At 60.1% G+C, this 111,863-nt stretch overlaps 33 protein-coding genes and 1 non-coding gene across 34 annotated transcripts; 19 read left to right on the top strand and 15 right to left on the bottom strand.

Annotated features, from left to right (window-relative positions):
* Positions 1–9,991: 9,991 nt before the first annotated feature.
* PLICBS_009391 (regulator of ime2) lies at positions 9,992–11,459 on the top strand (the record flags this gene model as incomplete). Its single annotated transcript, XM_018325005.1, has 6 exons — positions 9,992–10,037; positions 10,093–10,265; positions 10,332–10,415; positions 10,473–10,821; positions 10,872–11,270; positions 11,326–11,459. The coding sequence occupies 6 exons, from the start codon at positions 9,992–9,994 to the stop codon at positions 11,457–11,459; spliced, it is 1,185 nt and encodes a 394-aa protein (XP_018176399.1).
* A 1,261-nt stretch (positions 11,460–12,720) lies between these two features.
* Positions 12,721–15,303, top strand: PLICBS_009390 (uncharacterized protein; the record flags this gene model as incomplete). Its single annotated transcript, XM_018325004.2, has 4 exons — positions 12,721–12,781; positions 12,841–13,316; positions 13,372–14,452; positions 14,510–15,303. The coding sequence occupies 4 exons, from the start codon at positions 12,721–12,723 to the stop codon at positions 15,301–15,303; spliced, it is 2,412 nt and encodes an 803-aa protein (XP_018176398.2).
* Positions 15,304–15,938: 635 nt separating this feature from the next.
* On the bottom strand, positions 15,939–18,295 carry PLICBS_009389 (uncharacterized protein; the record flags this gene model as incomplete). The annotated part of the gene is made up of 4 exons (XM_018325003.2): positions 15,939–16,047; positions 16,283–17,487; positions 17,536–17,969; positions 18,031–18,295. The coding sequence occupies 4 exons, from the start codon at positions 18,293–18,295 to the stop codon at positions 15,939–15,941; spliced, it is 2,013 nt and encodes a 670-aa protein (XP_018176397.2).
* A 911-nt stretch (positions 18,296–19,206) lies between these two features.
* Positions 19,207–20,771, top strand: PLICBS_009388 (uncharacterized protein; the record flags this gene model as incomplete). The annotated part of the gene is made up of 2 exons (XM_018325002.2): positions 19,207–19,240; positions 19,312–20,771. The coding sequence occupies 2 exons, from the start codon at positions 19,207–19,209 to the stop codon at positions 20,769–20,771; spliced, it is 1,494 nt and encodes a 497-aa protein (XP_018176396.2).
* A 660-nt stretch (positions 20,772–21,431) lies between these two features.
* Positions 21,432–22,268, bottom strand: PLICBS_009387 (exosome 3'->5 exonuclease subunit ski4 (Csl4); the record flags this gene model as incomplete). Its single annotated transcript, XM_018325001.2, has 1 exon — positions 21,432–22,268. One exon carries the CDS (start codon positions 22,266–22,268, stop codon positions 21,432–21,434), a length of 837 nt encoding a protein of 278 aa, XP_018176395.2.
* Positions 22,269–23,893: 1,625 nt separating this feature from the next.
* On the bottom strand, positions 23,894–24,579 carry PLICBS_009386 (exosome 3'->5 exonuclease subunit ski4 (Csl4); the record flags this gene model as incomplete). The annotated part of the gene is made up of 2 exons (XM_018325000.2): positions 23,894–24,064; positions 24,124–24,579. 2 exons carry the CDS (start codon positions 24,577–24,579, stop codon positions 23,894–23,896), a joined length of 627 nt encoding a protein of 208 aa, XP_018176394.1.
* A 1,915-nt stretch (positions 24,580–26,494) lies between these two features.
* On the top strand, positions 26,495–31,121 carry PLICBS_009385 (uncharacterized protein; the record flags this gene model as incomplete). The annotated part of the gene is made up of 3 exons (XM_018324999.2): positions 26,495–26,926; positions 27,031–28,751; positions 28,802–31,121. The coding sequence occupies 3 exons, from the start codon at positions 26,495–26,497 to the stop codon at positions 31,119–31,121; spliced, it is 4,473 nt and encodes a 1,490-aa protein (XP_018176393.2).
* A 941-nt stretch (positions 31,122–32,062) lies between these two features.
* PLICBS_009384 (uncharacterized protein) lies at positions 32,063–33,250 on the bottom strand (the record flags this gene model as incomplete). Its single annotated transcript, XM_018324998.2, has 1 exon — positions 32,063–33,250. One exon carries the CDS (start codon positions 33,248–33,250, stop codon positions 32,063–32,065), a length of 1,188 nt encoding a protein of 395 aa, XP_018176392.1.
* Positions 33,251–35,478: 2,228 nt separating this feature from the next.
* Positions 35,479–36,172, top strand: PLICBS_009383 (uncharacterized protein; the record flags this gene model as incomplete). Its single annotated transcript, XM_018324997.2, has 3 exons — positions 35,479–35,571; positions 35,698–36,056; positions 36,109–36,172. 3 exons carry the CDS (start codon positions 35,479–35,481, stop codon positions 36,170–36,172), a joined length of 516 nt encoding a protein of 171 aa, XP_018176391.1.
* Positions 36,173–36,748: 576 nt separating this feature from the next.
* On the top strand, positions 36,749–37,490 carry PLICBS_009382 (uncharacterized protein; the record flags this gene model as incomplete). The annotated part of the gene is made up of 3 exons (XM_018324996.2): positions 36,749–37,154; positions 37,266–37,340; positions 37,393–37,490. The coding sequence occupies 3 exons, from the start codon at positions 36,749–36,751 to the stop codon at positions 37,488–37,490; spliced, it is 579 nt and encodes a 192-aa protein (XP_018176390.2).
* Positions 37,491–37,661: 171 nt separating this feature from the next.
* PLICBS_009381 (uncharacterized protein) lies at positions 37,662–38,750 on the bottom strand (the record flags this gene model as incomplete). Its single annotated transcript, XM_018324995.2, has 2 exons — positions 37,662–38,310; positions 38,413–38,750. 2 exons carry the CDS (start codon positions 38,748–38,750, stop codon positions 37,662–37,664), a joined length of 987 nt encoding a protein of 328 aa, XP_018176389.1.
* A 765-nt stretch (positions 38,751–39,515) lies between these two features.
* Positions 39,516–39,587, top strand: PLICBS_009380. The gene has a single exon. It is a non-coding gene; the product is annotated as a tRNA-Gly (tRNA).
* Positions 39,588–39,978: 391 nt separating this feature from the next.
* On the bottom strand, positions 39,979–40,812 carry PLICBS_009379 (uncharacterized protein; the record flags this gene model as incomplete). Its single annotated transcript, XM_018324994.2, has 2 exons — positions 39,979–40,534; positions 40,595–40,812. The coding sequence occupies 2 exons, from the start codon at positions 40,810–40,812 to the stop codon at positions 39,979–39,981; spliced, it is 774 nt and encodes a 257-aa protein (XP_018176388.2).
* Positions 40,813–41,705: 893 nt separating this feature from the next.
* Positions 41,706–43,660, top strand: PLICBS_009378 (uncharacterized protein; the record flags this gene model as incomplete). Its single annotated transcript, XM_018324993.2, has 2 exons — positions 41,706–42,204; positions 42,252–43,660. The coding sequence occupies 2 exons, from the start codon at positions 41,706–41,708 to the stop codon at positions 43,658–43,660; spliced, it is 1,908 nt and encodes a 635-aa protein (XP_018176387.2).
* Positions 43,661–44,385: 725 nt separating this feature from the next.
* On the top strand, positions 44,386–45,250 carry PLICBS_009377 (C-8 sterol isomerase; the record flags this gene model as incomplete). The annotated part of the gene is made up of 3 exons (XM_018324992.2): positions 44,386–44,752; positions 44,805–44,831; positions 44,913–45,250. 3 exons carry the CDS (start codon positions 44,386–44,388, stop codon positions 45,248–45,250), a joined length of 732 nt encoding a protein of 243 aa, XP_018176386.2.
* Positions 45,251–47,436: 2,186 nt separating this feature from the next.
* PLICBS_009376 (uncharacterized protein) lies at positions 47,437–49,486 on the top strand (the record flags this gene model as incomplete). The annotated part of the gene is made up of 3 exons (XM_018324991.2): positions 47,437–47,731; positions 47,789–48,670; positions 48,732–49,486. 3 exons carry the CDS (start codon positions 47,437–47,439, stop codon positions 49,484–49,486), a joined length of 1,932 nt encoding a protein of 643 aa, XP_018176385.2.
* Positions 49,487–49,904: 418 nt separating this feature from the next.
* On the bottom strand, positions 49,905–51,272 carry PLICBS_009375 (uncharacterized protein; the record flags this gene model as incomplete). The annotated part of the gene is made up of 1 exon (XM_018324990.1): positions 49,905–51,272. The coding sequence occupies one exon, from the start codon at positions 51,270–51,272 to the stop codon at positions 49,905–49,907; it is 1,368 nt and encodes a 455-aa protein (XP_018176384.1).
* Positions 51,273–56,318: 5,046 nt separating this feature from the next.
* Positions 56,319–60,054, bottom strand: PLICBS_009374 (uncharacterized protein; the record flags this gene model as incomplete). Its single annotated transcript, XM_018324989.2, has 8 exons — positions 56,319–56,477; positions 56,561–56,739; positions 56,804–58,166; positions 58,220–58,251; positions 58,304–58,508; positions 58,565–58,823; positions 59,384–59,919; positions 60,019–60,054. The coding sequence occupies 8 exons, from the start codon at positions 60,052–60,054 to the stop codon at positions 56,319–56,321; spliced, it is 2,769 nt and encodes a 922-aa protein (XP_018176383.2).
* A 338-nt stretch (positions 60,055–60,392) lies between these two features.
* PLICBS_009373 (replication factor C subunit 4) lies at positions 60,393–61,567 on the top strand (the record flags this gene model as incomplete). Its single annotated transcript, XM_018324987.2, has 3 exons — positions 60,393–60,496; positions 60,549–60,769; positions 60,819–61,567. The coding sequence occupies 3 exons, from the start codon at positions 60,393–60,395 to the stop codon at positions 61,565–61,567; spliced, it is 1,074 nt and encodes a 357-aa protein (XP_018176381.1).
* Positions 61,568–61,745: 178 nt separating this feature from the next.
* On the bottom strand, positions 61,746–62,129 carry PLICBS_009372 (uncharacterized protein; the record flags this gene model as incomplete). The annotated part of the gene is made up of 2 exons (XM_018324986.2): positions 61,746–61,905; positions 61,960–62,129. 2 exons carry the CDS (start codon positions 62,127–62,129, stop codon positions 61,746–61,748), a joined length of 330 nt encoding a protein of 109 aa, XP_018176380.1.
* Positions 62,130–62,863: 734 nt separating this feature from the next.
* PLICBS_009371 (uncharacterized protein) lies at positions 62,864–64,115 on the top strand (the record flags this gene model as incomplete). The annotated part of the gene is made up of 3 exons (XM_018324985.2): positions 62,864–62,913; positions 62,978–63,254; positions 63,657–64,115. The coding sequence occupies 3 exons, from the start codon at positions 62,864–62,866 to the stop codon at positions 64,113–64,115; spliced, it is 786 nt and encodes a 261-aa protein (XP_018176379.1).
* Positions 64,116–64,292: 177 nt separating this feature from the next.
* On the bottom strand, positions 64,293–65,973 carry PLICBS_009370 (uncharacterized protein; the record flags this gene model as incomplete). The annotated part of the gene is made up of 3 exons (XM_018324984.2): positions 64,293–65,326; positions 65,379–65,636; positions 65,703–65,973. The coding sequence occupies 3 exons, from the start codon at positions 65,971–65,973 to the stop codon at positions 64,293–64,295; spliced, it is 1,563 nt and encodes a 520-aa protein (XP_018176378.2).
* A 4,849-nt stretch (positions 65,974–70,822) lies between these two features.
* On the top strand, positions 70,823–71,461 carry PLICBS_009369 (carbon-nitrogen hydrolase; the record flags this gene model as incomplete). Its single annotated transcript, XM_018324983.2, has 3 exons — positions 70,823–70,958; positions 71,064–71,390; positions 71,445–71,461. 3 exons carry the CDS (start codon positions 70,823–70,825, stop codon positions 71,459–71,461), a joined length of 480 nt encoding a protein of 159 aa, XP_018176377.2.
* Positions 71,462–71,637: 176 nt separating this feature from the next.
* Positions 71,638–74,175, top strand: PLICBS_009368 (carbon-nitrogen hydrolase; the record flags this gene model as incomplete). Its single annotated transcript, XM_065601618.1, has 1 exon — positions 71,638–74,175. One exon carries the CDS (start codon positions 71,638–71,640, stop codon positions 74,173–74,175), a length of 2,538 nt encoding a protein of 845 aa, XP_065457690.1.
* Positions 74,176–76,115: 1,940 nt separating this feature from the next.
* Positions 76,116–77,652, top strand: PLICBS_009367 (uncharacterized protein; the record flags this gene model as incomplete). Its single annotated transcript, XM_065601617.1, has 4 exons — positions 76,116–76,371; positions 76,458–76,539; positions 76,600–76,760; positions 76,817–77,652. The coding sequence occupies 4 exons, from the start codon at positions 76,116–76,118 to the stop codon at positions 77,650–77,652; spliced, it is 1,335 nt and encodes a 444-aa protein (XP_065457689.1).
* Positions 77,653–78,195: 543 nt separating this feature from the next.
* On the top strand, positions 78,196–79,845 carry PLICBS_009366 (centromere/microtubule-binding protein cbf5; the record flags this gene model as incomplete). Its single annotated transcript, XM_065601616.1, has 4 exons — positions 78,196–78,313; positions 78,398–78,554; positions 78,613–79,244; positions 79,301–79,845. The coding sequence occupies 4 exons, from the start codon at positions 78,196–78,198 to the stop codon at positions 79,843–79,845; spliced, it is 1,452 nt and encodes a 483-aa protein (XP_065457688.1).
* A 1,538-nt stretch (positions 79,846–81,383) lies between these two features.
* On the top strand, positions 81,384–83,335 carry PLICBS_009365 (uncharacterized protein; the record flags this gene model as incomplete). Its single annotated transcript, XM_018324981.2, has 3 exons — positions 81,384–81,741; positions 81,966–82,235; positions 82,377–83,335. 3 exons carry the CDS (start codon positions 81,384–81,386, stop codon positions 83,333–83,335), a joined length of 1,587 nt encoding a protein of 528 aa, XP_018176375.2.
* A 552-nt stretch (positions 83,336–83,887) lies between these two features.
* PLICBS_009364 (uncharacterized protein) lies at positions 83,888–88,270 on the bottom strand (the record flags this gene model as incomplete). The annotated part of the gene is made up of 2 exons (XM_018324980.2): positions 83,888–86,316; positions 86,377–88,270. 2 exons carry the CDS (start codon positions 88,268–88,270, stop codon positions 83,888–83,890), a joined length of 4,323 nt encoding a protein of 1,440 aa, XP_018176374.2.
* Positions 88,271–88,810: 540 nt separating this feature from the next.
* PLICBS_009363 (uncharacterized protein) lies at positions 88,811–90,102 on the bottom strand (the record flags this gene model as incomplete). Its single annotated transcript, XM_018324979.2, has 2 exons — positions 88,811–90,020; positions 90,083–90,102. The coding sequence occupies 2 exons, from the start codon at positions 90,100–90,102 to the stop codon at positions 88,811–88,813; spliced, it is 1,230 nt and encodes a 409-aa protein (XP_018176373.2).
* Positions 90,103–90,501: 399 nt separating this feature from the next.
* PLICBS_009362 (uncharacterized protein) lies at positions 90,502–92,524 on the top strand (the record flags this gene model as incomplete). Its single annotated transcript, XM_018324978.2, has 2 exons — positions 90,502–91,507; positions 91,566–92,524. 2 exons carry the CDS (start codon positions 90,502–90,504, stop codon positions 92,522–92,524), a joined length of 1,965 nt encoding a protein of 654 aa, XP_018176372.2.
* A 286-nt stretch (positions 92,525–92,810) lies between these two features.
* PLICBS_009361 (uncharacterized protein) lies at positions 92,811–95,360 on the bottom strand (the record flags this gene model as incomplete). Its single annotated transcript, XM_018324977.2, has 4 exons — positions 92,811–93,709; positions 93,759–93,975; positions 94,027–95,034; positions 95,088–95,360. The coding sequence occupies 4 exons, from the start codon at positions 95,358–95,360 to the stop codon at positions 92,811–92,813; spliced, it is 2,397 nt and encodes a 798-aa protein (XP_018176371.2).
* Positions 95,361–99,450: 4,090 nt separating this feature from the next.
* On the top strand, positions 99,451–101,234 carry PLICBS_009360 (uncharacterized protein; the record flags this gene model as incomplete). The annotated part of the gene is made up of 5 exons (XM_018324974.2): positions 99,451–99,786; positions 99,873–100,284; positions 100,378–100,509; positions 100,582–100,918; positions 101,060–101,234. The coding sequence occupies 5 exons, from the start codon at positions 99,451–99,453 to the stop codon at positions 101,232–101,234; spliced, it is 1,392 nt and encodes a 463-aa protein (XP_018176368.2).
* Positions 101,235–101,938: 704 nt separating this feature from the next.
* Positions 101,939–104,584, bottom strand: PLICBS_009359 (uncharacterized protein; the record flags this gene model as incomplete). Its single annotated transcript, XM_018324973.2, has 1 exon — positions 101,939–104,584. One exon carries the CDS (start codon positions 104,582–104,584, stop codon positions 101,939–101,941), a length of 2,646 nt encoding a protein of 881 aa, XP_018176367.2.
* Positions 104,585–107,100: 2,516 nt separating this feature from the next.
* On the bottom strand, positions 107,101–111,017 carry PLICBS_009358 (cutinase transcription factor 1 beta; the record flags this gene model as incomplete). The annotated part of the gene is made up of 4 exons (XM_065601615.1): positions 107,101–108,744; positions 108,963–109,495; positions 109,999–110,272; positions 110,772–111,017. The coding sequence occupies 4 exons, from the start codon at positions 111,015–111,017 to the stop codon at positions 107,101–107,103; spliced, it is 2,697 nt and encodes an 898-aa protein (XP_065457687.1).
* Between the last annotated feature and the right edge of the window lie 846 nt (positions 111,018–111,863).

Raw genomic sequence — 111,863 nt, 5'->3', positions numbered from 1 at the left:
ATGGCCCGCCGGCCGGCGGCGCGTGGCCCATGGGCCGCCTGCAGGGCGCATGCATGCATCCGGCCGGATTGGGATGCCAGCATGTAGTATGTATATATGCAGAGACGATATGCGCTGCAGTTCTGGGTTGGAGAAGAGGGGAGGAGGGGTGGGGGAACGAGAAAGAAGGGAGGGATGGAAGCTGCCGCGTGGCTCGTGTTTGGAAGCAAAGGTCGTCTACACTATAGTTGAACAGACGACCTACCTAAGTCTGGCAAGGCCCGACGCGACGATCTGGCTATGAGGAGGCTTCTTGGAGGAGCAATCAGCGCAAGAGGCGCGTGTTCCTGCCGGGCCAGGCCAGCCATATGTGTTGCGTGTTACCATCGGCTCCAGGAGGCGAGATGGTCGCTTGGTTTGCTTCGATGACCCCTGAAACTGGTCAACGAGCGCTGGTGCGAGTTGATACGGCTCTAGGTCACATAGTCTGGAACACGGATACCATAGCCATGTCACTACGTTCGCAGAAGCTTGCGAAAGCGGGCTTCTGTGAGTTTCTGGATACCGCAGAGCTGTTTTCGAACGCGCGAGCTCACCTGATGCAGCACACATGAGGCATAGCTTCAGTCCTGGCTGCCGGCCTCTTCTGTCGTAGTTGCCTCCCCCTTTGTTCCGCCCGCGCGCTCGCAAGGTTGCCGCACACAGGGATCGCCACCCTGGGCTGTGCTGCGTCACACAATGGGAATCGTACTGCGTGCCCCCAAAGAGAATTCGTTGTCGCACGAGACAACAGCCGCTCGGCGGCATCCGCAAAGGACGAGGCTTGGATGAGGGCCTCGATCCAAAGTCTGGTCCAAGCACGCCGGCAAAGAGCGAAAGTCAGTGAGCGACCTTGCCCTTGTTTTGGCACCTCGCCTGCGAGATGTAGAGAGTAGCACCGAGCCGGGTCTCCGTGCTTGTTTCTTGCCACTGACTCGTACCGGGTTGAGGGTCATCTGAGCCGGGACGAAGCATCATCAAGTTGCCCGGCTTGGGCGGCGACATGAGTGTTCGAATTCGCGCATGTACCCGACGGCGATTCGGTCGACTGCAGCAGTGAGAATGAGGCTAATGTCAGGGTCCCGACTGGTTGCCATAGGCCCACGATGAAGCGTAGTGTTGCATGGGCGTAGGAAGTGTGCGTGAAACCGTCACATATGACGCATGCCCACGGTCCAATCTCGTCGACAGACCAGCGCAGAAGGAAAACCGCTCATACCAGTGCCTTGGTTTGTTGGGCTCACCGTGAGTGATGCTTATGGCATGACTGGCGGACGACGGGAGGCACGTCCGCGCACGCTCAGCGCATGTACGTCGGGATACATTCGCATGCCTGGGGTCGGTAATGACACAAACTAATTGCGTCCAGGCACCCAATAAATCGTTTCAACTTTCCCTACGCAGTAGGTGCGAGGCCAGATTGAATGGCCAAGAGTTGGAAGTGTTGCTGGCACCGAGCCAGCCCGTGAAGCCTCGGCGTGTCATTGGATGACACACAAAGATTGCTTCTCCTGCCGGAATTGGGCGGACCTCCTGGCCTTTAACACTGGCGAGAGTCTGAGGAGGATCTGGTTCCGTCCGAGCCAGCGCCAAAGCTTGTTTTGCAAGATGGTGATTAAGCTTGTTGATCGGGAATATGCATCAGTACGTCGGGGCTCCTACCGGTTTTCGACGTAGCTAGCATGTCAGGAAGGCAACCGCAAAACGACGTAATCTGCGAATCCCAGCCGGGCGGTCATTCGTATACGGACGAAGGAAGAGCCGCCAACGTCTCTCACACTGACTTATTCGATGCTCTTGCAAACACTCGTGTTGCCAGGCGCAGGAGATGTCGCCATCACCGTGTGTAACACGCGCTTCGCTGAAAACCAGAAAGGCTCCAGTGGTGACGCGATCCCAAAGCCTATTAAAATAGCGACGACTCCGCTGCTGATGCACATGACCATCTCACCTGACTAGATCCGGCGAGATGCAAGGTGAGCTGCGGAAATAGCTGAGAAGATGAGGCCATGATTGCTGCACGGCTGCCCACAAAAGAGCTGATTGACTTGCACGACATCGCCCATGATGAAGTGCGTCAATATCTGGAAGTAGAGCTCTCATGGTCAAGATCGCAAGGGGCGACCCACGCTTGGGCATGACATCAGCGTTTCCGCAGCGATGCTCCTAGATGTCTGCACGAAGTTGCGCATAGTACTGTACATACAATACTGTACAATGAAGGTACTGTACGCGGATGAGATCCCAGATCCAGTCCTACTGGCAAGGGAAAGGCGTCGTTGACGGGATAACTCGCGCCGGATCGTGGTGTAAGCGCATTGGTGGCTGCCACAAGGGCCGTTCCAGCATCTGCAGGTCGAGCGTGCGGCGTCCAACGCCAGCCAAGGGACCCGAGTTCCCGGCGAATGAGATGGGACGACGAGCTTGTGGCGTGGTGCGAGGCCACACGGGGCGGCAATGCAACTCACGCTCCAGCCGTGTGGGTGATATGTAATGTGGCTCGCCGCCCAGCATGTTGCCGCTCAACGTCCCAACGTCCAAGGCGTGCGCGGTTGAGCCTGGCCCAAGCAACACCAACCAATTGACCAACAATTGATCATCGGCCGAGAATTGGGCAGCTGTGCTTGCCCTGCCTGCCTCGACGCAATCGGGAGAGAGGCCGTTTGCTTTGTTCGTCGCCACCCGGTGCAAGTGAACCTAAACGGACCCGTTAGCGCCGAGTGGGTAGGGTCATGAGACCTCGAGACACATTCCACGCAGGCAAGGTCCCAGACGCGGGCATGGGCGTCGTGAGAGAGGACTGGCCAACGTACATAGACACGTACGCGCTCGCACAAACATCCGGCAGGGGCAAGACGGTGCGACGCCAAGACAGATGCCGATGCCGACACCCTCGCAGTTGGCACCGTCCGCGCAACAGACGCAGTCATGCCGTGTTGAGGCACGGCCGTGAGCCTCTCGTCGCCAGCATGACGTCCGGCGGTGCCATGACGTCGCACGCCAGCGTGACCAAGAACCAGCATCGACGCCGCTGCGAACGCGAGCTCCACAACGCTCCGGCCCAGTGCTGCTGCACCCACAGCCGTCCCGGTCGGTCCACTGGCGAGTCGACTGAATTGACTTTGTGGGCCGCGAGCTCTGAACCAACACGGCGGCGGCATCGCATCGCATCGCGTCGCATCGCATCGCATCGCATCGTGGAAACCCCGTGACCTCGACAAGCACCCTGGGTTGCACCCTCTGGAACGCACAATGCAGCGAGGCAATTGGGGCAAAAGGTCGGATCGGTAGGCCGGCAGCCTCCACCTCCCCAGGCCGAGCCGGAGCAATTGGACGTCTGAGATGCGCCAAGTCGACCAACCAGGCAAGCAGCTGTGGGTGCGCAGTTGATAACTAGTAGCTTAGGGCACGGGGATGACGGGGTCGCATCTTCAAGCAATTGCCTCGTGCCGTCTGAAGGGTCAGCATTGTGCGCTGCAAGCAGACTCGCGGACAAGGTGCTCCATCGACGTAGTGTGTCCCACTTGGTCGACATGCCCCGCACGTGTTGGAGACATGGGGGGTTCCGAGATGTTTTGTTGATGGTGTCCTGGCAAGCCAGCTTTGCCAGCGACTCCTGGCTCGCCAAACCTTGGTGGGAGCGAGGGCTGCTGGCCAGGCCTGTACAGTACAGAGGCCCGGTCCTGTACTATCCTTGATCGCACGGAATGAAACAGCACGAGGCCGTGCGTCTGTCTTCAAGGTACCGAGCGCCAGAATCTCCAACTTGCTCGATCGAGATGTGGCTGCGACGGTGCATATTGAGCGTTCGTGCCACCCCAAAGTCGGCAAAGCAGAATGCTTCGCGCGAAAGCAGAAGCAAGGGCCTGGGCATTGATCGCAGCACGTGTTGCCCGGCGGTCCTGCTGTATCAAAGTCGGCCGCTGTTCGGTGGTCCATGGCAGGAATGCTTCACTGCCCCTGGCATCATCGACTATCGAAGTGAGAGCGATGTCTTGGTTCCCAGTCCGTCGGTTAAAAATAGCGTCGAGGAAGCTTCCAGCCGCAGGGCAAGATGGGCAGGGTGGCGGTCGACCGTCGGAGTTGCAGACCAAGCTCAACCCGCCGCGAGGAGCTAAGACGCAGACAGCTGGGGGAGGGGGAGACAACCAGGCACCGCGGGGTTGCTTGGGAGCTTGCAATGCAGAGCCACGCTCACCCAGCCAGCTAGCGAGCCATCCATTAACACTGGCAAGGAGGGTGGTCGGACAGGAGGGTGTGCGCGTGCGTGTGTGTGTGTGTGTGTGTGTGTGAAGGCCCGGTGCAGAACGTGCGAGACTTGTATCCACCCAAGGAGCTGAGCAGCCGTTGGGTCGTCGTCGTCGGAAGGAGCCCGGTGTAAGAGCTGCCGCCTCCCCTCCGACCTGTAGCTACGAAGTGGTCGCAGTGGTCGCTCGTACTTGGTCGAGAAGGCTGGCAGCAATCGCGAGATGGATGGATGGAGGGTCGGATGGACGTGCGGCGAGTTGCCGTCGTCCTGGTGCTATACTGCAACTGCCTGCTCTTGCCACCGAACTGTACCGGACTGGGCTGTTAGCACTCGATGAATTGACGGATCTCACGAGGCGGGCCGGGTTGCGTCCACGGATACCGTCATACTGTACTTCGTACTGTCCCTGCACGACCACGCAGGTGGAGGGAGCGGGGACGACGACGGACCCATTGACGTGCGGGAGCAAAGCAACGCTGATGAGAGCCGAATCGGCGACGGCGGCAGCAGCAGCAGCGGCAGCAGCAACATCAGGTGCGTCGCGTTGCAGGGGCAGCAGTGAATGCGAGATCACCGGGTCTGAAAATCTGGCGCTGGGATCCTGTTGAGTGGCTGACGCCGGGTCTGGGTCGGGGAACCATCTGGGTCTGGATCCAGTTCATTGGGGGGCGGTTTCCCCTTGTAGCGCGTCAGGTGACAGGCGGGAACGTCGTTTGTGTGGGTTCCGGGCATAGAATTGAAGTTGGTCCTTGCTCTCGGTGACAGCGCCGGCCGGACGCGGTACCGGTACTCGTGCTCACGCGAGGGTCACGTCGAGGGTACGGCGTGGTGCCCGCGCGAGCACCTGTGCGACGCTGACCCCGAGACCGAGTGGCATGTACGGGTACTTGTGCGCAAACTCCGGGTACGTGGGCAGGTCAGTCGCCTGTCCGAACCAAACGCAAGTCATCGCCAGTCCGCACACCTGGGTGAGCGGCTACCTGACCTCAGTCCCCTCCCGCGCAGTCTCGTACCTCCTCACCGGAGCCCCAAGGTGCTGGTCTGCGTCTGCTGACCAAAGCACTGGCCGCTACAGGGGCGAGGGGCCGGGGGGATGTGACACACACTGACAGCGCAGGCGACTGACAGCCCAGGGATGGATCCTGGGATGGCCCGGACTGGGACAAGCAGCAGGGCAGCAGCAGGAGGAGCGCATGTGTGCAGGTGAGGTGTGTGCAGGCGTGCAAGGTGCAGCGTGGGCAGGTCAGGACGGGACGCCGCTGCGCAGCGCAGGGCGACATCGGCAAGGTACCTCGAAGCCAGGCCTTGCGCGTGTCGACTTCCACGTTGCTCGACTCTTTGACGCCGTCGCCCGTCATGCATCCAGGCCGTCCGGTCGAGGTGGCCCCTGTCTCGCCCGTGGACCGTGGGCCGTGGACCCCGGTCTGGCGAGGTGTGTGGGCGGCGGCGGCGGCGGAGGCGGCGCCCATTGATCTGCTGGTGCTAGGTGGTGCTGGTGCTGCCCTACTGCACTCGCTGCACGTGTGCTGCTGGGGGCGAGAGGGGCCTGGACACAAGGCGAGGAACGAACACCCACGGTGCCCGTCGACGGGACTGCCTGTAGATGGGAGGAGACAAAAGCCGCATCTGACACATCCGGCACTCAACGCACCTGCATTTCTGCTCGCTAGACAAGGCTGCTCCTCTCCATCTTGCGGTGCAGTCGTCGTACCGTGCAGTACCATATTATCCCCCTCGCTGCCAGCGCACCTCAAATCTGCGTGATCTCGAACTGGTGGTGGAAGTGGTGGTGCCTCCTTCGCCAGGCGCCAGGCCAAAGCAGGCCAAGTCGACAAGCCAAGGCACCCTGCGGAGGTACCCACGGGTACTCACGCCGGGACGCCGGGACGCAGCGCGCTTGCCGGGTCCTCGTCTGGCGTCTTTTCTGGCGTCGCCTGGCGGCGCCTGGGTGGCGCGCTGCGTCGCCGGTACCTCGAGCAACCCGCCGCAGCGCTGCACCGGGGGGGTGCCCAGGTGGTGTCCAGCGTCCAATCCTAGGCGCCTGCATTTGACTTTCCGCCTGCCGGGACCCCCCTCTAGCGCCGTGCTGCCCGTCTCGAAAGTGAGCACATGAGCAGTTCCAAGCCCAACGCTGCGGGTCCTCGATTTTAGCCTTGGAGGGGGCCAATTTTTGGCTTGCTTCCAGTGCCATGCCGTGCCAGGCCATGCTTGGATCATGAACCACGACCCGCGCGGCGACTGCCACTCGCAGCAGAGTGGGCGATGAGGCGCCCATTGAGTGTGATCTCCGCCCCCCGTGGCAATCCATCCATCCTTGTCGTCTCGTTGCCTCCCGCCGTCGTGCCGTGACGATGGCCGCTGGCTGACCCGGCAAGGGCCTGAAGTGTGTGCGTGTGGCACCACCACTGCCACCACCACGAGCACCACCACCAACATCCGGCGCCGCGCCCTCTGCAGGTCGGCGGCCCTCAGGAGATGCTCCATGACGATCGCCTGTCCGCAGGCGACGAACGTCTCTGGGGGCGGCCCTCCGTCCAGCAGACATCTGGTGTCCGTCCGTACGTGCGCAAGGCCAGCAATTCGCCGTCGACGCCCATGAGGTAGCAGTAACTCTGCGTCTCTCGCCCGCCAGCGTCACCGCGTCGCCGTCTTGGGACACGCGCAGCTGCCGGGACCCGTTCACACGCATCTACGTTATCTGCCCGCTGGCAAGGGTGGCTGTTCCGCTTCCCAGGGTCAGGTTCCTGGATCTGCACCTCACCCTCGCGCTCACCGTCACCTCACCTCACCTGCCTGCCTGCCATCCTGTTACCTGAGCAGCCCTGGGTGTGTCTCGTCTTGTCTTGCTTTGCGTTATATCTCCTTGTTCGCCTCACCGTGACGCCATCCATGCCTCCCGCCCCCCTCCTGCCCGTCTCGCCCCCCATACCTTACATACTATACTAGTAGCAGTCTCCTACAGCTGTACCCGTTCACCACGTTCCTCGTTCTCGGACCTTCTTGCCGGGTGACGGGCATTGACAGACGCATCTCGTAAATAGCCGCAGGTGAGTTGACAAGGCTGTCGTTGGCACGGGCCCCGGAGCACACGGAACGAGCTCTTCTCGGCCTCCTCCCGCCCAGGCGGCGCCGTCTCCGTGTCCCGGGAGCGCGTCTTCGGCTGTTTCAAGCCATTGTCGATGAGCTCCCGCGACTGACCACACTTGCTCGATGGCTAGCATCGCCAGGCCCACCTGAGTCGTCAAGACATCGGCAGACGTGAGATTGACCACTGCTCTGCCCACCTCGCCCGCAGCAGCATTCGACGCAACACCTCGATCCCCCGTCAGGTACGCAGGTACTCGGTTCAGTCGCCGCTGGGCCAGCCCACCTCACCGGACCTCGCGTCCCATCGCCGCGTGCCCCGCCCCCCTCCCCCCAAGCCCCCCAAGGCTCAGCGCCAGGTCACCGAACGAGCGCCTGGCCGGCAGCGCCCACACGGACCCACGCCCCCCCGTCCCTCGCCAGTGCCAGACTCACCTCACCCTGGGCCACCTTGACTTGCGTTAGCCCAGCCAAGTCAAGTCGTCCCGCCCGCGCATCTCGCCCCTCCGCCCAGCGGCAGCAGCACGAGCGCCAGCACCACCCGCCACCCGGGCACGACCAACTCCAGTTCCATCGCTCGCTCGCTCCCGGAGCAGCACCACCACTATTACCGTGCGCTGCACCTTGCCCGTCTCCAGCGCTGGGCCCTGCCCACCTCACCCGCCCGTCCTCGCCAAACCACGCAGCCCAGCCCAGCCCAGCCCAGCCCGGCCCGGCCCCAGCCCAGACACAGAGCAGCACCTCAGCACCAACTCCCTCCCACCACAGCCTGGCGGCGCACCAGCACCTCACGCACCAGCAAACCCGACCCCTCCCCCCACCCCGGTCGCCTTCCCACCTCCGTCTCCTTCATTCCACCGTTACTCCCGCATTCCTCGACGGGCTGAAGCCAACCTCGCAATTCAGCAGCTCTCGTCTCGTTGACCATCGTCGTCCGCCGTCCATTGCAACAGACCGGTTTCGCGCACCTCGACGACTCCTCACTGCCGTGCTCGCCGGGCGCCTCTGGTAGCATCCGCAATTCGCCGCCACGACCATCGCCGTCCCCTCCTTGATACCACGCCGTTTCGACGACCCCGTGCCAACGTCTTCACCGGTCCTGGTTCCCCTCGCCTCGCTCGCGAATCCCTGCGTCCCGGCGTCCCTGCGTCCTTCTCTCCCGACGAGCCACAGACGCAGCGTCCATCGCCCTCGACTGCTCCAGAAAAGAGGCCCCTCTGCAGCACCGCGTTGCAGCGTCCTGAATACCCCAAGGTGAGTAAGGCGAGCTCTCTCATCTCTTTCTCTTGTCTGCTTGCTGCTCGCTCTCCCCTTCACGCACCCGTCAACCGCCCATCTTGCTTTCCTTTTCCCCCAGCGACGGTTGGTCGTCATCGTCGCCTTCGCTCGACGACGTCCGTGCCTGGCCTCGCATCACTGCTTACCTGGCTGCACGCGCGAGGCGAGCTGCCTCTGCCCGCCAGAGCTCGTGACCGTGCATGCTGCATCGCCTGCATTGCCAGTCTCCCCGGCACCTCGTCACGAGCCCACGCACAGCTTTCCAGCACCAAGGCCCCCCTGCCAACTCGGGAAGGCTGCCATGCCGGCTTCTGTGGCCCGTGGCATTCGTGACACTCACTGCCTTCATTACATACGTGCGTTCACCAGCCCGCCCGGACGACGGAAGCAAACCCCTTCGCGTCCGCTCCCATCCTCCGACTCTGCTTTGGCCCTCTGCCTCGTCCCCTGCCAGCCGGGTTTTTGCTTCTGCGCTCATCCTGCTCTCGCTCGCACCCCGGCCCCCCGAGGCGCCTGTACCTGGCATCGCGCCTCTGTTGACAGCGGGAGGCATTTTCACCTCGGGCTGCTTGCTACTGCATGCATGAGGTAGTGCGTCCTGCAGCGCGCCGCCCCGACTGGTCGAGCTGTCTCTGCCCTGGGCCCCTTGACCTGCGTTGCAGCCTCGAGCACAGCACTCTTTGGGCTGTCGTCACCGCGCCAGCGGCTCTTTTAATAAGCCTGTGCCCGCCCCGGCCGCTTCCCGTCCGTTGTTCCTACCTTACCTTGCCGACCTGTTGCCAGCCCCGCACCCTCGTCACCCCTCCAAACCCCAGCCAGCACCAGGCACTCAGCAGTGAGCAGCGAGCACTGAGCATTTGCAGCGCTGGGCACTGAGGCTGCGTTGCCAAAACACCGCCTCGCAAACACCTCGTCACCTTTGTCTCTACTCCCTGCCGCTTCTCTACCTTGATTTTACCAGCGTGTGCCCGCGAAGCACCGGACGGCCAGACTGACTGAGATCCTGCCTAGGCCACAACTCGACTGCTTCCTGAGCCTACCTCGTTCCCCTCTGCCGTGACGCACCCGTCTGCCGTGACAGAGGCTCGAACCCGCTCGGCGCCCACGGATCGTCACTCACGCACGCCTTGACTTCCTGCCATCGCGGTCGCGATTGAAGCTCACAGCTCGCCGGCCATCCGCAACCCCGTCGCGACTTGTCGTACGGCACACATACATCTCGCACCAAGCCTCGAGCCCGTTGCCCACCACGGCCCGCGCCAACGCCCGTGACCTTGTACGCCCCGCTCGTCGACGCTCCACACGCCAATACACCAAGCTTCGGTAGCACCGGTTGTCTGGCCCGGACACGGAGTGCCCAGCATGTCGTCTCACAGACCCAACGCGTTCAATAGCCTCAGGATGGGGGGTGAGTCCGCTCCGCAAATTCTCTGAGGTTCATTTGGCTAACCGACTCGTTGCAGAGGTGATCCGTGAAAAAGTCCAGGATGGGATCACGGGCGAAACCCGGGACCTACAATATACACAATGCAAGATTGTCGGAAATGGATCCTTTGGTGTTGTCTTCCAGACCAAGCTTTCCCCCTCAGGAGAGGACGCCGCCATCAAGCGTGTTCTGCAAGACAAGAGATTCAAGGTACGCTCTGAGCAGAACGAGCCCGCCCTCCCTCAAAGGAAGATTGGATGCTAATGGCCTCTACAGAACCGTGAGCTGCAGATCATGCGCATTGTCAGGCACCCCAACATTGTGCAATTGAAAGCATTTTACTATTCCAACGGCGAGCGTGTAAGCATCACCGAATACGAGGCCTAACTGAATCGCCTTTGCTGACCGGCATCACAGAAAGACGAAGTTTATCTCAACCTTGTTCAAGAGTTTGTCCCCGAGACCGTCTACCGAGCATCGCGGTTCTTCAACAAGATGAAGACGACCATGCCCATTCTCGAGGTCAAGCTCTACATTTACCAGCTCTTCCGAGCCCTGGCCTACATCCACTCACAAGGCATCTGCCACCGCGACATCAAGCCTCAGAACCTCCTGCTCGACCCGAATAGCGGCATCCTGAAGCTGTGCGACTTTGGCAGCGCCAAGATCCTGGTCGAGAACGAGCCCAATGTTTCGTACATCTGCTCCCGATACTACCGCGCCCCCGAGCTCATTTTCGGCGCCACGAACTACACGACTAAGATTGGTTGGTTGCCTCCCCATTCGTCAAAGAGATCTCGAACTAATTGATTGCAGATGTTTGGTCCACCGGCTGCGTCATGGCCGAGCTCATGCTCGGACAGCCCCTGTTCCCCGGCGAATCTGGCATTGACCAGCTGGTTGAGATCATCAAGGTGCTCGGTACACCGACGCGTGAGCAGATCCGCACTATGAATCCGAACTACATGGAGCACAAGTTCCCCCAGATCAAGCCTCACCCGTTCAACAAGGTGTTCCGCAAGGCCGACGCCAACGCCATCGATCTTATCGCCAGGCTCCTCGAGTACACGCCGACAGAGAGACAATCTGCCATCGATGCCATGGTTCACCCATTCTTTGACGAACTGCGCGATCCCAGCACCAAGCTGCCCGACTCGAGGCACGGTTCTGGCCAGCTCCGCGATCTGCCTGCCCTCTTCGACTTCTCCCGACATGGTACGTGCATCTGCTGGACGCGCAAACGTGTGAAATTGCTAATTTGAGTGTATAGAACTCTCCATTGCGCCGAACCTGAACCCGCAGCTCGTACCAGCCCACATCAAACCCGTCTTGGCGTCTCAAGGGCTCGACATCGACAACTTCACACCGATGACGAAGCAAGAGATGATGGCCAAGCTGGACTGATCTCCAACGATTCCGGAATGGATCGAGGTAGACCAAGTTCAGCCACGGAAAGCGCGTGGCGGTCTCGGAAACAACATCTGCCCGCATCCACTCCTGGCATCGCATTATGGAGGATGCTGTAGGTAATGACTCGATACGCGAACCTGATCGGGAGATCGGCAAAGGGAAACGTAGCCTCAGTGCTCGTGGCGTTGGGGCGGGACTGGCACATGTGTTCCACTCGGCGGCAGCAGATGATATTCGCAACTGTGCGTGAGAGAGAGACAGGCCGGGGAGCCGCTCTCTCACTCAGGAGGCTGGCGGGCTTGCTTCGTCAGCCTCCGCATCGACACCCCTGGCTGGGGGGTGGCGCCTCGCTGCCGTCCGCACAGGTGGGCAACATGCTCACTGCCTTGGCAAGACGGGAATCACCTTTAAGACCACGTTTCGACGCATGAGACGGCTGGCTTTCACTTTCCTTTTTCCTTTTTGTTCGCGTATCAGGGCGCCCAGCAATCTTGCTGTGCCTGGAGGGAGGGCCGTGCTGACCTTGCTCTACGCCGACCCAGCTCGTGCGGTCGTTATGAGTCCCGGCAGCCATTTCTCAGCTCGAGCTTGGGACGGCTGTCAGGCTATACTCGAATCAGGCGTGCAAGCTACGGTTGGGATCGGACCAGGATGGACCTGGTCTAGGTTGGAGTATACGGCCGGAACGGCACGCAGCGTGCTATGTCAGATTGGTGTCGATGCGAGGTCTGGCGATGAGGCCCTGGAGCGAGCCATGAGGCCGGCGTAGTATTCGAAGCTCAAAAGAAAAGAAAAGAGGTTCCTGAATTTGGTTTTTTTGATATACCTAGAGTGGCCGGAAGCCGAAGGGTACTCCCCCGCGGAGCGGTCCTTGGGAGAACGCAGGGCGAATGTACGGCAGCTTCAGGATAGCAGCAAGGGGCTCGAGACCCATACGATATAAGCCATCGATGGATTGCTCTGTGAAGAGGTCTGTGTCTTGGTGAAAGGAGCTGTTGGCCTAATGTGTGAGCTCGGTTTTGGAATGCCTCAGGCAGCCAGCCAAAACCAGTCCTGTCTGGTGTGTGACAGCCACAAACCACTGGCCACAGGTGGCTGCGCAGGACAAGGGGCCAGTCCACCTGCATATTTGTGGGGCCCAGGTTTCTGAAGCTTCACAATGCGTGACGCCAAACCACCCTCGCGCATCACCCTTGTGCATCCGACCTCCATTGATCATTGATAGGCACGCCCTTGCCGCGAGCAACCGACCGCAATGGCCGACTACGACAGACGACAGTCTGGTGGCTACGGAAACCGCAAAAGGCGGTACAGAGGTGAGCGGCGCAAGCTCCAGAATCGAGCGCGTGGAGCTTGGTTGGCTGATCTTTGGTAGATGACGACGATAACTACGATCGCCGACAGCAGCGCCGCAAGGTCGACTCTGCGCCCGTGCCTGTACGCCTTCGTCGGCAGCTCCTGGGCATCGCCGATTCTCCGCTGCGGGACTGGGGCACTGAAGTCCAGTCCATCGCACGGATGATCACCGACAACCACGATGACCAGCAGCTGCGCGACACCTTTCTCGACCTCGCAATGCAGCTGGCCGTGGAGCAGCCGCTAAAGACTCCGTTTGTTGCTGGTGTAGTTCTGGTCACCAACGCCACCAACCCCGAGCTCGGGGAGAAGGTCCTCGTTCGCCTGTCGCAGGCTATCGACAGCAACATTGCGCAAGGAGAGTGGCGGCAGGTCAAGCTCCTTCTCAAGTTCTTGGCGTGTCTGCAGCCTTGTTTGGAGGGCGATGGCGTGTTTCCGCTGCTCGAGGAGCTGTTTAGCAGAGCGGCCGACTTGCAAACGGCGAGCTCCGACGATGTAATTTGGCCTACTTCCAATGTTGCGCCAGAGCAAGGTCGCTAATTTGAGGCAGACAATTGGCACAGAGCTCGTCAAGATCATTCTTCTGACCATTCCATACGCTATGGCTGCGGCACCGGAGCAGTTCCAACAGAAGGCAGCCGATCTGATGGAGAAGACGGACATAATCGCGTCTGAGCCGCACGCACTCCAGGCACTGGTGGACCCCTACCACCCCGAGGGCAAGGAGGAGAGTCCAGCGGCATCTCAGAGCCTATGCATGCTGCTGCAGAAGCAGCTGCAGGCGGAAGCGTCCAAAAATTGGGAGCTCGCTTGCCTGCCTCGCCCCTGGCAGCTGCCTCTGGAGGAAATCGAGGCCCAGGACAAGGTCGCCAACGCGACGAAACACGCCGTGCCCTCGATCACCGTTCCTACTACGGTGATTGCGGGCCCCCGTCCGCTTTTCCCGGAAGTTTGGCTTTCCGTTTACTCAGAGCAAGATGTTGAGTCGGTGCCTGGGACCACCACGCTGGCTTCTTCACTGATCCGAGACGGCCTCGTTGACACGATCAACGTCCTCGATTTCAACAGGCACGCGGTTGCTAGGTACCTGACGGATCTTGACTGCTACTTTGCCGATGGCACATTCGTCAAACGCGCGACCCCGTTCGACGAGCTGCGCAATTTCCCCACTGGCCGCAACACGTGGAAGCCCGAAGATGTGGCCGTCGACACCGTCTTTTCACAACTCTTTCAGTTGCCCAAACCCGAGCGCAAAGTTGTATATTACCACTCTGTGCTGACAGAGGCCTGCAAGCTGGCCCCGGCTGCCATCGCGCCGAGTCTCGGAAGAGCCATAAGATATCTCTACCGGAACAGCCCGCGTCTGGATCTGGAGCTCAGCTACCGTTTCCTGGATTGGTTCTCGCACCACCTCAGCAACTTTGGCTTCACTTGGAAGTGGGCCGAGTGGGAGGAAGACACGGACCTCCCCGAGCTGCATCCGCGGACCTGGTTCCTGGTTGGAGCGTTGGACAAGGAGGTCAGGCTTAGCTTTGCGCCGCGCATTGAAAAGACTGTCCCTGAGTCGTACAGGAAGCTCATCGGCCCCGAAAAGGAGAAGGACGTCCCGGACTTCAAGTACAACAATCCTGGTAGGCACCGAACTTTCGCCTCCAAGAAGACTATCTAGGCTGACCGTAAACCTATAGAAACACCCTTTTCTGCCGAGGGCAAGGAGATCGGTGCCATGCTCCGACGCAAGGCCCCTGACGAGGAGTTCCAGCCTGTCATTGACAGCATTCAGACGCAGGCCAGCGAGCAGGCTCTGGACCCCATCGTGGCTAGCACAGAGGTTTTCATGACTGCCGTGTGCTGGGTGGGATCCAAGTCCCTGAGCCATGTTCTAGCTTGTATCGATCGAACGAAGGGCAGGCTGATCGATGCTGGATCTTCGTCCCCTGCCGCCCGGGCGCAGATCGTCTCGGCCGTTATGAACTACTGGCACGCGCACCCCGGCGTCGCGCTGAGCATCATCGAGAAGCTGCTCAACTACGCGATCCTGACCCCGTTGTCCGTCGTCGACTGGGCCCTCGCAGGGAACACGCCCATCAACGGCGCCGAAGGCGGCGAGTCCCTCGGGCGGCCACACATCTTCGAGCTCGTCTCCACCACCGTCGCCAAGGTCAGCGGCCGGGTGCGCCAACTGCTCGTCTCGCCCGACGTGGACGAAGAGACGCGCGAGCGGGAGGTCAAGGCCATGCAGGACCTGTTCCGCGCGGCCAACGACGCGCTCGCCAGCTGGGCCGGCGGCAGCAAGGACGAGCTCATGGAGGAGGGGGACGGCTCCAGCAGCAAGGAGGCCACGATCCGCCGCTGGGGCCAGCGCTGGCTGAGGGTCTACCAGCGCCTGGCGGCCATTGAGGACTCGTTCGTGCTGGAGGCGGCCAAGGCCAAGGTGGATAAGATGGACACGGGCGGTGCGGATGGCGTCGATGGCGCTTGATGAGTCGGCGGATCATGCTCTCTTGGTTTTGATATTTGTTTTTGATGGTGCTTTGCGTTTCAGAGCCGCCACAGGATGAGGTTCAGCGCAGCCGGGTTGGGGGCCAGGGATTGTACAATAGTTGAACCTGGGCAGGGAGGCGTTCAAGAAACGTGCCGCGACGGAGGACATGGGTTATTAAGACTATCCACGAGCGCGCCGGGCGTGGCGTCAGCCGTGCAAGAGTATACCTAAAATGTACCATTTCGTCGCTATGGTCTCGGGCAGCAGAAAACATTGCTGCTCATGGTTGCGTTCAGGCGAGATGCCTACGCATTTACCACACGCCCGTGTCCTCGCATGCACTCATCCCGCTCCCTATCCATGAATGTTTGCCCGCAAAAGCCATCCAAACGCCCGGTATCATCCATCCATCCATCCATCGAAGGCCGGAAACAGGCCGGTGCGTATCATCGGCCAAAAACACACCGCACAAGGTGACTCCTCAAAACGCCGTCGTAGTCGTTAACTCCATCCCTCCCGTTCCCATGCACCAAAACGAAACCCAGACCCCGACACACGGACAAGACCGACAGAACCCCAACCTGCTTCCGACGCGCCAGAAAAGAGGAACAGTTAGTCGTCGCCCGTGACGGTCACACTATCAGTTTCCGTTTGATGGGTTGGGGAACGGCTAGCCCGGTGGCGTCGGCCTGGTGATGCTGGCTCTTGTCGCCCAGGCGCTTGATTTTTTCGAGCAGGTGACTGCGACCACGTTAGACCATGAATCTTGTCTGCGACGGGGTGCGGGGAGCGGCGGAACTGCCGCACATAGCCCTTGAAATCAGTAACAACAGACGGTCCACTGGGGCCCGGTGCGGCCTCGCCCTCCTCCTGAGAAGGAGAAGGCTGAGTGGCAGGACGCGACTGCGCCATGTTCGGCAGAGGCTTCAAATCCACGAGAATCAAAAACGGGGGGAAATATGCATAGCGTGCGTACTTTATAGGCATGTGGCCGGCTCGGCTCTCTGTCATGGCCAGGCTGACCCTCTCGAGCTGCTGCTCGTGGTCTCGGAAGTGGTCCTGGATGCGTGCCTGGCAGTCGTCTCCGCCGCGAACGATGTAATCGCAGCCGTCTTGGTCGCATAGCCACGTATCCTTGGGACCTTGTGGCACCGTTGACGGGATCTTCTCGGCTCGGATGACGAGGGGTATGGGCTCCGGGCTCGACGCCGCGGGGGCACTGTCTCTATTCGTCGCGGCATCGGCGGACAGGACGCCGTCCATGGCATCGTCTTCATCAGAGAAGAAGTGCGACTTCTTGGCTCCCGCCTCCTCTGACTCCGAATCGGTCTCTAGTTGAGACCGGGGCCGTTTCTTGGTCGAGATGGGCCGTAGGCTGCTCCTCGGGCGGCCCTTGAGGCCTTTGCCCTGAGGTATAGGCGTGCTGTCGGAATCATCGTCGGCTCGGCTGGCAGATGCCTGGGGCGCCTGCGGCTGAGTGTGGTCTTGCTTCGGCACCCGAGACATCTGCTTGCGCGGCACCATGCTGACCGGGAAGTCCGACATCTTGTAGGCGACGGTTTTGAACTCGGTTTGTGAGACTTTTTGAAGGAATGACCAGATTTCATGCTCTTGCCACTTGCTCGCGTCCAGAGCCCGTAGGAGATCGGACGCGTAATAGTGCAACACTTCCCTGACAGGCACTTTGTAGCACCCCGGAGTGCCGTCCTTGTAGTTGGGAAATTTATATGCAAAGTAGAGTTTGCTCATGACCGCACTGGCGAGGAGGCCCTTCTTCTTGCCAGCCTGCTCGTCATAGACAATTTCCATAGCCTTCAGCATCGAGGCGAAGGGTGTATCGTCATCATCAGTGCTGTTGGCAGGGGGTTGAGGAGGAGTTGCGGTTTGTGATGCCGTCGGCGGAGTGGTTAAGGGTGGCGCTGTTGATGTAAGGGGAGTCTGACTCCCTTCTGGATCGGCTCTCGCAGCCCGAACCTTGGCAAGCTGGGGAACAGGCTTGTTCACGGGAACGACAATGGAGCTTGATCTCTTGACCAGCCCTTGCGGCGGACTATCGGCGCTGTCTCTCGGGGTGAAGGGCGTGAGGCTTTGTCGCGGCCTCGGGCTAAGGGCCTTGCTTGAGGGTATCGGCGACAACTTGCGGGGGTTATCAAGTACATCCTTAATCGTCTTGACAAGATCCTACTGCTCGTTAGTGACATGACGTGCGCGTCGACACGTCAAACTCACCTCATGCTCCGCTGTAAGCCATCGATGGAAGGCCGTGGCGGACCAGTCAAAGGTATCCTGCTGGAATTTGCAGATGAAGAAGCCAGCATGTTCGTGGCAACGCTCAATGACCTCCTCCAGAGTGCTGCCGTCACCAACGTTCAGGGCGTACTTGAAGAACACACCCGAGAGTTCGTCCATCAAGGCAGGCTGCTTTGACTTCTTGGTCTTCTTGGGCGGTTCTTCGCTGTATATGTCCCGAAGGGTGTAGTAGAGGGTTGTAGCCTCGCACATCTTTCGGTGTATCTCGCGGTATCTGGGCGCTGGGTTGATCTCGTACCAGCCGCCCTTTCCAGAGACCCAAATGATGGGACTTCCGTCTGGAGACTCGCCGATGGAGTATGTGATACACTGGCGGATCTCGATGGGAGTCGAACTCCGCACCCTCATGATTACTGTCGCGTAAATGTCAGCGAGCGGGGGTATGAAGACGGGTAGAGAATGTTCTACACGTACGGTGAGTTCTCTGCGACGCATCGTCGATGATGAGGTTGCCCCGGACGATAAAAGGCCCTCTGATGCCCACGTGCAGCGCATTCTCGAGCGACTTTCCGTCCGTATTGAGCACAACGGCATCCCGCAGCTCGAATATGGGCCAGTCGTCGGGCGACTCGTCCTTGGGGACGGAGCGCACGACGGAGACCTCTTGACGCCAGCGGATCTGGCTCTCGTCGACACTCTCCACGCTCGACGTGGAGGCACGGCGCCGTCTTCCCACCATTGCGCCGACTTCCAACTATTGCGATGAAGGAACCATGAATGGCGGCTATACTGCTCGGCCTGCAGAGTTTCGGGCGTTGAGAGGGAGGTGCGCTCGCGTCGCGATGAGTTCCGGTTCGAAGCAAATAGCCAGCCGAGGCTGACTGCTGGATGGTTGCTGGCGAGCGGAAATGGGCAATGCTCAGTGGATGGCGAGGGTCGCAGCTCGTAGCCCAGTGGTAGAGGTAGCGATGCAAGGCACAAGAATAAGGTATAGGTGGTTGCGCGGGCGCGAGATGCGGCGGTCCGGTGAAGTTGGCGGAGGATGCAAGATGCACATTGCGGGTTTGGCGCGGCCGAGTGGCGGGGCATCCCATCAACGCCTGCCTGGTGCGGACGGAAGTCGCGTAGAGCCGCGCGACTCGGCGCTGGCGTCGCGCTGGAGGTCCCGGCGACAGTCCCGTCACTAGGTTCCAATGAATGCGCAAACCTCCAGGGCTGGGGTGCTGACTGCTGGGTGCCGGCCTGGTGCGGGCACCTGCTCGACAGGTGGGGTGGGGTCCAGCGCGCCGGGGGTTGAATGGAGACCGCTATTATTGTCCTATAGAACCGGCCCGGCATCCATTGACGAACCTCCAGGCCATTGACTCGGCTCGCTGGGCGCGCCCGCTAAAATTTCAGCGACCCCGACTTTGTAACTTTTTTTTTTTGATCGGTTGGCAGCACCACCACCGCGAGCCTCGTGCGACTCTTTCCGTGCCATCAGCACGAATTGCGACCTCCGTCCTTTTGCCTCGCGATTGCAAGCTCTCTTGAGAAGAGCATAAGCCGTCGACTTGCTCCATCTGCCCGTTCTTCCCGCGGTCACGCGCGTTGCCCTCCCCCCGTGCGACCTTGGAGGCTCGCATGCGCCGAGCCGCAAAAGTGGTCAAGATGGCTTCGGACGTCGTCCGCGATGGCGTCTTCGGTATGCCCACCGGGCCCCTGCTTGAAGGCATGCGCTCCTTGGGGCGCGATCATGCTAACGCTGCTCCTCAGCCATCAACAAGCCCTGCGGCATGAGCTCTGCGCAGGTTATCCGCGAGTGCCAGCAACACTTCAACCCCTCCGCCTTCTTCAAGCCCATGATCGACGCCGAGATCGCCAAGCGCCTCAAGGAGTCGGGTGGCCAGTTCCGGCGCCGCAAAGTCGAGAAGAGAGCCTCCCAGGTCAAGATTGGCCATGGCGGCACCCTCGATCCCCTCGCCACCGGCGTTCTCATCCTTGGCGTTGGCACTGCGACCAAACTCCTGCCCCAGTTTCTCGACTGCACCAAATCGTACGAGACCATCGTCGTCTTCGGCGCCACCACCGACACCTACGATCGAGTTGGTCGCATCATCACGAAGCGCCCCTACGAGCACATTACAAGAGAAAAGGTCGAGAAGGAGCTCGAGAGCTTCCGCGGCAAGCAAACGCAGATTCCGCCCCTGTACTCGGCTCTAAAGATGAACGGAAAGCCCCTCTACGAGTACGCCCGCGAGGGGAAGCCCATACCCCGCCGGATTGAAGGCAGAGAGGTGGAGGCCCTCGAGGTCGAGCTCGTCGAGTGGTACGAGCCGGGCACCCACGAGCACCGGTGGCCCCTGGAGGAAGCCGGCGCCGCGGAGCGCAACCTCGCCGAGCAGGTCTGGCGGGTCAAGAAGATGCAGGAGGAGTCCATGAAGCTCACGCCGGAGGAGAAGGAGGAAGACGACCAGGCCATCGCCGAGCACGAGTCTTTTAAGCGAGAGTTCGAGGAGCGACAAGACGAGCTCATCCGCGACAAACCCCACAAGAAGAAGAAACCCGGCAAGGACCTGATGATGTCAGGCGCGCTCGGCGCGCTGCCCCAGCCGACGCACTCGTCCAAGGGCCTGAACCTGGTGCCCCCATCGCCGGACAAGGACACGCCCCCGCCGTGGAACGATAAGGGCCCCGCGGCGTGCAAGATCCGACTGACGGTGACGTCTGGGTACTACGTCCGGAGCTTCTGCCACGACCTAGGCATGAAGCTGGGCTCCGGAGGCATCATGGCCGAGCTATGCCGCACCCGCCAGAGCGACTTCACCGTCGGCGGGACCAACACGCTCGAGTTTGACGAGCTGACCAAGGGCGAGGAGGTCTGGGGACCCCAGGTGGCCGACATGCTGGCGCGTTGGAACGGCGAGCCTGAGGGCCATTGGCCAGGAACGCCTTCGCTCAAGCGACCCGCGTCCACGCAGGGCTCGCCTGACAAGTCGCCCTTCAAGAAGGCTGGCCAGAAGCACGCCTTCTCGACCAAGGCCGAGCCTCCCATGACGAACGGCACCTCGGACAAGCGGAAGCGCTCCCCGGTGGACGAAGAGGCGCCCACCTCGCCGCGCAAGGTCACCGCCCTGCCGGCCAGCCCGGACGCCGCCAAGCCGGACCTCCTGGCCAGCGCCAGCCAGGCGCGGTCGTCCGACGACGAAAAGTCCTGGAACGGCATCGAGGACTAATGGCGAATCCCAAAGGAAACACGCGGTGTCTCACGCAGCCCAAGGACGGCGGCGCTGAGGCCCGAAGCAAAAAGGATATACTACACTCTGGCATGGCGTTTGAGAAGGGACCCTGATGAGGTTCGGGGGAATTGGCAAAGGCAGCAGCAGGCGTTGGTGGCAGGGCCTTGGAGCCCATATTGTCTTTTCTTTGCTTTTGAGCTGAACCTGCCGCTCTCGATGGATACATTGGAGCGCGTATGCGCCGCGGCGCAACGTGGGTGACGCATTGCATAGCTGTGTCCATCGGTACAGGCACTGGACAACACACGTTCACGATGGTATTGACTGGCTCTTGTTCAGGGTGTCACAGGTTGGCGGCAAGCCATGCCTTGAGGACACTCCTTGCAGATAGTTCAGTAAAATCATTGCTGTTCTCGTGTATCGTGGTATCATGCCCATTATAACCCAAACCCCGTCATGCTTCTAATAGTCCCAGTCTCCCATACGTGCCTCGTTGGTATCTGCCGCCTCGAGCCCATATCAGGGTGCCCATCGCGAAAACCGATATTCATGATCTCGTAACAGCCATTCTGCCCCATCCCTTTTGCTTTCCCCTTTCCTTTTAACATCCTGTCCAGCGATGGACGAAAGCAGGCCCCCTCTTCAAACGAGAGTAATTCATGACGGCCCGTCGCCGCTCTCCTGCAAGAGGTTCCTAACTCGCTCGATGCGTCCCATGGCGCCCTCCAGCCTCTCGAGGCGCCTCCGCTTCTCCGCGTCGCGGCGCTCCAGCTCCCCGACGCGCTCCTCGAGGCGCGCGCGCGCGCGCCGCTCCTCGGCCACCATCTCGTTGGCTTGCTCGAAGAGGCTCACGCTCAGCTCCTCGACCTCGCGGCTCGTGGCGCTGAGGCGGCCCTCGGCCTCGCGCCGCAGCGCCTGCTCCCGCGTCAGCGCCTCGAGCAGGCCCTCCGTCGTCGAAGCGACCGTAGTCGTCGTGCCGCCGCTCGTCGGTGTGGCGGTAGTGGGGGAGCCGGGACCGGGAGTTACGTCGCCGCCGCGGAGGTTGGGCGTTGACTTGCGCGGGTAGAGCAGCGCGGAGAGCCGGCCTGGTGCGGACTGCAGGAAGGAGGTGCGCGTGGGACTGACTACCGCGGCGCCGGGGGGTGACGCCGATGTCGTGGCCGGACCGGGAAGGGCGAGAGGCGCGGGTGTCGCACGCTGCTGTTGTTGTTGCTGCTGTTGTCGTTGTTGCTGAGAGCGCAGCTTCGCCAGCTCTGCCTCGTACCCAGCCCAGCGCTCGACCGCCGCGGTAGCCTTCTGGTTCAGCTGGCGGACATGCGACTCGAGCTCCTGGATGCGCGCCTGGGCGGCGAGCAGGTCCTCCTGTTGCGCGGCGTCGCTGGTACTGCTGCTGCTGTTCCCGGCGCCAATGTCGAAGCCGCAGCTCGGGCAGCACGCTGGGGCCGCCGCCGTCGTCGTCGCGGCCGGTGCCATGGTAGCCGTCGCTGCCGTCATGGCGTAGGAGTCTGCTGCCAGAGGACGAGAAGAAGATGAAATGAAGAAGACGTTCGTCGGGCGTGCGTTGAGCGCGGGAGCCGCCGTCTGTCAGGATCGGGCCGCCGCAGCAGACAGCTCCCCGTCTTATTGTTGTGCGACGTACGAAGTACGTGGAGCTGGGATGGCTGGTTCGGCTAGAAAAGGGAGCGGACAGTCCCTTGGCGTGTGCGCGTGCGCGCGTGTGCTCGGTAGGTCTGCCTGTCGCAGAACTGTTCTGAAGGTGCGCCTGCGACCTGCGACTCAGCCTCTCCTTAAGGAGTAAGGAGTCGACGACTCATTGAACAGCGAGCGAATGCTGTTCTGGCGCGAACGATGTCAAGGTGTGAAGAAGCGAACACAGGAGCCGAGGTGCGCAGTCAGGCAGGCAGGCAGTCGGCCAAAAAAGGGACCGTCACATGAGGTGGTGTCGCTACATAAGGCAGGAAGTATTATTTCGGGCGCCTGTCGCAGCTGCAGCTGGTGGTGGTCCATGACTCCATGCGTTGCATCCTTGCCCCTTGCCCTGCGGTGCCTGCCTCGCCTGCCATCACTCAGCCACTGCCAGCGCCCGCCCGCCCCCGCCGGCACGTCAGGGCAAGGCTGCTTATGCTTACCAGGCCCAGGGGTCGGACACACGCGCGGGTGTGGTGGGATTGGGGGAGGGAGCAAACAAAAAAGACAACCTGGAACCTAAAAGAGGGTTTGCAGCCGCTGTGGGTCGATCCCGCCGGGGCGGGCGCGCCCCTCCCTGCCCCCCAATCCCCCCCTGGCGGACTCGAGTCGCTGCTGAGCTGGCTGTCCACTGGGTTGTGGTGACACCACTGAGCGGATGGATGCATGGAATGCCATGTGACTGCTCAGCTGCGCACCGCCAAGAATGGATCGAGACATGACAATTGAGACGGTAATCAGACAGCGGTTTCGCAGCACAACACAGTCCTCTACGGACAACGTAAAATGCTCTGCACATTCTAGATAGTGATACTATGTATGCACCGAATACCACGGCTGGGGAGGATAACTAACGCACGGCCAACGCCAGGCTCGGCAGACCGGGCGCTGCCTCGATCCGTTTCACGATCAGGTTCGGACCCCCTGCCTCGTCTCACTACGTACCGGGAGCAGCAGCAAACAAATGCCGCCGCAGGTGATGCGTGCCCGATTGCAGGCCAGGGTATCTATTCTAGCAATGTTCTAGCAAAAAAAAAAAAAGGTAGGCTGCTTTACTCCGTCTCAGCACGACCGGACGACCAAGCCGGCGAGGCTGCCGGCTGCCATTGCCTTTGTTATCCGCCCTTCCTTGGAGGTGTGCCAGGAGTGTGCGGCGGTAAGCGGTGCAGCTGGAGCAATGCGTGTGGCAGCCTGCGCACCCAGCACGTAACCGATACCCTCATGCTCGCCGTTCTGCCTCTCCATTCCGATGAGGGTGCGCGGTACAGCCCACTTCGCTATTGTCGCGCACAGAGCTCGGAAGGCGGCTGTGATCCGTCACCGAGCACACCCCACAGTCCGGTCTCCCCTCTGCTCGGCATCTGGTCGAGAACTGCGCCAAGGCTGCCTTCGTGTGCTGCCCGCAATTGTGTTTTTGAGGCCGGCCTCGCCTCTCAGGTAGGCTTTGCAACCTTCCTCGGCTCGCTGGCGCCGGTCTCGGGGTCCTTGTACTCCTTCCAACTGACGGGCACCATGTCGTTGCCGGCCTCGCTTGTCGCCATGATGACGCCGAGCTCATTGGACGCTGTCGAGAGGTAGTAGTTGGCCTGGTCACCCAACGATATCTAGTTCCGACATGTCAGTATCGCGGCAAACGCCAGCAACGAGTCGGCAGAGTGCTCACTACCGATGCCCGGACAATGTCGCCGGGCTTGAACGACTCGTAGATCTTGACCTTGTCCTTCTCTGTCGCGCGCACATCCTGCACGCGAATAACGCCCTGCCACTCCGTCTGCAGAACTGTATCGCCGACCTGCTGGATCACCACGATGGCCTGCTTGGGCATCAGGCGCACCACACGCGCCAGCACCACGTTGCCCACGTCCGGCAGGATCTCGCGCTTCTTTCCGTGCCGCGACACGGAGACCGTCGCTAGTTCCTCGGGATCGGCGGCGGTGATCTTGTTCAGCCGCTTCGCGGGGCCGGGAGCCTTTGCCGGAGGAGTGATAGTGACCTTGCCCATGAGCGACGACACCACGTTGCCGTCGTGGATGTGTGTGCCGGGGCCCGAGGCATACTTGCTCACAGGCCCGATGATTTTGCCGGGTACGGCGACGGCAGGAACGTCATCGGCAGCCATGGCGGGTGATTGGGCGCATGAATTCGGTATCAGGTTGACCTCGAGCGTTGGCAGAGGAAGCTTCCTAGAATTTCCTAGTTGTTATCGATAGCAGCGGGGCTGTCCCATCGCCTCGCAGGCTCCTTGGACCAGAGCTCGTCGCCCAGCAGTGCTAGCCACATAGACAGCTGCTTACTCATTCAAGACTCGTGCGTGACGATGCACGTGATGCTCGCGCGACGACGCTTAAATCCAGGCGCTATCTCCGCTTGGGTGGCCCCGTCCTGGACCCCACCCTCGGCTCCGATCCGGCAAGCCTTTCGACGCTAGGATGCTTTCCAGGTCGGCGGGGACGCTGTCACTGTTGGCTCCTCGCCCTCGCTTGCAAAGGTCGTCGTCATTCATGACCTGACAGAGCGTCTGTTGGTAAGTTGTCGATTTGCCGGGGTGAACACCAGCCCAGCTCCGCGCAGCACGATTTTGGCGTACGGTGGTCGCCGATTGTCCTGCTCCTCACGCGGCGCAACCGACGGCAAATCGAGGCCGGCGAGCGCAGTCAATCCGGGATTCGTTTAATGAATCATCAGGGCCAAACGAATCCCGTTGCCGCTTGGCCCGTTAGGCCTGGCCCAGTTTTCCCGTTGGTGTCTTTCTGATTCTGCACAGGCAGGACGCCACGGCGAACGGTCTCCGGAGTCCAGCTGGAGTCACGGTGGTTGCGTGGCGTCGCGCACGCATCGAGGTCGCGTGCTTTCTAAGCAACAAGATGGAAAAGTTGAGTCGGGCCGGGTACGACATCCGCTGTCACCGCTGTTGGCTCGTCTGGAGCTGAATCTCCGCGCCATCGGAGCCCTGTCCTGGATGCCCGGGGGCTGCTGGTGCTGTGAGCTGTCAGTGAGTGAAGTGTGATGGTCGAGTGCAGTACTGTACTGTACAGTACTGTATGTACAAAGTGTGTGCCCTTGGCTCCTCCTGTATTGTCCATGTACTCGCGCAGTCGGCAATAGGCAGGGTGCATGGCGTCGTCGCGCACCGATGTGAGTTGTTGGGCAGGGACCCGACACTGCTGCCATGTACTCCGCAGATGTGCAGTACTGTACCTCGTACCTCGTGCTGGACGGCGCTCCAAGAGCGGGCGCCCTGGATGCCCGGGATGGATGCCCGGGAAGCGGTGTCTGGGGTGGATTCGACTGGCAATGCGAGCGTCGGACAATGTCTGGTGCCGGGGGCCGACAGTCCATCGACCTGCTCGCCTCGTGCTAGCCCCAGCAAACGCAGTGCAGCTCGCTCGGAGCCCTGGCTGGCCTGGGCCCCGCGCGGCAGCGGGAAGCTCTGAATGGAGTTTGGAGGAGCGAAGCAAGTTTGGCGTTTTTAGAGGGGCGGATTTGGGATGCGAAGTCCTGATGGATCGATACGGAGCACTGATGATTGCCGACTGAAAAAGGCTGTTGTCTGCCCCGACGGCCCGGGGAAGGAGCCATGCGTTTGTGCCTGCCTCAACACTTGCAAGTCGTCGCTTGTTGTCGCGCTGCTCATCGAGCTTCATCTCATCCAAGGATCTATCCTCTGTTTCTTCTCCATCGCTCAGTGCCTCACCCGAATGAATCGAGCGTTTATTATACGCACACCCGACGCCGGAGTCTTGATTAGCATCGGAAGCCCGTTCTTTGGTCCGTCCAGCAATCGGCCGCTGCCTCTCCACACTTTTGGCGCTACGAGCCTCCGAGCACACCACACTCGAGGCCCCGTACGTTTTGATGCCGTACTAGCCCATACCTGAGGCTATCGTTCGCGCTATAACAGCAGCGACGGCCCCCCATCCGTTTTCGCCATCGCAAGTTCGCAACTTCAGTGACAGGCTCGAGACGGCAACTCAGCCGTCCGTCCGCTGCCCTGAGAACCGGTCTCGTCGCACGGCGCAGGCCTCTCGGCGATCATGGCGGACCCGCCTGAGAAGACGGACCTCGAGCTCAAGGCGCCAGATGCCCTCGCCGCCGCCGTGCAGCCCACCATTTCCAACGACAGCCAGCACACGCGCCCCGAGCCGACTACAAGCAGTCCGCCGATAACTGGTGCTGAAGCCAGCAGCGGTGATGATGAAAAAGTCGAAAAGGGCCCCGAGGACATCGGCGGCCGAAGCCGACCCAACGAACTCAACCTGACCAAGAGCTATGCGACCGATGCGAGCGCCGCGACGGCCGCCACTGCGGCTGCCGCCCAGAACGTTCACAAGCCGTGGTACAAGAAGATGAACCCGTTGCGCTGGGGCGGCATCCCCAAAGTCCCCGACGAGCGCCTCGTGTCGCGCGAGTATCAGGCCGGCTTCTTTAGCAAGTTGACGTTTCAGTGGATGACACCACTCATGTCGGTAAGTCGACCCTCTGAAGCCAGATACCCGAGATCTGCATGCTACCAATGGGGCGCGTTCGTGAGAGCGCAACTTCGCTGACTGGCTGATTGTCTATTTGACAGACGGGGTATAAGCGCCAGCTAGAACAAGGCGACATCTGGACCGTCAACCCCAACCGTGCGGTCGAGCCTCTTACAGTAAGCGTCAAGGAAGCTTTTCAGCGTCGTGTCAAAAACGGCCAGAACAATCCTCTCTTCTGGGCCCTGCATGAGAGTTTTCGCTTCGAGTTCTGGCTCGGCGGTTTCTGCGCCGTGCTGGGCACCGTCCTGCAAGTCATCTCGCCTTTTACTCTGCGCTTTCTCATCCAGTTCGCGACGGACGCCTGGGTTGCCAATGTATCCAATGGGCCGGCGCCGCCCATCGGCCACGGAATCGGGTTGGTCATTGGCATCACCCTCATGCAGATCATCCAAAGTTTCTGCATTAGCCACTTCATTTACCGCGGCATGATGCTGGGTGGCCAGAGTCGCGGCGTCCTCATCGGATTGATCTACGAAAAGGCCATGGTCATCTCGGGCAGGGCCAAGGCCGGCGGTGTTCGCGAAACCCTGATGCCCGAGACGGACGAGACGGACGAGAAGGAGAAGGAGAATGAGGGCTCTACTCCAGCAGCCAACGCTGGCAAATCCAAGACGAAAAAGGGCAAAAAGGACAAAAAAGACAAGGGCAAGAACCCACAGGATGGCCTGGGCTGGGCCAACGGCCGCATCGTCAACCTCATGAGTGTCGATACCTACCGCGTCGACCAAGCCTCCGCCCTCTTCCACATGATCTGGACATCACCCATTGCCTGCCTGATCACCCTGATTCTCCTCCTTATCAATTTGACGTACAGCGCACTCGCCGGCTTTGGGTTGCTGGTCATCGGCGTGCCCGCCTTGACGCGCGCCATACGAAGTCTGTTCCGGCGCCGCAAGAACATCAATAAGATCACCGATCAGCGAGTGTCTCTCACCCAGGAAATCCTGCAGTCAGTCCGTTTTGTCAAATACTTTGGCTGGGAAAAGGCATTCATCGGGCGGCTGGGCGAGTTTCGGTCCAAGGAGATCCACGCCATCCAGATCCTCCTGGCCATTCGCAATGCCATCAACGCCGTGAGCATGTCCTTGCCCATTTTCGCGTCGATGCTTTCGTTCATCGCCTACTCCTTGTCGAATCACAACCTTGCTCCGGCTCAGGTCTTCTCGTCGCTCGCGCTATTCAACGGCCTTCGTATCCCGCTCAACCTGTTGCCTCTGGTTCTTGGCCAGGTGACCGACGCCTGGTCGTCTCTGAAGAGAATCGAAGAGTTTCTCATGGAGGAAGAACAAGAGGAGGATGTGATCCATAGGCCAGACGGCGAGAGTGCGATTGAGCTGCACGATGCCTCCTTCACATGGGAGAGAACCCCAACGCAGGACCCTGACAAGGGCAGCATTGGCAAAGACAAGAAGCCGACTGCCCCCAAGGCAGGCAAGCCGCAGGAGGGCCATCGCCCAGCCTCATCTGGAGAGGACACGGCCAGCACCCTAGTTGAGGAGCGAGAACCGTTCAAGCTGAACGACCTGAACTTGCGGGCAGGTCGTAACGAGCTTATTGCTGTCATCGGCACAGTCGGCAGTGGCAAGAGCTCTCTGCTCGCCGCTCTGGCCGGTGACATGCGCAAGACGAGCGGTGATGTCGTCTTCGGCGCGTCGCGAGCGTTTTGCCCCCAGTACGCCTGGATTCAAAATACATCGCTGCAGAACAACATCACTTTCGGCAAGGAAATGGACCGGGACTGGTACAAAGAAGTCATCCAAGCGTAAGCCACACCGTTTTACCCACCCCAGGGCCTTCACTGACAGCTCACAGATGTGCTCTTCAATCCGACCTCGACATGTTGCCAAATGGAGACCAGACCGAGATTGGAGAACGCGGCATCACTATCTCAGGAGGACAGAAGCAGCGACTGAACATTGCCCGCGCCATCTATTTCGATGCGGACGTCGTTCTGATGGACGACCCCCTCAGCGCTGTCGATGCCCATGTGGGTCGACACATCTTCGACAATGCAATCCTCGGGCTGCTCAAGGACAAGTGCCGCATCCTCGCCACCCACCAGCTCTGGGTGCTTTCGCGCTGCGATCGCATTGTATGGATGGACGCCGGCAAAATCCAAGCCGTTGATACCTTCGACAACCTCATGCGCGACCAAAGCGGCTTCCGGACCCTCATGGAGACGACAGCAGTCGAGGAGCAGGAAGAGCGAGCAGAGAAGCAAGACACCCCTGTCGTGGACGCCGAAGCAGAAAAGAAGAAGAACAAGAAGAACAAAAAGGGGGCGGCGCTGATGCAGCAGGAGGAGAAGGCACAAGCAAGCGTCCCGTGGTCCGTCTACGGCGCCTATGTGCGAGCCTCAGGGTCCATGTTCAACGCCCCCCTCGTCATCTTCGTCCTTATTCTTTCGCAAGGAGCGAACATCATGACGAGTCTCTGGTTGTCGTACTGGACTTCCGACAAATTTGGCCTGTCTACAGGGCAGTATATTGGCATTTATGCGGGTCTTGGAGCCTTCCAGGCAATCCTCATGTTCCTCTTCTCCGTCCTGCTGTCCATATTGGGGACCAACTCCTCCAAGGTCATGCTCCGCGATGCCGTCACTCGCGTTCTCCGGGCCCCGATGTCCTTTTTCGACACCACCCCTCTCGGCCGCATCACGAACCGCTTCTCGCGCGACGTGGATGTTATGGACAACAACCTGACGGATGCGATCCGCATGTACTTCTTCACACTGGCCATGGTAAGCGCCGTATTTGCGCTCATCATTGCCTTCTTCCACTACTTCGCCATCGCTCTGGTGCCACTCTACTGCCTCTTCATCCTCGCTGCCTCGTACTATAGAGCGTCGGCACGTGAGGTGAAGCGATTCGAATCCGTCCTGCGGTCTCATGTCTTTGCCAAGTTCGGCGAAGGCCTCAGCGGCGTGGCATCTATCCGAGCATACGGACTCAAAACGCGATTTGTCAACGAGCTGCGGGCCGCCATCGACGAGATGAACGGGGCGTATTACCTCACTTTCTCGAACCAGCGGTGGCTGTCCATCCGCCTCGACATGATTGGCAACGCCCTTGTCTTCACAGTCGGAATCCTGGTGGTCACGTCTCGCTTCAGTGTCAACCCGTCGATCGGCGGCCTCGTGCTCAGCTACATCCTGGCCATTGTTCAGATGCTGCAATTCGCCATTCGACAGCTTGCCGAGGTAGAGAACGGCATGAACGCGGTTGAGCGCCTCCGCTACTACGGTACGCAGCTAGAGGAGGAAGCGCCGTTGCATACTGTCGACGTGCGAGAGACGTGGCCTGAGAAGGGCGAGATTGTCTTCAACAACGTCGAGATGCGATATCGGGAGAACTTGCCTCTGGTTCTACAGGGCCTGTCCATGCACGTCAGAGGGGGCGAGCGAATCGGCATCGTAGGTCGCACGGGTGCCGGCAAGAGCTCCATCATGAGCACGCTCTTCCGCCTTGTCGAAATCTCGTCAGGGTCCATCACCATTGACGGCGTTAACATCTCCACGATCGGGCTGTACGACTTGCGCTCCCGGCTTGCCATCATCCCGCAAGACCCAACACTGTTCCACGGCACTGTTCGGAGCAATCTCGATCCGTTCGGTGAGCACACCGACTTGGAGCTCTGGTCTGCTTTACGACAAGCAGACCTGATCCCCGCGGATGCGTCTTTCGAGGACCGTAAGACAGACCCGTCTCGCATCCACCTCGACTCTATCGTTGAGGAGGACGGGCTCAACTTCTCGCTAGGCCAGCGCCAACTCATGGCCCTGGCCCGTGCCTTGGTGCGCGGCTCACAAATCATCGTGTGCGACGAGGCGACGTCGAGCGTCGACATGGAGACGGACGACAAGATACAGCGCACCATGGCCACGGGTTTCCGCGGCAAGACGCTCCTGTGCATCGCCCACCGGCTGCGCACAATCATCGGCTACGACCGCATCTGCGTCATGGACGCCGGGCAGATCGCCGAGCTGGACACCCCCGCCGCGCTGTGGGACAAGGGCGGCATCTTCAGGGGCATGTGCGACAGGAGCGGCATCCGGGCCGAGGACATCCAGGGCGCGAGGGAGGGCCTCCTCGAACTGGACACGGGCGCGGCGGGGCCGAGCGGCACGAAGTGATTTGCGTCTCCCAAAAACAAAATTGGCCATGGTTGCGTTGTTCACGAGATGTACGTCTAGAGGAGGAGTCTGGGCGACCATGCCATACTGCAGGGCGGGCACATGAGGAGGAATCGGATACAACCTCGGCATGCCGTTCGCATTGACGAAGGCGGCGGCGGCGGCGTTGCATTGACACAGCTAGCATTGACGTTTGTTGGATACCATATTTAGTAGCATCTCATGGCACGATAGACTCGGCATGAACCGAGCGCCGGCAATATCATCAGCTTAATGGCCTTTTAATGACGTTACTCGTACTTTGCACCTTGTACCTGCTTGGCGTCAGTTGGACACTTGAATGCTCTGAAGTTCGTGACCGGTCGAGCACCACGCTTGTAAATTGCACGGCATCGCATCCTGCGCTGTGACAGATATTGACAATTACTGATTGGCAAAAGATACGTATATACGGCTGGAAGGAGCGTGCAAACAAAAAAGGCAAATCCCATGATACGCGACGCATGCACATGCCGACCGACCGACTCCCCAATCTAATCCCATGCAGGGTCTCCCGCCGCGCGGCACGCGACCACAGTCGTACAGCTGCTGCTGCTCCCCTCCTGCTCCCGCTCCTGCTCCTGCTCCTGCTCGTCCCTCAATCGCCTCCGGCCAGCAATATGTTCGTTCCTGTTGCCTTGATACTGCGCCTCCCCGGTATGTCACCCTAGCGCGGGGGCCTCTGTACGCAACACGACGCCTCGAAAGGGCATTAAAGCGTGACGCCGCAGTTAAGTCGTTCCGGCTGTAAAGTCGTTTGGCAAATGTGAAGAAGCAAATCCAATCCGTTAAAACGCCCGTTGTGATGGCTCGCAGAATCCGCGGGGATTTAAATCAGACGTAACCCAAAGAACGCCACTATGAAGTCTGAGACGCGCACACCTCCTCTGAGAGGACATCCTTCAGAATCGGCTCAATGGGCTGTTTGTCCTTCCTCCTCCCAGCGAGTTTCTGGGCCCCGTCGAGGGGGGCATCTGCGGCGGCGGGAAGGCATTGGGATCGTCGGCCAGGAGGTCCTCGAGGTAGGCGCTGGGTGCTCGTTGGCCGGCAGGGGGGGAGCTTAGGTTGACGGAGCTGGTGCTCATGCCGCTGACGTCCCTCCGCGGCGCATACTGAGGCGAGTCGGGGGGCGAGGGTCCGAGGGTGTTGCGGGAGACATTGGCGTAGTGGCCACGCGAATCGGGTCGGAGGTTGTTCAGGCTGATACTATTGGTCTGATTGGGAGGAGCGTTCGGAGAATTGGATGCGTAGAAGCCAGACGGGAGGAAAGCGGAGCCACGATTCCCAGCGCTGCCGTTGTTGGCGGCCGTGGGGGAGAAGAACAGGTTCGAGTGGCTCGGAGTCGACGAAGGGACGGGTCCACGGTTGGTTCGTCGAACACCGCGGCCGGCCGCAGCGGCTCCGCCTCCGCCCAGCGACATCGTCGATCCTTGATCGGTGTACTTGTAGAACGGGGCGGGAGGCGCGGGGAATCCGGCTTTGGCGTTGGCGTCGTGCTGTGCCTTGGCAGCGCGTTCGACGGATCGGTGGAGGAGGAGGCTAACAATGCCGCGCCACAGCAGGATGGCAAGGCCAAAGGCTCCGAGGATGGATCCGACGATGATGAAGACGCTGCCATCGGGCATACTCGACTGTTGCATGAAGGGGGCATTCTTGGTGGGCGGCACGGACGGGGCAGGATACGTGGGGATGCCGCCTGGCCCTGTCAGCGTCGGGAAGCCGGTAAGCTCCTCGCCCTTGGTCACCGAGGAGCCACTGGTAATGGTGGACTGGCTAGTCGGCTGCGAAGTGACCGACGAGGCAGTACTGATGGTGCTGGACGAGGACTGCTTCTCATCGGGGGTCGGTGAAGGGGTGGATTTGGCCGACGGCGTCGACTTGTCGGTTGTGGGCGAGTCTTTGGGCGTCGCAGAAGGGGTTGTCTTGGCGCTCGGGCTGGGAGTGGGCGTCGACTTGTTATCGGCGGGCGTAGTTTTCTTGTCGTCGGTAGCTTTGTCGTCTTGGGCGAGGACGGGCGACGAGAAGAGGGCGAGGGAGCCGAGCGTCGTCAGCAGGAGCGAAGGCCCCGGCAGGTACTTTGTCGGTCTCATCCTGGGCTGGGGATGTGTCGCTGGCGTGCAGAAAAGGATGCACTCGAATGATGAAGAGAGGCCCTGTTTCCGCTAGATGTCGGTGGGCGCGCTGGGCCGTTCCTTGCGCTCGACGTCGAATCGACGGGGGAGGGGCCCCAGGTTGGAGGTGCGAAAGGGATGGCGGGTGAGGCTGGCACGAGACGGTCGGGCGACGATTCGGCGGACGGCGGCAACGTGGACGGCGTCGGCTAAGAGCGGGAGACGAAGGTGAACGAGATAAATTATAAGAGGGAATGCAGATGCAAAAAAGAAAGGATGCGGCCGGGAGCTGGTTGACAAGGCGCTACAGGCCGAGCGAAGACATGGCTGGCGACGGGGGGGAGAGATGAACGGGGAGAAGAAAGCAATTTGTCGCGACGGGCGGGACGAGATGGGACGGGGGGTGGAGGAGCGCTGAGCTGGGCTGCGGTGCGGCGGGCAGCGACTTGGGGGCGACGCAGGCGCAGAGCGACGTGCGCAGGCACCCGGGACGGGCAGCTTGGGGGGTCCGGGGGGCCTCGACGGGTCCCTACCAAGGCGCTACAGTCCCTGCGGCAGCCGCAGAAAAATTGCATCAATGGGAATGGATGGATGGGACGACCTCCTCTGGGCTGGGCCGGGCTGGGCAGGGCAGGGCAGTCCATTCTCCAGGGCAAGCTGCAGCGGCTTCCATGCTTCGGCCCCATTGCAGCCCATCGCCCTCCTCCCATCGACGAGTGCGCGAGCGCCAACGAGTGCGCCCCCCCTCCGCGCTAACAACCGTCGAGGGCGCATCACGTCTGCGCCGGTTCAGGGGCGAGCAGGCGCTAGAGGCAATACGGGTTCAGGCGCCCTGGAGGGCCCCATTGTGCTGCTGGGCGGTGCGTTGCGCACCACGCGGGCGCTGCCGGATGGCTGCTGGGCCCAACCTTGCGGACGCCACCTCATCAGCTCGCTCACTGCGCAGCGCAATGCAATGCAGAGAGGTGAGGTGAGGTGTGAGACCTGCTGCGCAGAACAGCCTGGCAGACGGCGTGCGTTCCTTTTGGCCGACGGCTGCTGCTCATTGCTGCTCGGCCATTTGTTGGGACAGTCGGAGGGGGCGTGGACGGTCCGAGATGGACCTATTAATGGCATATGTCTCGGCGACGGTGAGCCGCAGCCAACACGTCCAACTGTCCGTCCCGCAGCAGCAGCAGCAGCAGCGAATGGCCTCGCGATCGCCTCGCACTGCACCGGCCACCTAAAAATGTACCCACTGCTCGTCGCAACGCCGTCCACATGTCGACACGCAAATCTGCGAATTCGACGAACCTCTGCAATGTCCCCGTTCGCACGCCGCAATCGGGCCCGGCCACCTGGGCAATGGACGTCAACAATAAACAAAGCAAGCCGCCCTGCCGGTTCCCGCCCCGTGTTGCTGCGATACGACGTGCCAGGAATGCGTTTTGACGTCACCTAACCCGGCTGCATCGTCGCCCTGCAGGCCCGCACTGCAAGAACGAGGAATTCCATGGGCCCGCCGCTGCCTTTGGGAGCGCATCCAATGCAGATTGGCTCTTGTCGACGGATGCACTTTAACTTTGTGCGAGCTGCACTGCGTCGCACGCCTCGGCTGCACTGACACCCGACCCTTTCACTCACACAAAGGCCTGACTGACTGATTGACTGCCCCGAAAAACGAGGCCCTGCGGGCGGCGCGTTCACGCCGTGCACCGCGACCGTTGCGGGGGACCGGCCGTTCAGACACTATGTCGGGAACGGGAGGCCTAAGGCAGGGACCTCGTGGGACGAGCGAAATAACTTTGCCCATGCACGTCGTACAAGGCATCTGAGTTTGGAGCATCGCGGCGAGTTGAATGCCGTCGGGCGGCGGTGGCATTTGTGGCTGGCAATGCCCCCCCGCCACACTCTGAGGTGCGCTGCAGTGTTCCTTGAGTGTTGGACACGCCCAGGCGGGGGAGACCACACGGGGACGGTTGACCGACCTACTGCGGGCACGTGACGCGCCGCCCACTCCGCTCCACTCCCGCCCAGGCGCCGTCGCCGCCTGAGCCTCGTCATCCCTCTAGCCTCCAGGCGCTTGCGGGAGCATCAGCATCCCGACCTACGTCCGACCGCTTCATCGACGACCAGCCCGCCCCTACAACGCCGCGACCCCCCGTCCCCCGGCCGCACCCTGTCCCCCGGATACTCCCTCGCGCACCCGGAAGCTCACCCCGCCCGACATGGAGGAGGAACGTCTCTGGAAGTTTAGAAAGCCCGAGTGGCTGAACAGCGCCTGGGCGCGCAATGCCGGCGTCTACAGCGCCGGAGCTCTGGTACGTCGGACCGACATTTCCATTGTGCCCATTGACTTGATCTCGTCGGCGTCGCTGGGCCCTCCATGCCCGGGGCTGTCCGATGCGCGCTACATGAAATGCAGTCCTGCTAACGCCCGGCCACAGTACTCGCTCGCCTTCTACGTCATGCTCGACTCGGCCGTTTGGTCCAAGTCGGCCCGCAACGGCTCCAGCGTCCACGTCAAGTTCGTCGACTGGCTGCCCCTGGTCTTCTCCAGCCTGGGCATGCTCATCATCAACTCGGTCGAGAAGCAGCGCCTCAGCGCCGACTCCTTCAGCTACAGCGGCTCCGGCGTCGCCTGGAAGGCCCGCGTCGTTCTCTTCCTCGGCTTCGCGGCCCTCGCTGGCGGCATGGCCGGCGGCGTCACCGTCTTTGTGCTCAAGTTTGTGGTCCCGGGCGTGGAAATGCCGGCGCTGGGCATGGGCATCGAGAACATCGTCAGCAACGCGCTCGTTGGGTTCAGGTATGTCTTGCGCTCGCTACCTTCAAGGCCGACATGTGACTGACATGAGCAGCTCTGTGGTCCTCTGGGTGAGCCAGAATATGGAGGACGAGTATTCGTACAACCTGTCGATATAAGATGCACGCCGAGAAAGACAAAAGCGCAATTCAGTCGACGGCCAGTAATGCGCGGAGCCGGCAACCGGGAGGCACCAGAGAGGGGCAAGAGGATGTGTACAACGAGCGGCATAAGTACTGCCTGCATTTGTGGGATGTTTGGCGTCGAGATTGGTTTCATAGCAAGCTTCAACTGTTTCAATACGCCTGTCGTGGACGAGCGGACGGCACGGTTCCATGAGGGGCTTCTCGCAACTTTCGCCCGATCCCACGCGATGATCACATGGGACGGAATATTATCTGCATTTATGGAGTGATTCTACCATCAAATGGGCGGCCACGCTGTGCAATTCCATGCCCATTCGGGGGTCCGAAGTCGTGCTAGTGGTGCGGGAGGGCCCGTTGCAGGTTCCAGTCGCACGCGCCCCGCCAACAGCTCCCAAGTGATCAACCCCTCCATCCAGCTCCAAAGTAAACACTGCATCACCACATCTGCTACCTACCTTGCACATTCACTACACCACGCATCGCTCTCCACGCGCCACAGCCAGACTCCCGATTGCAGCAAGCTCCATTCGGCTCACCAACCCCTCCAGCATGAGCGAGCGCCCTCGCCGCCCGGAGCTCGGCGGTGGCGCCCCGCGAGCCGCCCGCGGCGCCGTCAAATCCAGCGGAATGACCTCCTCCTCGGTCCACCAGCAGCACCACCAGCAGCTGCACCACAGCAACTTCCTGCGCAGCCAGCTCACGCGCCGCCCGACGGGCGCAGCAGCCTCCGGCGCGTCGGGCGCATCGGCCGCGAGCGGCGGGAGCGTGGCGAGCGGCTCCTCGGCCGAGACGCTGCGCGTGCCTGGCGGCGGCGGCGCCGCCGACGTCGACGTCCTGTCCGACACGTCGGAGATTGTCGTGCGCAACCAGCAGGGCGAGATTGAGCTGGGCGATCCGCCGACGCCGGTGCTCGAGGAGCACGACGAGCAGGCTGAGGATAGGCAGGAGGCTGAGAGTGCGTGGACCCTCCGCTCCCCCTTCTCCTTCGTCGCGAAGGCGCGTGGTTCTGCGCGCATGCGAGCGAGGGAGACGATGTTTGTGGATGGGTGCTGACTATGAATTGCAGAGGAGAGACAGCGTTTGGCCGACGCCGTGAGGCACCACTCTGTCAACCACAGCTCTGTACCCGATCAGCCCGAAGGTGAGTTCCTCTGCTGTGCTTCGAGTGTTTCAATAGCTGACACGAGAGCAAGAGCTGCTCGAGGCGGTCCGCGCAGATCTCCGCGCCAAGGTCAGCGCCCTCGCAGAGGACAATTGGATGTTTGAGCCAGAGGAGCCGGCTCGCGGGTGAAGGGCCGCAGCGGCCCTGACGACGACATACAGGTTGCGATGACAGCATACATGCTCTAACGACAACACACAAGCTCCGGACAGCATGCAGGCTCCGGAGACAGGCCGTTACGAAGCACACGCTGCGTGTATTTGCTCTATGTTTTACATACATGCATATCTCATATCGACATCAGTCCAGCCCCGCCGGCGCGGGCGCATCTACGCCGCGCAGACCCCGTCGCGGGGGCTGCTGCTGGGGCGCGCCGCCACCGCCAAAGAAGCCGCTCATCATGTCCATGAGGGGGTTGCTCTGGCGCGGCTTCTGGATGCCAAAGTACATCTCGGCAATCATCTCGAGGGGCTCGGCCCAGACCTCGGCCTCGTTGACCTGGGTCGCGTACTTGGAGACGAGGCCCTTGTACACCTCGGGGGCGCCGCGCTGGATGGCCAGCAGCAGCAGGCCGAGGAAGTTGAGCAGCGGCAGGCTGGGGAAGATGCGCACGTCGGAGCTCGCGCTCGACACGTCTTGCACGCCCAGGTTGGGGCTGTCGCTGCTGAGGGCGCTGGTGAAGAGGCGGTAGCACGTGTTGGCGGCGCGGACGTTGCCCACGAGCAGGTAGGGGAGGATGGCGCGCGCGGCAAAGTGCGGCGCCATGTGGGCGTCGCCCTCCTTGTACCACGCGTACTCCATCTTCAATAGCACCTCGGGGGAGTCTTTGGTGCCGAGCAGCAGGTGCCGCTCCGCCTCGTACGTGTCGTGCTCCTCGGCGTATATCGATCCCGCGACGTGGTGAAGCTCTGGGTCGCCGGCGGGGTACTCGCCGAACTTGGCAGACCATCTGTGAGAAACCCAAAGTCAGCTCAGCGTCTTCTCCCATATCTCCCCTCGCGCGCCCTATCCAGCCATCTAGGAAGGGTCCAAGGGGTCCATCCGTGCTTACCCAATCATCTCGCCGACAAACTTCTTCCTCGTCGGCTCCCCAGCCTCGAACAGGCGCAGGCACGTCAGCAGGCGGCCCTTCGCGGCGGCGTCGGGCTTCAGCTCGGCCTGGCGGTAGACGTCGACGAGCATGACGCACAGGTCGCCGCCGCTGCCGCCCTGGCCGGCGCGGAGCAGGGCCTGGGCGACGCTGGCGAGGATGTCGATGGCGGCGGGCCAGTTGCTCGTCTTGATGTAGCGCGAGGCGGCGACGCGCGTCTGCTGCTGGGCCTCGTAGAAGTCGCCGTCGGCGATCTTCTCCTGCAGCCGCGCGACGATGCGGTCGACCTTGCTCGCCATGGTTTCGTTGCTGCTGCCGCTGCTGCTGCTGCTGCTGTAGGCGAGAGAGGAGAAAGGCAAGGGGGGTCGATCCCGAGGCGCGTGCCGGCGGCGGAGAGGGGGGCGCGGCGTGATGAGGGAGAGTCGGGTCGGACCTGGTGTAACTATACAGCTGGATGGAGGAGCACCATCGAAGCTGTTGGACGTCTGATGGAGGGGTTGTTGGAAAGGCTGCCCGCTGGCCGCCCGGCTTGGAGCTACTAGCCTGTGGGGCCGGGGTGGTCGCTGGGCTCTGTGGGTCGCCTCTTTCGAGATTTCAGAATCGAAGCCAGAAAAAGCTGCCGATCTTTAAACGTCGACTTTGACACTCCAAGTTGCGACCCCTAGATGTGGTTCCCTGAAGGCCTATGCCTTGCTCCTTCTCGGCCCATTGCTTGCAAGTAGGAACTCGACTCTGCTTTGCAAGATGCTATCCCGTGCTGCGACGCAGTCCCCAAGCCCTCGACTAACTGGCTGTCAAAGTTGCCGGCACAGCCAAAGCAGCACAGCGGCGTCTTTCCAGTGCAAAGTTCTTCACCAGAGAGCGCCCGCCTTCACACTGCCCCGCTTCCCGCCTCCCATTCTGAGCGCCGCAGGTTCTCTCAGTTTCAATTCAAGCATCCCATCACTCATTCTTCTTGATCAAGGGCCCATTCCCTGTCAACGGGGGCCCCAGCGTCCCGGGGTGGACCTCGGCAGCCCATCCACCCATATAAGCCCAAATAAGCCGCAGATTACATCACCAGCGCGTGAATAGTGTAGAGGTTAGCATACATGCTTCCCAAGCATGTGACCCGGGTTCGAGTCCCGGTTCACGCAAAAGGAATTTTCTTTTTGCATTTTTTGGCGATAGTCGTTGGATGCTTGTAGACTTGTCTTTTTGCTCTGTTCGACTATCCAGCGGGTTGTGGCCAGCGAGCGAGCCAGCTGAGACACCCATGTGCTGTTGGGGCCCAGCGCGCCGGATCGACGCCAGCTCGGACAAAGGACGAAACGACATGCTCCAAGCCCAGACAAATCCCGTGCATTGTGTACAATCATCATTATCATACTTAGATGCAATTTGACCGTTACGCCTATATACCAGGTATTAACTTCTGCGCCGCGGCCTGCCACTCTTCGAGTCTAGATGCGAAGCAGCCTCGCTCTCTCGCCTTTGCTTCCCCTTCCCTCAGTTCCTGCAGTGTTTGGCCGCTATACAACTCTTTTGTTAGTGGAGTCTTGCACTTCCAGACGACCGCCTTCCCTTCTCGTATAACCACTTGCTGTTGAGTCCCACGCTTGTCCGCTTGCCACCGGACGGACTAGGTGAGCTAGGCGAAAGAGACTCGTTGAACAAGTTGGGTGACGAGTTGGCTCCGAACGGGCTCGCGGATCCGAACGAAGACCTCCGCCCGTTGACAAGCCCGCTCATGCTCTTTGAAAGCAGCGGGCTGCCCGGGCCGTTGTACGGTGAGGGAGATCCCCCGACCGATCCCCTTCCGGACAGGGGCGAGCTGTTGTAGCTGGCTCTGCTTCCCACTGAGCCCGCGAGCGAGGGGGTCCTCGAGTACCTCGGAGGCGTGCTGAACTTGGCGTCGGGGGTCGGCGGAGCGGAGGATGGGGGGAGGCCCAGCAGCTTTCGTTGGGCTACGGTGAGCGGGATGTCGGTGATGTCGTCCGGCGTACGGAGGAGCGGCAGGCATGCCATGGCAATCTGCACCCACGGCACGAGTTGGACCACGAACCAAGCCCAGCTCAGGTAGGCGCGGAATGTGTAGGGGAGGCTGGGTACCAGCAGAGTCAGCACGCGACACAGCCTCGGGCATGGATGAGCATAATCGTACTTTTGAGGGTCAACATTCAGCCTCGCCACCAATTGCACCGACCACATGGCGAGCAGCGCGACAATGTTGTAGCCTATCCGCCTCAAGTTCTTTTCTGAAAAGGTCGTGGCATTCCGTCGGCGCGTGATCTCGTTGAGCCTGGGGTGCCGCCACGTGCCCGGGCTGTCAGTCTCGGGCAGCGCCGCCTTTACCGGCGTCGATTTGACTGGTGTCGACATGATGGGAGGCTTTCCTGCTGGGCGGTGCGCGCGGTCAAGCCGCGTGTTGTTGCTGACGCTTCGTTCTGGACAACGGCGACAGGGGTATGGCACGGCACGTCCTGCACAGGGTCGAGTCAAAGGGCAGTCGTGTCGCGTCGCTGGAGGTCGAAAGAGCCAGGCAGTCCCGTGCGGGGGGTAGCTCTATTGTCGCTGTGCTGCGGGTTAGTAATTGTCGTGCTGGCCGAGGTGGCCGTCGTCCGCGGGAACGGCGCTTTGAACGGCGGATTTGTTGACGTTTGCGGAGGAAGCAAATCACGATGCACCTCCGCGAGGCGACGTCGGGTGGGCTGGGCGGCCGGCAGGACAGGGGACTCGGCTGGGGCGCACGGGCCACACGGAGCCTCAGCAGGCACCCGACCTTGGATTTGGAAGCGACCAGCCTGGAGAGCTCCAGCCCAGCAGAGGACACCTCCACTGCGCTGAGGGCCCTGTCCGCCCGAAGTTCTAGCGCCCCCAGCACCCGTCGCTGCGCCGCGCTGGAGCCTCCAGCGCCTGATCGCCTCACCAGTGAACGGGCGGACCTGGAGCCATTGGATCGGGGTTCCATTCTCCCTGCACAGGGTGAGGCGCATCCTCTCCAACGCCTCAGCCAGGCCTTTTTTGAAGCGTCACCACCTCCTTCGTTATCCTTTCCTTCCTCAAAACTAGTCACCAATTCCGCCGGCTGCATCGCCAGACCGCGGCTTCCATCGTCCGAGACCTCGCACCATCTCTAGACAGCCTTTCTCCGACACCATCATGCGCTACTAACCGCCCGCGTCTACGCCAACGACGAATCTCACGATCGCCTCACCTCCCTCGCGCGCGCGACCTCTACTCGCCGACTCCCACTGCCCACACACACACACACAATGGCCGCCTCCCCGAGCTCGGTCGCCGCGACGTCGGACATTGAGCCTCCGAGCTCTCCGGCTGCCAACGAAGGCAAGTCCTTTGTCTCGCGCGCGGCGTCCGATGACGAGGACACGCGGATGGCCGACACGCCCGAGGTCGGCGAGCGGCCCGCTAGAGGCCGGGGCAAAGGGTCCCAAAACAAGGACGGCCAGCAGCACATTGGCAAGATCAGGCACCTCAAAAAGGAGGACGGCGAGCCTCTCTGGCGAGAGGACATCCAATACGACTTCCTCAAGGCCGTCTTCGACAACGAGCAGAAAGTCTTTACCAACTCATACGACCCCGATGGCCTCGGCAAGCAGAATTTTGCCGACCTGTACATCGACACCATGTCGCGAAGCAGCAAGACGAGCAAGGTGCTTCGCGACAAGCTGCTTAGTGATCGCGAGGCCGCCAAAGGCATGGCCATGGTGTGTTTGCTCGTCAACGTCGGCAGGATGAACACTACGCTGAACTGTGAGTAACTACTGTCACCAGCTGTCACCACCGTCTAACATTGCCAGTCTTTCCTGAAATGCGCGCTCAACTGCGCACGTACCACGCGATTCCCTCTCTGCAGGCGCATCAAGACCCTCACGCCTACAAGCAGCTGCAGGACGCGCCCAGACTGAAGTCGATTCTGAAGGGCGGAGCAGAGGACAGGGAGGAGCCGAACTCGCTTGACAAGATCAAGCGGATCGACGACCCGCCGCGGACAAATCCTGTGAACCTCATCTTTGTCATGTGCAGCGGGGCACAAAAGGTTGCCGAGCTGCACTTTCCAGACGACCACGAGTTCCACGACCTCATCATGAAGACCAAATATTCCAGTGCATCTCGTGCCCGGGCTTTCCTTTGGCTCATGTGGTTCTACCTCGAATCGGACTTCACAGAGGAGGGCTGCGAAGAGAACCCGTTCGGTCCGGGTGTCGACTACGGCCTTGACGTTGCAAACCAGGGTGTTCCCGAGCTGGAGCTGATGTCAGACGAGGAAAAGGCCAAGGAGAACGTCGACACGCAGGAGGAAATTGAGTTTGGCCGGGAGAAGCAAAAGACGCGTGCCAAGATCCTGGAAGCCGACCAGGCTTATCTCAACGAGCGGGAAACGAAGCGTGGCAAGATGCGAGCACATCTAAACGACGATGGACCGGCCATTCTACCTCGCATCAGGCCCTCCAAGCATGAATCCGACATGGACAGCACCAGATCTACGCCGCCTCCCCGCGCACTCGGCAGAGGTGGGGGCCCAGGCCGACGAGGACTTCCCCTTAAGTATCAGATCTTCGAAGGCTCTTCGCCTGCCCGCCACGGTTCTGAGGGCGTAGTGGCCAGAAAGCCACGCCCGCCCACCGCTCATCAGCTGGCGGTGGAAAGGAACCGCAACGAGCGAGTCGAGTATATCCTGGATCGCGGCCTGCGCAAGCGGCACCACAAGAGCCGCAAAGTGCGCAGGCAGGACGGCGCAATCTTTCGGGCTTACAGGCGGCTGCAGGCTCAAGATGATCCCTTTGAGGACAGCGACGCCGATGACGATGGCCCGCATAACCTCCCCCTGCGTGGTGAGAAAGGGGCCACCGCATTCCGGGAGACTGGAATCGGCGGGCTGGCCCTCCTGAACACGGAAGACGATGACTATGGCGAGGAGGTCAGCTCCTACGCCGCTGCACTCCGGCGATCGATGCGGCGCATGACTCGCTGGAGAGGCCACGAACAAGAGCTCGGTATCGTGGCACCGGTCAAGAAGCGCAAGCTCAATGGCGAGGCTGCAAACGGCGAGGTCAAGGGCGCTGGAGCTGCTCCACTGGCAGCGAGCAACGGCGATGCGAATGGGGACGTTGCAATGGAGGACGTGGACGAGGTGGACCAGACGGCACTGCTGGACGACGACGACCCCGACAAGACGGAGATCATGGGAGACTCGGACATGGAGTGACCGATACAAGCCGGGACATGTAAAAGATGAGTTCGCTAGTGTACGAATACGAAGGACCAAGGGTTCGAGAAGAGGGCGGGGCGGAGTTTCGGACGGACAAAGGTACGGCGGGACAATTGCGATGCGAAAAGCGCCATGGATGTTGCTGCGGATGGAGGGGCCTCGAGAATACAGCTGGACGCTACGAAGTAGGCTAGAGGAGTCGGGCGTTATTGATGATGCCCCGGTACGGTACAAGGAGCGGTCAAGGAGATTTTATTTCTCGTCACTCAAGTTCTCGTCAAGGGGAGCGCGCCCCGTGTGTCACAAGCTGCGAATCTCGGGCCGGCCATTTGGGGATGACGACGGATTGCCCTCCGTGTGAGAGCCTCGGGGCGGCGGGCCGAAGCGGACGCCGCGGGCTGTCAGAGCGGACGGAGCGGATGGGCCCATCCGGAAGCTCGAGTCTCCGAGCGGTGAGGCGCGGCAGAACCAACTGCTCACTTGTCTCTCTCCCTAAACTCAAGGGATCGGGACGCGTCCAATGGCGAAGCTCTTATTCTGGTCGTCTTTTTTCAATTGACCTCTTTTTTGTTTCATCTTTTGTAGAGCTGCGAAGCTTGCTCTCGTATCTGTACCACACGTACACGGTTGTTGTGGCCTCCTTCCCTTCACCCCGCGTTCGTTACACGGTCGTGCCACCAAACGACACACACACACCCCTGAACCGTCCGCCATCGTCCACCATGCCCAAGAGCCAACAACAGCAGCAGCAGCAGCAGCAGCACCGCCCGCGGCAGGGCAAGGCCGCCGCCTCACAAGGCCCCGGCGTGGGCCGCCTCGTGGGCGTGCTCGCGCTGCTGACGGCGCTGCTCTCCTCGATGGTGTACCTGATGCAGCAGAACCTGGACAAGTTCTACGTCTTTGAGCTGGACCACCTGCACGACCTGTCGAGGCGGGGCATCGCGGCGCATGGCAACGACACCAAGGCCGTGGTCAAGTACATTGTCGACGAGCTCGCCGAGAAGGTGCCCGCGCATGTGAACCTCGAGGAGGAGTGGGTGTTTAACAACGCGGGAGGTGCCATGGGTGCCATGTACATTATCCATGCCAGTGAGTTGCCATCACGATGTTGCCGTTGCTTCGTGCTGATTAGGAATCGCAGGTATCACAGAGTATCTCATCATTTTCGGTCAGCCACACCCAACACGCGCTCACTGCGCTGTGAGCATCGTATGAGAAGCCCGAGCCAGTCACTAACACGATCCCACAGGCACCGCCGTCGGCACAGAGGGCCACACGGGCCGGCACACGGCCGACGACTACTTCCACATCCTGTCGGGCACGCAAATGGCCTACGTGCCGGGCGAGTACGAGCCGGAGGTGTACCCGCAGGGCAGCATGCACCACCTGCGCCGCGGCGTGGTGAAGCAGTACAAGATGCCCGAGAGCTGCTTCGCGCTCGAGTACGCCCGCGGCTGGATCCCGCCCATGCTCTTCTTCGGCTTCGCCGACGGCCTGTCGAGCACCCTCGACGTGCAGACGCTGTGGAAGACGACGCGCATCACGGGCCGCGAGATGATTTCCAACCTGCTCAAGGGGAAGCTGTGAGCTGTGAGCCGAGAAAGACGGGTGCGAAAGGATGGCGACGGCGACGGGCGACTTTCCAGAGAGTTGTTCCGTTGCCCCTGTAGAAGCAGAGTTTCGGACTGTGGGTTGCCAAGGGCTTCGCGCCGCCTGAAGGATTTTGGATAACCCTGCCGGCGTACAACTATAGCCGGAAAAGAGGAGGTGTACTACCATAATGTGTTAATGCGGATGGGGACAGAAATGGGTCGGGTAGAGCAAAAGGCCCTGCCTCCATGTTGTACTAGAAAGCAATGAAGCAGTGTCAGTGACTTCTCTTTGGGAGGCATCGCATCGCATCGTGCATTGCGAGCAATGCTCCAACAAAGGGGAGCCAGTCTCGTATTTGTTGGCACGTGAAGTGTATAATTCACCCCGACATGGGCGTGAGTGCCTAAGGCATGTTCTCGCCAGCTAATTTGGCCGATGTACAGGCGCGGCTTCGCCCCAGGCAGGGCAAAGGCTTGATCTCCAGTCTGTGTCCCGTTGCACCGAATCTTTCGGTATCGCCATTGACAGGAAGGGTCGCCTTGACCGCGACGGAGGCGCGGCAATGCGGGTACGGCTGCGGTAGCTTAAAAAGGGGGGGGGGGGGGGGGGGGGGGCACATAATGTTGTCTGAGAACAGGCTTCTGGACGCTGCATGGTTACGGAGAGCGGCGAGGGGCGCAAAGGGACGGGATACACTCGGCAATATCAAAGTCAAACGCCCGAATGCCATGCACCAGATGGGGAGGTAGGGGCTATGGCACGCACCTGCTCAGCTACTGCCGTCATATACGTGCCATGGCTAGGTACGTAGAACAGAGTACCCCAAAGCAACCTACAGAGCTTGAAGTACATTGTAAATTGTGTGTACCTCTCCGGTTAGCCCTGAGCTGTCGAGGCAAGAGCAACGCAGTTGTCAGTTTGACGGCAATGTTCATCTGCCTCATCCATCATCATCCCCATCCTCCCAATCGCCCAGTTTACCGTCCGTTCTCCCCTCCATCAAGCCTCGCCACTGCTACACAACACACTCAACGCATGACTGCCTGTTGCGGGGTCCACGATGCGGACTCAGCAACGATGGTGCTGGTCGAACGGGCCCAGACTCTCCTCATGAATGCGTGACCTGTCGTGGACAGCAATTCCTTGCTCCGGTTCTCCGGCGTTACGGACTCGACTCGACTCGACTCGGCACGTAAGCGGGCCCGCGTGCTCACATCTTAGCCAGGGGCCACTTCATACCCGCTCGAGAACTCAGCTCTGACGGAAGAGGATCCATATATTGGCCCTTGGGCCCTCCGGAGCATTAGTTCCCCAGGCAAGCTTCCCAAGACGGCATTTTGACTTTTTTGGCTGTCATCCTTGTCGAGCCCTGCTAACTTGTCTCCGACATCCTGGTCTATCCAGAGACCAACTACCATGCCCCGGTTTGCCCGCACTGCATGACAAGCGTCCCGTTCCGGATGCTCCAATGCGACCTGGATATAGAAATCTGGCCGTTCGCTGATGCCAACAAGCTCAAATGTGAGCGCAGCATGCGCTGAAAGAAACCCCACTGGCGCAGCTTGATGTCTTCTCGTTGATGCTGCTGCAATTGGAAGTATGGCAAGGCCATGCGGTTCGGGGGCCCTGCCATCGTGGTATTCTCTTGCACGAATGGCGTCTCCTGCGACTTGGTCTAGCGGCCAAAGCCAGGCTGCGAACCAAACACCGACTCCGGATGAAATTACTCAGTGCTCTGTTGCTTCATCAGAAATATATCACAACATGGATGTATCCTCAACTCTCTTTCTTGTCTTGTCTGGCGCGGCGAGTGCCCCTGACGTCCGACAAACATACTCAGACTCCGCACCCTCCTCCTCGTCAACCTAGGCATGACAGAGGTTTGCCCCGAAATACTACACATTGACCACTAGAATCCTCAGCTGCAGAGACTGGCAGCTACCAGGACCCCTGCTCAGAATAAATCAGAAGGATGCTGGAATGCACTGCGGGCACATTGACGCCCGTTTGTTAATGCTTGTTATCTGGAGGAGATATCGAATCCCTTTCTTGGATCATGCATGTATAAAGTCTCTGCCCCCGCAAGACGTCCCTGTCCTCTGGGGCAAGAACTCGCTTCTCAGTCTATTCCCCGTGCAATCCTCGTTGCTTCTATCCTGTGCCCTGACTTCCACTCCGCAATGCCCGCTGGGGAGAACGTCGAGCCCATCATGGCTGCTGCATTGCACCAAGAGGATATTGAGGAGAAGAAGATATCTCTTTCGGCCGCTCGCCACGGCCATCAGGCTATTTGTCGCGCGTCTGGTTTCCACCAAGATAGAGACGCTTCTGTCGCCGGCATGCTCGAACCTTTTCCCACCCCTGAAGAGCTCGCGACGCTCCGCCGAGTTCCTAACAAGATCCCGATCAAGCTTTTCACCATTGGCTTCGTCGAGCTGTGCGAACGTTTCTCGTTCTACGGGACCACCGCCATGTGTAAGCTGGCACAAAAGCGGACAACGGCGGGACTCAACTGACGACAAAGCTCGACAGTCACCAACTTCATTGAACAACCCCTACCCCAAGGCTCCGTCACGGGTGCCAGCTTGGAACAACCCGGGGCCATGGGCTTAGGCCAGCGTGCTTCCACGGGCATCACCACCTTGAACCAAGTTTGGCAATATTTCATGCCTCTTTTCGGCGCGTGGATTGCCGACGCCAAGTTGGGCCGCTACAGGACCATCACAACCGCTTTGGCCATCGACATTCTCGGCCATGTCATTCTCGTCATGTCGGCCATCCCTCCCATCATTGTCCGCCAGGGTGCGTCCATGGCACTCCTGATCATTGCAATCTTAGTCATGGGCATTGGCACGGGTGGTGTGAAGCCCAATCTCAGTTGCTTGATCGTAGAGCAGCTTGGTGAGCAGCACATGTTTGTGAAAAGCCTCCCGTCAGGCGAGCGCGTCATCGTCGACCCAGCCATTACCATCGAGCGCATCTACAACTGGTTCTATTTCTTCATCAACTTCGGGGCGCTCATCGGCGTGATCACTATGGTGTACGCCGAGCAGTACGTCGGCTTCTACCTCTCTTATACGCTCCCAACCATCATACTTGGCCTCGGGCCGCTCGTCATGTGGTGGGGCCGGAGTCGCTACGTCGGCCGCGAACCTGCCGGCTCCGTCCTGCTTCCGGCGGTGCGGACGTTCTTCCTGGCCCAGGCGGGTCGCTGGTCCATTAATCCCTATCGAACGTGGAAGAACATGAACGACGGCACCTTTTGGGAGAACGTGAAGCCGTCCAAATTTCCTCGTGGCACGCAGCCTAGCTGGATGACCTTTGACGATGCTTGGGTTGACGAGCTGCGCCGTGGGTTTGCTGCCTGTGCGGTCTTTTGCTGGACTCCCGTCTTCTGGCTATGCTACAACCAGGGTGAGCATATTAACCTTCGCCGCTATTTCGAAAGTCCATCGGATGCTGACGATCGCACAAGTCAACAATAATCTCATCTCTCAAGCCGCCGTCCTGCAACGAGACGGCGTCCCCAACGACATCCTGTCCAACTTGAACCCCTTCTCCCTCCTCGTCTTCATTCCGCTCAATGACTTCCTGATCTACCCTGCCCTCCGCAAGGCCGGCGTCCGCCTGACCCCCATCAAGAAGATCACCTTGGGGTTTTACGTCGGATCGTGCGCCATGATCTGGGCCGCCGTCGTGCAGTACCACATCTACCAGAAGTCCGTCTGCGGCAGGTACGCCTCGGGCAGGATGTGGAGCGAGGAGAAGCAGGACATGGTCAAGTGCCCGCCCGTGGATATCAAAGTCTGGGCCCAGGCCGGCTCCTACGTCCTCATCGCGCTCTCCGAGGTCTTTGCCTCCATCACGGCGCTCGAGTACGCCTACTCCAAGGCCCCCAAGAACATGCGCTCCATGGTCCAGGCCCTGGCCCTCTTCACGACGTCCTTTTCCGCCGCCATCGGCCAGGCCTTTGTCGGGCTCTCGGCGGACCCTCTCCTCGTCTGGAATTACGGCGTCGTCGCCATCCTCGCCATCGTTGTCGGCACCTGCTTCTACTTCCACTTCCGTGCCCTGGACATCCATGAGGATGACCTCAACGAGCTTCCCGAGGGCACCGTCGGGATCAAGGTGGACATGGAGTCCCCATATGCGTCCAGGGGCGACGAGAAGCGCGACTCGAACAGAAAGCCGGCCGTTTGTGCTGTCCGTGGTGGCGTTGGAGATATGTAGGTACTGGGTCAGGTAGTCGCTGCGGCTACGATAGACTTCAGCTCGTTTGTAGTCGATCTAAGAGACAGGGACCTCAGCGCACCAGCCTCGGAATCCCTTTTGCCTTACAAGTAGCTCTCACTTGTTGTCCGGCTTTTGGTCCTTTGGGTCAACAATCCGCCTCGTCGGCTCACATGAACGGCAACGAGTTGCAGGTTGCTCTTAGGGGCGCCAATGCCTTTATTAAATGCAAGCTATATCCTTCCTTTTTTACCACCTTTTCCAGCCTACTCAAACGCCAAGGCACCCGCTAAAGCCAATCATGGAGGCGACACAGGCACTGAGTGCACGAGCGGCTCATGCCCTCGACTGCCCTGCCGTGCTCGCTCCGTACTCCGACACATGCGACTTGACCGCGGCAGCCAACAGCTGCAGCCCCCTAGGCAAGCCATTGCTCCTCGTCTCGCTTCAAGCCTCTCATGACCAGGCCCTCGTCTTCTTCATCGCTCTCCTCCTCGTCATCGTCGTTAAGTCGTAGCTGCTCCACGTGCGTAGCAGTCGCCTGGATCTTGGCCTCGTGTTCGTCGTCATCAAACATCCATGTAAGGCCGTTGGCCTCCTCCTCGAGTGGGAACATCTCTCGGGCATATTCCTCGAGTCCACGGGGGCCTTCCCAAAGCTCCAAGGCCTCCGCAGGACAGCTGGCCTCGAGCTTCGGGTCGCCGAAATACGGCGGTTGCTTCTTGGGATCGGCCTCGTCTGGCTTGAACAGCTTTTCGAGAGCCTCAAGTTGCTCCCGGTAGCCTGTCGGGATGCGGACCTTGAGCTCTATCGGGCCCCGCACGTAATGGACAGGGCGCCCCACGCCACGTGAGAACAGCCTGCAGGCCTCTCTCGGCGTCAGGTACTCGTAAGCGAGCGCGATACGTTCGCCATTCCACTTGGAAACGCCGTCTTTGAAGATCTGCACGACCGCCGGGCCGACATCGTGTTCCGCATCCAGCCAGGGGAGCTTGACGTCCTCGTGAAACGGTGCCTGCCAGATGAAGGAGCCGTCCTTCTGCAGCTCCATGCAGAAAAGCGGATACAGCAGCGAGGTAAAATTGTTGTTGTAAATGCCCGTGTAGACGAACGTGGCGGGCAGGCCCAGCTTTCGTACGTAATCCTCAACCTTGTGCTTCGCAGCCCAAAGTGGTAGTGACGGCCATTCTTTGCTGTAGGCCGCATGATCGGGCATGGAAGAATAGACGTAGTGCTGGACGCCGGCCTTCTTAGCGGCATCTGCCAATGCCATCCCGATTTGGAGCTCGTCGCCATAGAAGGTCGTGTTTATGAAGGCAAGCTGCGCCCCGCGGAAGAGGCTCGAAATGAGCTCGTGGTTGACGCCGACGCCGGAGATTGGGCCATTCTGCGTGACGTCCTTATTCGCCTCTGTGGGCTCGTGCCTCGTGTAAAGCTCGCCAACAAAGACGGTCACGTTAGGATTGGCAGACACCTCGGCCGCGACGACGCCTTCGAGATTCCTCAGCTGGGCGCGAACGCGGTAGCCGACAGCGGTGGCAACCCGTATAAGGGAAGCCGCCTGCCTGCCGCTGGCGTTGATGATGGCAATCGTCTTGTTTGGGGATGACATGAGCCTTTTGGGCGGGCGGAAGGTCAGGGAGTTGTTTCTTGAGCCAGCAAGAGGCGACGCTTCGGAGTACGAAGATCGGGAGTGCTTGTGTTGTTTGCGATAGCCGTTTGCCTGGTCTTCGGCGATGTGGATGGGGATGCTTCCCGTCATGGAGGCTGCGATTTGAGCAGGCATGGTTCAATCGTCGATATGGTCCGCGTTAGAGGGCATCAACGAGAGGACGGGGAGGGGACGGTCTCTCGAGGATGAAGTCTTCCAACGGGCGAAGCCGCCGTGATTTGAGCGCGACAGCCTGCCCGCGATCAACAACGGCCCGTCGATGAATGCCTGTGGGGGACCGTCCGGGAGATCAGAGGGCCGCCGATGCCATCCAAGGCGCTGGGACACGACGGAGGGTCTGTACGTAAAACGAACACACGGCGGTGGGCCGGGGACGAGGGGCAGGAGATGGCCTGTCGCGCAATGCAAGCAGCGCAGCACGACGCAAAGCAGGGGTGTCTGCAGCGGGGAGGTGGTGCTGGAGTGGCCCTTGTCTTGTGTCGCGTCTGATGATGGTGGTTGGCGGTTGTTATACACCGCTCGTCGGCCTGATAAGGCGGTCCAAAGGTGTCGGGAGTGCCGATATTTGAAGGTAAGGCTCAGGCGACCTTGATAACCTGCTCGGGGCTGATGCGACGGCAGGGGAAGACTCGGACCGTCGCGGTGGCTTCGCAGCGAGGGGCGAGATGCGCAGGATGGTCGATCGTGCAGCAAACGGTCGTGGCGCTTGCTTGAGTCGCGTGTCTCGTGCTCCGACTGAGGTGCTTCTATCGTAGGAACTGGATGCGCGCAACGCAAAAAGTAACGACCAAGTTTTCGAGGGCCGTGCAACGACACAAGGTGTGGTGGTGGGGTCCGGCAAGACACGGCGCGGAACTCGGCGGGCACAAGGACCCAGGTGATGCCGTGAGTCGGGCTTTGGATCGCGCGAGGCAGTGGCTCTCAGCGCCGCTGCAGAATATGGGGTCGCGGCTTGTGCAGGATGCCAGGGAAGCGACGAGCAAAAGACAGAAGTGCAGTAGAGGAGAAGATGAAAGGGAGGAGGAGGCGGGAGAGGTCGCGCAGGAGTTGGGGAAGCCAGAGCGTGCGGCGCACCTGCCTTGATAGCTGCCCGGGACCGGACCGGAGTCAAGGCAGAGACGAGACAGTGGAAGGTGCGACCCTGGGGCGGCGACAAACGGCAAACTGGAAGCAGCGACGGGACGGACGCAACCCTGGAAGTACAGGTACGAGTACAGGTACTTGTGTGTGGACAAGGGCGAGTACCAACGCGCGAAGACGGGAATCTCGAGGGACAAGGACGGCAAAAGTACCTTGGACAACCGCGAACGCCTCGACAAGGGGACCAAGGGAAGCGCCACTGCGCCCGCTGCACATCTGTCGCGGGGGAGGGGGCCGGCGGACAGCAGCGCTGGATGTCGACGGGCACCAAGAGTAAGGCCAAAGGTACAAGGTACGCGGCGAGTCGTGCCCGACGAGTGGGCAAGATAAGGCCTGGGTCTTATCAATGATGTGAGTTGCCCCGCGAAAAGTCTGATCTGCTGAGGGCAGGCGCTAACGAGGACCGGGACCCGAGGCGGCGCAGTTGCAGTGGCAGGCGGAGGGGGGGGGGGGGGGGGGGGGGCCAACGTCCAGGTTCTATGTTGGAAGGGTTAGAGGGGGCATTTGGGGGCCCAGGGCCTCCTGCCTGCCCCCGATGCCCAAGGCCGCTACCTAGGTACGGAGGGGCACCTCGCCGCGGGGCCCGCAGGGCTCCTCCCTCCCATCGAATTGCCCTGTTGACGGGCGGGCGATAGCTGCAGCACGCCCGTTGATTACTGTGTCGTGCCGTGCATTCCTGGTTCCAGTGGAGGACAGCACAGGGCAACAACTGGAACCTGGAGGGCCGGCTCGGTGGGGGATTCGAGCGCAGCATCCCGCTCACACCCCCAGACTCCTCCTCCAAGCCCGCCCACTCTCCCCTCTATCCCGGATATCAACACGCAGCGCTGGGCCTCACCCCCCTCTTCAAGTCCCCGCCTACTTCCGCCAGCTTCCGCCTCGTCGAGGTTCAGCGTGCCGGCCAATGCGACCGAGGACGCGCCGCTTCGGCACAGACGAACCCTGTCCCTGCCGTCAGTTCGCCGTCCCTTGCGGATCGGGCCCCGGGCCAGGCCACAGCGTCCGCCCACAGCGTCCACCACATCACACCACCAGAGCGAGGCCTCGTGACCATCACGGGCCACTGCACCGCCGATGCAGCGCAGCGCGTTGGACGCTTGTCGTGTGCAAACAACTGGAGGCGTCGGTGCGACGGCGAACAGTCACTCGCCTGCGACTGAAGCTCGCCCAACGAAGGGCCGAGGCGGTGCGCGCCCGGTGCCGGAGGAAACCATTGCGGCGCTTGAGCATGTCTCTGATGCAAGAGAGACCTGCAGAAGCCCTCTGAGCGCGACAAGCCGAAAGCCACTTACTAACCCGTGCTCGAGGGCAAAAGAGAAGCGACGAGCCTGCTCGCACAGCAGATGCTAGACCCAAAAGAAACGCCGTCCTTCGATGCCGCGGGTGGCTCCCATGGCTCCCCGGGCAGCCCATTGCGAACAAGTCCGGGGCTGGCCAATCGGGCCATTGACAGTCGACGGACAGACCGCGATCTCCCTTTGTCGCGGAATGCGTAAAGATGGTTTCCCATTGTGGCTTTAGCCACCGATGATTGGTGACGCGAGCGCAAACCCAGGTTTCGCCATGGACTCATTATGCAGCGCAGAGCGATACTGTACCAGTGTACTTGCAGCACGTCCCTCGACAGAGTTTAACGCAACTCCGCGGACGCCGCATGAGGCACTGCAGGAATGCGCCCAAGCACCGCGGCATGGCCCTGTTTAGTCGGCAGGGCTTATCTGGCGGGTGCACGGGTTCCGAGCCTTCTGCGATCGCGTCGAGACGGCGGGGCGCGGGGGTCACTCGACGCGACGCTTTGCGATGGCAACCACCAATGAGGCTCTGGACAATCATGCATGGACGATGGATTGCATTGCCGCATTGGAACGACTCAAACCGCAAACGACGACGACTGTCCTTTGGCACCCAAGAACGTAATGCTACGGTACAGACAGTACTCTACTCCGTAGTCGTCTCGGCAATTGCGTCGTCCATGTGACCGGCCTCGCTCGGGACCTCTCGGTGAGCCAACAGTAAGTAGGCCGACGCATCGCAACCAAGGTCTGCCCCTGCATGCCGGCACCGCGACTTGGACGCACCCGAGTCTCTGTACAGGTACGCGAAGCCGCTCGTCAAGGACAACCCGGACGGCCAGCGTCGACGGCAGAGCCTCGTTGCTGCAACGTGCCCATGGTGCGAGACAGGCGTGGGTATTGCCGGCGTTGGGATTAGGTAAAACTTTGGCGGTGCTCTCCAGTCAGAAAGTTTTGAGGCCATTTTATTTCTCATCCACCTTACGAACACCTTCTCCAACTGATTTGCCCACTGGCCGCCGTTCACCCACGTTCCCTCCAGCCCCCCCGCGAGGCACAAGTCGGCACCTTCGTGGCGCCTCGAGGTCACCAGACTCGCCCGCCCCGTCGTCGGATGGTCTTCAGGGCCTGCACGGGCGGCCCGCATCGCCCGCTTTTTCGCTGCCAACGGACGCTGGCCCAGGGCCGCCGCGACGACTATTGACGAGGCCGCGGCCGAGTTCCAGTTTTGGTTCCATCGTCAAGTCGACTGGAGCGAGGCTAGCCGTGTCACGCGGAGAGCAGATATCTCTTGCGCCCGGCGACACGACCCACCGGATCGCTGGATGAGCTGCGCGGTTGCCCGAGCTCGACTGTCATCAACCTTTTTGAGTCCAGTCTGTATCCACAGGTCCGGCCTCGCGCAGTACTTCCTACTATCGTCGGCTCCGACCGTCGTGGCCCAAGCCCCGGTCTCCGCCCACGGATGGCGTTACTATGGACCAGCCACTTGATACAGGACATTGCAGCACCACACTTGCACAGCGCTCGAGCCGGTCCATCGCGCGCATCTCACACCAGTGCAACTAATAATTACCACCTCCCCGCTATGGAACCCGTGGCACGTAGCCCCGCGTCGGTTGATGCAGCCAAATCAGCCAAATCAGGCCCGCGGCAGGGCATCCCGAACTGGCCAAGATCTGGAGACCCCGGATGTTTTGCTGAGCAGTGAGGAGAAGGAGCCATTGAAGTCTTGAAAGCGGCCGGAGCTTGACATGACTGCAATGCCACATAAAGTCGCATCCGAGCAGCGCGTCCGCCCTACGATGATGTCTTTGCTTGCCCAGCTGACCGTACAGAACGACGTATGGTCTTATCAGACGATGGCCATGGCGTCATTCACCCTACAATGTACGAAGCACGCGTACGCGGTTCGTCGCTGGTGTCACAATCTCCCGTCGCAGTTGCGAATTGGACCCCTTGTTTGCCCTCCCTGCAACCGCAGGCCCAGGGGCAGGGCAGGGCACGCTAGGCCTGCGTGGAACCAATTTTAGATTTGCGGGGGAGACAGACGTCTGGAGGGCGATCGGAAGTTCGAACGCAGCAGCGTCCTGAGCTTCTCACAGCCTGAGTGCTCCTTATCAGGAACCTCCAGCTTGGGCCGCCCCCTGACTTCCACGCTCCCCCAGGCTCCGGCACCTGCCTCGCTCGGACATGGAGAGGCTGGGGTGGAAATTGGCACGGCCGCAAGGGCGCAGGACGAGGCGGGCAGCTGACTTGCAGACGGGCGAAGGATGCGACGTGCGCCGCGATGATATGGGTACGAAGTACATTGCAGTGATTATCATGCGCCGCCGCCGCTCGGAACCCCACGATCCTCGCCCTCTCGTCACACCGCAGATGGCTCCGCTGATCCCATTGAGGGCTAGGTCCAGCTGCCGGTGCTTGCTTTTGGCGATGTGAATGTGTCGGGCAAGTACATAATACTACAGTGCTGCTTTGGCCGTGCCGCCTTGTATCGGATGAGGCACGGAACTACCATGATACAACTCCAGGATGCCGACCTCGGAGCTGACGGTCCGCTCTACCACATCTCGTCGCGAGCTTCAAACCAAACGGCGAGTCACCAAAGAGTAGTCAAAGCGTTCTTCTCGCCTGTCGAGTTGACACTTGACGTTGACACTTGACGCGCCCCAGGATTCCCCAGACGGGCTCAACACTCCACGTCCCCCGGAGCGAGCAGGGGGATTCACGGCTGCCCGTCCGCCCCGGATTGCTGATTCCAGCCCGTCGGCCCCATCATGTCGAGATCATCCAATGGCAGTCTCTCCATCCACGTCTGACCAGGCCCCGACTCGGCCACCGCGCCAGCAGTGTGGCTATGCGCCAAGGAGATGTCAAGATAACGCTTTTCGAAACCAGTTAGCACGCTGATGTGTGTGCACGCACCCGTTCTGCCTCGAGGGAGATACGGCGTTTGTGTGTACATACCCAGTCCATGGTTTCGGCCGACATCCACGGCACGTCAAACTCCGGGCTGGTCGGGAACTCGCCCGGCACGGGGTTCACGCCCGCCATGGTCATGTTCATAGATGCCTCCTGGGGCCGTTGGTCGAAGGACGAAAAGGGCGAGGGCCCGGACGCCCCTGAGCCAGTCCCCGAGGCAGACTCTGTACAATTCTCTTGTCAGCATACGATATCTATTAGTCGTGGACAGGCAGCCGTCGGGCGTACCTAGGCTTGACAGAAGTTCAGACCCGCTGATAGAGTGAGAGGACGACTTGGCGCCGGCTAGGCCCCAGTTGAATGGCTCTGTAGAGCCTGATCCTCCCATGGACGGATACGCAGCGTCGGGGAAGTCGGCGTGCCGGTCGACAGACGTTCCCAGCCTGGCCAGAATCGTGGCAAGCGTGTCGGCTGTCTTGCGGAGCTCCTCTCTCTCGGTTGCCACCTCCGACCAGATGGCGTGAGAGCGCTTGAGGACGAATTTGAGATCCTCTTTTGTAGGCAGCGGCTGGTCGTCCTTTACCCAATGACTCTTACCCTCGGCGTTGTACCCGTCATGCTTGATGACCATATATACGATTACGGCGGCGAGTAGAAAGTCGTGAATGGCGAGAGATGAGACAAACCAGCCGTTCTGGCTGAGCACGTTACCCGGCTTGCACGATTTCCAGATGACGTGCTGGTAGCTGAGCAGGCTGAGGGCGCCGTCGAAGCACTGCTGCCGCGAGTAGTCGTGCTCCGGGTTGAGATCCAACTCGGCGATGAACCGCCTGTGGAGCACGCACCGGCACTTGTTATAGACGGCGGCGAGGCCGAACCGCTGAATGATGAGGTGGGGAGAGTCGCCGATGCATTCCTCCAGGGGCTTGACCCGCATGAAGGTCGGCAGTTCTTTCCACGTCTTCTGCAGGAGGCCGTCGATTCTCATGACCTCGACGTAGGTCGGCGGCGTGAGCGCGTGCGCCAGCCGCGCAATCTGCCCAAAGACCCTGAGGATCTTCGTCTTGTGAATCGGGTACGTCATCAGCGTGTGGTCCGTATCGGGACGTCCCGGGGGCAGGAAGGCCGAATCCTCGTCGAAGTCGTCATCCTGCAGGTTCCGCGGCACCGCCGTGTCCGTCTCGACGCCCTGGAGCATGCTCGGCAGGCCCATGTGAAAGGCGACGAGCGACTCGATCTGCATGGCCAGGTTCCACATCCTGCGCCGCATCTCACCCTCAAAGGGGGAAATATCCGCCAACCTGCTGGGGTCCCGGTGCAAGCCCATCTTGAACATGAGACGGAGTCCCACGCCGCTGAGGATGTAGCAGTTCATCTGCGCGGCGCGGTTGAACATGAAGTGCGACTCGACGTAGAGGATGAAGGCGGTCAGCGTCTCGAAGCTGGGCTGCGCGTACTTTCCCCAGATGAGGGCCCATCCCGCGCAGGACCGGTACTGCTTGATGCGGTCCTGCACGGGCAGCGGGGAGTCGGCGGAGAGCTCGTGCGGGGCGGCGTAGTTGTTGAAGAAGACGCCGAGGGCGAGGACCATGTAGAGTAGGGCGATCCAGTGGAGCGAGGCAGAGTTGGGATCTTGCCAGAAGCGGGTATACTGTGCACGTCAGCGATTAAATGCCAGGGATTCACAACGTTGAGGCGCCGTACTGCTCTGGTGAACGTAGGTCGGTGAACGACATCTATAGGGAGTTAGCTGAGACCATGATGAGACGGCTCTTTTAGAAAGCTCACGCTGTGACGGGCTCATGGCAGAAAAGTATCGAGTTATGAGGCGGTCTGCAACATGTCGTTCCGGCAGCTGAGTGAGCAACTCATCTCGGTCCCCGGGTCCCCCGGCCGACCAGAGGAGCATCTCTGGAGCATCCAGCTCATCTGTCGGAGACGTCTCGTCGTCAGCCCCAGCTTCATCCTGAAAATACGTCTTCAAGTCTTCGATCTGGACTCATATTAGCACACCAAGCTCCCTTTGGTGAAAATCCTTGAGAAACTCACGTCCTCCAACATCGCCATGCAATGCGTGGCGCCCACGTACGTCGTCCCCCTCCCGCCGTGAACCACATTGCCCTTGACGGCCGGCGTGTCCCCCTCAGCCTCGCCCCCCGGCCTGGCCTCGCCGCTCTCGTCCAGCATGTTGCGCACCATGCCTTCGAGACGCTGCAGCCGCGCCGACATGCCGCGCCGCGGGGGCCGCTTCTTGACCGGCCGGGGCGCGTAGACGCACAGCTCCGGGCGGCTCTTCTTGGCGCACTGGCTGCATGGCTGGAGGCGGTCGCACTTGAGCTTGGAGGCGCGGCAGGGGCCGCACGAGAGGAGCACGCGCGTGCGCTTGGCGGATGCGCGGGTTGCGCTTGTGCTTGTGTTTGTGCTTGAGAGTGAGGGTGAGGCGGGGGTTGAGGCGGCTTGTCGGGGGCGGAGACGTCGCTCGGGCTGGACTCGTTCATTGGGGTTGCACGGCCGGGGCTGTGATGTCGGCTTGGTGTTGAGGTGGAATCTGGGTGAGTGGGATTGGCGTCGATGCTGGGATTGACGGGTTTCAGAATAAGTCGTAATAAAGAAGGTTCATGAGAAGCATTGGATGTTCCTGTTCAGCTTATGCTTATGTGTCGTGGGTTCACCCGCCCGCCACACCTTGCTCCATTGAGGTCAGTGTCAGTGAGTGTCGGTGTTAGGCGCTAAACTCCAGTGCCATCGCGAACTACTACTACAGCACGCCACCGCATCCACGACAGAACGCAGCATCGTTGCCATCAAAACACAAAGTCGCTTATATTTGGTAAATGCAGATTCTATGAGTCCGGAGCCCCCGGCAACCTCTCAATCACGTACTTCCCCCTCGCGACGCTCATGAGCGGCACGCCGGGAATCTTGCGTAACCGCTGCTTGAGCGCCTTGTCGTTGGTCCCCACGATGTATATCCTATTCTTGCTGACCCTGTCCACGAGGCAGTCGTCGGCGTAGACGCCCTTGTGGTCGCACTGGAGGCGCTGCCACCGCTCGTCCCTGGCCACCCGCAGCGCGAGGCGGTACTTGGGCCCCAGCTTCTCCAGCTCGGCCATGACGCACGACGTGATGATGGGGTTGCACTTGGCGTAGAGGCAGTCCATCATGGACTCGAGCAGCGAGAGCTTGCGCTGCACCGTGTGCGAGAGGAAGTTGGTGTCGACGAGGACGTTGTACGGCGGCACGAGCGCCGTGTTGTGCTGGAAGAACATGTTGCTCGGCATCTGCGGCGCCTCGCGCACGAGCTCGCCGTCGGCCGTCTTCTTGGCCTTGGCCTTGGCCTCGAGCTCCGCCTTCTCCTTGTTCGCTTTCAGTCGGGCATCGCGCTGGCCGATTAACCGCTTGACCTGCCTTGGTGGTCAGCCGCCCGCACTCTTTCGTCTTCCAAACATGCCGTTTCGCTTTCTCGAGGCCATCGCCGCCGCCGGGCTTATCGATAAGCTTACCTGTCCGAATTTTCTCGTCTTCTTCGCCACACCCATGGCGCCGGTGCGTGAGAACGCGTGCTGTTCGCTTCCAGGAGAGGGTTTGTTCGGCGGGGAGGCAAGGCCGTGCGATGCGCTCGTCGTGTGTTGTGATAATTCGACAAGGATTGGGGCTGATGGGTTGATTGTCTTCGTCTCGCTGCGCGGGCAGAAAAAAGTTGGCGCCAGTGACATTTCTGCCACCACCACCAAAGGCGGTGGCGGTCTGGCGCACGGACCACATGAAAGTGCGGGACCGCCGCCAACCGTCTGCCGCCTGTCCAGACGCGTCTTCCAGGGCGCGTAAAGTGATCGCCAGCTTCATCAGTTCTTCACCACCCCCCGTCGCCGCCACCATGCCCGCAGCCAAGGCCGAAGTAAAGGGCGAGTCCTCGACGGCCGCGTCCAAGGCGGCGCTCGCTGCCTCGTCCAATGGCTCAACCAACTATGAGCTGCCATGGTACGGCACGCATTCACGCCCGCCCGCGTGAATCCTCACTGACTGGCGACAGGGTCGAAAAGTACCGGCCTGTATTCCTCGACGATGTGGTCGGCAACACAGAGACGATTGAGCGGTTAAAAATCATCGCCCGCGAGGGCAACATGCCTCACGTCATCATCTCGGGCATGCCCGGCATCGGCAAGACGACCAGTGTCCTGTGTTTGGCGCGGCAGCTGCTCGGAGAGTCGTACAAGGAGGCCGTGCTGGAGCTCAATGCCAGTGACGAGCGAGGTGCGCTCATTCGGCCGTGGTTGATTGGATTGTACTAACATTATTCCAGGCATTGACGTTGTTCGAAATCGCATCAAGGGGTTCGCGCAAAAGAAGGTCACGCTCCCCGCCGGTCGACATAAGCTCGTGATTCTCGACGAAGCCGACAGCATGACGTCGGGCGCGCAGCAGGCGCTGCGAAGAACAATGGAAATCTACTCCAACACGACAAGATTCGCGTTCGCCTGCAACCAGTCCAACAAGATCATCGAGCCGCTGCAATCGCGATGCGCCATCCTCCGATACGCAAAGCTCACGGACGCGCAGGTCGTCAAGCGGCTGATGCAGATCATCGAGGCCGAAAAGGTCGAGTACAGCGACGATGGCCTGGCGGCCCTCGTCTTCAGCGCCGAGGGCGACATGCGGCAGGCCATCAACAACCTGCAGTCGACGTATGCGGGTTTCGGCTTCGTCTCCGGCGACAACGTCTTCAAGGTGGTGGACTCACCGCACCCGATCAAGGTGCAGGCCATGCTCAAGGCGTGCTACGAGGGCAACGTGGACTCGGCGCTGGACACGCTGCGGGAGCTGTGGGACCTCGGGTACTCGAGCCACGACATCATCAGTACCATGTTCAAGGTGACCAAGACGATCCCCACGCTGAGCGAGCACTCGAAGCTCGAGTTCATCAAGGAGATTGGCTTCACGCACATGAAGATCCTCGAGGGCGTCCAGACGCTGCTCCAGCTGAGCGGGTGCGTCGTGAGGCTGTGCAAGATCAACATGGACCCGAAAAAGTTTGTCGTGCCGACGAAATAAAGGCGCGGACGGTGGCAAGCGGCTGCATGTTTTGGCGTTGGAGTTGGCAAGGGACCTCCCAGAAATCTGCGTACTGGCGTGTACATCTATCCTCGAGATGTCGGTATCATTTTCGGGCGCGATGGCCCGGCTGCATGATGAATAATGTTACATGTATGCGTTCTCTCACGTCCTCACTTCACTTGTCGTTCTTCTCCGAGAACTCCTGCTCGAAGCGCTCCCACTTGGCCTTTTCCCTGAGCCACCGCCTCTGCATCCTCATTTGGTACTCGTACTGCCTCAGCCGCCAGTCCGCCTCAATCATGCCGCCGACAACCATGCCGGACATCTGTAGGTATCTGCGCACGTGAGCATACCGCGCACGCACCTCGAAGGGAGCGACAACGACCTACACTTTGAACTGGATCGTCGTATTGCGGTAGATGGGAGACCAGACATATCCAATCGCTCCCAGGATGGCCGCGCCGGCTCCCCATTTCGCGGCGCCGATGAGCGCGCCCTTGCCGGCCTCCCACGCGGCGGCGTTGGCTTCCTCGTCCTTGACGGCGCCGTGGGTCTTCATGGCGGGATGGAAGACGTCACAAGCCTGTTGCTAATGCTCAAGCGGGTGAGGTGCGTCACTGGCCGACAGGCAAACTCGCATATACAGATTGTTGCCGCGAGCTCATTCAAAAAGCCATCGAGATGAGATTTTGCCCCTCGTATAAAGGCGAGCGAGGGATTGTCGTACGAGCAGGGATCTTGTGTCGCCGAAGTCTCCGTCATGGAGAATTCGCGGTCGCGGCTTCACGGCCTGGGTGCAGGGTAGTCCGGCTCCGCTAACCCGCGACGGGATGGCACGGCGAGGCACCTCAGGCGGCACCTCAGGCAGAGCTCCCCGTCCAACTCCCAGGGAGCAGCGACAGAAGGGGGTGTTACGGGACCCCACCGCACCCCGCTAGGGAGCTCCAGCCCCCCTACAGGCATAATAGTGGAGGTTTCCAGTCCCCGAACGCCGATTTTATCTGCTCTGGCTGGACACGCTGCAAAACTCTTTCCTCCTCTGATTGCTTGCCTCGTGTGTTTTGTGGCCACTTCTTCCTTCGCGAAGATGACACGACAACACCGACGGTGACCACGCAAGCTCCCGTTGCCTGGTGTTGCCCGAACATATACATTGCTTTCGAACCAGCTGCCCAGCTGTTCAGGAATTGATTTTCTGTTTTTTTTCTCTCCTCTTGCGTCTGCCTTTTTCTCTGCCAGCATCACATAGTTGTGCGTGCGCGCCGCTTTGGACCTCCCCCCAAGACCGGCACCATGGCAGACCTGTCCCTGGATAGCTACTGGCAGCTCCCGCCCCTGTCCAGGTAAGAATCTCCCCTGCGGTCCTCCTCGCGCCGGGACCCAATTGCTAACGAGCGTTGCTTTTAGGACACTGGCGACTGCTACCTTTGGCATCTCCCTTGCTGTACACACCGGCCTCCTCCCTGGCTGGTGGTTCGTCTGGGCTCCGCGCTTCCTGTGGATGTTCCCGCCCCAGATATGGCGCTTCGCGACCGCGTTCCTCATTACGGGACCCAATCTCGGTCTGCTCTTTGACACATACTTCCTCTACTCGTACCTGAGCCAGCTGGAGATTGGCAACCCGCGGTTCCCCCGCAAGGAGGACCTCATCTGGTACCTGATGTTCGTCGGCGGAACCATCATGGTAAGCTCACAATGCCTGCGCCCAGCCTCCTCTTTCTCCACCCGTGCCTCCGTGTTCCCGTATCTCCCGAGCCCATCATATGCATGTTCTTCATTTACTTTGTCCAAAAAAAACCCCTCATATATCTGCCCGGATAGTGTTATGCCTCTACTACTATCACGGTTCCTGGAAATGAGGAAGAGTACCCCTACACTTCGCGCCGGCCCATCATTCGCAAATCAGGGCTGGTGTCGCGGTGTAGGCATGGTGGGATGTCTTATGGATGGCTCGTGTGATTCCCAATTCACTCGGGTGGTTTTTATAGCTCCCTACATTTCTTCACCTTTCGCACAACTTGTTCCTACTGCACACGCACATGTTGCCTTGTCGTAGAGAAGTTTGAGGCTGACTCCTCGACTTCAGACTATCAACTACCTGACTGGCTTCGGCTTCGTTACCTTCCTCCAGGCCCTCGTAGTGGCCATCTGCTACACCGTGACCCAGGACCAGCGCGGCATGAAAGTCAGCTACATGTTCATCACCATCCCCGCCCAGCTCATGCCCTACGCCATGATTCTCATCAACCTGCTCTTCCCGGGCGGTGTCATGAACATGATCTTGCAGGCCCAGGGGCTCGTTGCCGGGCACTTGTTCGAGTTTCTCACTCGAGTATGGCCTGAGTATGGTGGTGGCAGCAATCCCATCCCGACTCCCGCGGTGCTGTCGACGATTGTCCAGGCCACTGGAGCAGCGCAAGGAAGGGTCGCGGGTGCTGGTGGCGCTCGGCCGGCTGATCAAGCGTCCGGCCGCACCACAGGCGCCTCGAGGGGCCCGCTGCCCGACTCCTGGCGGACGCGGGGCCCGGGCCAGCGGCTGGGTTGATGATGGCAGAGTATAATGTACAGACTACGAGAGAGAGCATTCATAGCGAGAGAATGTATGATTGATGAAATTCACTAGCCGGAACGCCTGGCCTTTCCGACGCCTCAACCCAGTACTTATCTGTGACCCACAAATCCAGGCACCATGCCTTCGACGACACTGACCAACCTGGTATCTTTAATATCCATAGAGCGTACTCTTGCCGCTCCGCAGAGGCACTTCGCGATAATCGCCCTCGTCGTAGTACATGATGTCTTGCTGCACAGTATCTGGGCGATCTGTGGCGGTAATGACCGGCCCGCCAAGCGGTCTATCGTGGAACCGTTGTTCGCCTTGCCGGACTGGCTGTGATATTTGCATCTCATGGCCGCGATGGAACCCACCCGGAGTGACTGTCTCAGGCATGTTCGTTGTGGTGGACTTGCGCAGCTTGGGTATGCGCAGCTTTGGGAGTGGCGGAAGGTGGATCGACGGTATTATAGAAGATCGGCTGACACGGGTTTCTTGCTGCGGAGCCGGGGGAGGGGACTTAGTTGCCAGCCGGGCCGAGTCCTCGGCTGCGTTGAGGTACTGCTGCACAGCAAACGAGTCTGGTGTGCTGGTCCTGTCTGGCTTGTGGATGGGCGCTGGAGGCGATGGGGGTCGGGCCTGGCTAGCCTGGCTAGTCTGGCTGGTGACTCGCGAAGCCAGAGGGCTTCTGTACGCGTGGTGCGCCGGTAGGGCGCTTGAGGAGGCTTGTTTGTAGAAGCGTGGGTCGGAGACGTTGGCCAGCCGAGACGCCTGCATTTCGGCTTCCACCTGATCGTAATAGTCTCCCGAGTTTGTGTACGGAGGCGCAGTCTTGTCGCCGAATGCATTCCCAGTGAAGTACCGTCGCTGGGCGTTGGACATAAAGAGACCGCCACTTTGCGATCTGTAGGTCGCTGGAGAAGTAGAGCTGCTCCCGTAGTATCTGCGGTCCCAGTCGTCGAGAGTTCTCTCCCGGCGCCAATGAACCGTGAACAACGCGGCCGCGGCGAGGAACACGAGAACCACGCCAACGACGATGCCGGCGATGGCACTCGGGGACAAGCCGTTGCCGCCGTCGTCCTTACTCTTGGCGGTGGGGTCAGTGATGTTTATGGCGGTGGTTGAGAAGACACTGCCGCTGATGCCGAGGATGCTGCCTTCTGCCGGATCCTGCTTGCACCCAGCTTCGAGTGCCGTCATGACTGAAGCGAGGTGTCAGTACGGAGGCATAGTCAGGCACAGGTTGGCACCTACAGTTGGAGAGATATGCCTCCCCAGTCGTAGCTTGGAGGCAGCTGATGCAGGGAGAGAGATTCGAGCCCATGAAAGCTCCGTCGTGGGCGGTGCAAAACCCCAGGTACTCCTGAGGCACTGGCTTCACTCCACCGTCCGTCAAAGGAGCCTTCAGCGGCTTGCACGCCTGGTCGATGTTGCACGCGGAACCCGCGGTGCCGTTGGGTGGCGCCTCGGGCTCAGAATACAGACAGGTAGTAAGGGTGTATCGGAGGTTATCTAGGAAACCAGTCAGTCTCGAGGCGCGAAGGTCGTGCCCTATATGCAGGGCCAGATATACCATACATATGTACCACTTTAGGTCGGACTCGCCCTTGTCGAATTTAGTGCTGGTGCCCAAGCACTCTAGGCACTTTCTGAACTTGATGCCAGCGTCGGTAGTAGAGTAGTCGATGTCTTTGCAGCTGACGTCTTTGGGTGTGGTCGTCGAGTCTGAAGCCTTGAAGGGGTTTCCTTCTGGCGAGTCCACGCAGAAAGCGGCGCAATGCGAGCCTGGGGTAACCTCGAGGGCGACGATGACTTGCCCGAGGGCAAGCCAGAGGGGAATGGTAAACATCGACGGACGCCCCATCATGGGCAGCAAACTCAGCCGGAGGGGAATCTTTGGGACAACATGGTCCAGTCTTTCTAGATCAAAGACAGGAGTTTGCCTCGACTCAGGCCGCCACGAGGAGGAGAACCATCACCGTGGGCAAGAGACGAAGACCACCGGGACACAAAACAAAGGAATAAATCTCAGGCGCCTGGTCTGCAGCTCTACAAGTGGTTTTATGACGGCCAGTGCAATCTGTACGACAGTGATGTGGTGGGGGCCACGGCAGAGGGGGATGCAGGCCCGTCGGCCGCAGATTCGCCAACGGGCGTCCTCAACGCCATGGGGGGCACAGGACGACTGCTGCTCGAGACCTTGTCGACCGGTTCTGCAAAGGAACCGGAGGGACCAACAAGACCCTAATTCGCATTAGCAGCCCGGTAGAAGCCCGACAGCGACGCCAAAGGCAGGGAAGTCGGAGTGGCAGGCGGAGGCAGTCAGAGAGACAATGACACGAGGTGGTTCGCCCCGGCCGTGGCGGCCGAAGGGGCGGGAAGCGTTTAGACGCCGCCCAGGCAAGCCATTTCCCTGCCAGGCGGACCAATTGCGAGGCCGCAAAGGGCCGGGCTGCCGGTCGAGCAAGCGGGATCGCCTCCCTGGGCTGCGGAATGGCCTCACTGTGAGTGGCCTGGCGGACGCGGTCGTGTGCGAAAGAGGGCGAAGAAGGGCGAAGAGGTGGTGGTGGGTGTGGGGTGGCGGCGCAGACGGAGCCGTCAGGTCAGCCATCCATGTCGAAACGACGCGCCAAATGCCTGCCAGTCCGGCCCTGTCCCCAGCCGACAATGCTACCCTCCACTGCATCTGATGCCTCCGTTCTTGCCTGGCTGCGGAAACTCCATGTCACCCTCGCACAAGGTACCTCGTACGACAGACGGATCCGCTCAGATGTGCAGAAACCGTCCCAGCTACCTGACCAGGGCGCTTGTGCGGTGCGTCCTCTTGCTCCCCGATGCCCTTGCTCGAGCGGAGGGCGCGGTACTGAGACCGGCTCGGACAAGGCGCGCCATCGCCGTCGAGGTACAAGTACGGGCGCCAGGTTGACTACCTTATCCCCGGCTGCGATTCGCGGCCCTGCACCTTCTTCATTTGCCTGCTCACATGCTCCGAGGAAGGAGGCACGGAGCCGGGTTGAGAAGCCAAGGAAGGGTCGCCTTGGAAAGAGCAAGCAACCGGTGAGCTGCCTTTTGGGTTGCGTGCCAGGCACGCCATTCGATGTGCACTCTTCTCGACCCAGTCGCTCGCTCGCTCTTGCAGGGAAACACTGTGGGAGACCCCCCGACTCCAGAATCTCGACTCCTCAGGTGCCATGCAGCGGATCTTGGGCACCAGGCTGACCCAGCCACTGAACAAAATCCAGCTCCTTCCTGCTCATACACGCCACTGAAGCTGAGAGCCAGGCACTATCATGTCCAGTTTGAGTAGCACGGCAGAGCCGTCTCGTGCTGCCCCAGTATCGCATACGCGTTTGGGGCCCTGTTCTGACGTTCAGCTGTGGAGATGTCGCGGGAACCACGCCATCGTCCCGTGGCTAGCGGCCCACTCACCACCCCACCAGCGCGGCTATCTGCCCCCGGATGTCTCCCCGCGCCAGCCGGGAACGGGCGATGAAGAACGCACGGGGCACGGAGTACGTAGCTGGTCGGGCATCGCTACCCGCTGGTCTGTGCTTGCCGAAACTGTGACGTTGATTCAAACCGAAGAGAAGCCTCCCGTAAGCCTCAGGGAAATGTGAGCTACTGATCCCAGTAATGGCTGTTCGATGTGGTGGACGTGGCGCACGGCGCAGTTCAGCCTGCGTAACAACCTCAGCAGCGAAAACAAGTTCCCAGTATACCATGCGGCTGGGCAGTTCGACCGGGGCAAAACAGAGAGAAGAAACAGTAATTCATGGCCCACGAAGTGCCGATATTGACAGTGGAGTATATAAAAGAGGCCCTCAACGAGGTCTTCAATCGCAACATTAAGGTTTTGCCCAGCAGAGAGAAACCCTCAAGGTGACGTCAAAACCCATCTGACCCGATCAACGAAGGCGACGATGTGGCAGAAGACATCGTATTCTTATTCAAAACAAATACTTATGAGGCTTCCCACATTACCAGTTTGCAATGCTAAAGCCGTATCATCGAAAAGTACCCGAAGGCAACCCGAAGAGGGGGCTTTGAACTCTACCCTTGAAGTCGCACAGAGCTTGACGCATGCAAGGACAGCCTTTTGTAGGCATTCGATGTCAACCCAGGCAGCAATACATTAGAAGAGGGATTGAGGTCAGAAGATTTCAGGCTAAATGGGTCCCAAGGGGGCTGCTGATCTTTCTCTTGGTCTTGCGTGGCTGCTGGTCCTTGACCATTGGCGATGCGGGTGTACAGTCACAGAACGATCTGAGGCGGCGGGACGAGATTGTTGCGAACCATGCTCAGCAGTATTCGACACAGGCAGTATTGTAGTGCTCACGTATGAGCAGCAGAGCCGGATATTTCTTCGGTCACTGTTTGTCAAGAGATTGCCCTGAACTGGCTCGAATCACGCCAAGTACGGGGCCAGTTGCGGGAATGCGACGCTTCCGAAGCAGGCAAGGAGACACGCGCAATGACGTCCCGACCTCCTTATCAGTAGAGTTGGTCCGCGGAAGGCGCTTGCTTGCGGAGGAAGTTTCAGGGACGGCCACGCCTGATTGAGAAACATGCCACCGATCTTCCCCGTAAACACGTACTTCGTGTTGAGAGGCGCCCACAAGCGCCCGGCAAGCGCGATGCGGCTTGTAGTCCCAACCACGGTGAGCCAAGATGTCCACGATACACGTGGATGGCATCAGATGCGACCCTCGGCGCTTGTCCTAATCCTTGACGGAAGCCATGGCTGCGAGATGCCGAGGAGTCAAGCTCGTCCTGACCAACATGTCATATCGCCCGACCTTGCTCTAATGAGCCTCCCGCCTGGCGCGCTGTGCGACCGTGTTGGACACACATCTCTGGTGCTTGCTTGGCAAAGATCACCATCGATTGCGGGGTCACCAGATGTGACCTCTCGTATCGCCGTGCTTCCCTCGTTGAGATTCGCGGACGCAATGACCGTTTCCCCCTGACTCCTTGCTTGCCGTTAGCCGACAACTGCAGCGGCGTCCGTGGAGAAACAACTCGCGAGCTCCCGAGTGTCACCGGTCGGGCTGGTGGGAGACGGTGCTTGTGGTCTCTGCAGCCGCCCGAGGCATCCAAGCAAGGCAGAACATGCACGGCTTGTGCGCCCTGAGCGCCGCATGGAAGCTGGCCAGGCGAGTGACAATGTTTCATGGAGCGTACTTGGTGTGGCGGAGACTGGCGTGATTGGAGCCCAGTGCTGTTCGCGCCTGGATGCTGGCGAATGGCTGCTACGGCTACCCGCCGGAACCGCGTGGCTGGGACCAATAACCGCGACGGCTGGTGCGGCCGATGCGGCCTTTGCTGACTGACCGACACATTGGGCTCGTCAGGGGATTAGTTGCAGGCAGTGAGTGATCTGGCTGCTGGTGGACGGTGGTCTTGGTTGCCCTCTCGTCGTCCCCTCTGACCCGCGATGCCGCCCCCTTCTCACTGCTTGGATGTGTTGGTTGAGGAGAAACTGGTGGTGGAAACCAAGCAGGACGTATGAAGTAGGCAGGATTACGCGCCGGGTCTATCAAAGCGGTTCACAGGCATTTTGCTGTGAGGGTGATTGTGAGCTGCAATTGCCTAGCCCCGTTCTCGTTATATATATGTGTAAGTAGGGCTTCGGCCAGGCCGTCTTGGCTCAGGGCACATGGTCTGAAAAGGCCAGCTAGGACGGGTTGCTCTTGGAAAACCCCCCATGCCTTGGGAGGCTGGGGACCCGGGGCAATCGTTCAAAAGCCTCGGACTATACCCGAAGAAGCGGGAGGCGGCTCGGTGGAATCACCACGCCAGCATCTCAGCGTGAGCGTCGAGGCATGCTAGACAGATGCAAGCGAGGCAAGGTGACCACCAGAGATGCACACCTGCAGATGCTGTTGGCCCGTGTCCGGCAAGCTGAGTGGCTGCCGCGTTGTGCGACCTGCAAGGCCAACCGCGGTCAGGATAGTGCGCGCATCGCATCCATGCCCGCGCCTGTCAGTCAGGCCGCTGGGCGACTTCTCGAGTTGGATGCATCGTCCAACCTTGACAGAAAGGAGCGCGAATGTGCTGCGGACCCCAGCTGCGTCAGGGAGACGGGGCACGCCTTCAGGGCACCCGGCGGGCAGGGGAGCCCATCCCGCAGCGCCCGAGCCTGAGCCCGCCCAGACCAGCGCGTAACGCTGATCTGTGGTTGGCTTGGCCCCGCACCTTAGCGACCCCGGCCGTCCCCCACCTCTCAGCCTCCGAGCCGGGGGGGACGTCGTCCAACGCCATCAGATGCTCCCTCATGTCAACCGCCTCTCCTTGCCCTGGGCACCAACTCGGGAGAAGAAGGGCTTGCTTGCTGGACCGCATGCCTTCTCCGGCGGCTGTCTTCCCACGAGGAGCATCTGGCGCAGCCCATCACATCTCGGTCCTAAATTAGGACCAGCCCACTTCAGTGTCACCTTATCTTCTTGTCGAACGCCACTCCTCCAAGTCCTCGCATTTCCTCTGCTACTCGTGTGTTACCAGTCCTGTCGTGATCGCTTCAGTTCAGCGTTTGGTTTTTATGTCTTGTTCGCTCGCGCGTCGGGTGCTCTTGTGAGACCTTGCGAAGCGCTTCGCTGCCAAGGCGCCCGGTGTAGCGCGCAGCTCCGAGGCCGAGGACGAGGAAAGGCACGCAGTCGCTCGGGTTGTCGCGTGTCGACGCTGGCTCTACGACTGTCACGATGCGGATCGCCTGCCTTCAGTTTGCTCCCCAGGTGGGAGACGTCGACAACAACTTGAATCGCGCCGACTCTGTCTTGTCGAAAGCGAATCCTGACGATTTGGATCTCCTCGTTTTACCCGAGCTGGCTTTCTCTGGTACGTTTTGCCTGGACGGACCCCTAACAAAGACCGCTCCCGAACCTCGTCACGGCCTTCCACTGTGCGGCCGGCACAAGGTACTGGGCTGATGCCTCTTCGCAGGGTACAACTTCAAATCGCTTCAGGATATCACGCCTTTCCTCGAACCCTCCGGCTCGGGCATCACATCTCTTTGGGCTCGGACGATAGCCCTCAAGTACAACTGCTTTGTGACGGTTGGATACCCAGAAAAGGTCGATGTTTCTCCCAAATGGCCCACGGGCCCAGAGTATTACAACTCTGCCATCGTGGTCAATGGCGATGGCGAGACCATTGCGAATTACCGCAAGTCCTTTCTCTACTACACGGACGAGACCTGGGCCTTGGAGGGCAATCGTGGTTTCTACGATGGCTTTCTCCCCGGCCTTGGGAACACATCAATAGGGATATGTAAGTATCTCTGCAGCAGCCTGATCGAAACCTCCGCTGACTTGGATCTTACAGGCATGGACCTCAAGTAGGTGGCTGACGCCGAACTATTGGTTGACAGAGTTGCTAATAATTCCCCAGCCCATACAAATTTGAGGCCCCTTGGCATGCCTTTGAGTTTGCATTTCATGTCTTGGAAGTCGAGTCGAACCTAGTGATTGTTTCCATGGCATGGATGACGAGAGAGGATCGTCGATGGTTTAGCCGCATGCCCAACGAGCCGGATATGGACACCTTGACGTACTGGGTTACCCGGCTCGAACCCCTCATCCGCTCCGAGAATCAGGATGAGATCATCGTGGTATTCTGCAACCGCACGGGCAGTGAAGACGAAGCCACGTACGCCGGAACGAGCGCCGTGATAGGCATTCAGGACGGCGAGGTCAAGGTCTATGGTTTGCTAGGCCGAGGTGAGAAGGAGCTCCTCGTTGTTGACACCAACGAACCTCCTTACGCAAAGCTTGTGTACCGACCCGAGGCCGATGGTGCCAGCAAAAGTGCCGGCTCCCTCGAGAAGGCCACGGACAAGCCGAGCAAATCAGATGCTGGGTCGGCCAAGGGGTCAAGCGAGAGCAAACCCGCTGAAGAAAAGAAAGGATCCAGCGAAGAGCCAAAAACTGGCGAGGGTCCTTCAAAGTCTACCGAAGGGCAGAAGTCCCACCGGACGTCCTCCAAGGAACGGCGCACCAGGGGTCGCTCCCCGGCACACAAGTCGTACCCCATCCCGCCGTTACCCGAACTTCCAGACGACTTGAAACACGAGGCCTCATCGAAGAGGCGGAGAGCCCCGCCAATAACCATACCATCGCCCCCGGATCTGGTTTCCAATGAGGAGTCGACTACATCGCCTGATATTCCCACGCCGTCCGCCCCCAGCCCAACACCTATGGCTATTCGTCCCAAGCTCATCATCCCCGAATCGCCTCAGTCGCTTCCGCCCTTGTATCCCATCAGTGCTGCCTCAGAAAGATCCGAGAAATCTGTACAATCAGTGAGGTCCGACGAGTCTGAGGCGTCCGTGCAAACGGTCAAGTCGAACCCACGCCCACCTGAGGACAGCACGCCATATCCTCACAGCGGCGCACCACTGAGCGGCTATCCGGACAATAGGTATTATCCCAACAAGAAGATTTACGGAGGTCACGTCAGTATTTCCCGGGCACACGAGGGATTCAGCCCTACGACGCCGTTTGAGGACACCTCATCAGCTTCCCCGCGCTGGTTTTGGAGGCCATCTGACACTCTGCTGAGGACTCCTGTTTCCACGGGTGGGTGGCAGCCTGGGACACCCATCGGGAGAAAGGCCGATCCGTTCCCGTGGCCGGCGATTAAGGAGATCACTCGCGATGCGAAGCAGTCTGTTGAGGAGGCTCGGGCGAAAAGCAACCAGACACCGCCGGAGACGAGGCAGCGTAATTCACAGTCGCCCCAATCGAACGCTTCATCGAACAAAACGAAGAACTCCGGGTCTTCAAGAGGGACTGCAAAGGGCGCCTCCAAGAGCGAAACTATGCCTGCTCGACCATCGTCCCCCAAGTCGCGCAACGCGAGCCGCTCTCGTACCCAGGATCGATCTGACTCTGCGATGAGCCAGCACGATGTGACCGCAGCTATAACGCAGCACCTGGAACACATCTCTCAGAGAGCTGAATCAGTGAGTAAGATGAGAGCCGCTTCGACAAACGCGACGCCGATTCCTGAACGGCCTCAGTCGCCAAAGTCGCGAAACTGTAGCCGCAGCCGTCCCAGCGAAGCCGCCGACTTTCAGAACGACAAGCAGACTATTCAAATCGGAGTCAGCCCAAGCATACTAGACGGTGACGACGCAAGCAAGTCTGCTGTTCAGCCTCCGGTATCTGGAACCCAGCAGCGGCCCCTGTCGCGTTTGAGCCAGCATCAGCGCAGCAAATCCTTTTCAGCTGCGAATGATGTTGGTCGTTCTTCAAGCGCTGACCGCTCCTGCACGCCAGGCATGATACCTATTGGAAGACCGGAATCTCGTGCTGCCAGTCGCGGCCGACAACCAGGGCCCAAGCTGCTTCCCACATCCCCTGCTCGGTCGGACCCGACCACGTCGAGTTCGTACCGGACGCCGTCGGTAGACACCGTGGCTGCGAGGGCCTTCTACACCCAGCCTCGCGGTGGTACGGCCAGCACGACGCGGGCTCACCGCGGCCATTCACATGGATCTGGACACCGGCCGCGTCGCCACCACTCTCACAACAGGGAGATGATCGAGTTTGAGCGATTTGAGGCAATCATATGCCCCAACTGCCCAGTCCACGGACGGCGACGATCAGACTCCAACGTCAATGGCGAGTCGTCTAGTTCTGGGGCTGCACGCGGACAGGCACCCCCGCGCAACAGCCCGCCTGCGGATGCGGCGGCTCCAGTGCAAGAAACGCAGGCTCGGGTCGATAACAGAAACGACGACAGCGCAAGCAGAGGCAGAGCCGAAAGCGCTGTGCAAGCTACAGCTGAAAATGGCCCCAGAGACTCGGACACTACCTCGCGCACGGAGAGCAGCGGCCGAAACTCCTCCCGAACGATTTCTACTTCGGGACGGTCGCCCGCTACGCCCCCATTCTTTAACGCGGCAACTCCGAAAGCGATGAGGTTCGTTCGTGAAGATGACGAGACCAGGTCGCTTCCGGATAGCGAATTGGGAATGGGAGAGCTGTCAACACGATGCTCGGAGAAGGCAAAGCTCCAGAGTATGGAGTTGCGCCACAGCACGCTGGCTTAAGCTTAGTGGCCCCTGGCCGTCTCGCTTTACTGATCTGCACTTCGCAGGTCTAGCCACAGACCTTTTGTATTTGGAGAAGGATGCCAAACACCTTGACTGAAAGAGTAGGATAAAGAGACTGTGTGATGGAAGAGGAGCGAGATGAATGCGACGGATAATGACCTTTTTTCTCTATACCCTTCGGTTGCTCCTACGGACTGATTTGCTTCCCACAAGTTGTTGGCCAGCTTAGTTCTTCTTTCTTGTAGCTAGGCGATCTGCATCGCATACATTTCACGTCGAGGGCGGCCGGAACTGGGAAAAGAGGGTTACTTGGTGTTTTGTGGCAGTAACTTTCTCTCATTGGAGTCTGTGCCTGTACACAGAGTCTCGGGCATATTCGCCTTTTTAGACATTATTTCAAGTCTCAATGACATGACGCAATGAAGTGCTCGGCGATACGTCGTGAAAGCGTCAACCGAAACAATGAGAGAGCATGGCAAGATTTCAAAGTTGTTGATGTCCCGGTGCCCCAAAAAGGGAGATACGAATTATCCCATTGCCGACAGCTACGCACAGACAGACAGCCAGCTCATGGACATCACCAACAGCGATGGAACACTTGAGGCGCTTCACGATGGGCGCTACCGAGTCCATCACAACGAAACAAAGAGTTTGACTTGCTACCAACCGAGAGCCATGTGCTCCCCACGAGACGCCGTGAAACAAATTGCCCCTGAAGAAGCTCATAGGCCCAGAACCGAGCTGTTGGAGGAGTTTATTGACTGGGGCGGCAGCCATGGGCGCGTCCGGAGGCTCAACCGGCCCCAAGATTGCCCTCGACCGTGACGCAACTGGTGGTGACGGGAATTGGATGGAACGAGGTGAAAGGCCAGCCGGGGACGGACGGGGGGTGCGGGGAAGCCCGTTGGGGGCGGATCCGAGCACCCCAGCCAGCGGGCCACAAGGCATGGCCCGGTCGGCAATGGCCCCTGTCGAGTGGCTTGGAGTTAAGCGCCGAGGACGCTGGCGCTCGCCAATGGGACCAGCAGGACGGCCGACCGCTGTGAGATGGGCAGGGGGCCTGTGCATGACGCGCGAAGGGCTGGTGGGCCGCCAGGGGAGTCTCCCGCGTGTTAGTGGCCGTCGAGCACGGTGATGGCCCTCGGCGCTTGCCTCTTTTCGCTTGCCTCGCTTCTTTTGGTTCGGGATGGATGGCCTGGAGGTATGTTGTTGATGGCGGTGGTCGAGAGACGGGATGAAGCGCGACGGGCCTTGGGGGAGGGGGGAAGGGTTTCGGCCCGCGAGTGGCGACGCCGCGGGTTGCGAGAGGAAGAGGCCCGACGTGGTACACGCTGAGGGCAGTGCACCCGAAGCTCGCTGTCCACGGTACAAGTACCAGGATGCCAGGCACGCACTCATGCACTCAAGCAACCCCCGATACGGCACCCCTGCCCATGGGCGGAGGGCTGTGTGCGCGCCTCCGTGTGACTTGTTGAGCCCGTCCAACCCGCGCCATCCCCTCTCTGGCACATCACATCACATCCCGCCCGCCCGCCCGCTCGAGCAAGCACAAGAGAAAGCGGCGCGGAGCATTGGGGGCTTTTTCGGTGGCGGCGAATGCGGACCCAGACTTGGGGGTGGTCGTCTCCTGCAGCTGCCAGCACACTGCAGAGCGCTCCGTGACGCTGGGGATTCACGGAAAACGATGTTTCTCTCCTACTCTCTGCATTGAATCCCCTGGCGGCTGGAGAAACCTCCCAGCGCAGGGCTATAACTATCGCATCGTCGGCAGGCGCACGCAGTCGCGAATCTCGCAGCCGCCTCGACAACACACACAGAGAAGTGGGATGCAAGCTGGCACGCTGGGGGCATCCGTCTCCGGCTCGTGGGCATCACCATCTTGAACGCCACAGCACTCCCCAGAGACATCTTCCAAAACGGAAGAAAACACATATATCATGCGGCGGCTGTCCATCGACATCGTCGCCGCCGCGACCCTCGCGCTGCCGGCGGCGCAGGCCATCCTCGTCGCGCCCGGGTCGCCGTGCTCGACAAACTGCGGCAACGTCCTCGACTCGACGTCGCCGGCCGACCTCGTCTGCTCGGAGAAGAGCTACGCGAGCCCGACGGGCCAGCTCTTCCAGGGCTGCGTCCAGTGCGAGCTGCAGAGCAGCTTCCACTCAAATAACAAGAGCGACGTGCAGTCCATGCTGTGTATGGTGCTCCCCTCTCTTCCCCCGCAGCCCGATGCGGGCCGTTATCGCGACTGCGCGCGCTGACCGTGCTCGACGCGCGCACAGATAACCTCCGATATGCGGTATCATACTGCCTATTCGGCCGCCCGGAGAATAAGAACATCGTCAACACGCCGTGTGTCACGAGGTATGCCATATACGCCCATCATCTCACAAGCCGCGGTGTAGCGCTAACTTCTCCTCTCAGCAAAGCTTGTGGTGGCTTTCAAGATGCCATCGGATGGAAGAACCTCTCCACAACGTACCAAAGCTATGAGTACTGCGAGAAGTGGCCGCCATCAGATCCTTACGACCTCCAGGGCTGCACAGAATGCCTGCAGGCGGAGGGCAGGTACTACTTGGCAAACTGTATGTGCGATTAAAGCTCACACAAGACCGATCGAAACTGACATCGTCGGCCACAGTTATCACGACTCTTCAGGCAGGATGCCGGCAAAGGCCCCAACCAGGCATCTTGCTCGGCCTGGAGGGCACACTCTTCTCTGACGACATGGTGAACGTGACCGCCCCCTCGCCCACTGCCGTAGTCGACCCGGCCTGGTTCGACCAGGGGCCCCTCAACCTGGGCGCCAAAGTTGGCATCGCCGTTGGCGGCTTCATCCTCCTCATAACGGTGCTTGGATGCGCAGTCATACTCAACGGCAAGAGAAAGAGAAAGGCCTTCCTGCGGAAACTGGAAGCGCAGTTCCCGCAGAAGGGCTGGCCCGCCTCGCCGACCAGTCCGAGACGGGCTGACATGTCGGAGGCGGTCGCCAACCATCAGCAGTTGCATCGTGCGGGCTGGGACGATACGCCGCTCAGCCAACAGCCCCTTCGCAGCTGGGACGAGTCTCCCATGACCGGCAACACGGACAAGTCCTTTCCCAGGTTCTATTCGCCGTACTCGAGCCATTTCAACAGCCCAGTCAGCGCTCACGATAACCTCAACCCGAAGCTGCAGATGCCCCTTGCGGCACTGGGCATCACGGAGGACATTGGCGTTGCCATTGGCGGGAATGAAGCAGAGGCGGAGGGCCCATGGGTAGGCTCGCCCTCAGACCCCAAGGGCAAGGCACCGGAGGAGGCATACGAGTTGAACCATGTTGATGTACAAAACGACGGAGAGTCCAGCAGTGCGGGTCGTATGCCCCAGGCGCAGCCGCCAGTGCTCAGTCATCCCGGATATGGGAGAAGTAGCACAAGCTCGCAGGAGCCGCACATACTAACGGAGCAAGACGCGAGAAGTGGGAATGCGATATAGCGACGATGAACAGATGATTAACTGAAGCATGATTCGGCGGGGTGTTTGGAGTTGCAAGATCGCCAAGAAGGACATCTACACGGGTCCTTGCCTTTTTTGAGCGTATTTCCTTGGCTCATATATAGCAGCCTTGATGGCTGGCACGTTTCGAATAAACACCCACTGTGGGCTTGAGGGCGATGATAAGATACCACAACATGCAATCTTCAATCGCAGCTTCAGAAATGTCAGGCGGCGGTGGGCCTCGCAGAGCGTGGCTGGTGAGTGTGGCTTGAGCGCAGCTACGTCCGCAAAAAGACTAGCGGCATTGGGCGCCACAGGCCGCAAGGCTCGCCGTTCCCCACAGCCCAGCAACTTTGCAAAAAAAATTTGGAAGGCTTTCCGACTCGCATCACCAAAACACACCGGGCAGGAAGAAATCCCACGCCACGCGAAAACCTGCACGATCCGCCCTCGTCGAGTCCCCCACACGAGTGCATCGAATACTTCCTGCAGGGCCCCGGTCAGATCATCAGTCCCAGTCCCAGCCCGCCTCCCGCCGCAATGACGATGGAGGTCGTGAAGAAGACGACGGAGGAGGAGTACACCATCAAGCCGCAGGCCGTCACGCCGGCGCTTGACACGAGCTCGTGGCCCCTCCTCCTCAAGAACTATGACAAGCGTGAGTGGCGGCGTGCCTGGCCCTGCCTCGGCGGCTTCAATTGAGCTGCGACTGCGAGGACGGGAATGCTGACGCGCTGTGCAGTGCTCGTGCGAACGGGGCACTTTACGCCCATCCCCAACGGCTGCTCGCCGCTGAAGCGCGACATCAAGTCGTACATTTCGTCTGGTGTCATCAACCTGGACAAGCCCTCGAACCCCTCCAGTCACGAGGTCGTGGCCTGGGTCAAGCGCATCCTTCGGTCAGTCGCGACGCCGTGTCCTCGGACGTGGGATCATGTCCGCTAACCCACCCCACAGATGCGAAAAGACTGGCCACAGCGGCACCCTCGACCCCAAGGTCACGGGATGCCTGATTGTGTGCATCGACCGCGCGACCCGCCTCGTCAAGTCCCAGCAGGGCGCCGGAAAGGAGTACGTCTGCGTCATCCGCATGCACGACAAGGTCCCCGGCGGCCAGGCCGCCTTCGCCCGCGCCCTCGAGACCCTCACCGGCGCCCTGTTCCAGCGCCCGCCCTTGATCTCCGCCGTCAAGCGCCAGCTCCGTATCCGAACCATCCACGAGAGCAAGCTCATCGAGTTCGACAACGACCGCCACCTGGGCGTCTTCTGGGTCAGCTGCGAGGCCGGTACCTACATCCGAACCCTGTGCGTGCACCTGGGTCTGCTGCTGGGTGTGGGTGCCCACATGCAGGAGCTGCGCCGCGTGCGAAGCGGTGCCATGGACGAGACGAAGCAGCTGGTCACCCTGCACGACGTGCTGGACGCGCAGTGGACCATGGACAACACCCGTGACGAGTCATACCTGCGCAAGGTCATTTCTCCGCTCGAGACGCTCCTTACGTCGTACAAGCGCATTGTCGTCAAGGACAGCGCCGTCAACGCCGTGTGCTACGGCGCCAAGCTCATGCTCCCCGGTCTCCTGCGATATGGTTGGTGCCCCTATTGTTCCCTTCAGCCGACTTCATCACTGACACAGAGTCTACAGAGTCCGGCATTGAGCACCACGAGGAGGTTGTCCTGATGACCACCAAGGGCGAGGCCATTGCCCTGGGCATCGCGCAGATGTCTACTGTGGAGATGTCGACGTGCGACCACGGCGTTGTCGCCAAGGTCAAGCGCTGCATCATGGAGCGCGACCTGTACCCGCGCCGCTGGGGCCTCGGCCCCGTGGCGGCGGAGAAGAAGAAGCTCAAGGCCGACGGCAAGCTCGACAAGTTCGGCCGGCCCAACGACGCCACCCCGGCCAAGTGGACCGCTGGCTACCAGGACTACAGCATGACGGACGCGTCGGCGGCTGCCGCGGCGGCGGCTACGACACCGCAGAAGGTGGTGGAGGAGACCAAGATGGAGATTGTGCAGGCCGAGACGCCGGCGACCGAGGACGGCGACAAGAAGAAGCGCAAGAAGCACGAGGGCGAGACGCCCGACGAGAAGGCTGAGCGGAAACGACGGAAGGCGGAGAAGAAGGCGGCCAAGGCGGCCAAGAAGGCCGGCAAGGGTGAGGCGGCCGACGACGACGACAGCGACTAAAGGAGCGGAAGCGGTGGCACTGCATGCATGGGTAGCTGGATACGGGGTCCCCTTCGTCCTGCACTTTGGTTTGTCGATATGGAGACGGTGTTGCTGTATCATACGTTTCTGGCTCTGGCAACTGGCGTTTATTGGTTTGCTCATCAGGAGGAGTCGAATAAAAACACACGTCCTTGAAGCAGGTCGTTTCGAACCGTGACTTCCGGGAGGTTTCGACCGGAAGGGGTGTAGATGGCAGGCAACCTGGAAGGCATGGCGTGTCGATCCGGATACGAGCCGGGGTCTGCAGAACAGGCCGCCTGTCCGCCCGTGTCCGTGACCCGGCCGGCGGATTCCCTGTGCGCTGCCTCTCGCCTCGGGTCTATACCCAAACGCGGTCGCCATTGGCTTTCCTGAACCTCATCACGCAGATGCCCGTGACGGCGAATTGGACTAAGCGCCGAACGCTTCCCTCCATCCCAGCGCCATCCATCACCTGCATCGGCCCCCAACGGGACGTCCCGACAGGGGCCAGGGCCAACCCCCCTCCATCCATATCCCCATATCCCATCCTGATCTGCAGGTGCCGTCTGCAGGCCCTACGGTACAGACATGCTTCGTACATAGGCGCCTGCCAGGCTTTGGAGGGCTTGTACGACGCTGCGTTGGTGATGTTCGAGTTTCCAGTGTGCGTGCCTGGTCGGCCCTAAGAGCCTGTCTGGCCTGCAGCCCGTTGTTTGGGCTGCTGCCGCTGCTGGCTGATTTTCCCTCCCGCATGTCAACCGTGTCTTGCGTTTGGCCCGTCCTCGGTACGGTACTGTACGGTGCTGTACGTACATTGTACGGATGCGGCCTTGCGGCGAGGAGGAGAAACGGTGCCACTTGTCGGGGAGATGGCCAACCCCCCGGGTTTCTATCCCCCGTCCCCTGGCGGCATGGCCCTGCACGGGCGAGGAGGAGGCAGGGAGGCAGGGACCGAGCGGACGGGCGAGCGAGGGTCAGAGTAACTTGTAGATGCTGTTTCCCTCTCCCCTTTCGTTTAGTTTCTTGTTTTCCCACATCCGCTTGTGCGACGTTGTTGGTCGCGCTGGGACCCTTTTTGCGCCCGCCCAAGGGGGGTCAGCGTTCCGGTCTGGCGGCGTCCCCGTGTCTACTGGTTCGAGGAGGAAGCGGAGACGGAGGAGAGGAGGAAAAGGATCGCCTACCGCATACACTCATCTTGTATTGTATTGCGTTGTGGCCGTCTTTGGGGGGGGGGGGGGGGGGAAGGGATATCAAGTCGCCGACCTGTCCGGTCTCGATACCATGTTCGGGAATGTCGAAAGTCCTGGTTCTTTCTTTTACCGTTCAGTGTCTGGCACACTGAGCAGTGATTCCTTCTTTTGCTATCCCTCCGGTGACTGACTGATTGAGCGGTGGCGTGATATATACAACGACGAGCACCGGGCCGCACATCAAACCGCTCCCTTTGGCCTCAGCAACTTCTCTGCACTAGAAGGTGATATACACGCCGCGGCAAGCCGGTGTTCCACAGACGGCAAAACTGGAGGACAGCAGACATGGCCCGTCTGGCCAGCCTAACAAACGCGGCGCTCGTCGTCGTCGTACTACCGTCATGGCTGCTCGCCGCCGCAGCCGCCGCCGCCACAGGCTTGCTGGTATCGCCCGGCTCGCCGTGCGTGGAACTCTGCGCCAACGATACCGCGCTGGGGCGGAATGCGTCCACGACGACAGTGCCAAGAAGGCAGGATATTCCTTGCGAGGACCGACAGATGGGAAATGGCGGAGGGGGAAACAAGCAGCTGGAAAGGGAGCAGCAGCAACAGGCCGTGGGAGCGCAGTTCCGGCAGTGCGTGGCGTGCCTCGAGAAGAGCGCGTTCGAGCAGGCCGGCGAGAGCGACCAGCAGTGGTTCGTGTGTAAGTGAGAACCAAACCTCATCTCTGTGCCATATTCAATGGGTCGCTCCTCGACACCTGCCATCGTTGAACGGCATCGTCGTCCCTCCCCCTGGCCCCTATTCCCTATCCACAGACAACATATGCCTCCTCCATGCCAACCCCCAACCAGATCTCCAGACAGATGGAGGCGAAAGACGCCATTGAACCAAAGAAGCTGATCCTTGCGACTTCGCTCCCCACAGACAACATGCGCTACGCAATCGACTTCTGCATCTTCGGCTACCCCAACGGCACCGGCGGCGCGGGCTCCAACCCGTGCCTGACGTCCGAGGCGTGCGGGCGGCTGGCGCGCGCGCTCGAGGGCGGCATCCCCGTCGTCGGCGACCGCGCCAGGGCGTCGACGGACACGTACTCGTACTGCGAGGCCGAGAGGGGCGTATGGAAGAGCCGCTACTTTGACGCCTGCGTGCAGTGCGTGAAGGCGGATGGGAGGCATCGCTATCTGACCAACTGTGAGTTTTGGCCCCCGGAGCCCCCTGAACAGAGATACCGTATGCACATATCGTACGACGCACATACGGAAAGAGTGTGTTGAGACATACATGTTGCCATTGGCGAGAGAAACACGGACCCAGCTAATATACTTCCGGCAGTCCTCATCGCCCTCGACGCAGCCTGCAAGCAGAAGCCCTCGCGCGGCCTCGTCCTCGGCCTCAACGACACCGTCTTCGCCAACACCACCGTCTCGCCCGCGCAGCCCTCCCCGCCCACGTCCCCGCGCCGGCCCTCGCCAGCCGCCCCGGACGGCAACGACGGCGCGCTCCTCTCCGGGGGCGCCATCGCTGGCATCGTCGTCGGCGTGCTCGCCCTCGTCACCCTCGCCGCAGGCTGCGTCTTTGTGTGCTGCCGCCGCAGACGCAAGAACCGCAGGATCAAGAAGCTGGCCACGCCATCCCCACCGCCATCTTCATCGTCGCCGCTCCCGTTGCAGCGGCATTCGCCGGCGCCGGCGGCTGGGCCGTCGGGGCGTGAGGAGGGCGTGATGGCGGGGACGGCTGCTCAGGCGTCAGGGGCGGTAGGAGGGGAGCATGGAGAGGAGGTGGACTATGATGGGCGTTTCTTCGGTAATGACAAGACGAGAAAGGTGGCGCAGGCGACGTTTTCGCCCGTCGCCAACTCCAAGCCCATCGCGATATGGCCTGCGCGCCCCGCGCCGGATCCTCCTCAGGGGCACAGCAAAGGAACACCCCTACCGTCCATCGAGACTGAGTCTCTCCCTGTCGACGCCTCGCCAGACGGTGCCGTCTCCGCCGTCTCGACCTTCTCCAACGTGCCCTTGCTAAGCAACCCGCCATACAAGCCCACGGGCTCCCCGGCCGTCGGCTCGAGCCCCATCTTCGCTACGGGGCGCAAGTCGCCCGTGCCGAAGGGCCAGTCGGGCCTCCCGCGGAGCGTTCAACAACATCACGACCATCAACAGCTGCAGCAACAGTGGCAGCAGCAGCAAGGGCAAGGGAAACGCAAGAAGAAGAAGCGCAGGGACAGCAGCGTGAGCTCACCTTACGAGACGACCAAGATCCAGACCGAGTTTGCGCCGCCGCCCAAAGGGTGAACAGACGATTTTGTTCTTTTCTTTCGGAGTTCGAACTTCTTAATTTCATGGGAGGTATACGCAGTTGTATTTTGAGCGAGGCCAAGCTCGCACGTTCGTCAAATTCATATCCGTCAACGTCAAGCTGTCGTCACACGTCACATTACCCAAGTCCTCGTATACCAGAAAAGCAGAGCGCGCCACACCCGTGACAAAGTCGTTCCATTTCCGATCGCTGTGCCCCTTGCCAGCGAGCCACCAGGCATCGCGCTGTCCTGACGCCACCCCCTTTATGATACAATGTCAACCTGGACCCTCTCCGGATATACAAATCCCAACTGGGCAAAAGACCGGGCCCCGAACCGTTCAGTCCAGGGGCCAACAAAAAGCACTGCCCGCTTCCTTCCAACATGTCAAACCAAACTGCAGTGGCACGTCCATCCAACTCTATGGGTATTTGACGAGCCCGCAAGCCACCAAACAAAAACAGTAGGGGGCAGAACAGACAGCTCATGGGGAAACCGAAATGCATTGCTGCGCAAAATGCGACCCGCCATTCCTCCGTAACGCCGGCTATATGCTTTCGTCAAACCAGGACGTCCCCCGGGCTTCAGATTCGCTTCGAAATCGTTCGATCTGGCTCTTGTACCACTCCGTCCCTTCTTCCATCTCTGCCCGTAGGGCCTGGAGCTCCATTGTGACCCTTTCTGCGTCGCTGATGATTCGTTTCTGCGCGCCGCCATCGGCCACAGGGCTGTGTACATCATCGTCCACTGCTCGCTTCCGCTTGTTTGCCGGTGATGTCTCGACCGCCGATTCCAGTCCCGGCCTGTCCGAATCGCTCATGACGCGCTTGTTGGAGCTGCCGTCGATAAGATCTAGCTCCGATGTGTTTGCGTCGTCTCGTTTCCTCTTACTGTTCAGCGTGAGATTGTTGACCGGGCTGCTGCCATCGCCCCCGTGCGACGTGGGTGGGAGGCGCTGCATCTCCGCTTGGATCGCGTCCGTGGCGGACAGTCGCCGCCGTCGCCATGGAGACACCGATCTCGAGTAGCGAAGCGAGCCAGATGCTGCCATTTCTCTCGCAAGAGACTCCGGAACGGCCGTGCCGTCATCCAGCGGGACGATGCCCATGGCCTTGAGCCTCCAGCGCGAAGACGCGTTGCTGCTGCGCTTCGTGACTCCAGGGCTGCCACGGTCCTCCGACGACAATGAGGGCAACGACCTCCTGAACTTGTCGGGTTGATCAAAGTACTTGCGTCGCAGTGCTTGCGTCTTGGACCCTTCCTTTCTGGAGGGACCGACCGACGAGCTGAATGACGGCCGCCTCGACGACTGCGAGCCGTTCGACGATCTTAGCTCATCGTTGACGATGGCTCGTGCCATTTGTCGTTCCTGGCCAAGGCCAGACAGTATTCCGCTGGCCAGGAGCGACTCCGTAGCATCCCGTTGGGCCGCTCGCCTGCTCTTCATCAAACTGAGAAACTCCTTGGAATGTCCTGCGGCCTCTTGTTCCGCATCACGTCGTTCCGACGCGCGCCGAGAATCCTCTCGCTCCTTTCGCTCAGCCTCTTGGCGAGCCGCATAGAAGGTTCGCTGTTCGTCTCTCGCCTTTCGACGCAGCGCGCGCAACCGCTTCTCGCGAGCTGCCCGCTTCCAGCGATAGAAGAATTTCAGGGACAAGTTGTATACCCGGAACCTTTCGACTTCAGCATTAGTGCGCTCCTCCTCCTCGCGCCGCTTCCTCTCCTCAGATTCTTGCGTGAACTGCTTGAAAGCTTCGCTAGTGATCCATCTCACTGACTCAACGAGAAAGTCAGACAGAAGTCCATTATCACCATTGACAAACCAGTTGCTGAAGTCGCCAAGCAGATCCCGTGGAGGACCAGGCGGCTCCTTTGGTGGTTCCGCGGCTTTAGTACTAAGCGAGGGCGACGCGGTGGATGCTTCTTCCGCCGCAGGCTTGGGCAGCGGCGACTGTCCGATGGTTGTGAAAGTGCTGGCCGACTTTGGCAAGCCAACGGTGGGGGTGTCCGTAGATACGGGCTGCTTTGGCTGCCCGAGCATCCCCAGAACGCTGGTAGAAGACGGCTGATCTTGACTGGTTGCTGTCGATTGCGAGATTGCGCTTAGCAACGAACCTTTAGACGAGGAGCTGATCTGCGGGGGAAGCGAAGTCGGGGTTCCGGTCTGGCCGCTGAGCTGTGGCTTGCCCGTATCTAGAAGCCCAGATGATGAAGGAGATGATGCGATGCCCAACGTCACTGGTGTGGAAGTGGCATTCGGCGCTGGGGATGATGAAGGAGGAGGTCCAAAAAGGCTGCCGCTTGCTGCTGCACCCCCCTGAGGGGCCTTGCCAGTTGTTCCGCCAAGGATCGAGGTTGTGGCCACTGGAGCGGTGAATGGCGAGGGAGTTTCATTCGTTGTTGCTGATGGAGCGAATAGGGCTGGACTCGTAGAGGTAGTTTGCTGCGCTGCGCCGGGTGTCGTTGAGCCTCCGAATGTTGGCGAAGCTGCTGCAAAAGGGCTTGGCTTTGTCGAGGCCAGGGGGTTCGATATGGCACCACCAGTGCTGGCCGGTCCATTGCTGGCATTGGACGGCGGCGGTTGTCCAAACGATGGCTGCGAAGCGCCAAATGGGCTTGCGACAGGAGCCGACGCGTTATTGCCAGGCTGGAAGGCTCCAGCAAATGGATTTAGCTTCGCCGGCGCCGGGCTCTCCGTTTTGTTGCCAAAGACGGAAGCAGAAGCAAAGGGATTCGGCTTGGCCTCTGCCTTGTTCTCCACAACTCCGCTAGAGGGAGCAAAGGGATTCGGCTTGACCTGCGCTGCATTCTCTCCCTGACTGGCAGCAGCGGTGGTGGCCGAGTCAAAAAGATTGGCTTTTCCATTCGTTGGCGCCCCGAACTGTCCTTTGGCGTTAAACAGTGACCCAGGCTTCGTGGCCATGCCCGCAGCTCCTTGAAAAGCGTTTCGTGGCGCCTCAGTATCCGACTCCGAGTCTATAGACGGTCAGCACGTCTAGCAACAAAGAATAATGACGTTTCCAACAACTTCCGTACCTGGCTCTACAACGAATCCGCCCTGTGTTTTTGGTGTTTTCGGTTGAGGTGTGGCGCCGAATGCCCCAAACGACGCCTGCTTCGTCGCTGTCCCTGAGTCTGCCGCAACGACGCTTGGAGACGCAAGGTCCTGCTGAGGCTCATCTTGCACAAAGAGGCTTTCCTCTCGGCCTCCGTTGGGCAAGTACGCCGAGGAACTAACTCGGTCGTATATTGTTCGGCGGAGGATCTGCGGCAGCGTGGCGTTTCCCCTCTTCTTCTCAACCAGCCTGCGAGAGAACTGGTGATCGACCTTGGGATAAGGGACCAAGGACCTGTCCCTGAGCACGAGCCCGTACCTGCTGACGTTGGCCGGATCCTCGCGGTTAGGTGTGAAGGAGAAGCCATGCAGCTCGGCAAACTCAATCGCTTGCTCAACGGTATCGTAGCGAAGGAATTCGTTGAGCGCTTCGGCGGTAACGTCCTCGACCGGATTTTTGGGCCTCGTCAGTGCGCGCTTGACGGCCTGCAGTATGGCTCGACGGACGTAGGGGAAATGGCACTCGGCGAAGCAAGCCATGGTGTAAGAGGTCGAGACGGCCTCGACAATGTCGAAGAATGTCGTGTACGCACTCGTGCATGCCAGGAGCGGGCCGTCTTCCTTGTGCTTGGCAGAGCCGACAAAGTCCTGGTTATTGTGCATCGCTTCCACGAGAGACAGGGCGATTCTAACTTCCTCTGAATCGTTCCAGAAGCGAGGATCCCATTGCATTTGCAATGCTTCGACTATTCCAGGGTCGCGGCCGTGGAAGAGCAGGTAGTAGGCGCGGAACTCGGCCTCGTTCTCGCATACAATGTCTTGTGTCCTGCAGTCGTCGTATATGTCTCTCAGAGACAAGAGCGTCTTGCCGAGCTGCTCGAGCTCCTGGTGTTCGGAAAAGAGGTCTTCAATCCTGTCGCCAGGCGAGACGAATTGCGGGAGAAGATGCAGTGATGTGACGTGGAATCGAGCAATGTTCTCGAGCACATAGATCTGGGTCTTGAGCTCGGATTCATTCATGGTCGAGAAAAACGCAAAGTCTCGTCTGATAGCGCGAGTGCGGTCCCAGACGAATCCATGCAGGTGTCGAAGGTTTTCATCCTCGCGAAGCAAGGTGCCGAACATGTAGTCGAGCGACAAGCCGAGAGCCCGCGTCGAGCGCACGTCCATGGGCAACGGCGCCTCCTGTCCAGCGGCAGAGCGAGCGAGCTTCTTGACCATGTGCGAAAGATCTGCAACGCCGCCAGTCTTCTCCGCCTTGACCACGTCGGATTCTGTGATGCGCTGAATCTTTTCGTACTCGGGGCACATGTCTTCGCAGATGCCCTTGAAGCTGATGGCTTCGCTCAGTTTCTTGCGCTTGTTGGGGTCGTCGATCAAGCCGGCCTTGGTCAGCGAACGGCGGACTCGCTGGCGGTAGTCCTCGTGCTGCTCTCGGAACCTTGCCATTGCGGGTTTGCTGGTGTCGCTACCGGGGTTTGACGGCCATGGCGGCGGGCTGATGCCGTCCTTGTGCAGCTGTCGGTATATCCGCTTCGCAAACGGGTCGTTGGATTCGGGTTCGGAGCCCGGCGCGCTCGACAGGCCATCCGATACGGAGGATCGTGTGAGCTCATTGTCGTCGTTCATGTCGTCTGTCGTTCGCCCGTTGCGCCGCGTTGTCTGCTTGCCACCCCTCTTCTCCCCCCTGCCGTGCTTCGCGTTGCCGGCATTCTGGCTGAAGGGGTTGAAGGCGCGCTTGCCGTCGTTTTGGTTCTTCCGCTTGTCTTTCTTCGAGGAGCTATCGCTCGCGCCATCGCCGCCGAGCGCGTTGGCCTGGCCGAATGCCCGACTGCCGAAGCCACCTGCGGCCGACGCGGAGCGTGTCGAAAACATTTAGCTCGATGATGCAACGGGCGTCGCACTCATCCGGATCGTTTGCAAGACCATGGAGGATGAGTGCTGACGGGTTTGCGGGAGAGCAGGTGGTGAATGTGCGAAGCGGCGCGCAGAGCAGCTATTGTTCGATGCAAGAGGAGCTTCGTTGACCGTTTGGCGGCCGCGAGGCAGCTCTGAGCTACCGTTTGGCGGTCACGTGATGGCTCGCTGCTTCACTCGACTTACACCCTTCCACCGGGCATGCGAAAAGTCATCGCACGAGCGTCAAGCACCCAGAACAAGGCTTGTTTTGTGTCGTGCCTGTATTGTTTCAATAAAAATCATGGTTTCTAGCATCTGCGACTCCATGCATCGCGGCTGGTATGGCGGTCGCGCTGCCCGCCTGGGCCAACATAATTCATTATGTACAGCCACCCGATTTATCTCGCAATTGAAGCAATAAACGCCGAGGCGGCAAGCCGTACTCCATTTGTTCTAGTCTTGTCATAGAGCCATGATGATAATCGAAATCAACGCTTTATTTGGTCATTAATGCCATCACCGTCCTCGAATACGGGCCGGTCCCAAGCCCTGCCTGATCTCGTCCAGCTGTTCCAGCCCAGTCTGCGCCTTGGTCTTCTTCGAGGTTCGCTTGCCTGGCTTGGTGTAGTTACCCAGGAAGTCATCCAGGATGTTGTCGAAGTCTCCTCTCGTCGCTCCCGTGACGCTCGATACAGCCGACACGGCAGACACTGACGCCATGTCATCCTCCTCATCCTCGTTGTAAGCCTCCTCGATCTTGTCAAACCGCGCATCCAGCAGCGTCATCTGCTCCGTGCGGACGAGCGACGACGAAGTCATGGAAAAGCTCGACGCCTCGGTCAAGGCGCCCTTGCGCTTCTTCCGCCTGCCGCCATTGGTTGTTGTCGTCCAGGTCGACTGCAACTCTGACTGCGAAGGCGCAATAGGTGCTCGTCCAGACTTTTGCTCCTTCTTGAACTTCTTAAAGTCCTCCAGCCAGTCCTGAGATGGGCCCTCTTCAGGTTGCTCTGTCGGGGCCTTGACCAGCTCGGGTACTTCATCCTTGAATTCCTTGATGGGTTTCGCCGTGTCGTCTGACTCCCAGCCCTCGTCATCATCTTCGTCGTACTGTTCACCCTCGAACTCGTAGTCGTCCAACTCTCGGCCGTCCTTGGCGAGCTGCTGGAACAGGTCGTCATCCCCCGCCTCGTCCACGAACGCGTCGTCTTCAAGCGCCTCCAACACTTCCCTTAATCTAGGGTCCATGTCGGGCTGGAAGCCGCGAATCGCGTCTGGCACGTCTTGCTGGGCCTCGTACGTGATCCTCGTCAGGTTCTTGGACGGAAGAATCTCTTCATCAAGCACGTCGCCAGACTTCTGTTCCAAGTCCATTTGCCTCAACGCATCCTCGAGCGACTGCTTTTGCTTTCCCTTGTTCTTGTTTCCCGTCTCCGCTTCGACGAAAACGACATCTCCGCCTCCTGTGTTGAGGTCCCGCAGATGCTGCATGTAGTCATACTCGGTGTCGTCGAAGTAGACGCCGTATGAGGCAGCCTCGCCTTCGTTGGCACGAATGTTGGCGGCATCGGAGCCGAGCTCGGAAGCGAGATCGTCGAGGCGCTTTGCCTTGGAGCCGCCCGGGACTTGCGTCGGGTTCAGCACCATGGCCGGCGCACTCTCGTCGTGGATGAGGGGGTCATTTTGCGGGCGATGCACCAGCGTGAAGTGCTGGGCCGTCTTCTTGTCGCTGTTTCGAGTCTGTGGTTAGCAAACCGGCCGGGAAGGTGGCCTGAGGCGGTGCAGACTTACATCCACTTTCCCTTGGGCATCTTGGCGGCGTTGCGACTGTGCGGACAACTGCGATGAGGACTTGGAGGATGGGCGATTGAGGGCGACGACGAAATTGGGCTGCGGTCGCAAAATTTAGGACCCTGCGGGATACAGTACCGATCTCGATAGCACTGTGCCCACACCAGGGTGGCACCGATTCCAAGACAGTGTGGATTAGCCTACTCCGCCAGGACCGAAAATTTGCCCCTCCATCCTGACGCATTATTCATCAGCAGTGGTCGACTCATCTCACATTCTGCATCATTCTCCGGGACCTTGATCCGTAGTCCCAGAGTCTCAGTCGCCATCTTCACATATCCTGGTAGCATTTGTTCTCTAATCTGCTCGGTACTCTTGGAAAACCGGACTCCCAGCGCAGCAACGGACGAACCGCCGCCATGGTTCTGGCAAAGTCCAAGAAGAGCGTCGGGCTCGGCAATGCCTTGATGAACGATCGCTTTGGCAAGCACAAGGGCTCTGACAGAAAGAAGACATCCGCCATCACGAGGACGAATCATGCTACCGGCGAGCAGTACCTCGTCAACGAAAAGCAGGATGCGGCTTGGGTGAAGATGCGCTCTGTCACGGAGCAGGGCGCCCTGGATGAGTTCCTGGCCACTGCCGAGCTGGCGGGCACAGACTTCACCGCCGAGAAGATGAACAACGTCAAGATCATCCACACCGACCAGCGGAACCCCTACCTTCTCTCGGCGCATGAGGAGCGCGCCGTGCTGGGCAAGCATCGCATGCACAAGGCGCGCTTGACCGTCCCGAGGAGGCCGAAGTGGGATGCCTCCACGACCCCGCAGGAGCTCGACGTTCGCGAGCGCGAAGCCTTCCTGAACTGGAGGAGAGGCCTCGCCGAACTCCAGGAGAACAACGACCTTCTCATGACCCCGTTTGAGCGCAACATTGAGGTCTGGAGACAGCTCTGGCGTGTCATTGAACGGTCCGACCTCGTTGTCCAGATCGTCGACGCGAGAAACCCGCTTCTGTTCCGCTCAGACGACCTCGAGGTCTACGTCAAGGCGGTGGACCCCAAGAAGGAAAACCTGCTGCTCATCAACAAGGCCGACATGATGACGCTGCGGCAAAGAAGGGCCTGGGCAAAGTACCTGACAAAGGCCGGCATCGCGTATAGGTTCTTCTCGGCCCAACTGGCCAAGGAGCTGAACGAGGCGAGAGAAAGGGACAGTGACTCCGACGAGGAACCGACGCCGGCGCCGCAACCGTCCAAGAAGGAGGGTAAGCAGCCTGCGAGGGATGAGGATACAGATGAGTCCGACGAGGAAGAGGAGAGCGAGGAAGAAGGCGGGGTTGACACCGACGGTGATGTCGACACTCAAATCCTTACGGTTGAGGAGTTGGAAGATATTTTCCTCCAACACGCCCCCGCGGATGCAGGTATGTCTATCAACGGTTCTCGTCTTACAAACTCGAATACAGAATCTGACCTTGTTAGGCGCGGATCACAAATTGCAAGTCGGCCTGGTCGGCTACCCTAACGTCGGCAAGTCCTCGACAATCAACGCACTCATCGGCGCCAAGAAGGTGTCCGTCTCGTCCACACCGGGTAAGACGAAGCACTTCCAGACCATCCACCTCAGCGAGCGCGTCATCCTGTGCGACTGCCCCGGTCTCGTATTCCCCAACTTCGCCTTCACGAAAGCCGACCTCGTCTGCAACGGCGTCCTGCCCATCGACCAGATGCGCGAGTACACGGGCCCCGTCGGGCTCGTCACGCTGCGGATCCCGCAGCGTTTCCTCGAGGCCGTGTACGGCATCCACATCAAGACGCGACCGCTCGAGGAGGGAGGCACCGGTATTCCCACAGCCTCGGAGCTCTTGCGCGCGTACGCCATGGCACGTGGATTCCACACCCAGGGTCTCGGTCAACCGGACGAGTCCCGCGCGGCGCGTTACGTCCTCAAGGACTACGTGAACGGCAAGCTGCTCTTCGTGCGCCCGCCGCCCGGCATCGAGGATGCCAAGGCCTTCAACAGCGAGCTCTACGATGAATTCCACCTGCCGGAGAAGCGGCGCGCCGCTCTCGTCACTGCTGCGCACTCTCTCTCCCTCGAGGACGACGACACCGTGGCGCCCTCCGTCACGGAGTCGGACATGATTGCCATGCCCGCAGGCCCCAAGACGGAGAGGCTCGACGCGGGATTCTTCAAGCCCAAGAACGTGCAGGGCCACCTCGCCATGCCCTTCAGCTACAAGTACTCGGAGCAGGGGAGCGCGTCGGGCAACAGCGCGGCGAGCAAGCAGCTGAGCGGGCGCAAGGCGCGCTCCATGATCGCGCTGGAGAACGGCATCGACCCCAAGGACGTGCAGGTCGTGGCGGGCAAGAAGCACTACAAGGGCAGGGCGAAGAGCGAGCGGAAGAAGAACCGCGGCATCAACATCGTAGATGACTGAAGCGGTAAAGGATAGACAAAGTTGAATGAAGTCATGACGAATAATACACTGCGTCTGGATGCTTGTATAGCAAAGGTTGTAAATCGTGATATCTATGTGCAAGACTTGAACGGCAACCGTACAGCGATAAGAGCTTTAACAAATTGCGATCCATCCTCCATCACTTGCCGCCCGCATGTACTCATTTAAAGTCATCTTGCTTTTGGTCTGCCCAGATTCAGATGTCGCCTCATATCCCTGACCCAAAGAAAGACATGATGGAAAGAAAACTGTATTAAGTTTGTCACTAGTAGTTGAACACCATCAAGCTCGGGTTCAGCACAAGCGGAACCAGCGCATGGAAGCCCAAGTTGAGAGCGAGCGGCACAATGACGGAAAAGTCCGTAATGGCCCAGTCGGGCGGCGCAAAGGCGCCGAGGTAGACCATGGCGCCGACGAGCAGCGCGATGATCAGGTACATCCACTTGAACGTCTTGAAGATGCGGGGCATCTCTTGGAAGAAGTTGCTGTCCTCCTTCTCCTTGGACGTGGAGCCCCACTGCATGTCGACGTGGAAGAGGTGCGCGAGCAGGGCCGTCGTGATGTGGAACGAGATGCCGCCGAAGAAAACGGTCATCATAGGCATCCACTTGAAGTTTTCGACCAGGGAGCCTAGGAGCGAGCGCTCTCCTGTGCGGTAGCGGAAGATGGCGAGGGAGATGGGGCCCGATGCGTTGAAGACGACGACCAGCGAGAGGAAGACGTTCCAGGACGTGAGGTAGCAGCTTGCCAGATCGTCGCGGAACCAGCCCACGATGAAGTAGTTGATGACGGTGAGCAAGAGAGCCGATCCGAGGGCGAAGTAGGAGCACATGTACGCCATGATGGATATCTTGGATGAAAGCATGATGTTGGACCCGAGGTAGGTGTAGAAGAGCGGCGTGAAGGGTCCTTTGAAGATCCAGCGGTGGAACGGATGGAATATCATCTCGCTCACGCCGTACGCGTACTTTTGCCAGCGAGCAACCTCGTCGTATATGGTCAGAGAGACGCCCTCCTTGAACTGGTCGTTGTGATAGCTGGCAATCCGAATGGTATTGCCCCGCATTTGCAGGCGAAGCGCCATGTCGAAGTCCTCAGAAACGTGACTCTCTGACCAGTAAGGGACATAGCCGGAGTCGTCTTCAACTCCCACATCTTGAACGGCTACAGACCGTTAGCAGGGCCTTGGAGATTCGTCACGAGAGTCGCTTACCCTGCCACCGGAGAAAGGCATTGTGACCGACAAAAGGGGCCACCTCGCCAGAGCCAATAGAGAAACGAATGGAAGTGTAGACGAGGTTCGTGAAGAAGGTGATACCGTTCTCAAAGTAGTCATGTGCAACCTGCATGACGCCGGTGGAGTGCTGGACAATAGCCGTCTCGGGAGACAGAAACATCTCCGCAGCTCCGTAGAGAAGGCAGTCGACGGGCTGGATGCGTCAGCTTCGGTTCCTGGTTGAGCGAAGGGGTGTGCAGCTTACCACTTGAGTGTCCGAATCGACAATCAGAATGAGCTCACCAACGCGTATGTCGCCATCAGCCCAAGCAAGAGGGTTCTCCTCCAGTACACGAGCCAAAGCCTCCGAGTACATTCTGGCCTCCTCGGCCTCATCAACCATGTCTGACCCAGCCGAGGCAAGCCGGGCGTCAACCATTTCTTGAATGTAAGCCTCCGCCTTTTGGGAGATGTTAAGTGCAAAGTTCATGTTGGATGCCTTCTTGAACTTGCCCTCGCGCACGAAGCCCTCGTCGCCGTTGTGCTTCGGCCGCGCGACCCACCCGATGTTATTGTCGTGGTAAAAGTCTCGTCGCTGCTTCACGATTTCCTCGTTCATCCCCGCTCGGAGGCCGTCGTCATTGACGAAGATGTTGGCAGAACCACCATGAGACTCGTAGAAAGAGATGGCAGCCTGAAGACTGCGAATGGTTGGCATGATGACGGACTCCATGCCCTCCTTGTAGACTGGCATCTGAATGGTAATTTTGGGCGGCAGGAACCCATCTGCAAAAGCCCGTTTCAGGCATGGCTTATGACACGAGTAGTATCTCGAATTGGTGCTGACACCGCCAATGGGCCCGATCATCTGGAACAGGTTGCTGAAAATGACCTGGAAGAAGAACAGACTGACACACATCAGCAGCGGGATTGGAGCCACGAGCGCCAGGCGAGTCCATGAACCGTCCAGAATGCACTCGGTGACTAGTTTGCCGATGTATACGCCGAACAACAGGCAGATGGACAGGCACATTGCCATTCCAACGAAGAAGGCCGAAGCACGAGCTACAGGTCTGGCGACAGACTCGGGGCGGTCCATCCCGGGGTCTCTGTCGAGCTCCTCCGCGCTCTCGTTGACGTATGACATGGGTGCTGCCTTTTCCAGTGCCGGGGTTGAATAGCCATTCGGACTGGACATGCCCGATGACATGATGGAGGGCGTTCTGCTGGGCATCTGAAGAATGTTGAACGGCAGCCTACTTTCGCCCCAGACCTGGTTCGAGTATTAGCTTGTGAAGAATAGCGACCGCCTAGCGTGAGTCCTACTAGTGACAGGAGCTTCTCTTCCATCTGTGTAGCGACCGGGACGATGTTCTGCAAATCATCGTGCCAGACTAGGACAAGCCGCTCTTGCCGGCAAATGCAAGCATACTGAAACTTCTTGACAGTCGCCGAGTGTGCAAACGTCAGAGAATCAATGATCTGGACCTGCGAGCCGTCCTTGAACTTGAGCTCTGTCTGTCCTGGCGTCAGGGATCTCAGAACGCCATCGAGCAGCTGTGGCCGCAGCGTAATCGCCACGCTCAAGTTCAATCGCATGACAGCTCCTAATAGGACATGGTGGACTGTATCCGGCGCGGTGACATAGTTGCCTCTGGAGCGCCGCAGCAGAACTCCAAGACAGTCGTCGTGACTGCGAGCGGATTCCGGGGGCGTCCAGCCACTAGCCACTACTCTGTTGTGGAGGTATCTGACCATCTATGTGCAAGTCAGTCTCGTCACATTGCGGAGGGACACGATGCGCTGCCTACCGTCTTGTAACGAAACTCATCGTCATATCTCCCATTCTGCGGTGTAGTCGGTCCCGCGTGGCTCCCACTGGACTCTGACGACGCCAATGATGGGGCCGCAAAGGACCTGTTCCTCGGGAGAGGTGTGAGCCCATGGACGGAGGGCGTTGGTGAGGGATCCATGGCGGATTGTGGTCCAGGAGCCGATGCTGCCGGATACAAGTTGCAGTTGCTCTATGCCTCAAGGTGTGTCTGACTCTGACAACAACGATCGACTTGCGTGACGACGCCGGGCGAGCACCTTAAGAATATTAACAGCCGACACACCACGTCTCAAAACTACAAATCAAGACCATCTGCTGGCTCAAGTCACAGCGATTATCATCGGGATCCCGTCTGAGTGGCACCGTGGTTAGGTTGCAAGCGCAGACCAGCCGGATGGGGTGGCCGAGATGGATAGTCGAGGATACTAGTTCTTGGTTTTCGAGTAGTGCGAGCAGACTCGAAGGGTATCCGCTGAAAATGTTTTATGAATGGCAAGCAGCAGGTCAATCGAAGTGTTTGGGGGCTGACGACCGGGAACGTAACCCTCCATCAACACGGCGCCACCTCGTCGCGAGCTCGTCCCAACTTCCTAGCTCGCCTCGCAGGTTCGAGACCCGCAGCAGCGAGTCGAGGACTTCGAGGACTCCAGGCCACGTTGGCCACCGGTCAAGGACCGTGGTGGCCCTGCCAAGAGGTGCCATGTCTTCACGGGACCGTCCATAACGGCATTCGGATGTTACCCGTGTCGCGGACGCCCTAGCTCTACCCATGGCGATGCCGGAGGCGGGAGTGGGCCGAGCTGGACTTGAACACCAATATCAAAGCCATCAAGTACCGAACCCGCTTGTGTCTCTGCGGCATCCTCGACACGACTTCTGCATGAGAGTTGTACCCTGGTTAGTTGCGCCCGCCGGAGCCCAGGCCGGCTGAGCGGACCGCAGCATTGCATCCGCTAATGCTCTGTTCCTGGACCGTGGGTGGACCAAGCGCCGCGTGTGGATCGCTCGTCTCGCTTGCAGGAGTAAACGCCGCAAGACCAGAGTCGTATTGTGGCCACGGCTCTACCGGTGATGATAGACGCTACCACGGCCATTGGTGACCGCGTCCGTTAGCATCGAAGCGGCCCAGAACCGCCTAGCCAGGCTTGTCAAGACCCATCATGACGCGATTCAGCAGATAAAGGACGGTGTCGAGGATGCATCACGACAGATGTCTGGTCGATATCGCCGTGTCGAGGTTACGACCGAGACGGCCGATGCAACAGGGTGGACCAAAGGGCTCACATAGCTTCATATCTCAACGAACTGCAAGTTAATCATGATGATATGGCGTTGATACGGTCCAGAAGCGCGAGTGAAGACTGGCTCGCTGCGTGCGTTCAGGAACCCTTGTAGAACTTCAGTGCATCCGCAACAAGCGACCCAGCATGGGCAAACGGTGAGTACCAAACTCCGCTTGGCCGAGGATCCCGGTCTGAGGATGGGTCCGGGGACTTCTGCCGTACCATACCAGGCGGTATGGGTTGCTAACTTCAAAGCAGTAGGCTGAACGCAAAGAACAAGCGATGGCCGAGCCGGGCCGGTCTGTTGGCTGGCGAGATGAGATACGGACAGGCAGACAGACCTGGCAAACAGGGAATCCCCTGTGATCGGCCCCGTCAACGACGGCGCAGGAGCGAACATGGTATGGCATCACGCCAACGCAAGAGGTCATTCTTGGCACCACATTGATGTTGCAAAGGTCACTGAGGCAGACGCAGCAGATTGGAGATGGCGCAACTAGCTTCCTCATCGAGCGTCTTGACTCGGAGCGCATGCCACTCGCTGGTGGCACAACTGACAATCTCTGAGGCTGCCGGTATCTCAGCGGGTGTCGTCCAGTTCGTAACTTCGTAGCACGGAACGAGCTGGTGCCGGCGGATGTGTCGATTAGTCGTGCTTTGCACTGGCGTTCCTTGCCCGAGCTGAACCGTGGTCGAGGTTAACGTCGGCCCGTCGCAATCACCGAGTGAGGCTACGGCAATGACTGAATGGTTGACGCTGGAGAGGCCGAGATGGAACGGTGTTGTTGAGGCGGACGGTCGCTTTCTTAGTTCCAACTCTGTCGCCAAGAAAACGGACACCTTAGGCGCATCCGTCGAATCTGTGGATACCTGAGTCCTGAGGCGTGTGCGAAACCACGCCCTCTCGTGCCTTCCTCATGGGCACGTCGCAGTGCCGCAGGGCCGCCATGTTTCACGTTCAGCGAGGAAGTTACGCTGCCCCATTGTGGCTTCCTTGGTTGACAAGACGGCAAGGTGTGAAGTCGGCACAGCGGCCGCACCTTCCTATTAGCGTGGGCGAAGAATAGGTAGTCGCGCGCTAATCTCAGTCGGCTGCAGTGCCGTCCCCAACGTCGTCGGAGGAATTCGTCCTTCTGCATCATCTATCTGCTCGGCCGGTTGGCTTCCCGAGAGGTGCAGATATGCGCATCCTCGTACATGCACGACTCGCGGCGGCGAACCCAGGCTCCGCTCGGTCTGCTTCGCCAAGTCCGCCAATTGTTTCCTGCGCTGCTTTCGTGCGGCCCATCATCGAAGTGTCCGCACCGCCAATGCCAGGGGAAGCATCCGCTGCCGGGGGTGATGACCACCACCCATCTCAGCCACCAGATCGTGGCGTCCGGCTCGTCTATTGTTAGTGCCGGCCCGGCTCAGCGCCGTTCAGGACGGATGGAAAACCGGGGCCCAGGAATTTGGAATGAGGTTTGGGTGAGTTGGTGGAGGCGCCACACCGACGACATCTGTCCTGCCTTGCCTGGCTCTTTTGTCCCGTCCTCGCCGCCGATGCCACCACGCGCCTGTACGCATGTTGGCCAGCGCAACCTCGCTCAGCGGCGACGAGCCAGAACTTCAGGGGCATGGGTCGTTCAGCAGCGGTCGTGACTCGTGAGCCTAGCAGCGGTCGTGACTCGCGAGCCTCGCAGCTGTTTAGGCGATCGACCATCCTCTTCAGCTAGCCTTCTATTCTCGCCAGCGGCGCCCCATGGATGCAGCCGTGAGAGATATATCTTGCCGGATGCAAAGGAGCGTCGACCGGGGTAGGGCGGGCCGCGGCGAGCAGCTCGTCCCATGTCTCTAGGCCCTGGCTTGCCGCCACGGCTTGGCTGCACCCAGATGACGGCATTCATGCTGGAGCTTGCTGAAAAAAGCAGCGTGCAAGGATCAGCGTTGCAATATTGGCTCTTTGGCCCCCGTGCGGGTAGAAAGGTCAGGTACGAGGACCTTTCTCAACAGCTGTACACATGAAATCTGAGCAGACTGGATTACTTATCGCCACGCGCTGGGCGATTCTGGACTCGATGTTGATGCCGCCAAGGGGTGAAGCTCTTCGGCCGGAGCCTTCCCGCGAGATCGGCTGAGGAAATGATCACCGGTGTGTGGAGAGAAACCGCAGCCGTAGCACGATCTCACAAACGCGGCCCTGCAGAGTTACATCCAGGCAAAAATTCTAGAGCGTAGCATCCGAGCCATGCCGTTGTTGTGAGTCCGCGGCGTTGGAACGCAGCTGCTTCTAGCCTTTGTCTGCGGATGCAGCTGGCGCCCTCCGAACCATCTACGATTGTCCAGTGAGGCAAGTTCCGCGGTCGCAGCACTCCGGCATGCCGTTCTCGGTGCGGCCAGTCAAGCACAGAACTCGTATCGGCGGCCGGCCATGCAGCGCATCGGACATGCCGTGTTGCTGCTGTCGTTTCCGTCCATTGTGCGCCGACTATATCCCTTCGACGCCTCTCGTTTCCCCCTTGTCTCCCTGTCGGTACTTGAGATTCTCTCCTTGTCTATCCGTCGGCAATCAGCTTGAAGTAAGCAGCCCGTCATGGTCGACATGCAGGAGAAATCCGAGGGCGGCTCACCCGTCCAGCGGAGGGCCCGAGCCATCCTGCCTCCCGCGACCACAGAGGCAACTGCCACTCACAGCACGTTCGGGCCGTCATCGCACGCTACGCCCCGGGCATCATCGGTGGATGATAGCTTCAGGCACAGGTTCAAGAGTTACCGCCTGCGCGGCGAATATGAGAAGCCCTGGCTGGCGGACCCAGCCATGAAGAAGACGCGTTGGAACAACTACATCGTCTGGGCGTGGCTGGCGCTGGGCGTCATCGGCGCTGGAGTCATCTGCTTCTTCCTGGTCTGGCCGTACCGAAACCTTGATGTAAGTGCACCTATCTCATCACCCTCATTTCCCATCAAAGGCAGAAACAGGACTGAACTAACCGTTGATATGGCGGGAACCTACAGTATTGTCTCGTATATGAAGACCACTTTGACAGGCTCGACACGGACATCTGGACACACGAAGTGCAGCTGGACGGGTTCGGTACAGGCGCCTTCGACTGGACAACGGCAGACGCCAAGAACTCGTACATTGATACCTCGGGACTGCACATTGTGCCGACACTTACCAACGAGACAACGGGCATCACAAGCGACCAGCTCTACGCAAACTACACGCTTGACCTGCTCAAAGATGGCACCTGCACGAGCCAGCAGAACTCGTCGTGCGTGACGCGATCTGACCCCAAGAAGGGCATCATGATTCCGCCTGTGCGCTCCGCGCGCCTGTCCACCAAGGGCAAGAAGAGCATCCGCTACGGCAAGGTCGAGGTCGTGACCAAGATGCCCAAGGGGGACTGGATCTGGCCCGCCATCTGTGAGTCGTCTCTTTCCCATCACCTCAAATTCTACCAAAAGTATTTTTTCCATCCTCAGTCACCCCGAGACTAACAATGCGGCGGCCCTTCAGGGATGATGCCTGAAGACTCTGTATACGGCCAGTGGCCCCGCAGCGGCGAAATCGACATCATGGAGTCCCGCGGCAACGGGCGAGAATATTCTGAAGGCGGCCGCAACTACTACTACGGAACGCTTCACTGGGGTAAGTCTCCTTACTCTTGTCGATATAATGTGACATACCCCGGGCCATCTCTGACAAGACGTCCAAAAACAGGTCCCACCAGTGAGACCGACTCGTACTGGAAGACGACCAACGCGAAGCGCATCCGCCGCGGCGACTACTCGTCGTCGTTCCACACGTTCGGCGTGCAGTGGACGCCCAACTACATCTACTTTTACATCGACTCGCGCGTCCACCAGATCCTCTTCATCGGCTTCGAGCGCGACCGCCCGCTCTACGACGTGGGCCGCTTCGCCAGCATGGCCGAGAACCAGACCCTGCTCGCCAACCCCTGGGCGCGCAGCAACTCGTCCACCGGCAACGCGCCCTTTGACCAGCGCTTCTACCTCGTCCTCAACGTGGCTGTCGGGTCCCGCAACGGCTGGTTCTTGTAAGTCGGCGATCCCCCTCTACTCTCCCGTTACCACCCATCTATTACCCCTTCCCTTCACGTTTCGACGGCGGCGAAGCGCATCGAAACACAGCTGCTCGATATTGCAAGATAAAGGATGCTGACGCCATCTTCCTCTAGGGACCACGTCGGCGGCAAGCCCTGGATCGACGAGGCCAAGAACGCGCAGTGGACGTTCTGGGACGCGGCCGACAAGTGGCTGCCCACGTGGGCCGAGGGCGACGAGCGCGGCATGACGGTCCGCTCCGTGCGCATGTGGCAGCAGGGCGCGTGCGGCCAGATGGAGGAGCTGTAGTCTGGATTTTGCAGTGTACCTCGTTTGCGATTCCGTTTCGTGTACATGGTACTTTTGTGGGCATCTATCTGTCTGTCTTGGGCGACGGCATACACGCCATCGCGGGTCATGGGAGACATTGGGACGGTAATGACGGAGTTGGTGGATAGTTGAATGGGATTCTTAAGATTTACATACTCTCTAGTATCTAAGGGTGTCAGGACGGACAACACCATGCCGGATGAATGTATGAGACTCGGTAGACCAGATCACGCAACAACCTCACAGACATCACAGTCACCCGCACAGCACCAGCACCATTGTCGCAAGTAAAAAAGGTAGAAGGTAGAAAGGGACATAAGTCTTTTTCGGTGGTGCTAGCTAAAATGAAATGGGTATTCCCGTCCGTCCTGCCTCGCGCGTCTACTACTATGCAAAGTGTCCGCTCGCTCCAGCCCTGAAAGCACGCCGCCATTGTTTTGACAGAATGACCGCAAAACAGCGTCTAGAAAAAAAGACATGCCATGCCGTGCCGTGCCCGTGCCGTGCCGTGCTCGTGATGCATCGTTTTCTTTCGCCCGAATCAAAACTCCGCAATGCCCCATCAAAGAATATCTTTCCTGGTCGCCCATGTTTCCCCCCCACCCCATCGTGTAATGTATGTGAGCGTGCGCCCCTGACTTGTTTAGTATCCCGCGTGTGTAAAGACCCATGTATAAAGACGCTCATCTCCAGTTCCGTTCCTCCGTCTTGCGGAACAGTCTCTTTGTTCCGCCGACCTTGCCCAGTTCGCCAAACCGACCCCTGTCATCCGCACCTGAGGAGCGCCTCTCGCCGCTGGCAAGTCGCACCTTTTCCGTGATGCTCTCTACCCACGCCCGGCTCTCGTCGCTCATCTCAACCTTCTTGCCCGTCGGGCCGGCCAGGCCGAGGAACGAGCTGTCGTCGTCTTCCCAGCTGAACCGTGAACTCGTCCGTGACCGCACCGACTCCTCCGACGACGGGGCGTTGTCGGTAGAGCGGCTGGCGTCGGCCGGTGTCTTGGGCCTCAGGCGCTGTGTCTCGTTGTTGGTAGTCCCGGCGGCCCTGCGCGTCTTGTGTATGGTGAGAGGCGTCACGGGCGAGCTGTCCGGCGCGGCAGGCCTGGCCCTGGGCGGGCTGGATCCCAAGCTGGTCATGAGTCCGCTAGAAGTCCTCGGCACGCCTCGAACCTCTATCTTCGTCTTGTCCGGCCCGGTTGAGCGCCGCCCATGATGGGTAGCATAGGCCTTCAGGTACTCGCTCAAATCAGCCCAGCCACCTCCGACTCGTACCATGACACGCTCGCCATGTTCACCGACGCAGCGAATAAACAGCTTGATTGGGGGTTCGCCAGTCGACCTTGACAGGTGGTAGACTTTGATCTCCTGCTGGCCACGGCTTCGCGCCCGAGGGTTCTTTGCAGGGGACAGCGTGAACGATGGTGTCGCGGCCCGCGAGGACAAGACGGACAGTGCCGATGGGCTCCTTCTGTACGGCTCCTTGGATGGCTTCTTGCGGAGTCGAGGGAGCTGTAGATCGGGCGGGTTCAGGTTGACTGCCGGAGGCTCCGCTGACAGCTTGATCTTGGCTGGGATCGATTCAATGATGTCACTGATCTGCTGCCGCAGCTGCTGGTCTCCAGAGCTCTCTCTGCGAAGCATGGAGCTCGTCAGCTCCGACATGGAAAGAGTGTCGTCAAAATCATCGATGAATGATTGATCAGCAGGGCCTTTGAGGAAGATCGACTCCCCATCGATGGGTGCGATGAAAGGGCTGTCCAGAAGTGTCGCAGGAGGTGCGGACGGCCCGTCTGTAGGATCATTTGCGGGAAGCGGGGGCGAGCTGTGCGGGCTAGGCGGGCTGCCGTTGTATGTGGCCTCACGGATCCGTCTCTTAGGCAAAGCGGGAGAGCGAGATACCTCGGGAGGGTCGCTCGAAAGGGCGTCAAACTGACTGGAGACCCCTTGCAGAGTGATGGATGGTTGGGATGCAAGGCTGGCGTCGCTGGGTTGGGTCCTTAGTGGCGGGAGCTCCTGCTCGTCTTCCTCCTCAACCGGCAGCACATGCTGATCAAAGGACGGTAGCTGGTCCTTGGCTGTGTCAGAAACGAGGTCTCTGCTCGCGTCCGAAGTTGCTCCAGCTTCATCTTCCACGGTGACACGGGGTGGTCCGAGCTGTGTGGACGATGTAGCCTCATCGTTGGTCGGGTGTTGATCGACGTCCGGTTCGTCAGCCGTGGAGCCAGCATCAGCAACGAGCAGTCCCTTGACAGGATCTTGGCCGCTGGTCGCACCAGAAGAAGGGAGCGATGCAGCAGAATGCTCGCGGGCGCTGGCAGAAGCAGTCCAGTCTGCCTCGCGGATCTTCCTCTCGCAGGTTGCCACCCATTCGCTGAAGCTAACCTCGACAGTTTCCATGCGGTCTAGCCAGGATTCAGGCAGCGTGTCTTGCGTGCCCTCGAGGCAGTCCAACATGTAATCCAGCATGCTTTCGGGCTTGGTGATCCTTTGCGTGAGCACCTTTTTCATGACCTCAAAGTCTTCGCGCTTCAGCCCGGGCGGAGATATTGTCTCGTCGCCACCGGTTATTTGCGATGATCTCCTGGATGGCTGAGTGATGGCGGCCCAGCCTGATTTGAGTGCGACTTCGGCGTCTTCGATGGCAAGCGAGAGGGGCGGAACGCGGTGAAGCACACGCAACCGTACGGTCCAGGTCTGCAGCAGCCGCGACAGTTTCGCGAGATTGGGAAGCGTCTGAACCACGAGAGCGGTAATAACGGCCGTCATGTCCTCCATCTTGTTGTAGCTTGCCATCGTCGCCTGCGGGGACAGCGGCTTTATGGGCGAGTTGGGCCGGGAAAGCGGCATGATGTGGTTGTGCAGGACATGGCTCTTGATGTCCTCGAGCTCGAGGTCCTCCATGGCGATATGTATGTCCTCTATCCTCCTCTCGTAGGCTGCCACGTTCTTAGCAGACAAGCTCCCCAAGTAGTGGACATGGGCCGGCTCCGTTGGCGTCGGGCTGGTGGGAAGCTCTTCTTGTTTCCCATTTACACCCTCGAAGCCCGCGAACCCGCCCGCAGCCGGCCAGTCCCATTCCGACAGCTCGTCCACCCACTCCCATATCGTTTGGGAGGCGATGGCGGTGCGCATGGCAAAGTCCCGTTCGGCTGCAGATGCCGCGTCGAGGCAGTCCTTTAGTGCGCCCAGGGGCGACGCGAGGGCCTCAACCGCGTTGGCGGGCGCGATGTGCACGAGGATGTCATCTGCGGCGCGTTGTCTCGTGGGCGAGTGGTTGAACATGGCAGAGTGCCGCTTGTTGGGCTTGAAAAGGGGATGCGGTTCGGTCATTGCCGTAGAAATGTGTTGTCAACGATGGCCGTCGTGGCCTGTTCGGGTGGTGGTGTCGCCTCGCGTCGCGGCTAGTGCAAGCGTATCGTCGTCGTCGTTGTCGTCGGTAGTGGTGATCGGTGCAGCGGCTCGTGGAGGAGCAGCAGCAGCAGCGGTCGCAGCAAAAAACGGATTCGTTCGGGAGCTGGCGAAGCGACATGATCTGCTCACGGCCCGGGCGAAAATGTGGTAACAATGAGGCGGCTGGCGACGACGATGATGCCCATAATGCAGTTTGATGGAGGAGTGCAGGAAACGTGTGCGCGACGGACTGGCGGCGCGCTTTGGGCAAGGCACCACTTTCTGGCTTTTAGTGGAGGAGCAAGTGCCGCGACAGGGACCTGCGACGGGGAGCTGGGGGGCACGGCACACGACTCGTCGCCTGCTCCTTTGTCTCTGTCTCTCTCTGTGTCTCTGTGGCGGAAGCGGCCAACGAATAAATGACTGGCCGAGCGAGCCCCCGGGTGACGCGAAGGGGACGGCGGGGAGAAGGAGCGACGAGAAAGCGCGGCGGCCCAACAGGAGGGAAACAGCGGAAAGAGGTGTCTCTTAATGGTGCCTCAATCCAGAAGCAAAAAAGTCGGCGTACGGTGGTGCCACCGCGAGACGCATGCGCGTACGACTAAGGCAAGGTAAGGTTGGGTCTGTACTCGGACACGTCGACGTATGTACGGGCAGAGTTTGGTGCGGAGCACAGCACTGGGCACCTTTCGGCAACCCCTTCGTACAGGCAGGCGAAGCGAGTGAGTGAGGCGTGTAAACGGGCCTCCCGTCTGTGATACGACCGACCGACGACGGGACGGGCGGACGGGCGAGGCTGGCAGCGAATGGCGAGACGCGTCGGTGGGGATGTTCGCACCCAGGCCGCCGTGGTTGGTCAGCAGAGCTCGGGAAAAAAGAAGCTGCGAGCTGCCTGTCTCGTTCGTTCTTCGGCCGGGCCGCGGTAAGGGAAGCAAGCAAGGGGCCGGGCGGGAGCGCGCGCGTGCGTGTCTGCGATGGACTTTATTCGGGGGGGCTGGCTGGCTGGCTGGGCAGATGGCGAGTCGACCCGTGGTTTAAGGTTGCACGCGTAGCTGCCGGTCCTCTGTAATACGTGTGGCGGCGAAAATAAAAAGGGGGCAGGCCAGGCCAGGCAGCGAGCGAGCGAGCGAGCGACAGAAGGGGTGCGCAGACGATGCAAGGAGCAAAAAACAGAACCGCTGCGAGCGAGAGCGAGAGAAGGAGAGGGAAAAAGGTTGGCAAAACGAGTGAGCCACCGCGCAATGGACGAAACGAACAAATGAATCAACGAACGACCGAAGGCCAAATGCAAAGGGAATCCGAAAAAGACTGGCCTGGCGGCGCGGGGGACCATCGAGAGAGCACCTGGAAAAGCAAAAGTCTCGTCCAATCTCGCGTGGGCCTCTGCTTTAATGAGGCCCCCATCCCCTCCCCCCCAGTTCTCACCTCACCACGCCTCACAAACACCATCGCCTACTCCGTCCCACCGCCCGCTGCCCGACCAACCGTCCCGGTCCGGCAAGGCCAACCTGCGGTGCCCAGCCAGAAGCCCAGCACCGGGCCAGGGGCAATCTGCCCATCTCGAGATTGGCGTGATCCGCCGCCGCCGTCGCTGCCGCTGCCGCTGCCGCCGCCGCCTCTCCCAGATCTGGCGGATGCCGCCAAGCTGCACGTCAGGGGCCCTCCAGATGCACCTCATCCGTCCCGCCCGACGTCTGCAGCGGCCCCCCCTCCTTTGCCTAGGGTCTGAAACCGCCATCCCGCCGGATCGTCGACGTTCATGCGTCTTTATATAGATGCTGGAATGCACCTGACTCTGCTATCCGCATTCCTTCCCCAGATGCCTAGGCATTGACGACGGGTACGCACAAGACCTCGCTGCATCGCTGGCAACGCCGCGACACCAATGTGGCGATGCAAACCGTATCAAATGTACTTGCATTTAAATTAAATGAGGCCCGTCGATCCAACCGTTGGCCGGCCATTGCCGCCGTTTGTCGCGGCACAGCTTCACACGTCCTCACTTGTCACCATGGATTGTCGCGCTCATCAGACAATGCCGATGCTCGCTCCCGCCGCCAAGCATGACAGTCGCCAATCTCTCTCAACTCGCTCCATTCTTGTTCATCTAAGCCAAGTACCACTCTTGAGAGAGCGTCTGATACAATTCGTTCATAAGATTCATGTCGTTGCCTTTCCGACGACTTGTTTTGGTCTCCCAACGCACCCAAACGCCAATGTCCTTATAGATGCCCCGTGATCTGAACCAACCAGGCACATGCAACGCCAAACACCGCCTTGTCTACCACCCAAAAACACGATTGGTAACCCCATACGTAACCATTATTTGCCCGTCCAAGGCATACACGCCCGTGTCCCAGGTGGACACCAGCTAATCAAGATTGCTGCCACGAAGGGACAGGTGGCGATTGCGATGCGTGATTCTGGCCGACGACGGAGAGTCGCCGTAGTAACCGTCATGCCTGCGCAGATACCTCCATGTTGGCGCTAGGCTCGGTGGCCTGCATCGTCGTGTCGCCATCGTTGTCCAGGGCCGCCAAGCTGAGCACCTGCTCCATCGTCTTGCTTTCGTCGTCTCCGTTGGCGCCGAATACCCCGCCAGTGATGCCATCGTCCTGCCCGTTGACCCCCTCGGGCGGAAATTGCAGCCACTGGTCCACGTCGAAGTCGGTACCCGCCACCGCGTTCCAATCAAACTCGTCATGGCCCTGCATAAAGTCAAGGTCGACCGCGTCCAGGTCGATCTGGGCCGCGTCCGATCCCCCACTGGCGCTTGGCGTCATGCCCGCCGAATCAAAGTCGGTTTGGGGCGGCGAGGTCGCCGACAGCTCAAGCGCCGCAGCGTTGACAGTGTTGGGCGGCAGCATCGTCTGCCTCTGTGCCTGCTTCGGCTTCTCGTGGAAGAGCGACTCCGCGGCCGTCATATACGGCACATTCTCCGGAGGCGGCGTCTGGGCGCTGAACTCCACAGGCACCTGCTTCATCAGGGAGAGAGTGGACTGAGAGACGCTCGTGGAAACATCGATTGCGGCTTTGCGTAGTGCAGCATCCAAGAATCCCGTGGCATAGTCGGCCGCGGCATAGATCTCTCTCAGCTTCTCCATGACACGCATGCACTGGCGGAAGCCCTTGGTCGCGCGATCGCGAGCTTGTGGCGTCGGATTCTTCATCTCGAGGAGGTGGATGATCATCGCCGGCAGAATCACCGTTACGCCGGTCGTCGGCAGGTATCGCTCGAGGCGGAGATGATGCAGCTCCGTTGCCATGCGTGTAATCTGTGAGGCCGCATCCCGGACTCGCAGGCGTGAAATCTCCTGTGTCTGTCGGGACGTCGTCGGTGCCTGTGACGGGGACGAGGGGAGGAATTGAGGCCGGTGGAGAGCCGAGATGGTCGTATGGTAGACCATGTGGAGCAGCGTCCGCTGCACCGCAATAGTCGACTTGCCATCCTTGACATCGAGAGGGTTGAGGGGACGATAGTTGCAACACTCCGGCAGCGACTCGGCCCAAGCGCTGAGCTCGATGTCTACGGCGTTGATGCTTTCGACGTTGTCCAGCTGCTTATTCGGGAACAGCATCATGGTGCTGTTGGTGGTGTTCTCGGGCTTCATCTTGTCACGGATGAGCACCGAGTATTGGGCCTTGAGCATGTGGCTGATGCACACACACAGCTTGGCCTTTGCGATGCACATGGTCGCCAGCTCGCGCTGCATGGCGACATCGCGCATGAGCCTGCATTCTTTGGGGATGACGGTGTTGCTCTCGGGCAGCGCTTGGATCTCAAAGTCGGCCTCGACAAGCATGGGCACATCAAAGTCCTCGTCCTTGATGCGTGTGGGGCGGCGCATGCCCAGCGCGATGAGACGGTCGCGCATGAAGCACGACCACCAGATGCGCTTCCACAGCCGCTGCTTGGGGACGGACATGCTCGTCGCCTCCGGGTTGCGGTGGAGGCCGATGGTGTGGGCCAGGGAGATGGCCACGCCCATCCAATGCCATGTGTCCTTCTGATCATCAGGGGTCTCATACCAGTAAGTCATGAGCATGAGGGCCTGGACGAGGACGAGGCGGTCTGATTCGTAGTCGAAATCGTAGAGGAGCTATGCGTTTTCACATGTAAGCGTTGGCATCTCCTATGACGGGATGAACCCCACACCCGTTCCAGGCACTTGGGGACACCCCACCGCCACCACATGCCCCGAAATGACGGGGCGCAACGGCGAGCTGGTGCATGTGCGGGGAGCGGACACGGAGCACATGCATGGAAACGGGTATGCCGCGTTGACGGGCGCAGGGGGGTGTGAGGACATCAACTTACCCTGGTCTTCTGGAAAAAGGCTTTTCGGGCGGCCTTGCGAGTCGCGTAGCCTGCCTCCCGCAGGTACTTCATGTCGACAAAGGCGGTCGCGGAGAACATCATGGCCTGGTAGAGGAGCAGGCTCGTCTGGCCATTGAGCCCGTCGCGGCGGTTGACAATGTTGAGGAAGCCATGGAGATCCATGAGCGGCATGTACGGGTGCACATACTCGACGTAAGACTGCAGCAGCCCGTTCTGCAGAGGTGTCGAGGGCAACGTCAGGGCGCCCTTTGCGTGGAGGTACTGGACATCCTCAGGCGCGATTTTGGACGGCAGGGGCCGGACAAAGGGCGGGAGGTGAGTGCCAGCATCGGGAGGCTCGAGCGAGTTGAGGAATTGGGCAGTCCGGCCGTTGCCAAAGAGGTCGGCGTGACCAGCAAGACTGGGGTTCCAGGGCAGCTGAGGCGACGGAAGCGTGGGCGTGTTGTCAGACTGGATGCGGCTCAGGAGGGAGCTAGCGTCGCTATGACTGCGGTATCCGGCAGAGCGCTGGTCTGGTCTCGTGGTCAGCAGGGTGCGTCGTACATCGTCATCATGCTTGACAGTGCTGCATCGGTGAGGGAGAGGCGCGAGGTGAGAGTGCGGCAGGCTTCCGCGATTTGCACGTGAAAGTGGGAGTGCGGCCCCAGGCCATGGGGAGGCCGGTGAGACACAAGCCAGGTGAGACTCGTGATGCCCCAGCCCAGCCCAGCCCGTGCAGGAACGCTCGGCGGGGCCCCACCTTCCTAGCACGAACTCAAACTCCGGAAAAGGGGGCTTTGGGGCTCTTGGGGCCTGGCCTGGGGCGTCGGGGGGAAGGTGGGTCGCCGAAAGCTGGAGAAGGAGCGAGTCGCGGGAGATGCGGAGAAGACACGGAGTCGGAGGCCGTCTCCAAAACGCCGGTCATGCAGATCGCCGGTAGAGGGGCAGGCAAGGGCCAGAAAAAAACAGAGAGAGAGCGCGTGTCATGGACGTGTCGAAGAAACACGACCAGCAAGAGAAAAAAACAGACACTCACAAATCATGTGCGGGACGTGCCCGTCCACGCTGCTGAAGCTGCTCTTGGCCTCGCTCGCCCGCCTGGCAGCGGCGGCCGCGGCGGCAGGGCCGTTGATGGCGGCCAGCGGGTTGCCCGTCGGGACCCCTGAGCCGGTGGCTTTGCTTCGCAATTGCTGCTGCTGTTGCTGCTGGTGCTGGTGGCTCTGATGGTGCTGCAGCTGAGCCTCGGCTGACCCGCCATTGGCACCGGCGGCGCCAGCAGGCCCCACGGCATTTGCCGCCGTGACGAGGTTCTTTCTAATGAAACAGAAAAATCTGGGTCAGCCATCGACTCGCCAAAAACGGTGCATGACAGCGGGATTTGTGGGTAGTGCAGCTTGCAGGTCTTCGTGGCAGTCTTGCATGCGCGTGCGCTTGTGACGCACACACACACCTTGCGGTGCAGCGCATGGCCACGCACGCCAGAGGCGCGACCGGGCGGGCGGACGGAAGGACGGGCGGACATGGTCCGCCACTTCTGCCGCCGCCCCCGGACCCCCGGCGGACAAGACGCGATGCCTTAAGCTGGGCATGACGCGGGAACGGAATGAATTGTCACTTACTTCCGCCGACGGCTTTCTTGCACGATGCACTGCGGGGGGGTTCGCGGTCAGCTAAATCCGTTCGACTCGAAAAATTTCCCGTAACGGCAACGTCCCGGACACACGCCCGGGATTGGTTGCACGTGGTTTTCGAGCACAATCAAGCTCTCAAAGACCACGATGGCATAACAGTGACAATGGCCAAACTCACCTCAACGTTGTCCCATCGACAGTTCCCGCAGGGCGCTCCCTCAACGACGTCGCAGCGCACCTTGCGGGCGCGGCATGAGACGCAGGCGCGCGCAGCACGGCGCTTGGTCACCTTTTGCGGGGCCTCCGAACTGTTGTCGCCGCCGGGGGCGGCTCTCTTCTTGGATTTGTCTGTGGGCTCGGCGACAGACGGTGACGGCGATAATGAGCCACTAGCGGACGAGTCGTTGGACGTGTCGAGCGCCATTGTCGCAATTTCTGAACGTTTGGGGCTGAAACTGGTTCAAGCTGTTTCTCGCTCGTGACAGTGAATGCGAGTCGGCGACTGTCAAGAATTGGTGGATGAGCAGGGTGCCGGGCAGCGAAACTCGTTCCAGCAGGAATGTGGCGTTTTTCTTGGTCAGACGCTCGCAAGCATCAAGGCCCTTGCTGTATTTCGTAGGCGGCGTCTCGCTACCAGGAATGTCCAGCAGGTATACCGGGCGTTGAGATTGTCTTGTCTCCGCGATTTCTCATTGAATGAAGCTCGGTTTAGGCGCGGGTCACCGTTTTTGTAGTGCCGTGAGTGTCGAGCCGCTGAAGGCGTTGTTCGTCCGGTGGTAGCCGCTCGTGAGTGGAAGAGGCCGATGGGGTCGAGCAGTGTGCAAGTTCGGCAGGCGGTCGCGCAGCAGCAATGACAGCAGCAAACAAAAGCGGTAGAGGGGAGATTGGTCCTGGTCAACAACACCGAAGCGGTGAGGGCAAACTGTCAAGGAGTAAAACACGTCCAGCGGCAGACAAACAAGCACTGTAGCTTCGAGAAAAATCCGGGGGTGGGTTTCCTGGAGCTGGGGCGGCGGATGACTATTATATCCAGGCTAACTGGCATGGCCCAGAGTCGCCAGGACCACGACCAGGCACACGAAACCCTCTGCTCGAGTACGTACCGCAGCGATGTGGCCCAAAAGGTAGATGGTCCGTTTTCTGGGCCCTTCACGAGGACCGTTCGTGGTGGGGAATATCCCGGAGTCAAGTGGAGCCCAAGAACGGCGGCGGGACGAGGACGAGCGCAGGATTGTGCGTGCGGCAGGACGGACTGGACGGCGGGCAGTGC

The sequence above is a fragment of the Purpureocillium lilacinum genome, assembly GCF_023168085.1.
Source record: "Purpureocillium lilacinum CBS 284.36 DNA, scaffold_7, whole genome shotgun sequence".
NCBI classification, from domain to species: Eukaryota; Fungi; Ascomycota; class Sordariomycetes; order Hypocreales; family Ophiocordycipitaceae; genus Purpureocillium; species Purpureocillium lilacinum.
The sequence above is the reverse complement of the archived record's forward strand: the minus strand, read 5'-3'. Positions and strand labels throughout refer to the sequence as shown.